Genomic DNA, 134,021 nt, shown 5'->3' with positions numbered 1-134,021 from the left:
TGCAGAACACAAATTCTGTTACCTCAAAGGCAGCGACTCAAACGCAGCAGTCTCGAGTTCCTCTTTCACATCAAAATTCCGTATCCAGTGTCTCTGCGTGTCGCCTCCTGCCAACCGATAACATGAAAACAAATTATTGTCATCCATATAAGTGACCTTAAGACTTTCTAGTGTTAGTAAACCACCTAAACATCCATAAAATAATTACTTATGTAACCATTTACCATACACAAATTATCGACTGCAATAACCTTCTAGTTTTAGTCTTGTAAAAATCGCGACTAGGCGCCAATTGACCCAAAATCAGAGGGCTACCATTTCGGTTTCACCTAATCGGTATCAGTCAGAAGCAGTGAACATCGGTCAAAAATGGTCCAAATGAGTCAAATTTCTGTCAAAATTGGTAAAATTTGGTCCAAATCTTTAAAGTATTTGAAAATTACTACTTATTTTGAAAATTTATATATAAAATTTTCTATATGTATATAATTTTGAAAAATTACATATAAAATTCCAATCCGATTAATCGCTAGTATGTAGGGCTGTAAACGAACCGAGCCGAACAAAGCCTTGTTCATTCATTTAGTATTAAACTTGTTCATAAACAGTACTTGAACACAGTGGAAAATATTGTTTGTGTTTGTTCATTAAGGAATTGAACTTGTTCATGAATGCAAATGAACATGCATGCTCGTTCATTTAACTAAACGAACAAGACTGTCGAGGTGGCACGTGTTCTTTGCCCGCTCCAAATAATAATGCCAACATCACTAGTATAGTGACCGTTTACTTTTTTAACGCGATAATTATTGGCAAGTCTGCAAAAAATTGTCCCGGAAGAGGCTTTTAAACACGAGATGCGTTTCTTAGAGGTATCAAGAACCACCCGCATTTTGGTAGATCTCAGTATATTATAGAGAAAATGACTTAAAACCCCTAGGCCCTATCACACGTAACTTGTGTTTATCTTGATGAACTCTAGCTAGCTAACTCGGTTGCATCTCATGTATTCTTTAGTGTCTAACTATAACTCGATTTATTATACATAATAACCTAACTTGCTAGCCAAGAAAATAATTACCTATTTTTACTTACATTACAATTAGGAAACATATTGTAATTAGGAAACATAACCAACTATGACCTACTTGTCAATATTGGTCTCTCAAATTCACCGAATTATGCCATGAAGTCCGAAACTACCAACATTGAAAAATATAAGTGTAAAGCTAGGTTTTTTTATTTTCATGAATATACACATATATATGTAAGTACGAAACTTTAAAAGATATAAATTATTGTGTTTTTTATATAACTCTTCTTAGGGTTGCATGCATGGATATTGGGTCTTGGTCTTGTCACAATATATAGTTTACCATTGTTCTCTTCTATACAACATAAGTTTGTGTATGCATAGATAAAATAATATAATCTTCTTCTTCTACATTTATTACAAGAGTGTAATATTATTATGTTTCAAATGCAAACAATCTTGTCGGAGTCACCACTTCGTAACGCCAGATCTTATCGGTTTTACAAGCAACTAATGAGGTTTCTGTTTTTGTTTTTGTTTTTGTTTATGTTTTTGGTCAGCAATATTTAACTGTATATATTGTTTCTGGGAATAGGATTTTGAGGTATAAAGATTTGTTATCTTGAAATTTTGTAACTTGTGTTTTGATTATTATTATTATTATTGTTATTATTATCAAACTAATGTTTCTTTGATTTTCCATTCAAAACCAACGATTTGGAAATATATATATATATTTTTTATCATTAATTAGGTTTCTGATGTAGTGCTTAAAATCCAACAACATGGATTATTTATTTATTTATTTATTTTTGTATCATTAATTAGGTTTCTGATGCAGTACCTGGCGTTATTTAGTTGGTCGTTCCAAAAAAAAATTAGGTTTCTAATGCAGTACTTAAATCCAACAACTTGGATTTTTTTTTTTTGGTATCTCACAGGGTTGGGTTTTGGCTAAAACTGGCTATTTCAAGAATAATCAATTTGATGAATTTGGTTCGGGTCATAACGGGTTCAACTTGAAAAATATCAGTATTTTAGTTCAAGAAAAAGTATCAAAATTGTGTTGGTAAATTTTATAATAGTGACCTAATTTGACCCGTTTAGACAAAAATTGACCGTTGTATCAGTTAACTTTAACTCAAGTTGACCCGTTGTATAACTTGAGTTGACCAAAACGGACCCGTTATAAATGCTAGGTGTAGTTATACCTTTTGATTTAACTGTAATAATTTGTAGTTTAATATTTGCAGTGGAGCTATGAGTCCTCGGTCTCACACCATCGGCTTAACGAGCCAGGTCCTTTGGGCTTAAAGCTAAAGAAGACTCCATCAGAATTGGAGATATATCGAGCACATATTTGTGCAGTCCGTACTGCACAAAGTAAGAAAAAACGTAAGCCAAGAGCCCGGGCCTCGGACCCTACAAATAAAAAGGCATCCACTTTCGACATCGACTTTTAAGAATTGGGAAATGGCAGGTATACACAATCTTTTAATGTTAACATATTGTTTTGTGGAGTCGGGTTTGACCTATTTACTTGTTAACGGGTTAATCCAGGTTATGTTGGTCCCAAATTATTTGAAGTGCATAACAATTGTTCTTAAACATATAGATATAAATGTTTCAATTATATTTGACACACCACTATATTATAAGCATGAAAAAACGTGTCGGCGGGGTGGGTCGAGTAGCGGGTGATAATGGGTTCGGGTCAAAACTTGTGACCAAATTTGGAATTATATAAAATATAAATATATATAAAAAAAAGTTGAAACTTTGGTTAGAAAAGTTTGGGTTGTAGCTGGTTCAGGAAAGTAGCGGGTCAGAATGGGTCGGCTCAAAACATGTCATTTTTAAAAAATATAAGTCAAATATGTTTGGGTCGAAACTAGCTGAGATCAAATTTAATATTATGAAATGGATGTTGACAGGGGCATAGCTTAGTTGGCGCCAGGGGTGGCCCCGGCCCCCTCCGTTTTTTCGCTTGATAGTGTAAATTTATTCTTTTACAGTAGAAAATTTGTATACATTTTACATAGTGTAAATTTATCCGTTTTTGACCGAAATTTTGAGCCTGCCCCCTCCGTTTTTCGCTCGGTAGTGTAAATTTATCTTTTTCGGCCGAAAATTTTTATACATTGTGTAAATTTCTTGACAGGAATTGATAAATAGGATCGACTATAAACAACGATTGATCAAACAAATCTGGAAATTGATTAATAATTTGTGGGTTCGTTACATCAGAATGATACAGGCATCATCTGTTTATATACACGATACATACATACAACTTTAATCTAATGACATGTTTGACCCTTTTACTTATTTACAATTAACATAACTAAACTAAAATACAAATAAACATAAATGACTAAAATGCCCTTTCGGTTGTGAGTGATTATTTCCAACAATCACCCCCTTAATCACGATCAACTTGAAGCAGGTCTTTGACGCCGAGTAGTTCCCTCATTGTGATGAACTTGATCCTTGGTAGCGCCTTTGTTAAGATGTCTGCCTTCTGTGATTCTCCAGCAATATGCTCCACGGTTATTTGTTCATTTTCGATGCATTCACGTATGAAGTGATAACGTATATCGATGTGCTTGCTTCTACCATGAAACACGGGATTCTTCATTAAGGCTATTGCTGATCGGTTATCAACCAACAATGTGACCTTTTCTTCTTTCCATCCGGTTAATGAGCAGTCTCTTTAACCATAATGCTTGACATGCTGTTGCGGTTGCTGCCATGAATTCTGACTCGCATAATTATAATGCTACGGTAGGTTGTTTCTGAGTGCACCAACTGATAGGAGAGTTTCCAAAGTAGAATATTATTCCTGTTGTGCCTTTCCCTTCTTCAGTGTTAACTCCATAGCTACTATCACTATAACCAATTAACTTGCATCCTCCATTGCTTTGATAAGTTATACCATAATCTTTTGTTCCTTTGATATAACGAATAACTTGCTTTATTGCTTTGAGATGATGCTCCTTTGGTTCTTGCATGAAACGACTAAGTAATCCTACATAATAACTTAAATATGGTCTCGTGTGAAGAAGATACCTTAGGCATCCTATTAGACTTCTATACTTGGTGGGATCAACTGGTTCTCCACCTTCAACTTTTGTTAGTCTAAGTCCTGGATCCATTGGTGTCTTTGTATCATTGCTCTCAAGCATTTCTGAGTCCTTGAGAATCTTGTTCACATAACCAGTTTGTCTGTTGAGATATCACCCCCTGTTTGGGTAACTTCTATACCTAAGTAGTAGGCTAATAAATCTAAGTCGTTCATTTCGAATTTTCTTTCCATTTGTGATTTGAACTTGTCAATTTCTTTCTTCGGTGATCCGGTGACAATCAAATCATCAACATAAACTCCAACTATCAGATTAGAGTTTGAAATTGCCTTGATATAGACTGCTTGCTCTAACAAACACTTTTGAAATCCAAGTGACTTCAACGTGTAATCTAACTTTACATTCCATGCACGTGGTGCTTGTCGTAGTCCATACAAAGCTTTTGAAAGTTTGTAAACTTTTCCTTTGTCTTGTGGTTTCACAAAGCCTTCAGGTTGAGAAACATACGCTTCTTCCTTCAATTCTCCATGTAAGAATGCTGATTTTACATCCAGATGGTGTACTTCCCATTTGTTATAAGCAGCTAAGGCTAAAATTAAGCGTACAGTTTCTATTCGTGCTACCGGGGCAAAGACTTCTTCAAAATCTATCCCATGTTGTTGTACATAACCTTTTGCTACTAAACGTGCTTTGTGTTTTATTATATTTCCACTTGCGTCTCTCTTGGTCTTGAATACCCATTTCAAACTATTGCTTTATGATCCTTGGGTAAATCGGTCAAGATCCAAGTCTTGTTCCGATTGATTGAATCTAATTCAACTTTCATAGCTTCAATCCATTTTTCATCTACTGCTGCCTCCTTATATGTTCTAGGTTCTTCTTCAACTAGTAACGATTCATTTTCATCTAAGATTATTTCTGGTGCCCGAGCATAAATATCTTCTAAACTTTGAAATCGTAATGGTGTATGATCATAAGGTCTAGAGGAGCTTGCAGATGTTTCAGAGTTTGGTTCATGGGTGTATGATTGTGGAGTGACCGGTGGATTTGGTGGATTAACGGGTGAGAGTGGTTCTTCATCTTCATGAGTTTGATTTTCAGTTTGTTCACACTCAGGTTCGACATTGATGGGTGGAACAGATGTTGAAACTTCGTCAACTGTAAATTCTGTCCATTCGTTTCCTTTCTGATTAAAACTCTCATCTTCATCCTTCCAGTTCCAAAACTTCTTTTCCTTAAAGTATACATCCCTACTAACACAAATTCTATTTGTTCTAGGATCAAATAGTCTATAAGCTTTTGATCCTGGTTCACTACCTAAATATACCATTTCAGTGCTTCTATCATCCAACTTCGTTAAGTGTGGTAGTAACACTTTTGCATATGCCTTACAACAAAAAACTTTAAGATACTTCAAATTTGGCTTATCACCTTTAAGCGCTTCGAAAGGTGTGCTATTAACTAAAGCTCTGGTCGGTGTTCGATTTAGGATGTAGACAACATGTCTTACTGCTTCTGCCCAAAATATTTGAGGCATATTACTTGCCTTAAGCATACTCCTTGTAGCAGATAGTATTGTTCTATTTCTTCGTTCTACCATGCCATTTTGTTGCGGGGAGTATGGTGCAGTAAGTTGTCTTGCTATTCCATTTTCTTTACAGAACTTGGAGAAATCTTTGGACGTGAATTCTCCACCTCTATCAGTTCTAAACATCTTCAATTTGGTTCCTAACTCTATTTCTATCATCAATTTAAATTCCTTAAACGTCTCAAACGCTTGATCTTTTGATTCGAGAAAGTATACCCACATGTACCTTGTACAGTCGTCGACTAATAAGAAAATATACTTCTTTCCTGAATGAGTTGATGGCGAGATAGGACCACAAAGATCTCCTGAAACTAAACCTAATGGTTCAGTTGATCTAGATTCGGCTTGCCTTGGAAACGGAGATCTACTATGTTTTCCAAGCAAACATGCATCGCAGACTTGTGAGGAGTGTGAAATACGCGGGATTCCTCTAACTAAATTCTTCCGTGTCATGTCTTTAATCGTGTTAAAGCTCATATGACAAAGTCGTGCGTGCCATAGCCATGCATTATCTTGCAAACTTGCTAACAATGTAAAGTCTATTCTTCGAACGTTCGACTTTCATGAGAAGTGTTTCCTTGATGTCATACAAACGTAACTGATTGTATTCCATAACGACTTTACATCCAATTTCTGTTAGTTGCCCTACACTCAAAATATTGCTTTTAAGACTGGGAATGTAATAAACATTGGTAACAACTCTTTGCTCCATGTTTTTGCATTCCAACAATATTGAGCCCATGCCTTTTATTTCTACATACGAACCATCACCAAAACGAACATTCCCACTGATCTTCTCATCTAATTCAGTGAAATGCTCTCGCGAACCAGTCATATGGTTGCTAGCACCATTGTCGAGATACCACATGCTTTCATCAGTTAACCTATAGTTACTGGGCTTTATCTCCTTTTCGTTTAAGAAAACTACTTGAGTATAAATACGGTCTTCACGGATTGCCATTAAAAGGGTCGGCTCTTCGTCCTCTTGCACTAGATTGGCCTGATCTTGTGCATGATCCTTTTGAGGGCAATTTGAAGAATAATGTCCAAGTTTGCTACATTTGTAACATCTAACCTTACTTGTGTCACTAGTGAACTTCCTTCTATTTTGGTTAGAATCTTTGGACGGGTCTTGAGTGGAATCTTCCCGGGATGATGATGGTGTAAACCGTCCGCGGCCTCGCCCTCGTGGATTGAACCTCCTACTTCCTCGTCTTGCATTTGATTGTCCACGACCATGATTACCGTCATGCCGTGTGAACATCAACTTATCCTGATTTTCAACTAGACTTCCTTTGTAACATCCCGTTTTTCGGGTTTCAGTTAATAAATGAAAGTATGAGTTATTAGGAGTTGGGCTAGTGTTCGGTCAATGGACTTGGGTTATGAAAGAAAGAGGAAAGAACCATGGGCTTAAGCCCATGATCCATAATTATATAAACCTTAATTACCCATTTATTTCTCATTTCACACATATTCCTTACACCTCTCAAAACACACACTTAAGCTACTTCTCTCTCTAGCCGAAATATAGAAGAAGAAACGGATCCCGACCCAAGGTAATGATAGTTTAATATTGTATGAGCTTAAACCGTTAGATATAGTCAAGAAACGACGAGCCGACACCGTTAAACCATTAAACCGTTTAAACCAAACCTATGATGAGTTTAGGGGTCACCCTAGCTCAGATCTGGATCAAACGAGACGAAAAACGGTGAAAAAACGGTGGAAAACGAGCTAGATCTCGTTTTTCCGGTGAAACAGCGTTCTTCCTGCGGCGGCGCCGGAAAGGCGGCTGGTACGAGGTTAGCGTGTCAGAGAATGTTTCCGACATTCTCTGACCTAACCCTAATTCGCTAAAGGTAACTAGCGAAATAGATGTGATTCGCCAGCCGATTCGCTAAGGAAAGATTAGCGAACTGGCATGTAATTCGTTAAGGAAATAAGGGCGAACTAGGCCATTCGCTAAGGCCATTCGCTAAGTCCATTCGTTAAGGGAGGGACGAATGAACCCCATTCATTATAGGGTTCATTCGTTGACCAGATCAGTTCGTTAAGGTTCAATTCGCTAAAGAGACCAGTTCGTTAAGATGCCTGATTCGTTACAAAGGCAGATTCGCTATAATGGGTAATTCGTTATGAATTCCCATTCGTTAAGGACTGAGTGACGAATCAGAACTTTGAAAGAATGACAGAATGGTCACTGGACTTAGAAAAGAATGATTTAATTACAAAGAAGCCCTTGGATTTTATGTAGCAAATTATTTAATGATTCAAAATCCTAATGGAAAATGTGTTAAGACTGTTAACCCCAGCCAGGGGCTCTGCCCCTTGGACCCCGCTAGGGGCTGCCACTCCTAGAACCCCACTGCAAGGGGCGCTGCCCCCGGACCCCCGTTCGTTGAGGGTAATAATTAAACTAGAAAGACGATATGTGTAGTGATAGTTTACTGAAACGTATAATTATTATACAGTTAGTCGTGCACAGCTCAAGAGGGGAATAACCGTAAACGGTGAACGTAACCGACTTCAGGTGAGTTTCTAGCCCACTTCCTTGTTATGTTTTCGGGGCTGTGTGCATACTCGATGTGATAGCTAATGCACTTACCTTAAGTGGTAAGTGTATGCCTTGTATGATTTATGTATGATGATTGCTTGACGGTGCGTGAACGATCTTCGGATATTGCATGTACCGTCAGGTGGTAGCTAAAGATGTGATTGCCATGTATGATGTAAGATAAGATGCATGTATGAATATATATGATATATGCATAATGTACGTATGATATGTTCATGGTACGTGAACGCTCTTCGGAGATTGCACGTATCGTCAGGAACAGTATTTAAGAACATGTATGGTATGAAGCTATGGAAGAAAGGGTACCAGACCCTAATAATATCCGAGGATGAATGGTACCGGACCCCAATAATATCCGAGGATGAAGGGTACTGGACCCTAATAATATACGAGGATGAAGGATATCGGACCATAAAAAAATATCCGAGGATGAAGGGTGACCGGACCCTAATAATATCCGAGGATGGAGGGTACCGGACCCTAATAATATCCGAGGTAGGTAGGGTGAAAACGCCCTTTATAATGTATGGTTAGATATGAATGTGTATGGACGAACGCTGAACATGATATGTATGTAATGTGTACCTTCGGGCACGTATATGTGTATGAAAAGTAAGTTATGTGATTAACTAGAACTCACTCAGCGTAGCTGACTTTTAGTATGCACGCAGGCAAATAGGTTGAGGCAGCTCGCATGAATGAAGACACATGGCATGGAATCGAAGATACTGGCATCTCAAAGAAATGTTGTGATGTTTTAAAGACTATGTTTTGTTTTAATTGACTACTAATGTTTTATAAGACATGATTTGATGGTTATGTAAAATGTTATGGGTGAAGTTTTATTATTCCGCGAAAGTTTTTATTAACTCTGATATTTAGAACTGCGTTTATGAGTAAATCCAACACTAAAGTAGGGCTATCGGTAACGGGGCCTTACATCCTTTCTTTGACTTGATTCGTTCCTCGAAAGTTTTAAGTCTTCCGATGGTTTCGTCTAAAGTCATTTCATCTAAATCCGAGTACTGTTCTATTGATGCTACTATTTGGATGAACCTTTCGGGTACGGAGTTAAGTAACTTACGTACTAGGGTTGATTCATCAAAAGTTGATCCTAAACCATTTGCTCTAGAAACTATGGCGTTCAACTTAGCGGTGAATGAATCAATAGATTCATCTTATTTCATTTGCAACAATTCGAATTCGGATGTAAGGGTTTGTAATCGTGCCTTTTGCACACGATCTACTCCTACGTGTCTAGTTTTCAACGTGTCCCATATTTCTTTTGCACTTTTGCACTTTGCAACTTGCAACACCAAATCTTCAGGTAATGATTGAAAAAGATAGGCGGTGGCCGTCTTATCTTTCTTCACACCGGGTTCTGTGGTTTCAAGTGGTTCAATCATTTCCCAAAGGCCATTTTCCTCTAATATGGTCTTGATACGTATTGCCCAAACCGTATAATTTGTCGGTTTTAAGATTGGGCATTGAAAACTAGAAAGTGTTGCCACTTCCTTGTAATGTATCACCGGACCAATATTCTGATTTGTGTCTGACATTCTTACAATTTTCTTCAACAATTCAGTTCTAACGGGGAATCCTATAAATCACTATGTTTTCAATCTACGGGTTTCTATAATAATCCAACAACAAAACAAATTCTATTGTCTAATCTATGACAAAGAATTAAAAAAATTGGAATAATAAACCTGATGATGATGTCGGGTTCTGATGTGTGTGATTATCCACTTTGTATCAAAATATTGAACTGTGGAAATTTAGAATCTGGTTGTGATCTAAATTCCAATATATTACTTCCAATATATGGGTTCCAAATAACCATCGATGAAACACCGAACCAAATCTTGACTTTTGATTCCAATTTTGATTTTCTGATATGACCAGCGATGAAACAGTGGGTTACACGAAACTGTTCTCTTTGATTATGGAATCCGATTAACGATTCCTTGTTCCAATTAACGGTTATTGCAGGGTTTGATTCCAACAATAAATTGAAACGAATTCTTGAACCGACTGGGAATTGTTGAATGCTTCTGGGAAATCAGTAACCGTCCGATTGAATCGGTTGGGATTCAACTGATTAATGGTTTCCGGATTAACGTGAATTCCGATTAGGAACAAACGAATTTTGATTGAAAAACGGTTAGGACAGAGACGATTCTTCAATCTGTTGTGCGTGCAATCAGTGTAACGGACGAGGGGTTAATCAATTCGTGATAATCCTATGCTCTGATACCAATTCTTGACAGGAATTGATAAATAGGATCGACTATAAACAACGATTGATCAAACAAATCTGGAAATTGATTAATAATTTGTGGGTTCATTACATCAGAATGATACAGGCATCATCTGTTTATATACACGATACATACATACAACTTTAATCTAATGACATGTTTGACCCTTTTACTTAATTACAATTAACATAACTAAACTAAAATACAAATAAACATAAATGACTAAAATGCCCTTTTGGTTGTGAGTGATTATTTCCAACAATCACCCCCTTAATCACGATCAACTTGAAGCAGGTCTTTGACGCCGAGTAGTTCCCTCATTGTGATGAACTTGATCCTTGGTAGCGCCTTTGTTAAGATGTCTGCCTTCTGTGATTCTCCAGCAATATGCTCCATGGTTATTTGTTCATTTTCGATGCATTCACGTATGAAGTGATAACGTATATCGATGTGCTTGCTTCTACCATGAAACACGGGATTCTTCATTAAGGCTATTGCTGATCGGTTATCAACCAACAATGTGACCTTTTCTTCTTTCCATCCGGTTAATGAGCAGTCTCTTTAACCATAATGCTTGACATGCTGCTGCGGTTGCTGCCATGAATTCTGACTCGCATAATTATAATGCTACGGTAGGTTGTTTCTGAGTGCACCAACTGATAGGAGAGTTTCCAAAGTAGAATATTATTCCTGTTGTGCCTTTCCCTTCTTCAGTGTTAACTCCATAGCTACTATCACTATAACCAATTAACTTGCATCCTCCATTGCTTTGATAAGTTATACCATAATCTTTTGTTCCTTTGATATAACGAATAACTTGCTTTATTGCTTTGAGATGATGCTCCTTTGGTTCTTGCATGAAACGACTAAGTAATTCTACATAATAACTTAAATATGGTCTCGTGTGAAGGAGATACCTTAGGCATCCTATTAGACTTCTATACTTGGTGGGATCAACTGGTTCTCCACCTTCAACTTTTGTTAGTCTAAGTCCTGGATCCATTGGTGTCTTTGTATCATTGCTCTCAAGCATTTTTGAGTCCTTGAGAATCTTGTTCACATAACCAGTTTGTCTGATTGAGATATCACCCCCTGTTTGGGTGACTTATATACCTAAGTAGTAGGCTAATAAATCTAAGTCGCTCATTTCGAATTTTCTTTCCATTTGTGATTTGAACTTGTCAATTTCTTTCTTCGGTGATCCGGTGACAATCAAATCATCAACATAAACTCCAACTATCAGATTAGAGTTTGAACTTGCCTTGGTGTTGAGACTTCGGACAGAAAAGTTTTGGTGGGTCTAGTCGGGTCCAGTAGCGGGTCATTAAATAAATATCAAATTGGTTCGGGTTAAAACCTGTTACCGAATCTGAAAAAAATAACAAAAAAATGTTGTTTGTGGGCTTGTGGCAGTATGAGTCAAATAAAGCAGACGATTTGGTGGCAAAATTTTACTTTGGACAACATAAGATTGTATGGGAAGTTCTTTATGGTGGGCTTAAGAATAAAATAGAATTCAAATGGGAAGATAGCATGGGCCTAAAAGCCCACTGGCCAGATGATGGGCCTGGCACCTTATCTATTGTGGTATTCACCTTCTTCCATTTATATATTTATTATGCTAGTTATAAACATATTATTAGTTCTTAAATGAACTTGTTGTATACCTTATTATTATTATTATAGCTTAATAAAAAACCAAAATTCTTCGGAGAGACCGAGTCGCAACCTTGAAAACACACAGTTTGGGAAGAGATTTATGATTTTACTAATGAAGAAGCAAGTCGACACATGTATATATGCATGTGTTATTTTTAAATTGTATATATAGAGCCCTTATGTAACCTTATTGATGCGCACAGGGAGCATTATCTACTATGTGAACCGGGGGTGCTAAATCAACATTATGAAAAGTTGATGTATAACGATACACGACTTAACTTACTTAGCCAACAGGCATTAAAAGATTCAGTTAAAGATTCAAATGCGTTAAACAATAATGGTTTTGGTTCGGTCCATGGTGATATTTTTGAACAAGACGAGCTTGTAGAAGGTTGGGGTATCGTGCGGTCAAAGGATACCGCGCTGGTCAACGCAACAATATCCGTGTCTAATATTGTGGATTTGGCAGTCATACCCACTCGGGTCAATGAAGTCAACCAAAATGAGTTAGTCGAGGATATTTCTCGGACTGTGTTGACCGACAAAGGGTTGACCGCACCTTCAGGTGAGATGAATCCTGTGTTGGGAGTCAATTCACAATGTGGTATTGTTTTGGATGGAAGTGGGTCAAATGGGTATTCTAACACTGCTTTGGGGAACTTCCACGGGCAAGAATGGGTTAATGGAAATAACGGTTTTACCCCTGGGTGTAACCCGACACAAGGGAATGAGAATGTTGGGATGTTAAAGGCCGACTCGTTTAATGATTTGCTAAATTATCAGCCTCAATCATTCGAGTCCATCGTGGAATGGGTTGGTGGAAATGACGGTTTTACCCCTGGGTGTAACCCGACACCCGAGAATGAGAATGTTGGGATGTCGAAGGCCGACTCGTTTAATGATTTGTTAAATCTGCTTTTAGGCGCCACCTCTCAAGGGGGCGGTATCATGGGGTTCTAACACGACTCGGGTTTTAGAGGTAAAAATGGAACTGGAAATTTGGATATATTTTGTTTATTATGTTTGGAACATTTCCAACCATAGTTGATTATTGAAGAACTGATCATAAGCGTGTTTTATTTTTATTTTGGTATTATGACATTTGTCTAATTTATGATTATTTGAATTCATTTTGGATTTTACTAATGATGTTTAATACATGATAATATTTAGTCAGCACTTTGATGAGTTTTGGCTCTTGAAAATGTAAAATATTGCAACCGGAGGCATGAATTGGGTAGGGAAACGTGAACCAAAATCGTAAGTTAGATGACGTTTTCCTTTAGGCCATTTTGTTCTACCTGTAGATAATCGATAATGGGAGACAATACGTAAAGATTTATCATCTTTATCAGGAAAGCCACAAAGAGGCTTGACCATCATGGACATTGTCGGTGCGTCAAGTCTTCCAGTGACGTTATTGAGATGGTAATAGACTTAGTACGATTTGATGGCGACCTCAAGAGCCTCATGAAAATAATCTTCTTTGGGGTTTGTGACATTGGTTTGATAGTTTAGGTATCCAAAACGACTAAGATAGAGTTTGAGACCGCTTTCAAGGTTTTAAGAAACCGGAAAGGCGATGTATGTGTTGTTATCCAATAACTTGTTTTGTTGAACATGAGAGTATTGAAAACATGATATTACAAGTAGAAGAAAAGAAAGAAAATACATGAAAATGAATAGAGTTTTGATACCATTTCAAAGACTAATCTTCAAATGTTGGAACAAGCTTTAAAGCTTTATGAGGTTTATTTTATAAGTTATAACATTAACACCAAAGGTATTGAGTTCCTGATGTCCATCTAAAATCTTACTAGTGAAAACGTGTAAATCTTTCTATTTAGTTTTTGAATTATTGAATACCGTTCAGTTGTTCGGTTTTTGTGAACTAGAACGTCATACGTGTTCTACAAATTACAAATGATCAGAACTTTAAAAGGTTTTGATGACAATTACGAACCTGTGGTGTTATAGAAGAAATGAATGTTTTTAAAGAATCTTATGATGGCTCGTGAACGTCTTGCTTCCTAGACGCTTTTCTTAATTGAGTAGAAGCTTTTTCTTAAAAGCTTGAAGCTTAAAACTCCTAAAAACACCTAAAAGCTTAATGTCAAACATACCCTATACGTTTCTCTAACTCAACTTCCTTTTTTTGTTCTTATCAATATTTGTCACAACTTCTCTATTTGTCTTTTATATGTTTATTTAAAAACAAAAGCAAATTATATATATTATCTAGCATCTTTTTTCCTTTTGGTTCACACTTAGGCAAATAATCCTTTATTAATTACTACTATTTTATATAAACCTTATGACACTGCTCATATTAAAGTGTGTATCTCACAAATGCATCTTCACGACCTCACATTTGACCCATCACATATGTGAGTTACAATTTGCAACTCATTGCATAAGTTTTTGTGTGAATGTTAATAATTAGTGGTGAAATATCAATGTAAATTAATTAGAAAGAAAAAATTATAAATAAGTGATAAACATACTGTAACGGTATAACTTTAGATCGGTTTATAATTGTTGTGGATATAAGTTAAACCTTATACGGGTGATAATTGTGTACGATTTAAGAGTTCGTGTTTATAAGTTTTATAGCACAAATAAAAAATTTAAAACTATAAGAATCATAACCAAACCTAAAAAAATAATTAAAAAGTTGGATTTTATTAATCCCACCGTTTTTATATATTTGCCGATAGTAATCTCACCTTATAAAATTGTTGTAACCGATCCCATATTTCACAATATTTGTTTTCATTGACCCCACCCCCTTCTTAAAAAAAACTCAACTCAGCTATAATTTTTTTCCAAATTTGAAGCTTATGCTTAGGGCTTTTAATCGGATTAAGGATACAAATTGATTGATACGAAACTTATTTAAAAATAATGCTTCTAACGACTTTATTTTTTCCCAAAGAAAAAATCATATTGAAACTTTCAATTATGAATGGCTACATTATAAAATACATCAGTAAAACGTTGATAATTAAAATTATATCAAATTAACAAATATTTTGGGCCTTGGGGTATATATATATACTTTATAGTGTTGACTTTGATTTAATTTTTTTAATCTATTACTCTATTAGTCCTAGTAGCAACCACTTTGGTTGCAATTGAATACGTTTTTGTGACGAAATAGAGGTATGGTGTTTCTGGAAGAATATAAACGACATGGCAATGCCGTTATGCCGATGGTTTTTTTTTTTTTTTTTTTTTTCAGAAGATTCTTTTAAATAAATTTTAGTTAATTATTATAATATATTATGTAATTTGCTACAACTTACGGTGGAGGAAAATCCATAGCTAACCCGTCACAAGTTATATCCGTCACTAACTTTGCGACCATGTTTTCCATGGCTAGGGTTGGTCATGAGGATTTAAATATTTCGATTAAGCCAAAATAAAAAAGCCCTTAGGTCATAACGGATAACGAAACACCATTGCTAGTTTAGGATTGCTAACAAACAATTAATGGTGTGTGTGTGTATGGTGGGGGGGGATAACAAAATTGGTTGGGAGATTAATGCTTCAAGAAGTTTTTACACTGCAAGTTTGAAAGCAAGAATTATTGAGGTATGTTCGTCTAGTCCAGGATATAGGCTATAGTGGAATAATTAGGTCCCCCGGAAAGTGAAATTCTAGCTTGGCGGGCGGAGTTGGATAGGGTCCTGGTTTTGATGTATATGGCAAAGAGAAATATTATGGTTGATTACGTAGATTGTCTGGTGTGTGGCGAGTTGGAAGAGACGGCCGGGCATATTTTTGTTTCATGTGACTTAGCTCAAGGGGTATCCTTTAATATTCGGGATATCCTTGAGCTTCATAAGTTTGCAAAATTTTCAAGGAAAAAGGCAAAGTATTTCTACGCGGGTTGTCTTGTTTCGTTGTAGTGTTTATAGTATAGAAGGCTCGTAATGACATAAACGGCTCGAGGTGACAGTGGGTGGTGTTGTGAGTGACATTAAAGATCTAAGTAACTAAGTTATCTTAGGGTTAAAAAATAGATTCGGAAGACCTCTTTTTCCATGAGATGATTGGTGTAAATTTAAAGTATAATTAGGTGATTTGTTTTGTTGTTGGGATGTTGTGTAGAGTGTAGACTAGTATCTTGCTAGTTAGAATGGTACTTGTCGTTTTAGTTTAAAAATTTTACTTTTGTTGGCCGTTAAAGAAAACATGTTGTAGGTGCTCACCGTTGAAAACAAATGTGAACGTAAAGTAACATTTTCTTGAAAATTTGATTTGTGAATGCGCCATGCTGATCTTTTCTGTATTGAAAATTATATGTCAAGAATCATTTAAACAAATCCAAGATTCTTAATTAGTTAAGCAGTCTATTTAATTCTTAATTTTTTTTGACAAAAAAATACACAATTTACGTCAACCATCTTTGCTTCTTTGAACATCTTGCTTTAATTAATCATGCCAAAAAAAAGTTGACCAATTATTGTATACACAACTATATATATATATATATTAGTTACATTGGCATAGACCAAGCCACACGCTTCAGAAACACAAACTTGCAACTTCGGGTGACAATGGCAGCGGTGAATCCGTCACATTCCCCTGTGTCAGTGGATATGCCAGCACCTGAATCTGACTACAAGGGTAGTATGGGTACAGGTATAGATGCTGGTATAGGTGTCAAGTACCATATGGTGTTTGATATTGTCTTGAGGGTCGTGTTGTTTGCAACCGCCTTGGTTGCTGTTATTGTTATGGTCACTTCTAAACAAACCAAGCTAATACCCGTTGCCCCGGGCATGACCATATCCATGGTTGCGAATTTCGACCAGTCTCCGGCTTTCATGTGAGTAATATCTAACATAAGTGATGATTAGGTATGAAGGGCCATTCAATTTATAATTGGTTTACTATACATTAGTTTTGTTGTTATAGTTATAATTATGTAAAAATGTTTTAAGTTTTTGAAAGTAATAAAATTTTTCACACGCGTACATTAAGTCGTAGGGAAAACTTCACATAACAGTATTATTATATGTAACTTAAATTATTGTGGTAACAAACGGAGTAAATATAAACCTTTAATTTTTCTAATTAATGATCTATGTATTTTAAGTTCTAGCTAGTTTTTATATACACATACATATAGTTATGTATGTAAATACTATTAAACTAAATTGTTCATATATTTTTAACTTTGTATTAAACTTGTTTGTGTGATTCCCCCCCCCCCCCCCCCCCACCAATTTCAGAAGAATGATCGAAAACATTAAGACATTGTACTATTTTCTTTTATATTCATTTTTCGATATTAAAATCAATGCTTTATTTTGTGTCTATGTACAAAATAATAATACATACGCGTATATGATCATTGTTTCGGTATGATCCAGATACTACGTGGCTGCACTATCGGTTGCTTGCTTATACAGCATCATCAGTGGCGCGCTCGCTCTAGTGAATCTTAAACGAGGGTCCACGAAGCTAATGTTTCACATTGCAATACTTGATACCGTAAGTTATTCAAATCTTGTCGTTAATGTTAATCTGTCGCTACTTAATACTAACTAGTAATATTGGGTATGTATGATACAGTTGTTGTTAGGTATCTTGGCTTCGGCAACAGGTGCGGCTGGAGCAGTTGGTTACATAGGATACAAAGGAAACTCGCATACGAGATGGAACAAGGTTTGCAATGTGTTTGGTAACTTTTGTGGTCATATTGCTGGCTCGGTTAGTTTGTCGATATTACCCCCCATAGCGCTTCTACTGCTTGTTTGGCTCTCATTTTCCGTGTTTCGAAGAAGATCAGGTTGAACTAGTTTGGTTGACACCAAACATAATTTCTATGATTTAGTTGTTTTAAGTTTTATGTCGTCTAGTTTGAAAGTGTATATGTTTCTTAATGTGTCGGTATTTTGTTGTGAAGTTCGTTACTAATAAAGATACACAATAATAACTGTTCATTAGGGATATTTATGTTTTATAGATTTGGTCCTCATTCATAAAGTAGTTAATATATTAAACAAGCTTAAAAATAATAACAAAAACAACTCGTTTTTCCAACCAGTTGCCCAGTTTTTGTTAAGTTTATGTGAAATGACCAAAATACCATTTAATGTTAAGGAATATTTAACATTTATGGGAACGTTCCACATATTGTATTTCTATAAAAAAAAATTAATATTAAAGGGTAATAATGGTAACTTTTAACATATGTAATAAAAAAGTTAACCTCCATCCACTCCAAGGACTAAACATGTTACATTTTATCAAAAAGCGGCTTAAACATGTACTTTCTGGCAGTTAGGGACCAAAACCGCAATATGGGCTATCGTATAATTAATTATTCTTTCTATTTATAGTTTTTAAAATTGGGGGAGGGGGGGGGAGACCACCTTTTAAGTGTATAGAACTGCAGACGGGCCTATGCCCACTTTCTCGAGAGACCCATAACTTAAAAAATATATTTATAAAAAAATTAAAAGAAAAGCCTACAAAAAATGACTCATTTGTTGAATGGAAAGTGTGCTAGACTATATTACTGCCTCACTGGTCATGGGTTCAATTCCCACAAGTCATCGATCTATTTTTTTTATAGAAAAAAACTTTAATTTGTGTTTTATATGAGACATTTAGTAACTTGTGTATTTTTATTTTTTTTGGGTCCATTTTGAGCTTTTGAAAAGCAATCATACAGATAAAATTGTCAAACGGTCTATCACATAATTGATAACACGATTTAAGGGGCCCATTTTTTTACTCATCCCAGGCACAAACATTTTAATCGATTCTTCGAGACGGCCCTGTAGAACTGATCACACAATCACGTCTGGCCCAACCAGACATAATTAATTTTCATTGCATGATCTCTCTTTGATCTTATTGTATATATCCATACATTGTTGTATGTAACAAGTTGTATGATTCGGTCTACCGAATGACTATCTTGAACCATTTTTTATTACACGTCGTAATGCATATGACTCACTTATATGCATTGTAGGTTTTCTATGGATTCAAAACTTCAAATTACAAGTGAAAACAATCACTAATCAGCAGTTAGCCGCTCGTTTATTAGCTAAATAGCCCGTAACGTTAGAAGTAACCGATCATATTTGAAGTGCGTCTGCAATAGATCCTGCAAGACTTAGTACTTCAAAAGGAGCTTTGTTTTTTATGCTTTTCACGGTAGGGGAACACGAGTCTGTGATCCAAAAGTAGGCAAACGTTGCGTTTGTGTTTTCTGCACATATATGAAAGTTGAATCTGCATGAGTCTAACATGACTATTCGAGTATTCGACTATTAATCATAACAAAAATACTAAAACATATTTTAGTATCTGTTTGCAAATATATGGAGAATGTATAAACAAAACTATGAAAAGTGCGAGAAAGAGCGATGCTTACCGCCATTTTTGTGAACAAATTCTCCCAAGAGTTTTTAGGAAACACTGCATGAGTGACATATGCACTGACCTTGGTTGCACCATGAACTGCCAAAACTTTCTGCAACAAAACCATTATTATTATTATTATTATTATTATTATTATTATTATTATTTTTCTTGTGATTGTGAGAACCAGTTACACTGTAAACTCATAAACTCACGGGACCCACCAATACCATGCTAACCGATCAATGTGAATAGTGAGCATACGCCTTGTTGAAACTTACCTGACATTCAATTAAAGTACCTCCAGATTGTGCCAGATCATCAACAATAACTACATGGCAACCACTGGGATTACCTTCTTTAACGCGTACAATTCTTTTATCGCCCTCACGAACTTTCGCACATACCACCTGTTCATCGTCAATATATTTAGTTAATTATGCAACTTTTATTTGCTACTTTTGTGAATATAAATTCATGTTACCATGGGAAAATGATCCAACTGCTTGTGGAATCGCTTCCAAGCTCCATCGTCCGGAAAGGCGATTACAATCTATAATTCCATACAAAAAAATTTACTAACATAATATTCATGAAAGGAGAACTTTTCTACTGAAAAGGAAACATAAGAGGATACATTATCCGCATCTGGAAGCTGACGAAGACGTCGTTTCAAGAGAGGAATCCCGGTTTCAAAACAAGGCAAAACATTGTCCCCAAAGTAAAATCTTTCCTGTGAAGAGATACATGCAACATAGAATATGTTAATAATTTGCTTAACAATACAATTAACATTATGTTTGATTTTTTTATTATTTATTTTAATTGTTTTAATTATAATATGGATTTTATATACCGAACAAAATGGTCCAATTACAATAGAGAGGTGGGTAAGCGGGCAAAAAGCTACGCCGACACCCCTTTTGAATGGCAAAACCAATAATGCAAGGCACTCCAAGCGTTTCGGTGTCAATCCTAGAAACATATTATTATCGACATTTAAATAGTTTAAGTAGATATTTTATTGCTCGTACTATAGCTACACCACCCTAATCTGATTTCACACCTTTAAACGGCAGTCCCACAAAACACTTAAATAACGGTTTCAAAGTAGAAAATCAAACTTGAAAATTATTAATCAAAATGGTCGTTTGGCAAATACCTCAACGACTGTTCAGAAAGTATCTAGGGGGTCAAACTCTGAAATTATTGGTCAAAACTATCTTTTGCAACTACCCCGATGGCCATTCTGATATAGGGGGTCAAACTTTGAAAATTCTTGGTCAAAACAGCCGTTTGAAACAATGTGAGATTAGATGTCAGATGGTGTGTGTAGCATACCCCGTATGTTATTTAGAAACTTGAAGCATAATTATATATAAGAAACTAACCTGCAAAGCATGTATATCATAGATGACTAAGCTTGTGGGACCACCTCTAGATATAGGAATATTTGATAGTATTCTAGCCATGGTGAAAGCAGTAGCTACATCACCTTCTTCTTCCATTCTTTCAAAGGAGCCAGTTGGAAAGAAAGGTAGTACCAAGGTGAAAGAAGCAACAAAGAGCTTTGGAAGTGCAAATATAACAGAGAGCTGCTCAAATATGACTGCTGGTGAACTGAAAGATGCAAGAAAAGAAACATGCTGGCCACTAATATCTTGTGCATTGTTTATGAATAGGTTAGGAAATCCATCATCAAAACTCCTGAAACATAATATAATAACATGTTTAGATAAACTGTTTAATAATACAAGCATTAAGTATATACACATCATAGTTATCAAATGCGTTGGGCGCACTCAGGCGCATAGGCCTAGCCTGGGGCCTAGACACATGTAGCAAAAAAAGCGAGGGTCAGAAAAAAAAAGCGCACTTAAACAAATTTTATTTTTTAAATATATTATGTATATGAAAAATAAAACTATTCTTCAAATAAATTAAACAAAAGCTATTATATAACATTTAATATCATCTAATCACTACCAAAAGTTCTGAAATAGTCAAGATTAAAATGCAATTCTAAAAAACCTGAATAACAAATGTTCAATGTAATTTCTTTGGCCTCTCCTAAGTCCTAGATATAAGTTTAATGCCGAAGCGCTCGCCTAGGAACTAGAAGCACATTTATTGAGCTTCGCTTGAAAATGGACCTAGTCACTAGAAGCGAGGGCTTTTAATAATTATGATACACATAGAACCATAAACCTTAGGTGAACTATATATGGGCCTAACTATATATATATATATATATATATATATATATATAGGATGGATATCATTACAGAACCCTTAAATTATTTAAAACTTGAAAGAACCATTGAAAACTAACGTTTTTTATAATATGTTAATGTTAGTTGAGTGTAGCTTTATCATTTTTTTATATCTAAATTCACGATTACAATTTTGAAAATTAGTTTTTATACATATCTATGTTTTGTTTTACACCTATGTAAATTTTTTAGTACATAAATTTTACACATATGTAAACTTGTTATTTATATATGTAATTAAATTTTTTTATATAAAATATGATAAAACTACTCTTAAATAATGTTAGTATATAATGATAGATATAATTGGCCATATAATATACTTCCAACACATCATTGAAAAGAAAAAAATGTAATCAAGAATATGAGATATGGAACATCAAGTTGTGTCTTAGGTTTGTATTGTAAGTTGAAGAAAATAATAAATAGGTGTTAAAGGGTGGTCATAAATCGCTAAAGCTGACCAAATTCTCTATAAAGGCAAATTGGATGGTTCAACATGCATGCTTGGTGAATTAATGTTCGACTTTGACGGTTTAGTTGTTCAAACGGTGGTTATAGAAAGCGTTTAGGCCTTAAAGCTAAGGACAAGGCAAGAGCGTCACGTACATGAGGTGTTGCTCTATGTAGTATGAGCAACTAAAGGAGTTTTATACTTTTATGTATTGTAAGATTAATATTCATATTAATCAGTTACAGGGCTTTTATAACTATTTATCTAATTATAATTGATCGACTTATATAAATATAAGGTAATTATTTAATGAACGTAATTACCCTTATTATCATAAATAGTTTTCCCTTGAGTATATACATAAAGTCATAAAGAGCTTATTAGAGAGGAATATTATTATTTATTTTTATTATCATTTCTCAAAATTAATCAACATGTGCAACCAAAAGTTGCATCTCTCTCAAGTCTCATCTCTAATTCTCTATAACATGTGAGCCTTTTAATCAAGTAAACCATTTCCATATAATTCTAGATAAAACCATGTACATTAATTAGTCTCCACCTATTAATTAAACATTAAACTACGATAAACTTCAACATCTAGCTTCATCAAGTGTTAAATGGTTAAAGCTAAAAGCACTAAAATTATAAAAAAAGTTGTCAATTTGATATTGTAACAATACTACGTTTCTACCCTAAATCAAAATCCAGATTTTGGGCTCGGATGAATTACTATAAAATGTAAATGAACCGAGCTCAAACTTGACTAGGCTAGTTTGGCTCGATTTTAACTTACAAGAGCCCAAGCTCGTTTCAAGCTTTTCCCTTGAAGCTAGAGTTCCACTTATGTGTCATTTTCTCAAGCTTGTGCTTGACTCTAGATTAGCTCATTTATTATATAATCATATATTTGTATACATTTTAATTATTTTTAACGTATTTCTAATTAAAATTTTTATATATAACATATACATATTATTAATTTACTTTCATAACTTTATATATCAAAAATTAATACTATTATATAAATATATAATTTTTTAATATGATAAACAAAAGTTGTATAAATAATATTCTAGGGACCCAACTCGAGGTCGACAAGTGAAGCTTGGTCTCAAGCTTGTTTATTAAACACACATATTTGGCTCGAGCTTGGGCTAGCTTGTGTGCTTGATTTGACCACTTAACGAACCGATGTCTAGTAGCTCACGAGTCTGCTTGGTTTGTTTACGCCCCTAACAAATCACCACAGTAACAAAAAAGAAAGAACAGTTAATATCAAAGTGGTTAAGAAGACCTCCAGTTGACGGACTGTAGCTGAACATGGTCCGATTGAGCGGCTATTTTGCGAGCAAGTTCTTCGGCTTCAACGCAGTAGTAGAGAAGAACCTGCTTCTTTTTCGTCTTCTTCATGAAGAAATAAATTGTAGGGCGTACACAACTGTTGCATGGATGGAATTTATAGAGTTCATATGCACCAATGCACGAATTTTGAGTTGATGTTTGAAAAGACATATGATTCGAACCAAAAATATGATGCCAAATGGATGTTGAATTGGTAATGAAATCTTGAAATATTAATGTACGATCGTTAAGCATCTTTGTTTTTTGTACATAAAATAAAAGTGTCTTATGATTTTAATTTTTTTTCTTCTTTGTAAAATATTATATTTTTAATTTATGTATAAAAATAAATTTAATCAATCCTAAAATAGATGCATTGTTTATATCTTTAAAACAATGCTATGAACGTCCTTTTTTTACGCACACACTATTTAAATAAAACATTTTGATTTACTTAATTGGGTCCACTTCATATGTAAAAAGCAACAAAAACCAAGGCGTTTAGGCTATGTGTAGTGAATGGACTACAAAATGAGACGATTTGCGTCATGTGACGCCCAGTTAACAAGAGTGAGTTTTTGTTTTAAGGGTGTAATAGTGTTGTAGCTCAATATATATATACATGTATATTACACACATATTATTATAACAATAATAAACCAATAAAAACATCTGGCGACAAATAGTCAACCCCCCCCCCCTATCGTCCCTATTGTTGGCAAGGGGGGGGGGGTTGTTCCCTTGAATCATCGTCCCTCCAATGTCGCCCACTACGAATAGTCTTATAAAAGAGTTTGGTTGTAAAATAATATTCATAACAGAAGCTAAATTGATGTAGGATAATATTCATTAATTTTATCAATTTAAGCTATTTATTTCTTGAAATTACGTGTTATATTCAGGGGCGAAGTATAATGAGGGCCAGGGGTGGCCCCGGCCACCCTTGTTTTTTCGCGCGTTAGAGTAAATTTAGCCGTTTTTCGTCCGAAATATTTTATGCGTAGCATAAATTTGCCTGTTTTCGACAAAAAATTTAAGCCCGGCCCCCCTCGTTTATGAATTTTTTTAATACATTTTGAGTTCGGCCCCCCGGCGTTCACGTCCAAGTTACGCCACTGGTTATATTGGATCATATCTTGACATATAAATAACTTGCTAATTAAAATAGTTATATTAGGGAGTTACTCAAAATCTGGTTGTAAAAATCTTTGTAAAAAGTGGTGTCATATATCTTAATATCAAAGATTATACTTCCATTTTCATTAAATATTGTCGATAAATATTACAAAATAACTACTATAGTTTACACTAAATACGTTTTAACATAAAATTTGCATTATAATGTTAATTAAGGTTAAAATATCAAGACAAGGTATCAAAGCCATATGAAACATCATCATCTTTCTATTTATTATCTATTAAGGAAGAATAAAATTAAACTTGACAAGCAAAAGCAAAATAGACACCGTGAAGAGATGTGTCTCGTAACCACGACCTAACTATTCTAATTTGGGTATTGTATTCCATTATTATCTTCTTACACTCCTTCAATCCTTCTCATCTTTTAGCATTAACTTTTTAACATTAGTAATATTTATCTTTCTCACACTAAAAGAAATAAAATAAAACTTTATTTGATGTTTTTAGGAGCGGGTATAATGAAAATTTATTGCTGTTAATTTAGCCAACCTATTTATTATAGGGAAATCCCTAAAATGTATAGTTTACTGTTTAAAATCAAAAGATTGTCCATTTGATCTTAAAGTTCTCAAAATTTCCATCTTAACACTGTTGATCCGATGTTTAAACACAATTTTATAAACCATTTATTTCTATTGGATCTCATTAAATATCGTCGGATCTCCCTAAAAGCCTATCGAGTTTCACCAAATATTGGCGGATCTCACTAAATGCCTTCGGATGTCGATAATACTATCGAATCTCACAAATGATACAGTTGAATCTCACAAATAATACTGTTGTCACGTAATAACTAGCATCAATCCTCACAAGATAATAATATCATCTCACAAATATAATATCGTCGGATCAACGATTTATGTAACAGATGGTATGATATAACTTGTTAAAAAAATAGTGTCTAACAATACAAACATGTTGAAAGATAAACATTTTGAAAACTTTTTGATCAAACAAGCAATCTCGACCTTATTTGGTAAAATAGAAATTCGGGGGATTTCCCTTTTACTATACCTCGGATTAAATCAAAACAAATTTTAGTTAAATAATATAAACAAGTCACATAAATATTTTGAACTTATTTATTTTTCAATAAATCATTAAATTTCTATATTAAAAACATAGTTGGCCTGAGTGGGGTGGCAGGGCGCGGCATGTTCGCGCAGTAAGATAGCTTAACTGAAGTCACCGTTCGGAAAACAAAACATAATAAAAATCAATAAAAATATTTAATTAAAGTTTCTATTAATCCCCATATGTTATCTAGTGGTAGAAGGTTTGAGTTATTCAATGATAACTCAAGTTCAGTTCTCACTCATGTCACTTTTACTGAATTATGACAAAGAATGATTTCAGCTAAGCCTTGCGAGGTTGTCAGTTCAAATCCCGAACTCACCCTGATTTTTGGTTTCGCGCCCACAGTGTGTTACGCCAAGGAGTTAAGCTCTTGTAGCGGTACAACGACTCGCTCCAACGTGTGTTATATTAAAGTTTCTATTAATCCTTATATGTGATGTAGTGCTAGAAGGGTTAGGTTCTTCAGTGATAACTCAAGTCCGGTTCTCACTCGTGTCACTTTTAATGGATTACGACAAAGAACGATTTCAAGTAAGCCTTACGAGGTTGTCATTTCAAATCCCGAACTCATCCGGGTTTTCGTCCCATCGTGTGCTTTGTCAGAGAATTACGCTCTTGTGGAAACATAATGGCTGTCAAATAACAACCGATGATATGTTTTTCCCTGGCTAGAGTTGAGCAGCATGGCTCACCAAATTTAGGTAGTGTGGTCGACCTAGTAAACAAAAAAGTCATCATTTCAAAAATGATTTTTTTTTGAACGGCAAATTAGGATCACTCACGGACCACTAGAGTATCATCGTGTCACCAGCAGAACCACGCGATCATATCCATCTCCACTAGGCAATAATGCCTAACCACCAATTCATGAGGAAACCCAATAAATCTTAGGAAAACCCCCTTATGAAATTCGAATCCAATACCTAATGAAAATGAAAATAAAAATAAAAATGAAAGTTTATATTAAAAAAAAGAATAAATTTGAATGGTAGTTTTTGAATTGGAGTGGAACATGGCGCGTAGAGGTGCACAAATCGGTTTTTTTAAAAAAACCGGTTCGGTTAATAACCGGACCGGTTTTTCTTGGCCTGGAAAAAAACCCGTTTTTAAATAACCGGACCGGTTTATTAACCGGTTTTTTTGGTGCAAAACTCGGACCGGTCTAACCGGTTAGGACCGGTTTAGAAACCGGTTAGAACCGGTTAATAACCGGTTTTTTTAATTAACCGGTTTTTTTTTTAAAAAATAACCGGTTAATAACCGGTTTTTTTCATAATAACCGGTTTTAAAATTAACCGGTTTTTTCCATAACCGGTTCAGTAACCGGTTTTTTCTCTAGAACTTGTAACTGATATACGAACCGGCGGTTACTAAACCGGTCAAACCGGTTTTTAAATAACCGGTTTTTGTAAAAACCGGTTTTCGGTTTAAACCGTTGAACCGGTTCACCAACCGGTTTTTTTGCCCATCTCTAATGGCGCGGAGTAATAGGTGATGGACGTGCGAGTGAGTCCGTGGTTTGACAATCAAATCAAATCAAATCTTCTTTTCTTCTTTAGCACGCCGGCAACAACCGTATCTCTTGGATTATTATTATAATATCCGAAATCCATCCGAGCAAATAATTTAATACTTATAATCACTCTAATTCTATTGGATTTATGGAATCTTATCTTATGTTATTAATATATATTTTGTTATTATTCTCTTTAACTTTTACGTTGGGATACATATGATACAAATATATAGATCATGATAAAATACACTATATGAAATTAAAGATTTGGTCAAAAATTAGAGGCGTTATTATCTTGTTAAGAGGAGGGAATGTTGACGAAAATTTTAGATAAAGCTAATAAAATATACAGTGGTGTTTTAAATTCAAATTAATTGTTAAACTAATCTAAAGGTTGAAAGTGTTTAATCTCTAATTTAAATATGGGATAATAATATGGCCATCTTCTTTTAAAATTCAAATTACAATCAGCAGACTTTACGTCTTCATCTCCAACGAGGATTCTTGAGTTATCTTAATCCAAAGCTAACTACTACCCGAAACTTATAGGCTTCATCACTCATATAAATATCATACCTCGATTTCCCTTCGTGGAAAACCCAAAATCGTTGTTTTTCTCTGCCGAATTCACCACCATCAACAACCCCCGTTTTCTTCCGAGTTAAACCGCCACCGCAACCACTAACTGGTGTTGCCAAAGAAACCCATCACACTACCACCCTAATCTAGTCTCGCAACGAAGATCGTCCGCCGCGGTGCCACCAAGTGCCGCTGCAAATCACACGACTCCGGCGTCGTAGTCAGTTTTTCGGTTTGCGTTTAGGTAACGTTCAAAATCTTCCTGATCTCTTGATACAAATTAGTTCTTTGTTCTATTGGTTAAAGTCTTATTTCGATGTTAATTGTGTTACGCCATGCTTGTGGCGACGCAGTTCCGGTGTTGATTCAGTTGCTCGCTAAGCCACCCTAACTTCCAGTTGATTCCGTTCAGCTACTAGGTAACAGTATGCTCTCCGTTAATTGTTCGTTCAGTTAAATATGGTTCTTAAATTTCGATTGTTCCGACGACTAAACCGAAATCTGGATATGGGGTTACGAAGAAATATATGTGCATGTACTAATAATATCAAAAGATTAATAAATCGATTTACTTTTTCTTCTGTTTATAAATCTTGTCTCCAAAAATCTACTATATTTGCATGATTTATAATGTGTGTAATTAAATATTTAAAATATAGTATTGTTTCTTGTATGTAGTATGAGTTAATAATAATAATAATGATGAAGTTATGAGAAGGTTTTCTAAAATTCCTTTCAAATTAATTTTAGTTATTCTATGTGAAGGACGTAAAAGGTGTTTTGAGAATTCTAACTAACGAAAAGAGATGTGTAAAAGTATAAAAGTCTTCGTCGTCGGAACCAATAAGTGAATTTAACAATTTAGCACACCTAAGAAAATTGTTTGAAATAAATAAAATGTAGGTGTTAGTACGAATTAAAGCGACTCGACTTTACTCGCTTGCTCAACGACTAGTAAGGTACGGATTCTGTTTTTCTTCACTCATAGTATTGGTTCTAGTCCATTTTATATTCGATGTCCGTCACTTCGTGTAACATCCTAAAATTTATAATGTTGAATAAAGGAAGTTATGTTTAGTGATTTCGCGTAATTAATTAAAGTCGGGTAAGGAGCGGACCATGGACTTGGATTAATTGAGATGGGTTAAATGAGAATGGGATCTAAGGGATATAAATATCCCCTAAACCCAAAATATCTTCATTTCCATCTTATCCTTTCACATTTCCAAAACACACACACACCACACACTACAACCGCCGGCCTGCCGGAAGAGAGAAAGGCGGCAGATCCGAGGGAGAGAGAGAGAGATTAGTTGTGATAACGAGTAAACAAGACCCAAACAAGCTCAAAAAGGTATGATTCTTGATCTTTGAAGTTTAAAGATCCGAGCTTTTAGTGTATAAACGACCGAAAATGGTCGGGAAGCGTAGTGGGTGATGTTGGACCGTAACAAGGGTGTTAAAATCGCTCGAAATGTTGGACAGAAACCGAAACAGCGGCTATCTGGGCAACTTCGCCCTCATCTGGGCAACTTCGCCTTCAAAGCGATGAACTTCGCCTGCAAGCCAAGTTCGCCTGATGAACTTCGCCCGCAAGCTAAGTTCGCCTGATGGCAACTTCGCTGTAAAGCTAAGTTCACCTAACTGGCAACTTCACCTGAAGCTAAGTTCGCCTGATGGCAACTTCGCTGTAAAGCTAAGTTCGCCTAACTGGCAACTTCGCCTGAAGCTAAGTTCGTCTGATGGCAACTTCGCTGTAAAGCTAAGTTCGCCTGATAACTTCGCCTAGAGCTAAGTTCGCCTGAGGTTTAACTTCGCCTAAAGCCAAGTTCGCCTGATAACTTCGCCTAAAGCTAAGTTCGCCTAAGGTTTAACTTCGCTTAAAGTCAAGTTCGATTAGAAAATAAATTAAAAATCTAATGAAAAATGTGTTAAAGACAGTTAATGGAAATAAAATTTTTCCAAGCTGACCTGGCAGCTCGACCCCAGCCAGGGGCTCTGCCCCTTGGACCCTGCCAGGGGCTGCCGCCCCTAGACCCCGCTGCCAGGGGCGCTTCCCCCGGACCCCCGTTCGTTGTGGGTCATATAAAGATAGAAATACATTATGAGAAGTGATAGTTAATTGATACGTATACTTGTTATACAGTCAGCCGTGCACAACTGAAGAAAGGGATTACGATTAACGGTGAACGTAACCGTGTTCAGGTGAGTTTCTAGCCCCATTTATGTGTTACGTTTTCGGGGCTGTGTGCATACTCAATATGTTTGTTAATACACTTATCCTAAGAGATAAGGGTATGCCTTATGTGGATAATGTGAAATGTATGAATGCTTGCTTGATGGTACGTGAACGATCTTCGGATATTGCACGTACTGTCAGGTTGTAACGCTATGTATAAGGTAAGTATGTTATGTATGTTTATGTGTATGAACATGATAGAGATAATAGAAGAAAGAAATGATAATGTATGGTTGTATGGTTACGAAAAGGGTACCGAGCCCTAATAATACTCGAGGTATGATGTATGGTTGTATGGTTACGAAAAGGGTACCGAGCCCTACTAATACTCGAGGTATGATGTATGGTTGTATGGTAACGAAGAGGGAATCGAACCCTACTAATATTCAAGAACTAGGGAACCGAACCCTACTAATATTCGAGGAAAGAGGGTACCGAGCCCTAATAATACTCGAGGAAAGAGGGTACCGAGCCCTAACAATACTCGAGGAAAGAGGGTACCGAGCCCTAACAATACTCGAGGAAAGAGGGTACCGAGCCCTAACAATACTCGAGGAAAGAGGGTACCGAGCCCTAACAATACTCGAGGAAAGAGGGTACCGAGCCCTAACAATACTCGAGGAAAGAGGGTACCGAGCCCTAACAATACTCGAGGAAAGAGGGTACCGAGCCCTAACAATACTCGAGGAATGTAGGGCGTAATGCTCTTTATAACGTAAGATATGAAAGTAAGTTAATACAAAAGAAAGTAAGAAAGTATGAAAGTAAGAAAGTATGAAAGTATAAAAGTATGAATGAAAGGATATAATTTTATGTGTATGGTATGATTATGTGATTAACTAGAACTCACTCAGCGTAGCTGACTTTTAGTATGCACGCAGGTGAGTAGATTGAGGCAGCTTGCTTGAGGAGACACGTGGCACTGAACAAGAGTCTGGCATCTGAAGACTTATGATGTTTTAATTTTAATGTTTTAATGTGAAAGACAAAGGATGTTTTGAGACAAGTTATGAAATATTGTAATGTTTTATGAAAGTTTTATATTCCGCGTAAATGTTTTAATTAACTCTGATATTTAGAACTGTGTTTATGAGTAAATCCAACACGAAAGTAGGGTTACCGGTAACGGGACCTTACACTTCGTAGTGCGGATTTTTGTTATCTAGTTCGGTTTATTCGTATGATATGGTTATATTAATTTTATAACATGCAATAGGTTATATATATTTTGAATTCATTATTGCATGTTCCTGTTTAAATATCTTTTAGTTATACGACTTTAGTTCAGTACTCTGTTACCCGATCATTTCTGACTTGTCGTTGGGGCGTTAACGACATGGCACTTATCGTGACAGTGCGTAATCAAAGTTCACGGCGTCTCTGAAAGTACTCATGTGGTACCTTGGCCATTTAGAGGCGTATAGATCGATCTCAGCTCCGACTCCTGACTCCTGACTCCTGACTTCTGTTTGAGATGGAACAATGTGTGCACGCCACCCACACCGTCTCCTTGGTGCATGGACTAGCTAGCTGTGTACCCCTCTGTTTAGGCTCTGGGTGCTTTCGTATTACACGACCTATTTATTTTAACATCATCGTCGTGTATTTTAGTAATTATATTTTGTTTCGCTATATTTCTGGTCCGTTTTGATATGTGTATATGCATTTGATTAAATTTGAGTACATTCAGATTACGTCCCGATCGTGTATCGGATTATGTTTCGCATTTTATTATAGTTCGGTCTAAAACGTGGTTTTATATCCGCAATAGTTTCAGTTTTATTTCAGTATGTGTTTTGTCTTATGTATGCCTTTACCTGTACTATTGTTCTTTCCGTTACTGGGCAATTTTTGGCTCAGCCGTATTTTCTTGTTTATGTCTGTCTTATTTGCTATCAGGTAATTCGGGAAATCAGGGAGATCAGTGATGAGAGTAAAATGAAGCTCAAGAATAAGGACTTGATTTAATTTTCTTTTATTTAAGCATTTAATAAATTTGACTTAGAATTTCTTTCAGTGTTTTTAACTCTTTTGGTTGCCATAGGATTCTTTTCATTTCATTTAAATGGTTTTTGTTTGGTCTATGATATCTGCAATAGATGGGTTGGGTATATTCTCCTAGGGTTTAAGTTTCTCGTTCATATTTCGGAAACTCCTCCCAAATTTCTTCATTTCCGATCACGATCGTGAAGGGAGGATTTTCGGAGTTGAATGCAGAAATCTGTTTATTGTTAGATATATTCCTTCGGCGGTGAATTCATTCGACATATGTTGTGCTCTGATTCCATATATAGATATAGATATATGCTCGTTGTTGCGTGAATTTGATTACAGGTTGAGTTTGATCGGTCAAATTAGGTTTCAGATCCGCGAATTACATACGATTTCGACGGAGAGAATCATTTTGAAGCTTGATTTCTGTTTTTGTTGGATTCCATTCGCTCGAGATATATGACTTGTTTTGTTAATTTGAATTAGGTTGAATTCGATCGGTGAAATTTGATTTTAGGTTAAATTCGATCGGTGAAACGGAATCTGTAATACTTGAGAGGAGAGAATCATATTCTCATGTATGATTTAGGTGTGATAGAGGAAGGAATAAAGAGAATTGACAGGATAGTTTGGTCCCCTGCTTTAAGTTTGGCAGAAGTATACCAATTAGTGGGACCTTGGGTCAGAGATTATCAAATTCTTTTTGATCTTGACTTTTTGTATTATTATTATTATTATTAGGAGTTAGACTGCTATAGTAATTAGGAGCTTGGATTCAAGGAATTAAGCTCTTGTACAGAATCAATAGGATAAAACATTCAAGTTCATCAAATTGCAGACTGTGGATTATAGGTTTATGGATTCAGCTAAAAACGTGTGAATAGAAAGAGTAGCAAGGGATCCGGTAGCATCCCTGATAATGGTAGAGTAGTTAGTCATGGCAAAAGTGCTCAGGTAGATGATGATGATTCGCCATATAGTAGCCCTAACTCATTGACGGTTGAACGATCTTCTTTAGATAATAAGGATTCACCAGGCTGGGACGATACCTCTGTCTACAATGCCAAGAAGGTAACCTTGATCAAAGTTCTTTTGCAAATTGTCTTTTGCGTGATGAACTAGAGTATATATGCACAACAAGAATCATTTTGATTTATAGTTTCGAGCGGAGCTTATTTATGTTTATAATGTTCTAATATATGCTGCTTTACTGATAATTCAGAAGAATTATGCTTGGTTTCAAGCCCCTGATGGAAACTGGGAGCTGGCGAAGATTATATCTGTAACAGGCACTGAATCACTCATTGCATTTTCAGAAACAAAAGTAAGCTAAATCTTAAAGAACTTCCATAATTGCTTTTATATGGAAGTTTAAGAAATTGATTTGGTGTTTTTCTTCTTAATCTAGGTATTAAAGGTGCAATCTGATTGTCTATTACCTGCAAATCCAGAAATCCTTGATGGTATAGATGATCTCATTCAATTAAGTTATTTAAGCGAACCTTCAGTCTTGTACAATCTTCAGTATAGATATGATCGAGACATGATCTATGTAAGACCATGCAACTGTTTGAAATGAACATTAAATGTGGAAACTTTAAACCTGTATTGCTTTTTTGCTGAAATATTTCTTGGTGTTCTAGTCAAAAGCGGGACCTGTTTTAGTTGCCATTAACCCGTTTAAGACAATTCCATTGTATGGGGATGACTACATTGAAGCCTATAAGAGGAGAAAGATTGATAGCCCTCATGTATATGCAATTGCTGATTCAGCTATCCGGGAAATGATTAGAGGTTGTTTGGATATTTCTTGTGTAGTTTTATTATTCGAATTTAATTTGTAGTTTTTTGTTCATGTGTGTCTTTCTCTTTAATATATCTTTTACCATTTTGCAGATGAAGTAAACCAAGCTATCGTGATAAGGTGAGTGTTTATGCTAGATGCTGTATTAATAAACAGCTTTAGTTATGCATACTGTATTCATGTTTTTGCATCTGAATTGAACCCAGTGGTGAAAGTGGAGCTGGGAAAACTGAAACAGCAAAGATAGCAATGCAATATTTAGCTGCAGTTAGAGGCGGTAGTGGAATAGAATATGAGATATTGAAAACTAATCCAATTTTGGAGGGCTTTGGGAATGCAAAAACATCAAGAAATGACAACTCAAGTCGTTTTGTAAGTAATTGAAATGACAACTCAACTCAAGTCGTTTTATAGGAACATGAAGCTTAAATATTTATAATATTTCTGTAATTTATCATAATAAACATTGGTTTACATGTCAGGGGAAACTAATTGAAATTCACTTCAGTGAAATTGGAAGAATATCGGGTGCCAGTATACAAACATGTAAGATGCCACATTTCCCTTGTGTCATCACAAGAAAATACTAAATCTATTTGCTACTTTTCTAATATTGAAGTACTGATTTCCTTTTTGTGACTTTTAATTTGTTGCAGTTCTTCTTGAAAAGGTAAACTTATGGTTGTTTAGCTGTTGACCCTTCATATTCTTAGAATACGCAAGCCACTTACCTGATCTTTTTTTGATCAGTCAAGAGTTGTTCAGTGCACAGAAGGCGAAAGGTCATATCATTCTTTTTATCAGCTTTGCGCAGGAGCTCCACCTTCTCTTAGAGGTTACAATTTCATAAATTTAGCATTCCTATCTTTAATCCAACTAATTCAAAAAGTCTATTGATAGTTTTACACGACTCCTTAAATTTTTTAAGTATTTTAATTAATGAACACTATAATCTTTTTTTAGATATGTAAAATTAAGAATACATAAACTAGATATGACGATTTTAATCCACTTATATTTTATCTCTAACGGGTCAATTAGGTTGAAAGTAGGCCCAAATGAAATTAACTGAGTACAGGTTCTTAAGTTGTTATATTATTTTAATGGCATAATTATGTATCATATTTGATACATTAATTATTTATACAGTCCAACAAATACACTAAAACCTTGAAATGTGGGACCCAAGCGATTTGGTTTTGAAAAAGTTGCTCGTTTATCCGAACCCATTTTGACCCGTTACTTATTTAACGTGATGCCTCTATTTTGTGGAAACTAATATATGTTAGGTTCGGAGTCACACACAAACACGAATACAATAGTAAAACCGAAAGAATAAACGAAAGAGACACAAGGATTTAAGTGGTTCGGTCACGGTGTATGACCTACGTCCACTGTCGATAACTGGGGTTTTCTTATTATTGAGTGATACCAACTTACAAGTACAGGAGAGAATATATAGACTAGACAATTAGGGTTTAACCCTTTAACTAAACTGGGCCTGATTAGAGCTTTTGGGCTTGGCCAAAACTCAAACAGCTTAATCTCCTAATTCTGTCTATTCGTCTAAACCGGACCCGACCCATGATGGATCGGAGACCACAACATAACAATCTCCCACTTGGGCTTCGAGACATCTTCTCTAAACCACCACTTGGATGCGTCAAACATTTCAACCTGCTCTCATTTGGAGACGTAAAATGTCTTCACCTGCATTGCCTTGTACATGTAAAATAAAACCCATCTGGTTTTGCACCTCCTAGTTACCCTTCGCCTTCTCAACATTATTCCTGAAGGCCTGCTGAAGCTCTGCACAGCTTCAGCTTATCCAGCATCACCGGCTTGGTGAACATATCTGCTGGATTCTTAGCACCTGAGATATTTTTCAAACTGAAAACACCATCACTGATCAAATCTCTGACAAAGTGATATCTCCTCCCGATGTGCTTAGTCTTCGAATGATAGACTGGATTCTTCGCAAGTTTCACTGCACTCTCATTGTCACAATATAAGAACTCTGCCTGTTTCTTTCCTAACTCTTCAAGAAAAGTTCTCAACCATACTAATTCTTTACTTGCTTCGGCTGCTGCCATATATTCTGCCTCTGTGGTTGATAAAGCAACACTTTTCTGAAGTCTGGACATCCAACATACTGCTGTTCCCCCAACTGTGAAAACATAACCAGTAGTGCTTTTAAACGTCTTCTTACATCCACCCAGATCAGCATCTGAATAACCCCTGAGAATTGTATCCTTCCCCTTAAAACATAACCCCAAACTGGAAGTACCCTTTAAGTATCTGAGTAACCATTTCACCGCTTCCCAATGTTCCTTTCCCGGATCCGACATAAAACGACTAACTACCCCGACAGCATGAGCAATGTCTGGCCGTTTACAAACCATGGCGTACATGAGACTGCCAACAGCAGATGCATACGGAACTTTAGCCATCTCTGTTCTTTCTTCCTCTGTTCTGGGAGACTGGTCTTTGGTAAGTTTGAAATGACTTCCCAGAGGTGTGTTTCTCGGTTTAGTCTTCTCATCATTCATCCTGAATCTTTCTAACACTTTCCCTATGTATTTCTCTTGGGATAGTGTTATGGAGCCATCTTTCTTTCTGGATATACTCATCCCCAAAATCTGTTTGGCTGGACCAAGATCTTTCATCTCAAATTCATCATACAACTGTTTCTTCAACTTGCGAATCTCCTTCATATCAGATCCTGCAATTAACATATCATCTACATAAAGAAGTAGAATGATATATGAGCCTTTAAACTTCTTTAAGTAGCAGCAATTGTCGGCCTCGCATTTCTTGTACCCAGTTCTCACCATAAAATCATCAAACTTTAGGTACCATTGCCTAGGTGCCTGCTTCAGACCATACAAGCTTTTCTTCAATTTGCAGACCCATTTTTCTTTCCCGGCAACCTGAAATCCCTCAGGTTGTGCCATATAGATCTTCTCGTCAAGATCACCATGTAAAAATGCTGTCTTAACATCTAATTGCTCTAGATGTAAATTTTCTGCAGCAACAATACTTAAGATCAATCTGATGGTGGTCATCTTCACAACTGGAGAGAATATTTCATTATAATCAATTCCCTTCTTTTGCTGGAAACCCTTGACCACTAAACGAGCTTTGTATCGTTTAGACCCATCATGTTCTTCCTTGACTCTATAGACCCATTTATTCTGTAGAACTCTTTTATCTGGTGGAAACTTGGTTAAAACCCATGTCTGGTTTTTACTCAAAGAGTTCATCTCCTCCTTCATAGCATGCTCCCACTGGAGCGAATCTTTCAACTTAAGTGCTTCATAATAACTCTCTGGCTCACCATTTTCAGTTAAAAGGAGATAATTTACTGAAGGTTTGTAACGTACCGGCTGTTTAGAAACTCTGGTGGACCTCCTAACCCAGTGCTGAGGCGGGTCAGGTTCTTGTGGAGACTGTTCATCCTCAGACTCTGAACTCCCACTGTCAGAGACTCCCTCTGACTCTTCATTTCCACCAATATCATCATCTTCAAATTCAGGAACTGTGGTTTCTTCAGTTTCTGTCTCGGGTTCGGTAGCTGACTCAACTGTCTTTTTCTGAGCATCAATTTCATATTCAACCTGCTCTTTCTGAACCCTTGATTTTGAAGTGTTTCTATCTTTGTATAACTCAGCCTCATCAAAAGTTGCATGCTTGCTTCTGACTACTTTTCTGCTTTCTATATCCCAAAGCCTGTAGCCCATTTCGTTTGACCCATATCCAATGAAAACATATTTTTTAGCTTTAGCATCAAGCTTGTCATTTTTCACTAGATCATAAGCGCTACACCCAAAGACTTTCAAATGCTTATAATCTGCAGCTTTACCTTTCCACTCTTCTTCTGGTGTCTTGAAACCCAACGGTACTGACAATCCCCGGTTAATTAAATAAGTTGCAGTGTTAACTGCATCTGCCCAGAACGTCTTTGGAAGCCCGGCATTAAGTCTCATACTTCTTGCCCTTTCATTTAACGTCCTGTTCATTCGTTCTGCCACTCCATTTTGTTGAGGAGTGCCAGGGACTGTAAAGATCATCCGAATACCGTACTCTTCACAATAATCACGGAATTCTTTGCTAACGTATTCACCACCGTTATCCGACTTCAAGCATTTCACCTTCAAATCAGTTTCCAATTCAACAGCAGTTTTCCATTTCTTAAAAGTATCAAAAACATCAGATTTATTTTTAAGAAAGTAAACCCATACCTTGCGTGTCGAATCATCAATGAAGGTGACATAATAGTGCGATCCTCCCAAAAAAGAGACTGAAGTTGGTCCATAGACATCAGAGTGAATAAGCTCCAATTTCTGAGCTTTCGGTTGTTTTCCGGTCTTCACAAAAGATACTTTCTTCTTTTTACCGAAAACACATGGTTCACAAAATTCAGATTCAACCTTCTTCAGTTCTGGAATTTTTCCTCTAGCAACGAGCATTTTCATCCCTTTTTCACTCATGTGGCCGAGTCGTTGGTGCCACAAACTAGACTGACTCGGTCCACTGGTCACTGCATTTACCCCATCAGCTGGAATTTCAACCATGTATAAAGTGCCCTTCTTTTTACCTCTGGCGATCACAAGATTCCCTTTCACAACTTTCCATTTACCCCCACCAAACATAACATCATATCCTTGGTCATCTAACTGCCCAACATAAATTAGCTTTCTTCTAAGGCTAGGAACGACCCGAACATCCTTTAGAGTCCATGAGGTGCCCAAAGAAGTTTTTAGTTCAATATCCCCCATCCCCGTGATATCAACAGCATGATTATTAGCCAAACGAACTTTACCAAAATTACCTGTTCGGAGATTCTTCATCTTCTTCGTGCTATAAGTGGCATGAAAAGATGCACCAGAATCCATAATCCATGAATCTGTTGATTCTTCAACACAGCAGATAAGAGTCTCTTCTGAACCTTCTGAATCATCTGAACCGGTGGCCAGATTAACTTCCTTCTTAGATTCTTTCTTTTCTTTTGAAATTGAGGGGTTAGGGCATTGGTTTCTGAAATGCCCCATTTCTTTGCAATTCCAACACTCAATGTCTTTTCTGGGCTTTGACTGACTTCTTCTTCTAGACTTTGACCTACCCCTGCCATTACCTTTCTCTCTTCTCCTACCTCTCCCTTCGGTGCTCAATATAGAACTAGATGTCTCACCAGAATTCCTTCTTCTTATGTCCTCCCCTAAAATCAAATCCCGGACTCCTTCAAAAGTAAGCTTAGTATTCCCAGAAGAACTACTAACTGCAGTAACAGTCCCTGACCAACTTTCGGGTAACGAGGATAACAAGAGTAACGCTTGAACTTCATCATCAAACTTGATATCAACAGAAGACAAACGAGAAATAATAGTGTTGAAGTCATTAACATGAGAGGTAACAGATGCCCCTTCCTTCATTCTGGTGTTAACTAGCTGTCTAATCAGAAATACCTTGTTTGATGCAGAAGGCTTTTCATACATATTTGACAAGGCTTTCATAAGACCATACGTGGTAGTTTCATTTACAATATTGAATGCCACATTCTTAGCTAGTGAGAGTCTAATAACAGCTATGGCTTTTCTGTCAAGTACTTTCCACTCATCATCTTTCATACTTTCCGGTTTCCTCTCTTCTAGTGCTTCCATTAGGTCTTTCTGACATAGCAAATCCTCAATTTGCATTTTCCACCATCCAAAATCCTGACCATCAAACTTCTCAATCTTGATCTTTCCGTCCTCAGCCATTATCCAAACTGAGTTTTGATTACAGCAAACAACCAAACTACCCAAGGAATAAAAGGACTGGAAACTGATCAGAAAAAACGAACCAGCAGCTGCGGAACCCTAATCAGCGGCGGGCGGAACCCTAATCGGCGGCGGCGGTACTGTAGCGGCGGCGCGATACTGTAGCGGCGGCGGTACTGTAGCAGCGGCGCAGCGGCGGCGGAACTGTGTGTATAATCGAGAACCAGGCTCTGATGCCAATTGTTAGGTTCGGAGTCACACACAAACACGAATACAATAGTAAAACCGAAAGAATAAACGAAAGAGACACAAGGATTTAAGTGGTTCGGTCACGGTGTATGACCTACGTCCACTGTCGATAACTGGGGTTTTCTTATTATTGAGTGATACCAACTTACAAGTATAGGAGAGAATATATAGACTAGACAATTAGGGTTTAACCCTTTAACTAAACTGGGCCTGATTAGAGCTTTTGGGCTTGGCCAAAACTCAAACAGCTTAATCTCCTAATTCTGTCTATTCGTCTAAACCGGACCCGACCCATGATGGATCGGAGACCACAACATAACAATATATACACAAGCTAAAGAAGTTCAGTTGTCAACGCAATGTTCATAAGGTTTATGGATTATTTATCTAAATTAAGCATTCCCTTTTTTAGTTAGTTTCTTTACATTTCTGTGTACATTGTAACAGAGAAACTAAACTTGAAGAGTGTGCAAGAGTACAAATATTTGCAACAAAGCAATTGCTATACGATTCCCGGTATAAACGATGCAGAAGAATTTTGTATTGTAGTGGTAATGATATTTTGTCTTCATATGACCCTAATAAGGTGATCAGTTGATTTCGTTTTCAACTTTTTATTCTATTTTTTTTCAGGAAGCTCTAGATATTGTTCATGTTAGCAAAGAGGACCAAGAAAATGTTTTTGCAATGCTTCCAGCAGTCTTATGGCTGGGAAATGTAACATTTTCAGCTGATGTGGTACCTGTGATTGATGAAGGTGATTGATTCTATCATACACAAACTTTTGACTTTCTTGGCCAACTATTCACGCCATACAATTTGACTTCTTGAACAAAATTTTGGCTTACAGCTCTTCTAACTGTTGCTAAATTGCTTGGATGTGAGGCTGAGAAACTACAGATCGCTCTATCCACTCGGAAAATGACTGTTAGGAATGAAACTATAGTTAAAAGGCTAAATCTTAGTCAGGTAAGATAACTATCAGATATAATAACAATATAGTATTTTATCACTGAAAAACCTTCATGTTTCAGGCAATGGACTCACGAGACGCATTGGCAAAATCAATATATTCTTGTTTGTTTGATTGGTTGGTGGAACAAATCAACAAATCACTTTCTGCAGGGAAACGTCAGTCTAGAAGATCTATCAGCATTCTTGATATTTATGGATTCGAATCATTTGATGTTTGTCCTTTGATTCTTTATATCACGTTCATTACTTCTTAAGTTCTTATATATGTATATAATAATAAACAATTGATCTTTCTTTTGACATTTGTAGGTAAATAGTTTAGAGCAGTTCTGCATTAATTATGCAAATGAGAGATTGCAGCAACACTTTAATCATCATTTATTCAAGCTACAACAGGAGGTAATTCTGTTTAAAGCACATATTATCAATATTCTTTATATAAGTGCTAATAACCTCTAATGAAATCTGGTGTTGACTTCTTAGGAATATATTCAAGATGGCATTAACTGGGCAAAAGTGGACTTTGAGGACAACCAAGATTGTCTCAGTCTTTTTGAGAAGGTTGACTTTGAGGACATCCAAACTTGTTTGTTGGACATTATCCTATGTTTATGCACTTAGTTGAACACTAGTTTTTGCTCTTTACAGAGACCATTAGGATTACTGTTCCTATTAGATGAAGAAACAACATTTCCAAATGCAACAGATATGTCATTCGCGAACAAGCTAAAGGAACACTTGAGCTCTAATCCTTGTTTTATTGGAGAACGAGGCAAAGCATTTACAGTTCTTCATTATGCTGGCGAAGTATGCAGTCTTTCTGACTTATATTTTAAAGTGTTTATGTGTGTTTTTTGCTATCTACAAGTGTTAAGTTTTAATCTGCACCTCTCAGGTTACATATGACACAACTGGATTTTTGGAGAAAAACCGTGATTTACTGCATATGGTTTCCATCCAACTTCTGTCTTCTTGCACATGCGAACTTCCTCAGATTTTTGCTTCAAATATGCTTTCTGTGACTGAGAAGCCTGCAGTTGGTTCACCAAAAAAAATAGGTGGAGCGGATCCACATAAGATTAGTGTCATGTTAAAGTTTAAGGTACATCCTAAACCTAAATCTCTAACTGGTCAAACAAGTAAAATCAAAATTTGACTTTTTACAAAAGAAAGGTGTCAAAAGGCTTCACTTTTATTAGTGGGTATGTTAACTTGAGGTTTATTGTTTTCATTGTGTTTTAGGGCCAATTATTTCAACTAATACAACGTTTGGGGAACACAAGGTCACATTTCATACGTTGCATTAAGCCCAATGACTCACACTCGCCTGGAATATACAATCAACAACTTGTACTACAGCAGCTAAAATGTTGTGGTGTTTTAGAAGTCGTTCGAATATCAAGATCTGGATATCCAACAAGAATGACCCATCAAAAATTCGCAAGAAGGTAGAATTAAAACATTAGTGTTTTTTTTGGGAAAAAAAACACTTTTACTGCAAGTTTTTTAAAAACTAATGTAATTTTTTTTAATAAGTCCTGATGCCTTCTTTTAATTATTAAAGTTTAATATATATATTTTTAAATTTTCTTGCATTAGGTATGGTTTTCTTCTGGACCATGTTGCATCAAAAGATCCGCTAAGTGCATCCGTTTTCATCCTTCGACAATTCAATATTCTTCCCGAAATGTATCAAGTCGGCTATACAAAGTTGTTCTTTAGAACCGGACAGGTTATTAAATCTTTTAACAAAATAATGTAATTTAAAAACATAATTAGATGAGTTTTTACTTTGGACATATATCAGATTGGTAAGCTTGAGGATACACGAAACCGTACTTTGAATGGCATATTGCGTGTACAAAGCTGCTTTAGAGGTCACAAAGCCCGTAAGATTCTGCGAGAAATGAAACGAAGAATTCACACTCTTCAATCATGTATGCCTTCTAGATTTATTCCAAAAACTGTAATCTGATAATATCATTAATCTACAAATTAACTGCAATTTGGTGGTTACATTTTTTTACAGTTTGTCGAGCGCATAAAGATAGAAAGGAATTTGCAGTCTTGCTACACAGACATAGAGCAGCAGTGCATATACAAAAGCGGATTAAGGGAATTAAAGTCAGGAAAGACTTCAAAAAACTCTATGATGCAGCAGATGCCATACTAGCAGGTAATATCTTTATAGGGCCCAGCTATATAAACACCACCAATGTGCTATCCATACACCAATGACGTGTTATACGGAGTGAGCCGTATGGTAGGGTGAAAAGTGGTCAAACGGGTCGTTTTGATAGACATACGGGTCCATATAATATGGCAAAAAAGGTCATACGGGTCATATTATTTTTTTTACTACAAAGAAATGGTTAACTTGATCACCGACAAAAGTCATACCGTTTGTGTTTAATATTACTATTACTATAAATAATATAAGATTACACACTGTCTGTTTGTCAAATTATAGGCGATCGTGTCGGGTTGAAATGATGAATCCTAACACGACCCATGTGTATTCATGTCAAAGAATCATGTAACCCGAAGTCAACATGTTTAACCCATTATCTAAACAAACCAAGTGGGTTGTAAATGAGTTGAAATCAAGCTATAAACAATTTAAACGTGTGGTCATAAATGGATTGGCGAGTTGTTAACAGATTAACTAGTCATAAATCGAGGCTTATTATGAAGAACTGAATATCAAATCTCTTTCCAGTTATTCGCGGATGGCTAGTCCGAAGAGGTAACGATGACGCTGGACTGCACCAATTTGGTAATTCAAAGGTCCACTTCTTCATCTATCTTTGGCAAATTAAATTTGACACATTTGTTAAAACTTAAAACTAAATTGTTATATATAATAATCATTACTGCAACAATTGAACTGATTAGCAAGGACAGTGTGGTGGTGAACAAATCATATCTAGCGGACCTACAACGACGAGTTCTTAAAGCCGAAATTGGTATACGAGAGAAAGAAGAAGAAAAGGAAATAATCTCCCAACGCATCCAACAATACGAAGATCGTTGGGCTGAGTACGAGCAAAAAATGAAATCCTTGGAAGAATTATGGCAGAAACAGATGAACTCACTTCAATCAAGCCTATCTCTAGCTAAACAAACCCTCACCATCGACGACAGTTTCGAGGTTGACCCAACCATCGAGAGCTTCAACGATCGAAGAAACTCAAGCGGCGCGACATCAAGTAATAACGAAATGACTGCTGGATTAAGTTTGATCAGCCGGTTAGCAGAGGAGTTTGAGCAGAGGAGTCATGTATTCGGAGACGATGCGCAGTTTCTGGTGGAGGTTAAGTCGGGTCAGGCGGAGGCGAGTTTGAACCCAGAAGAAGAACTAGCAAGGTTGAAACAGAGTTTTGAAGGATGGAAGAAGGATTTTGGCGCCAGATTGAGGGAGACAAAGGTAATTTTGAATAAACTGAGTAGTGAAGGGAGTAGTAATGGTGGTGAAAAAGTTAAAAGGAATTGGTGGGGGAGGCTTAATAGCTCAAGGGTTAATTAAATTTATGGTTTTGCACTTTCATGTGGTTTTTAACTTTTTATTAATTGTGCAATAGTTTTGTAAGTTCTTTTGTTTGTTTGTTTATGTTATGTGTAAAAATAAAGGAAAATGTATGTTGCGTTTGTCTTGATTGTATATTTTTAATCAACAAGATGAATGAGAAAACCAATTGAAGTTTGAATTTGAATCTTTTAAATGCCATGATAAGAATTTTGTTATTTATTGGAATCTCGGTCGAATTATTGGATAACAGGTTGAATTCTTCGTAATTTATTTAGAACTAAATTTGAAGATGGTAGTGTTACGACTCGTTTGTTAGAAAGGATAGTTTATAATTGTATGTTCTAGACATCTCTTATAATTATTGTTACATAGAAATAATTATCCCTAAAATACCCAATCCTTTTCTAAGGAGAGAAAATCAAAATAGCCAATTTTTTTCTTATAATTCGGAAATAGCCTTTCAAATCTTGTATGGAACGTCACATCGGGAATCGATCCGAAGAGATTCAAAATGATTTGAATCTCCTCGGCTCCGTCCAAAATTGAAATAATCTCGTCTTTTCCGGTCAAATTCTAAAAATTCTGTCTACTTCGTCCATTTTTTGAGAATTTTTTTTGTTTTTCTTAACACTATATTTCTCTCTCTTCCCTTTTCTCTCTAGCAACTTCATCATCTTCCTTCAAAAACCTCCAGCCATGTAAACCGGTTTGGACTCGGGTGATGTTTGACTGTTTCCAGCGAGCACAAATCAAAGCTTGATAAATCCGTCCATTGGCTTTGATTTATGCTCGTTGAAAATGGTTCAAACGTCACCGGAGCCTAATCCAGTTTACATGGTTGGAGATTTATTTTTAAGAAAGATGGTGAAGATGATTGATGGAGAGAAAATGGGAAGAGAGAGAGAGAGAGATGTTAAGAAAATGACAAAAAAAATTCTCGGAAAATGGACGAAGCAGACGAGATTTTTCTAAAATTTGACCGGGAAAGACATGATTACTTAAAGTTTGAACGGAGTCGACGAGATTCAAATCATTATGAATTTCGTCGGATCGATTCCCAATGTGACGCCCCATACGAGATTTGAAGGGCTATATCTGGATTTTAAGAAAAAATTGGGTTATTTTGATTTTCTCTTTTTTAAAAATGGTTATTTTGGGAATTTTCTCATATTTTAATGGTATCAAAAGTTTAATAGATAATTCATAAAGAATATAAGAACGAATATGCAGTTTTGTTATGAAGACAATGTATTCTAACTAGTTCAAATAAATTCTTTATACAAAGGTGGATCATAACAATGATTATATTGGTTGCAACTCTTCGTGAAAGACCATAATTGTTTGCAGTTTTATTACGGACAGTTACATCAGTTTATATTCACACTTTGATTGTTTGATTCTGTTGAAACGTTGCAACTATTCGTGAACGACCATAACTGTTTGCGGTTTTAATTATGGACAGTTACATCAGTTTATATTTTCACTTTGATTTCATGCAAGTCTCAACTAACTAACATGTCTTAGATGCTACAAAAATCACCAACTGAAAACTATGTGTGTGAATTTAAGCTACGGCATACTAGAGATAACGAACTCCTATCAATGGGGGAAACGGGTAGGGGGTCCATTAATAATGAGAAAGATGGGTGGTTGAGAACATAGATACTTGTCATTTTCTCACAAGAAACAAAAAATTCATACCAAAATACATATAAATTTGTTTCCTCAAATTAACCGGATTGAATTCCTTAAAAACAAAAACCAAATTAGTAATTCAGTATAATGTTAAACACTTTCATTTCAGTTTGATTCTCCGTTTAATCAGTTTGTAATTGAATATCAAAAACTCCGAACTGACAACACAATTCTCCGTTTAATCAGTTTGTAACTGAATATCAAAAACTCCGAACTGACAACACAAGAATTGCGTTCAACGAATTAGATTCTTATTACAAAAGAAACACAGTCTAAAAGATGAATAGATTAAATCCAAACATTATTATCGAACAAATAAAACATTGAACTACATGTCATCATGTTATAATAATAGTACACAACATAACAATGTTAACATCACAAGACCACTTCAAGATTCAACAATAACGTCACTTTAATCAAAAACCATCACGACCCATATCCGATCAACAAATACCCATTTCACCATTTCAATTTCATCACCTAAAAATGGACGAAAACCATGACCCATTAAACCCTAAAAACCCCTAATTGATTCCAATTAACAGAGCAATTGGGGTTAGGGTTTCTAATTTCACACACATATCGAAGCCCTACGACGATTCTAAACCCTAATTGCCTCCACTAATCACACAATCGACGATCACGAGGTTTGCCTGTTACATACGTCATCAATTTTCGAAATTGGGAATGTATATGTGTTGCTTTGGTGAAATTGTGTTGATTTATAAGCTAATTTGTGAACAATTGTTTACATTTTTTGATAAAGTTGTGATCTTGTTGATTAATTTTTGTGGGTTGCAGAGTATTTTAAATTAGGGCTTTTTTTAGGGTTAGGGTTTTGATTTTGTAGGGTTGATATGTAATTTAGTAGGGGTGTGCATGGCTCGGTTCAGTTTGGTTATTAGCCAAGGCTGAAACCGAAACCAGAGGTTCGATTTATTTGGTTAGTTTGTCGGTTTTTGGTTTGGTTAATAACTAGAATACATGAAATGGAGGTATAAAACATGAAATACTCGAAATGGAGGTATAAAAGCTAGAAATACTTAATTTGGTAAAATTGTGTTTATCCTTAAAACAATTGTTTACATTTTTGTAAACAAAACGTGTTCATGTTGGTTAATTTTTGTTTATTGTAGAGTATTGTAAATTAGGGCTTTTTTATGGTTATGATTTAAAATTTTGATTTTTAGGGTTTATATGCATTTAGTAGGTGTGTGCACGGTTTAGTTCAGTTTGGTAATTATTAAAATTATTTTATTAATCAATCAGTTTTCGGTTTATTCGATAGTTTGTCGGTTTGATTCGGTTAATAACCAAAACCAATTTTTTTTTTGCTTAAAATACATGAAATGGAGTTATAAAACATGAAATACTTGAAATGGAGGTATAAAAGCTAGAAGTACTTGATTTCTTGAAATTGTGTTGGTTCTTAATCTAATTCATTTACAATTGTTTACATTTTTTGAAAAAAATGTGTTTTTGTTGCTTAATTTTTGTGAATTGCAGAGTATTCTAAATTAGGGTTTTTTTAGAGTTAGGGTTTTCTGATGCAAAGTTTTGATTTTGTAGGGACTTTAATTAATGGGGTCTAATCAGCCTATAGATATAAGTTCAACAGATAGTGAATCGAGTGATTGGGATATTGAACAGTATAAAGATTATAATGATTCAGCTTCTTCAAAACCTAAATCTAGGGTTCTTCCTGCATTTGCATCTTCGTCTGGGACAAGTTATGCAGGTAAAGAAAATCTTTATTGTTCAGTCTCTACATACTAAAAATTACTAATTTGTTGATATTTGTTAAATTTAAGGTATCAAAATTGTATTTTTAAGGTTTTTATGTATTCAGTAGTGGTGTGCACGGTTTTGTCCAGTTTGGTACTTTGGTTATTAGTGTCAACCGAAACCGAAGTCATTTGGTTAATCTATTTTATTAACCAGTCACTTTTCGTTAATCTGATAGGTTATTTGGTTAGTTTGTCGGTTTTCTGTTCGGTTCGGTTAATAACCAGAACCAATATTTTTGCTTAAAAAAACATGAAATGGATATATAAAACATGAAATACTTGAAATGGAGGTATAAAAGCTAGAAGTATATGAAAATATGAATGGTTCGGTTAATTTCGGATAAACGAGGGTACAAACAAACGGATAACCGATTTTCGGTTAATTCGGTTCCCCCTCACTCTGCTATTTAGCCTACATACCCAAGTTAAGTTTTCTAGGTTTCAGCCACTTTTAAATGATTGAACTTAGAAGGTTTTTGTCCAAATTGTAGGACAAGATGGAAGTCAACGGGTTCATCCTCCTACAAGAAAACTGGCTTTAAACGGGCACTTGTCTCATTCTAATAATTATGTGGATGATGAGGTTCCGATTCTACCCGGGTCTAGTAGTGGTTTTGGAAGTAAGTGCACCAAACTATCTTTAAATAAAGAATTGTAATTTTGGAACCAAATTTGATATATAGTTATTTCTGACAGATCCTAAACGAGTGCTTCCATCATCCCTTCAGCCATTATTATCATCTAATTCTAGGCCTAGTGTCCCGGTAAAAAGTCAAATCCGAGAAAATTATGGTCAACAGTATGCAAACGCGTTGCAAAACCGTGGAAAGGCTCATTTGGAAGACGGTTTTGGTAGAGTTGGTAATGATTTGATGAATAACAACCATCATGGAAATAGGGTTCTACCGCCATCATTGAAACCACACGTGCCTGTTCCTACTTCACAATATGCTGTTCCACCCGATCTTTACCGCGCTGCGCCTACACCTGACCTTTATCGCCCTTCAGGGGCTGTTAATGAACCGGTTGGTGATGAGAGGCTTATTTATCAAGTGGCATTACTGGTATTGGTTTTCTGTGTTATCAAAATATGTTACGAATGAGGAAATAAATTGTTGATATTGACTTTCTGAAATGATACTTTAGGATCTTAATCAACCGTTAACTGAAGCAGAATTGCCTGATGGGCTTTTGTCGGTTTCTCTTTTAAGGCACCAGGTTATATATTTACTTAATCACAAAGTTTTTTTTTTATAGTGAACGTGTATATATCATTTACGTATTTATGGTTCCATGTGCTTTGTGGTTATTTTGTTTTTTTAGAAAATTGCATTGGCGTGGATGGTTCAAAAGGAGAAGAGTGTTGCTTGTTCGGGTGGAATTTTAGCTGATGATCAGGTCAGTAGTTTGTGAAGTGTAAATTAGTGTTGGCAGTTTAGACCCGTTTATGTATAAAAGGGTCAATTTGGGTTATGTTTTACCTTTGACGGGTCAAACAAGGCCCAATGGGTTGAATGGGTTAAAAGTCATCCGGAATGTGTTATTACATAAAACCTACATGATCACTTTATGACAAGGAAGTTAGATTATTGATGTAACAATTTCGACCCATACATAAGTGGGGTGTTTTGGGCTATGTTTGATCCCTAATGTGTCAAGCAGGCCCATTGTGTTGAATTGGCCTAGGGCCATCCAAACCGCTCTTCGCTCGAACTCGCTCGCCGCTTGCTCGGAAAATGCTCGCTCGATTGTAAACGAGCCGCTCTGCTCGGTTCGGTTTGCAAACGAGCCAAGCAACGAGCAAAGGTCTGCATGGTTCGGTTCGGCTCGAATATTTTTAATTTATTTTATATATAATTATATATGAACAAATATATAAATATATAGACAAAACACATAAATATAAGCTTACAATTTTTTTAACCCCTTTAAATTTTTCCTACTTCGTCAATTTTATAGTTTTATTTGTTCCCTTCAAGTTTTTAGAATACTAGAAGTGTTTTTACATGATCATTTTATCTCACTTCAAACTTGCTTTTAATAAAAATTTACAATTTGTTACACTTTTGTCTAAAAACTACTAATTTATTTATAAATAATTGTGGTGTTTGTTTTTTCTGAAAAGATCTTCCTGGCCTCTTCTGTCTGCGCCGCGCAGACCATGCGCAGACATTGCCCTCTGCAGACTGTTTGTTTTTCTGAAGACGTTTCATTAAAAAACGTCTGCGCGCCCTCTTCATTCTTCCTGGTGCAGACATGGTCCAACAACTTCTAGGCTCTTCTCACACATATTTTTCACCAGACACTCATATCCTTAAACCCTAATCTCATCTCTATCACCTCCACTTCCAAGCCACCTCCATCTACCTTCCATATCCGCCACCTCCCGAACCTGCCGCCGCCGCCTCCTCCTCCACCTACCACAGCCGACCCCCTCATCCACTTACTAGCCGCCGCCGTCTCCTCCACCCACCTCCTCCAGCCGACCCCCTCCTCCACATGCCTGCCGCCGTCGCATCTGCCACCTCTCATGGTGGTGGGATTGAGGAAGCGGTGGTGAGCATGGAAATTGAAATGGTGGATTGGGAATGAAAGGTGGGAGGTGGAAGTTGACTTGTTAATTATTATTATTATTATTATTATTATTATTATTATTATTATTATTATTATTATGTGTGTAATGTTTGTAGATTGTTCATGGGTTTTAACTTTAAAGTTGATGATGTCGTACTAAAAAGTGGTGACTTGTGTAAGGATGCACACATGTATTTGGTCATTCTTTGTGTAGTTTTCAAAGCCAAATTTGTAAGGTGTTTTGTTTGTGTATCTTTATTTTATTATTTTTTTTCTTGACGAAATGTATAGTGTGTTTACGGTTTAGGCTGTTAATATGAGAACTAATTCTTCTCATATGCATAGTGATAAGAATCATGAAGGTCCAAAAGAGCTAATTGTCTATTCAAGGAGGGGTAAAGTGTAAAGTGGCTAGTGTGCACATGTTAGTATTAATAGGAAGGGAATAATCATATGAGTTAGTTATGAATTTTGTTAGTAATGAGTGGCTCTTGCATCAGGCAATGAGAGAGAGGGAATATCCCTGGATTGTCAGTGGTCCTATTCTATCTTTTCTTTATATTTCCTTTACATATTAAATCAAATTCCCTTCCTACCCTTCACTGTTCTTATTATTCTCGTTAAATTGCTCATCGTTTTCAATCTAATTACCAGTTAACTGTTTGTGTTTGATTTGAATACTCATCATTGGTCCGACCTGTCGTGACCTGCCGATTACTCATTTTCCGGTGAACCTTCGATTACTCGCTTCCAGTGACCATCATGGAAACTCGTACAAACTCCAGATTAGATGCTCAGGATTCTCAGATGAAACAGTTGCAGTTAGATGTGACTGAAATTCGTGGTTCGTTACAATCAATGGGTAATTCGTTACAGTCGTTGGAACGAGCTGAGTCTGGGGAGTTTAGGAAGGTGGTTTTGACGTGGATGGCAAAGCAAGATAAGAGGGCAGTTTCTGATTCTCCGGTTTCAGGGGTTTCCGGTGGTGGGTCCTCTTATGTCGGTGCCGGATCTGGCGTGGGATCGTTCGACAACACCGATTCTTCTACATCACTTCCATGGGCTGTTAAGAAGGTAAAACTTCCTGAATTTTCTGGTTACGATCCACAAGGTTGGATTCAAAAAGCAGATGTGTATTTCGATCTGAATCATACACCTGATGACGGCCGATTACGATTGGCTCGATTGAGTATGGTTGGGGTTGCACAACACTGGTTCACCATAATTGCTCAGTTGCATTCGAACATTTCGTGGCCGGATTTTCAATCGGAATTGCTTTAGCTGTTCTGTAGATTAGAAATCCAGAACCCGTATGAACAGTTAGCTACGATTAAACAGGGGGACTCAATATATGATTATATTGATGATTTTGAGTACCTTCTCGCTCTTGTTCTGCGACTTCCAGAATCGCAAACAATCGGTTATTTTGTGGCTGGTTTAAAAGATGATGTAAAGAAGTGGGTCCGTCTTCATCGTCCTCGCTCTCGTTTGGACGCGATGTAATTGGCGAAGGACGTCGAACTGATGCTTCGACTAGATTCGGGTCAAGCGGCTTTGGGTCGTTACCGTTATCTGAACCCTAATGGACTTCCATCGTTTGGGCCTAAAGAGGGGCCGTCGAGTATGGGCCGTTCCAGTTTCAGAACTGTTTCTTTTCCCAGGTCCAGTGAGAAAAATATGGTCCCTAGATTGGATTCTTCCCGTTCAATGGGGAACCCTAATTCATTTTTTCCAACTGCTGATAATGGTCAGTCCTCTCCCCGTGATCGGGGTATCCGTTCTCTCTCTAGAACTGAGTGGGAGGACAGGCGTAAGAAGGGACTTTGTTTTCGTTGTGGTCAGCAATATGGACCAACTCATAAGTGCCCTGAGGGTCGGTTACGCGTCTTGCTGTTGGGAGATGATGAGGATGACTTTCCCATTTTAGATCAATGTGTCTTACTACAGGAACCTTCTCCTCCTACACTCGAGACCGATTCGGATTGCACAGTGGGTACTTGTAATGCTTTGGAGTTTGCTGGCACGGTGGCTGCCCAAGCACCGTCTGCTACTATGAAATTGGAAGGCACGTTGATGGGTTTTCCAATCTCTATGTTGGTTGACAGTGGGGCTTCTCATAATTTCATTTCGCGTCGTTTAGTTTCGGCCATGGACTTATCGTCTTCGAAATTCAAAGGTATAAATATTAAACTTGGCGATGGGCATTTCGTTTTTGTTTATGAAAGATGTATTGTTCTTCTGGTTCTTATTGGTCCTTGTTCGTTTTCGGTGGATGCTTTGGTATTTGATACCGGGTCCTTGGATTTTATTTTGGGTCTGGAGTGGTTAAAGTCTTTGGGTGAGGTGGTCCATGACTGGCAACATTCTTGGATGCGTTTTTTACATCAGGGAGTGTCAGTGCAATTACACGGGGTTCAATCAGGTCAATCTTCTTTATCTGCCTTACATCAGTGGTTATCCATGGATGGGATTACGGGTCCCTCGTCGGTGGACACTTCGCTTCCCCCGGTTTCACCACTATTATCCACTCATCAACAAACTACTTTGACTTCTTTATTGCAGCAGTTTAACGAGATTTTTCAACCACTTATGTCCCTTCCACCGAGCCGCTCTCATGATCACAGTATTCGGTTGTCCAGTCCTGCCCCCATTTGTGCCCGCCCTTATCGTTACCCTCATGTTCAAAAGACAGAAATCGAACGTCAAGTTCAGGAGTTGTTAACTATGGGGATGATTAGACCGAGTAAAAGTGCTTTTTCAAGTCCTGTCATATTGGTCCGAAAAAAAGATAACTCGTGGCGTATGTGTGTTGATTACCGTGCATTAAACAATGCCACAATTCCTAATAAGTATCCTATTCCGGTGATCGATGAATTGATTGATGAATTACATGGATCCACTTTCTTTTCTAAACTGGACCTTAAAGCGGGATATAATCAAATTCGTATGTGCCCCGATAGCATTGAGATGACTGCTTTTCGTACTCACGATGGACACTATGAGTACTTGGTCATGCCATTCGGTCTTATGAACGCCCTGGCTACCTTTCAAGCGGTAATGAATGATATTTTCCGGCCTCTTCTACGTCACAAAGTCGTCATTTTTTTTATGACATCCTGATCCACAGCCCTACTTGGGAGACTCATTTGGCAGATTTAAAAGAGGTTTTTGACATTTTATTATCTAATCACTTCAAAGCTAACCCTGACAAGTGTAGCATGGGTCAACGGTCAATTGATTATTTGGGTCATGTAATTTCTGGTCAAGGGGTTACTATGGATCCAGCAAAAGTGGCATCTGTTGTTGATTGGCCGATCCCTACAACATTGAAAGCTCTTCGCGGATTTTTGAGGTTGACCGGATATTATCGTAAATTTGTTAAAGATTATGGAAGTATTGCAAGGCCGTTAACAGATCTTACAAAGAAAGATGCTTTTAAGTGGACCCCGGTGGCTCACGCAGCCTTTGAGAAACTGAAACAAGCTTTGACTTCAGCTCCGGTGTTATCTTTACCCGACTTTTCACTTCCGTTTGTTGTGGAATGTGATGCCTCGGGATGCGGTATTGGTGCTATTCTTATGCAGCACAAGAAACCTATTGCCTATTTTAGTAAAGCGTTAAGTGATTGAAACCTGTCGAAATCGGCATATGAGCGGGAACTAATGGCTTTAGTTTTGGCGGTCCAACATTAGCATCCTTATCTGTTGGGTTCCAAGTTCACGGTGTGCACGGATCAGAAGAGTTTGAAATTTTTATTGCAACAGCGTGTTTCTACTTCCGATCAACAGAATGGGTGGTTAAACTCTTGGGCTATGATTTCGACATTCAATACAAACCCAGTCGGGAAAACCGTGCAGCGGATGCATTATCCCTTCGTGCTGATTCTGGTCAGTTTTTACAAGCGGTTTCTGCCCCTATTTGGCTTCACGGTGCTTTGCTTACTGAGGAGGCCAAACAAGATTCTGATATTCAGACCTTAATGAAAAAAATCGAAATGACACCGGAAAAGTATCTGGGGTATTCAATCAAGAATAATGTTTTGTTTTACCAGAACCGTTTGGTTATTTCTCGCCACTCTAAATTTATTCCTGTCTTGTTACACGAATTTCATGTGACCGCTACGGGAGGACATTCAGGGTTCTACAGAACTTATCGGAGATTGGCAGCTAATGTGTATTGGGCAGGTATGACAACTACTATTAAAAAGTTTATCCGGGAATGCAATATTTGTCAGGGATGTAAGGCGAGTTCGGTGCTGCCTGCTGGTCTTTTACAACCTTTAGCAATTCCCGACGCTATTTGGGAAGACGTGTCTATGGACTTTATTGTGGGGCTGCCTCCTTCGAAGGGGTTCACGGTGGTTCTTGTGGTGGTGGATCGTTTATCGAAATATGCTCATTTTATTTTATTAAAACACCCGTACACCGCTAAAACAGTGGCTGAGATTTTTGTTAAGGAGGTTATTCGTCACCATGGAATTCCTAAATCTATTGTAAGTGATTGTGATCCCTTGTTTTTAAGCAAGTTTTGGCAAGAAATATTCCGTTCCATGGGTACTAAACTGCAAATGAGTTCGGCCTACCACCCGGAATCTGACGGTCAATCGGAGGTAATAAATCGATGTTTGGAATCCTATTTGCGTTGTTTCGCAGTTGATCAGCCCAAGACTTGGTCTGTCTGGTTACCATGGGCAGAGTATTGGTACAACTCCACCTTTCACGCTTCCACGGGTGTTACTCCCTTCGAAACTGTCTATGGACGACGCCCTCCTTCAGTATTTCAATTCATTCCGGGCGAAATTCGGGTGGAGTCTGTCGTGAGGGAACTTCAGGACCGGGATGAGGCCCTTAAGCAACTTAAAGTTCACTTATCTAATGCTCAGGGGGCTATGAAGTTACATGCGGACAAGAAAAGACGGGACGTACAGTTTTCGGTGGGAGAATGGGTCTATGTAAAATTGAAACCCTATCGCCAGCTGTCCGTTGCTAGCCGAATTCACCAAAAATTGGCAGCAAAATTTTTTGGGCCATTTCAGATAGTAGAAAAGCTGGTCCAGTGGCCTACAAACTGCTATTGCCTACCACTTCCAAAATACATCCGGTTTTCCATGTATCTCTTTTGAAGAAAGCAGTTTCGGGTCCTAGTGAGACGGTGTTACCTTCAGAATTGGATATGGCGGATTCTCCTCATCCTGCACCTCAAAACTGTTTTGGCGACTTGTGTCATTCGAGATGGGTCAGATTCGATGGAACAATGGTTAGTACATTGGATTGGTTAACCAATAAATGAGGCCTCATGGGAAGATGTTGATTGGATTAAGCTACAGTTCCCGGACTTCAGTCTTGTCGTCTTGGGGACAAGACTACTCTTGAAGGGGATGGCAATGATAAGAATCATGAAGGTCCAAAAGAGCTAATTGTCTATTCAAGGAGGGGTAAAGTGCAAAGTGGCTAGTGTGCACATGTTAGTATTAATAGGAAGGGAATAATCATGTGAGTTAGTTATGAATTTTGTTAGTAATGAGTGGCTCTTGCATCAGGCAATGAGAGAGGGAATATCCCTGGATTGTTAGTGGTCCTATTCTATCTTTTCTTTATATTTCCTTTACATATTAAATCAAATTCCCTTCCTACCCTTCACTGTTATTATTCTCGTTAAATTGCTCATCGTTTTCAATCTAATTACCAGTTAACTGTTTGTGTTTGATTTGAATACTCATCACATAGTCAGCATACCAGATAAAGTTTCAGTTTATTTAAATTTCAGTATATTTTAGAAGTCTGCAAACGTTAAAAAACAAACAGTATTCTTGTTGCAGACTGCAGAGGTATGGTCCACCTCTTCTGCTACAGAGGTTTGCAGATGTGGTCCGCAGACTGCAGACATTTTACCTCTGAAAAAACAAACAACACCTATATAATTTACAACCTTAAACTTGTTTTTTATTGAAAATTTTAAAGTGAAAAAGAAATAAATAATGTTCGAAATCGCTCGATGTTCGATCGAAAAATGCTCGATTCGATTTTGGCTCGGTTCGAATTTCAGCCGTTCGGTTCGGTTGTAAACGAGCCAAGCAACGAGCAAGCCTTCGCTCGGTTCGGTTCGGCTCGTGAACAGCCCTAAATGGGCCCAATGTATTCAACTACATAGAACCTTCTTAATTTCTTTATGACAAAAAGTTAGATTATTAGTGTCGCAATCAAGTTTTGTAGTCAACTTTTACACATAAGTAGATGATTACTATAAAGGTATTGTTTTCTAATCGTATTTTTCACATTTGTTATATATAAAGTTACTAAAATTATAAAAAAAGGTGTTTATGGGTCGGTCTAAATCAACCCATCTCAACCCGTACTGAGCATTTACCTGTTTTGACTTTTGTTGCATCTCCAATCTTCCATCGACAGGGCCTTGGGAAAACCATATCGACAATTGCACTCATCCAAAATCAAAGATTTTCATCAAAACCTAAAGCCGATCAATCTAACGATTCAAAAACCGAAGCGTTAAACTTAGATGACGACGACGATGATGATATCAAACCCACAGTAGTCGTAAACGAAAACAAAAGTAATGAGTTAAAGTTGATAACTGAACCGGGCAGCTCAACACAAATATTCAGTAACCGAAGACCCTTAGCCGGATCATTGGTTGTTTGTCCCGCAAGCGTTCTAAGACAGTGGGCCCGTGAGCTCGAAGAAAAAGTCGCAGAAGAAGCTAAGCTTGAAGTTCTAATCTATCACGGTGGCAACCGTACCAAAGACCCTGCTGAGCTGGCACGTTACGATGTGGTCCTTACAACATACGCCATCGTGGCAAAAGAAGTCCCGAATAAATGTCTTGACGAGGAAGATGAAGATGATGTTAAAAACGGGGATCGATATGGATTAAGTTCTGAATTCGCTAACAAGAAACGAAAGGCTATTTCTGGAAAGAAAAAGAAGGGCAAAAATGGAATTGACGGTTCTGCCCTTGAGTATAGCGGGACTCTCGCGAAGGTGAATTGGTATAGAGTAATATTGGATGAAGCTCAAACGATTAAAAATAGCAGAACACGAATGTCTAAATCGTGTTGTGGGCTTAGGGCTAAAAAAAGATGGTGCTTATCAGGAACGCCTATACAGAATAGTATTGATGAAATTTTCAGTTATTTTAGGTTTTTGAAATGTGACCCGTATGCGAATTATAAAAATTTTTGTAATCAAATAAAGATCCCGATTTCAAGAAACTCGATTCAGGGTTATAGGAAACTTCAAGCTGTTTTTAAGGCTATAATGCTTCGTAAAACAAAAGGTACTTATTTTTTTATACACTTTTACTGTGTTGCTTATAGTTAAATGCCATATTTGTACCTTACGCATTCTTACATGTACACAAAGTTAATAAATGTTTTTCTTGATCAGGCACTTTGATTGATGGCAAGCCTATTATTAACTTGCCTCCTAAAACAATAGAGTTGAAAACGGTTGACTTTACACCCAAAGAACGAGATTTCTATGTCAAGCTTGAAACTGAATCACGGTCACGTTTTAAGGTACCTTTTTTTCCGTTCATATCAATTATTAGACAAATTATATGACAATTTGATTGTACTATTTGTTATGAATCTTGGTTTATTTGTGATTTATTTTAAATATCAATTTAATAAATACTTTGTGCAGGCGTGGGCAGCTGCAGGTACCGTGAGTCAAAATTACGCAAATATCCTTTTGATGCTTTTGCGGCTTCGACAAGCGTGTGATCACCCGTTGCTTGTTAAGGGATTTAGCTCTGAATCTGTCAGTAGATTTTCTACAAAAATGGCCAAAAATCTTCCACAAGATCTGCGTGTGAATTTGTTAAATCTTTTGGAAGATCTCAGCATATGTTGCTTGTGTAGTGTGAGTTTCATTTCCCTTCAATATTATAATTTAGAATTCTTAGATTGATTTATTGATCCAATCTTATAAATTTGTCTGTCTTATTAAAAGTCACCCATTTTTTTAGGGGTGTGCATGGGTCGGTTTGGGCTCAAACTGAACAAAAAATTGAAAATTCAGTATCAAGTCAATAAAATTGTTCTGCTTCAGCTTTTCGGTTTTAACGATGAATTCAGTTTCACCATTTGGGCCTAAATTTTCTTTTTGTTAATAATTAATCCTTTATTAGATGTTTGAATCTAAAATATTTGATCTACACCTTTTTTTTTGTTTTTTACAAATTACTTAAAATCAGTTTTTTAGTTGGTTTTTTTTTTTTCTGGTATTTAATTGATTGCAAAATCGAAACAGAAACGAAAAATCGGATTTTGAATAAACATAAACCAAACCATTGACCTGTCATTTTTTATTGGGTTCGACCACGTCAGTTATTCTGGTTACGGTTCCGTTATTTCGGTTTCGTGCACACTCCTAGACCGTACGGTTTTTAAGGGACTAAATCCATAAACTGGTTAAGTAGCCATTTTATATATTGTTAAACTACAACAATCGTATCTGGGTAAAGGTCCCACCAATAGCAAGGCCATTAATAAGGTCCAATATATTGTTAAGCTATAAAAAAAGTTTATTACATAATTTATTTTTTTTGTTAGAATTTTTAAAAAGATCATATATTATTCCAACAATTACCTTTTCTTGTAATAAACTATCATTTTTTTATATTTTTTTTGTAGTTGGTATGAAACCGATCATCCGAAACTGTTTATTTCTGAATAATCAAATTCAGTTTATACAAACCTTAAGGGGGTGTTTGGTACAGAGAATGGAATTGTAGAGAAATGGAATAGAGAAATGGAATTGCAGAGAAAGGGAATTGGTCTGGAGAATGAGAATTGACTGTTCTGTTTAGTAGTACAGAGATTTCAGTAGAGAAATATAGCTGAGAATCATTTCTCTTGTTTGGTACATAGGAAATAAACAGAGAATTATATCAACTTTATCATTAGCACAAGTATTTTTTTCATAACAAATATTTATTAAAAAATAAAAAACATATAAAAAGATGCATAAATTCCAACCAAAATATGCATTGATCAAACCAATTCACATACAAAACATAGTTTTTAAGCAAAAAACATCAACCATAGTTAAAACCAATTCACATACAAAACATACTTCAACCAGACACAACTATCGGTATACAACTCGACCATCTCAATTTTCTCTTCTATTGTCAACGCAAGAAAAGAACGTCCTAGATCCACATCTTTACCAATCAAATGAGCTGCTTTGAACCGTTTTTTCGTAGTGATACCTGGTAAAGCTTTCAACTCATCACTAACCTTTTCATAGATTTCACGAGCCTCCATACCTTCTTTGCTAAGTTCACCCACCATTTCCCCAAATCGAAGCAAAACTTCCTTGATATTTTTGCAAGACTCTCGATATATCTCATCTGCATCCGTGCTTCTACCTCTTTTGCGTTTGCTTGTTACACTTCCTGTTTGTCCTTCAGATCTATCAACATTTGGAACGGCTTCATCAACAAAATCAAAGTCTTCAATATCAACAGGTGAGCTTTTTTGCGTCTCTTGAACAACATCTTCTTCTCCAAGGTCAACTGCTTTACTACCAGTAGCTCTATCCTTACCGAATATGGTACACAATTTGTCATAGAAAGGAAATGACTTGTCACGAAAATTCACAGCACCTTTGTGAGACTACAAGACAATTACAAATAAATTAGACTAAAATTTTAAAATCTAAAAAATATATTTTTTAGAATATACCTTCACGTATTCATTCCAAACACTATCATCGGCAATAATACAACATTTTTGTTCATCCCAACCAAACCCACTTGTATGCACCATATCATATACAATGCTAAAGTGTGTCTTCCATGTCTTCATCCTAGACTTTATATGTGGTAACTCATTAAATATAAGAACTGATTATTAACTTCTTGATATTACAGGACCCACCAGAAGATGCAGTGGTTACTCTTTGTGGACACGTATTCTGTTATCAATGTGTATCCGAATACCTAACCGGGGATGACAACACATGCCCATCACCAAACTGCAAAGCCTCAATTGGTGCTGACGTGGTATTTAACAAATCCACATTAACAAACTCAATATCCGATGATAACGGCTCGAGTTCATCAAGAATCGATGAAAAATCCATTGTTCTTCAGCAAGATTACAGTTCTTCCAAGATTAAATCTGCAATCGAGATTATTCTGTCCAATTGTGTAGCAAAGAGTTCATATATAAACGGATCCAATGGCGATGCGTCTTCTAGCTCGTGTGTTGATGGACCGATTAAAGCGATTGTGTTTTCTCAGTGGACACGAATGTTGGATCTTTTTGAAATGTCACTTAATCAGTATTGTATTCAATACCGAAGGCTTGATGGGTCAATGTCGTTAGCTTCAAGGGACCATGCGGTAAAAGAATTCAATACGGACCCTGAGGTTGACTTTCTGTTCTTTGTGGTTATATTAAGTGCTTAGTGCTTCCGCTTTATAATCAAGAAATGAACTATGCTGCAGGTGATTGTTATGATAATGTCCCTAAAAGCCGGGAATCTTGGTCTGAACATGGTGGCTGCATCTCATGTTATTCTTTTGGATCTTTGGTGGAATCCAACTACTGAAGATCAAGCCATTGACCGCGCTCATCGAATTGGTCAAACTCGTCCTGTTACTGTGTCAAGACTCACCATTAAGGACACAGTTGAGGACAGAATTCTTGCTCTCCAGGTTTGTACTTGTAATTTTTACTATTATGCCATGTCAGCAGTTTAGAATTTTCTACCTTGTTACTTGCTTAGTATTATTATTATTATTATTATTATTATTATTATTATTATTATTATTATTATATTACATCTTGTTACCTTACTTTGTTTCTGTTGCTGTTGTTATTATTATTATTATTATTATTCATCTTCTTACCTTGCTTTGTTATTATTATTATTATTATTTTTATTTTTCATCTTGTTACCTTGCTTTGTTGTTGTTGTTGTTATTAATTTTTGGTGAATGCAGGAAGAGAAGAGGAAAATGGTTGCTTCGGCTTTCGGTGAAGATCAAAGTGGAATGTCAACCGCTCGTTTAACCGCTGAAGATCTAAGATATCTGTTCATGGGGGCACATTGAGACTTTAATTAATAATTAGTTAGTTAGGTGGTTAGTTTGGGCTTATTTTTGTTTAGATTATGTGCAAAGCCATGTAAATAGTGGTAGTTACTTTTTTATGTTTGTAGAGAAGGTTAGTTTTGAATGTTTGCTTTAAAGTAAGGATGTTGCGATCAAATAACTTTCCTTGGGCCGTATTTAAGTTAAGGTAGCGATGACAGTGGGTCAGGTTTATGCAACCTGATTTGAGATATCGATAAACAAATTTGGATAAGAAAAAGGTATGTGAAGTTACATTTGGGGTGGTGTTTTCGGATTTCGCCTTTTATTATGGTTGTACACATTTCACTAATATTATAAAATATATTGACTGTTGGTACTTGTACTTGGTTAGTAACTATAAACTGTGTACATCACTACCTGACGAACGATGAATGAGACTATCGATTAGTTTGTGACCTATCTTTCTGCCGTTTCTTTGTTTAAATTCTCTGTCGAAATTCAGCACGTATCATTGACGTATGTCGATAAACGTTATACATGTACCGGTGTGGATTCGCGTGTACATTTACACTATGAATTTTACTAGAATTTTTTTTATATTCATAGGTGGATTTATGACTTGGAGTGACTTTCACATATGAAACATATGAACTAAACCGACTGTACCGAACTGGTTTGGGTTTAAAACCGGTTTCACCCAAACCGGTTCCCAAAACCGACCCAAACCACCAGTTTCAAGACCGGTTCCCCTTAAGATTTACAAAACCGGTTTTAAAACCGAACCGGTTTGAGAAAAACAGGTTTATAAACCGGACCGAACCGACGTGACCAAACCGGCCTATCTTGCTTCTAAACCGGTTTAAGTCAAACCAGTTTTGACCGGCCGTTGACCAAACCGGTTCGGTTTGGGTTTAAAACCGGTTTTGTACACCCCTAACTATAAATCTATATGTAAATTCACAGACTTTGTTTAGCACAATCTTAGATAATGTCCAAATCATGTATAAATATAAAAGTAAAAAAAAAAATGTAGTATATATTGAAATTGCATACTTGGATAAGTATATAAGTATATTCAAAGTCCCTCTTGAGATGTATTTTCATATTTATAAATAATCACAACACCACAAATCAACTTATACCAACTCAAAAAAAAAAACAATAAAAAAGAAAAAAAAACATTGATTTATTCAACTCAATGGAGCCATAGGCTACCAAAAGAACATATATTCTAAAATCAATATAAAACAAGCTAACACTTGGGTAGATCACTTGGAGGTGGTATTACAGATTCAAGTGGTCCTTTCCCATTGTCAACAACAAATGCCATTTTTAGTCCCCATGTCGTATGCACTTCGAGATGACAATGCATGAACCAGACGCCTGAAAAAAACAATAAAGAGTCTTACATGAATAATAACATGTATAAATGTATAAGAATATGTTTTGTAATATTTTATACCTGGATTATCTGCCCTGAATCTTATAGCAGTCCAACCACCCGTTGAAACACCAACAGTATTTCTTTCAACCGGGTCCACAAGATTAAACCTTTTCGGATCTTTATTCGGATTAAAGTTTCCTATACCCCTTCCCACAACAAAAAAGTTGAAACCATGCAAATGAACCGGATGGCTTTCAAGGGCGATCATCCCAGTGTCTTGCAAAACTAGTTGCACCGTAGAGTTATAAGGAAGCCGATACAGCTTCGTACCTTTGTTTGTTGCAAAGTTCTTAGGTTGTGTGCCCGTATAGTTATATGGCATCAACGGTTTACTAGGAAAATCGTCAGTAAACACACCGCTTATATTAAAATAATGTGCTTGTAAAAGCGCGGTTGTTGGCATGACAAATGTTATATTATTAATATCCGCCACCACTCTACTACCATTAACACAAGTCTTGCAAGGATTAATCGTGAAAAACAACGAATGGTCAACGGTTAACGGGACTTTAGCCGGATAAGTTACCGAATTCAAACTTTTTAGCGCGTTTATAAAACTATTTGCTACCAAAGTTGCGTTTTGAGGCGGTGGGGCGACGAGTTTGGTGGCCGTGGATGTGAGGACACCAGAGTAGCGAATGGAAGCGGTTGCAGTCAAGTTGTCAACGACGATTGGTGCGTCCATGAACGGGGAGACTGCGACTAGGTACTTACCGGGTTTTTGAGTGGTGGTTAAAATGGCATTTGTGGTTTGGCCTGGTGCTATAAGAATGGTGTCAGTTGTGAATGGTTTGACATAAACAGCATCAACTTCAACAACAGGGAGTTTGTGGTTTGCAATCTTGAAAAAAAGCTCTTCATTGAGTGCAGCATTGACTATTCTTAACATGTATGTTTTCCCTTGATCCACTTGTAACTTGTAATGTATATTCAAATTTATGAGATATAAATTAGTAAACAATCACATTATGATACGGGAAAATGATCAAAATGTCCATTTGACCGGTTAAAGTAAACAAAATGTTCATTTGATTAGTTTTTTTTCCATCATGTCCACATTCAATCTTGTTGAGCGGCACACTTTTTAATCATTAGCCAACAAGATTTTGTAACGCGTCATAAACTGGCGGGTCAATAGTTTTTTTTAAAAAGGCATATGAGCCGACGGGATTTTTTAGGCGCCTGACGAGCTTTTTTTTGTCTTACGACGAGATTTTTTTGGCTTCCAACGAGATTTTTTTGGATTCCCACGAAATCTTTTTTGGCTTTTGACCAATGGCGAAGTTTGGACTAAGACACCGGAGGGGACGGACTCAAAATGTATACAAAAAATCATAAACAAAGGGGGCCGGGCTCAACTGTTCAGCTGAAAACGGCTAAATTTACACTACGCATAAAAAAATCTCGGTCGAAAATGGGTAAATTTTACACTACGTATAGAAAATTTCAGCCAAAAACGGCTAAATTTTACACTACGTATAAAAGATTTAGGCCGAAAACGGCTAAAATTACACCTCGTATAAAAATTTTTGGACGAAAACGGGTACATTTGCACTACTTCGTAAAAAAGGGGGGGGGGGGGGGCTGGGCCCTAAGCAACCTTCGCCATTGCTTTCGACATTATTTTTTTGGCTTCCGGCTTCTTCTTTTTTTTTTATCCGGACAAGATTTTTTTGAACAAGTGGCGGAATCTGCTTGGTTAAAAATTTCATCGAATAATGATTAAAACTTCAATGAGATTTGGAGTGGAATTTTGGGAATGAGATAGTCAAATGGACATTTTCTTGGCTTTGACAGTTCAAAACTTCAAATAGACATTTTTGTCATTTTCCGACATAATAAACTAATGAATAGTTTCAATGATATGAAATAAACTAAAAAAATTGGAAGTAAAATATTAACCATTTGCTAAGCAATTCCCAACAGGCCCTGGATTCCCATTGATGGTGTGAGCATCTGAAACATTAGGAGCTTGTCCTAATTTTTGTGCTTGGTTAATTACAGCTTCGGTATCTGACTTCCACCACTCACCTGTATTTTTCATAGTTAAATGGTCACACATCATTTATAATGTTTTATATTATCCAAAAGAATTGTGTGCATGGTTCGCTTCAGGTTGGTTTTGAGTTAAAACCGAAACTTTGGCGATTTTTGAAACCATTTGATTTTGGTGTTTACGTTATCGTTTTGGTTTCAGTCCGGTTTCGGTTTTTTCAGTTTTGCCATATAAGCTAGAAAATTTTTTGACGGAAAAAAAATTGGCCCATAATAATGAATTTAAGCCTAAATCATTTTTGCTACTTGATAACTAACTTATCAGCAAACATTTGGGTTAACGTATTTGTGTTACATATTTATTAAATTTACAAATTACTTAATATAAAATAAATAAATAAATGAAAATCTAGAAATTCTGTTCGGTTTTTACAAAAACATAACACCAAACTGTTAGTGTTTTTTTTGGGTTATGTTTTTTCGGTTCCATGTACACCGCTAAAAAGCTATAAACATTACCTAGGACAACCACAACTTCTTTGTTGGGTTTGGGAAACGGGTATGGGACTCCAAGCTTTGGCAAGATGACGATGGTGCCATGAACCGTGGCTCTTAACCACAAGACGTGTGCATGCCTCCAAAGCGTACCCCTTTGTCCCGTTAAAGTGAACTTGTACACGTAGGTTCCTCCTGGCTGAATCGGGCATTGTGTTATGTATGCAGGACCATCAGCCCATCCGGTTCGCAGTTGTCGCACACCGTGCCTATAATTTAAATCACACATCAAGTAAATGTTATCAAACTTTAAAGCCTTAACAAATTTTGTTAATAATTTGGTCTCCACCTCAAAAATAAAATAGGTGACAAGTTTTATTACTAACCAGTGAATGCTAACGTTATATCTAACATGGTTGACCACTTTGACCGTCACGGTGTCGTCCTCTCTAGCAACTATTGTGGGGCCCGGGAAACGACCGTCGTTACTATTGGCTTACTTTTACATAGTTTCGTAGAATTGGTCATTACCACCTGCATGCATTATTAAACAAGACATTATCAGGGGAGGCTCGGAGGGTGTGCGAGCCGCACCATCGGCCCGGGCACATAAGTTCGGGGGCACAAACATTTTTATACATATCAAATATATGTGTTTTTAGGTGTTAGAAATAAGGTTATTTGCAATTATTTATGAGATAATTACATGCTTAAAATGGTTTATGCTTATAATAAATCGGTCGATAAAAGTTTTAACCATGTACATTAACGAATAAAATTTTTTCGTACATTAGCGAATATAAAAATTTTCGTTAAGGTATATGGGCATTTTATTTTGGTTCGGCCGAGGTATTTAAATTCTTGGAGACGGCCTTGGACATTATTAACACTATTAAATAATCATACCGGGTGTCCTTGGTTTAAGACTTTTAAGTCCCGGAAAGTAGGAAATTTGCCGTTCAAAAATAATAAAATAATATGGATATATAACTATTATTATTATTATTATTATTATTATTATTATTATTATTTGAACAAACTAAACAAATCATTTAAAAAATACATACATTAAATTTGTAATTGCGAATGCGACACTCGACTAGTGTCGGGCAAGTCCAAGCCACCAAGACCGCTATAAACGCCACCACTTGCAACCATGTAGATGCCATTTCGCTCTCTTAGATAATTGCAAGTGCTATGTGTTGTTTTGTTGTGGCAAATGTAACACAAACCTTAAAAAGGAGTGACATGGGTGTTTGCTCTAATGTCATTTTTAACATGGTTGGTGGATATATACTCTGGAAAGATGGTAGACCAATAATACAAATGGTATTTATTTTACTTATTAATGTAAATTAAAAAAAATATAACATGCTTTAGTTTCAGTTGATTTCTTCCTTAGGATCTGCTAAGTTTGTTATGCATCAACTTTCAACTTTTTTTTTTTTTACTTTATCGTTTACTTTTATATAAAACACAAACCGAGTTACATCTAGATAATGGGTAAGCGAGCAACAAGTTGCGCCGCTATCCCATTTTGAATCGCAAAGCCTATTCTACTAAATATAAATCCTTGGTTCCTCGGGCTCTGCAAGTCACTGTGGACCACCTTCTGCACCCGCTACAAGAAGCGAACCGCCTCGGGAGCTAGGGATCCAAAAGTGTCGAAGGCAAATGCAATGAACTTTCAACTTAAAATTTTCTAGTTCCATAATTTTCACGTTGTTTATTTTATAAGTTTTATCGTGTACGTTTAAATGTTATGTCATTATGTTAGTTTCTAACTTTCTATTATAAATGAAAACTTAATTGTAGACTTTTCTTACCATTATTAAAAAAGTTAAATATTAACAAGAATTTGTGCATGGAGTTATTATGGGGAAGGTTCATGTACATTTTAATATTAATATGAGGATGTATGAACCAATACCAATTTTAAAAAAATGAGAACGTAATTAAGAAACATTACCAACTACAATAGCAATCTACATATACAATTATTTATAATAACAAATAAAAACACCTAAAAATTACAACAAAAGAATCAAAATCAAGAACAAAGTAATAACAGCACAAGAAAAAAATCTAATAATAACAACAAATATAAATCAGCAAATACTTTTAATATCTCATAATAGAAAATTAGCAAATTAATACAAACAAAAAATAACATCAAACACCTGTCAAAATAAACCTAATAATAACAGCAAATTGGTTCTCACTATTTTCATGTTAAGAATAAAATGTATTTAATCATGTTTCGAGTTATTATATATATATATATAAGGTTTATCATCATCATAAAAATAATTTTTAATAATAACATTGATGCGTAACTTTTGTTACATTGACAATCATCATGTCCTCCTTCTAAAGAACATATAGAATTATGTAGCAGTGTCTCTTACACAATTTAATTGATCAAAAACAATCTTTGTAATTTAAGAATCATTTTATTTACTGATAAATACATAGGCTGGTTAGCGACTACACTATATTTCTATTCATCGGAGAATAGAGGTTCTAAACAGATCAGTGACAGATGATTTCTAGATACTTGGTGGTTCTCAAAATCAACTTATAGCACATATGAGTAGTCACGACTCGCTAGAACCATATAATTAAGCTCTTGTATGTTGTACGTATATGTTGGATATAGTAGAAGAATGAAAGAGAGACAATTATGCAAATATATAAGCGTGTTATGTGTTGTTAAAAGACATTTATGCAGTCTGGTAACACCATAAAATTGGCTTTGTACTGAAGGGACACAAAAACACACATTTATTTTATATGATTTGATTGAATAGAAACATAAATTAAAAAACTAGATATATATCAGTATTTTTTAAACATGAATGAGAAAATAAGTGTAATTTTACTAAAGTATAATATAAATGGGATTAAGAATAAATGTTAATGAAATTATGTGGTAAGAATTGCTCGGATTGGTACAACGAAGCCCTGGTTTGATTAAAGCAAAAGTCAAAGGTACCCTTGACCAAACCACAACCATATCCTCGATAATTAGAAGGTATTCACCAAACTAAACCTTACTTTTTAAAACTTATTTCTCTATAACAAACAGCATATACAACGTTTATCATATTTATGACAAAGTTTGTATTACTAAATAAACAAGCAAAAATAAAATAAAAATATATGATGCAACGTAACAACATATACAATATTATTTGTTTATTTTTAACTTTTTTATATTGTGACTACAATTTAAGAAGCCTCAATTCCCTTTCGATCTCTTAGAGCATACTTCATGTCGGTTTTTGGTAGACTTACAACCCCACCAAAGTTTTGTGTTGTTAGTGTGGCATCAACTACTTTAATCATTTATCAATGTTTGTTAGGGACGTAAATGAGCCAAGCTTGAGCACCAGATCGTGTAAGCTCAAGCTTGTCTCGTAAGTAGGTTTTCAAGTCTGAGCCCGGCTTTGCTCAACTCATTTGTATTATTTATTAATTATTTACTATTTTATACCTTTTTTTACATATTTTATTATAATTTTTATATATAGCTTAATACATATTATTTACTTCAAATTTTTTCATTTTTTGATACATAATAATTATAATTATAAAATATATATTTAATATATTATAGGCTTGCAAACCGGCTCGAGCTCGATAAGTGAAGCTTGGACTAGGAATCGTTGTTTAAACAAACTCTAATTTAGGCTCGAGCTTTTAAGCTAGACTCAATTCTAGTTTTTAATGTGCCGATCTCGAGTAGCTCAAGAACAACTTGGCTCGTTTACACCACTAATGTTTCTCTATTGTCGTTAATACTAATCTTCTTTGGTTTTCGGATATCTCTATCACCTTTCATGTCTTTATATAGCAATGATATCAGACGTACGTAGCTTAGCTAGCTTACGATTTTCTTGTCTAATTTCATGTGTAGGCTAGTGTGTTCTCAGTTGGTTTTTATGTCTTAGTTTTTTGTATTCGAAGTCATCTACATTAAATTGTCAGCTGGTTTTGTGAAGTCAATGTTAAGTTGGTTGTATGACTTGTATGTATCTCTTAGGTTTGGTTTATGGGCTCAATGGGCCTACTGTTTCTCAAATTGGGACATTGGGTAGCAATGTAGCATTGTTATTTAGTTAAATAGTTGCATAACCATTTAGTCATTTACTGCATTTACATAATTACATGTATTGTAAAATTGTAATACAATAAAACCAATTAAAAATCAATAGTACACCATTGTTATAATTCTTTTCTTAAAATTGTCTGGTTTAAAATCACTTTAATAGAAGTTGAAAGAAACTTTGTTGTTTTTTGAGAACCATGTTAACAAAGTTACATGCTACTTTTGTTAACTTGAAGACAAATTATAACATAGTAAAAAAAATTTAGTATCCATAAACGGCTTAAGTTATGTCATAATGACTAGACTTGACATATAACAACACAATGTAATTTTTATAACACCACTCTATTTTCGTATTAAAAATTCATTCACTATGTGCATTGGTTTAACACCACCGTTATTTAGATAATTTGTCACACTTGGCAAAAACAATATTGTATACACGACTCATTTAAGTTTTTAAAAATGGATGAAACTAATTAAAAAAAAGAGTTTAGAATTGTACTTTATCTAACTTAAAGGATGAGATCTAATAAGAAATAAAATTGAGTTAACGGACCGTCTAACTCAAAGTCAGACTAAAGGTACCTACATGTAATTACCACATCAGCTGCTAATAGACTATCTTCAATGCTACGTGCGTCTTTAGGTGTCATTAGATGTCATGTTATAAGTCACATAATACTCTTATAAATCCTTAAATACACCAATATCATCTCTAATATCTTTACCCTCCTTAAATTTCACCCACCTCATCACCTCACCATCCTTAAATTCATCGCACATACTGAGGAAAACCCGTACCCTTGTACAAGGGTGTCTGACATTGTGGTTTTTTCAAACGAATAAGTTTTAATAGTAAAGACCTCCCAAGGATAATCTTCAAGAACCCATCATAAATATTCTTATCCAATGCTATAAAACCTGTTTATACCATACCAGCTAGTAACACAAGTTAAACCAGACGCCAGAAAAATGACAGCTACGTTTTAGCCTGATAAATTGGGTGAATGGTTGATAATCTGAACCGTTAGTATTACCGGTAACACTGGTTTATACCGTCATACTGGTTTACACATTGTAAAATTCAAAAAACCGGTTTTCAAACACACTGCCTTATTTAAGGATGAACGTTTCTGTACCGGTACTGAATCAATACCAAGTTTAAGTTTTCAGTTATCGATATCACCCGATTTTTACCAGAAATATCAGTACCAAATATTTTCCATTTTCATGATCAAGATTTTCAAATAAATACCGATACCATCTCGAGCTCATCCCAAACTGTGTCTATGTGTCTATGTAACTAGCAATTTCAAATATAATATTATATTTTTTATTTTTTTTTATTTTTTTTCTTTAGGTTTAGTAATTAGATTAATAGTCTCCACCGCCTTAACCCCTTAAACCCTGCATTCCGACCACACCACCACCGCCTTCAACCTTCACCGTCACCGCCGCCGTTGAAACCCAATTCCAATAATATTAAACCCAAACCATCCGACCAATCAAACCCAAAAGCCAAACAAGTTGCTTAATTGATTGATTGTTATCATATTCTTACCCAATTCATCATCACACCACCAATTCAAACTCATCAATTTCATGTTCCAATCGTCAATTCAACCCAAACCCACATGTGTTCTTCATTAATCAGACTAACCCATTTCCGTAATCGAATTCTACACTCAATTAACCTCCCAATTAGGTCAATTTCATCTTTCCCCCAATTCACATTATCCGATCACACCGCCACCAAATACGACAAATTTACGGTCACCGAAACATTACATAAGTTAACCAAAGAACCCAGAAGTGCACTCTCGTTTATCGCCCGGTTAAACCAATCCGGCTTCAAACACGACGTCGTTACCTACATTGCGGTTATTAGGTTGTTGTGTGAGTATGGTAAAGAGATGAAGTTGTATTATATGTTTATGGATGTTATTGATGATGCTAATGGTGGGTCTTTTAGCTTTTCGATATCCGACTTGTTTGAAGCCTTGGTTGACGAGATTCGGGTTCAAACCGTACACGGTCCGAAGACGAGTAATTTGGTCAAAGCTGTGGATGTGTTGGTTAAGGTTTATGCGACCGTTGGAAGATTCAATGACGCTATAGATACACTATACAAAATGAAACGGGGTGGATTGGTGTTATCGACACGAGGGTGTAATTATTTGTTGAACCAGTTGATTAGTTGGGAGAAGTTGGATATGTTTGAGTCGGTTTATAAGCAGTTGAAGCGGAAAGGATTGGTTCCGGATGTGTACACGTATGGGATACGGATTAAGGGGCTTTGTCGAAAGGGTTGTTTGGAGGAAGCGTTTGATGTGTTTCGAGAAATGAGAGAGGTTGGAATGGAGTGTGATTTGTTTACTTACGGGACGTATATTGACGGGCTTTGTTCGAACGGAAAAGCGGATTACGCGTACGAGATTGTGAAAAGTTTGCGTGAGGCGGACATGGAGGTTAGTGTTTACGCTTATGCTTCGATTATTAGACGTTTTGTTAAAGAGTCGAAGGTAGAAGAAGCTGAAAATGTGTTAGTTCATATGAAAAGTTCCGATATTGCCCCTGATGTGTTTTGTTATTGTGCGTTAATTCAAGGGCATTGCAATAACGGAGACATACGAAAGGCGTTAGCTCTTCATGAGGAAATGGAAGCAAGTGGGATTCAAACCGATTGTGTGGTCGTGAGTGCGATATTGCAATGTTTGTGTGATTTAGGTATGCATGATGAAGTTGTATACTATTTTATGGAGTATATGAAATCGGGAATCTTTCTTGATGAAGTCGTGTTTAATATCGCGATTGACGCGTTATGTAAACTTGGGAAAATGGACGAGGCTATGTTCTTGCTACAAGAAATGAAAGGTAAGAAAATGATTCCGGATGTTATGCATTATACCACTTTGATCAACGGATATTGTCTTAAACAAGATCCGTTAAGTGCTTTTGATCTTTTTAAGGAGATGACGAGTAATGGATTGAAACCGGATTTAATCACTTTCAATGTGCTTGCTGGCGGGCTGTCAAGATGCGGGCTTTATGAAGACACGGTCGGGATTTTAGATCACATGCAAGCCCGTGGTTTAGAACCCACGTCTCTTACACATAGTTTGGTTATTGAGGGATTATGTAAAGGTGGTAAGGTGGAAGAAGCCGAACTCTATTTTGATAGTTTAGAATCGAAAAGTTTGGATCTTTATGCTGCAATGATGAATGGGTACTGTGAAACAAATAATATTAATAAAGCTTGGGATCTTTTCGTTAAAGAACGCACACTTGTTAATAAACGGGCTTCGTGCATGAAACTTTTAACTCGTCTTTGTGCAGACGATGATACTAAAAAGGCCTTTGCATTATATAAAGAACTTGATGCATCAGATGACGGTTCTTATAAGATAATGTACAGTGAACTCGTATCATTGTGTTCACGTGTTGGAGACATGAGAATGGGCAGACGGGTTTTTGATAAAATGATTCAGAAAGGACTTACGCCGGATGCGGTTACGTACACGATGATGTTAAACGGTTATTGCAGGGTGAATTGTTTAAAGGAAGCTTACGATCTATTCAATGACATGAAAGATAGAGGTGTTCAACTTGATATTGTTACCTATACGGTTTTGCTTCATGGAACGAGGAGACACGATGACGTGTTGAAACTTTCAAGTGAAATTGAAGAAGCGGGATTAGCTCGTGATGTTTATTGTTACACGGTTTTGATTGACAAACATTGTAAATTGGAAAACCTAAAGGATGCGGTTACTTTGTTTGATGAAATGGTTGAAAAAGGTCTTCAACCAAATACTGTGACGTATACTGCTCTTGTATGCGGTTATTGCTCTATGGGACATAAGCAGGAGGCTGAAACACTTGTTGATGAGATGATATCAAAGGGGATCGAGCCGGAGGCACGAACAATGGTAGCATTAGCAACCATAAAGGCCAAGAGGATGAAATTTAAACGTTAAGGTAGCTTTTTATCGGTTTGAATGAAGGTGAAATATGAATTTTCAATCAGCAGTTCACTTTGCTAATTAAGCTTTCATACACAATCATGGTATAATCTTGACTTCTTATGTACATAATTTGTGTTTTATGTGATATTTTTTATACTAGTTCACCGTTGACTCAACTCAAGAATGATACTTTGGTTCAGGACAAAGAGCAGTCAACATGAAACATGTTTTTGTACGGTGATAAAGTGACGGGAGATTTCGAAGGTAAAAGGCTCTTCTATTTGTTTTTCTGATGATTAGTTTCAAAGTTTGTTCCTTTATCATGTTAATACCATGGACTTATATGCCTTATGCTTTGTCTAGTAAATCATATGCTTTGCCCCCGTGGGAAAAAAAAAACGGGGCATGAAAGATAATAATTACTTCATTTAGCTAAACGGACGTTTCGTGCTTGTGCCAACATGGCGGATTCACGAGTTGATTCGTTTAACTCGTTTGTTTTAGTTTCTAGTTTCTTAAATGTGTTTTTATATATAACAACTTTAACCTATTTGGGCACTTTTTATGTCAAAACTTACAATATTAAAAATAAACCGGCATTGTTTAAACATAACTGTTTTTAAAAAATAAATAGCAATATGTAAATTTAGAATTTCAAAGTATTGGCATGTAAAAAAGGCGAAATTAATTTTTTTGGGTCAAATGGGTCGTGTCTGTGCCAGCCCGCGAACATGCAAACACGACTCGTTTATTGGACTCTACTTTCAAGTAGGTGCTCATAGAGCGGGTTCAGGGATGCAGACACTCTCCGGGCTGCCATATTTTCTTTTCGTAGGTCATCTGACATCAGCAATTTCTTGTAGTTTTAAGCTCTTGACTCCTAGTTTTGGTGCTGGTAGAATAGTTGATGCGAAAATATACTTATTTGACGCGCTAACTCGCAGGCAAAGAAGATTCCTGAAGCAGACTGTGAATCTGTTTCGAAATTCTTGGAGCAATACATGGAAGAAAAAGAATGGAGATATGAGAAGTAATTACTTTGAATGCCTACAAACATTTACAATTTTTGTAATTAGTATATAAAATATATTGGTTGACGGATCAATTGTAATTATTGTTTGGTTTGTATATATGTTTTCTTTGTAATTATCCTAATGAGCTTTCGGGTTCAAGCACTCTCTTTGTCTATCTCTTCATGTATCTCTCTGCGACTCGGTCGTCCCCTAACATGACATTATTTTTCATTTCTTCACTTTCTCATGCTACCATGGGGACACATTGCACATACATATAGATTATAGGCTGTGTTTATTTTTTTCTTTTGTCGTTGCTGTCTGTTTACCATGGTTGCGGCTTTTTGCTTTCGAAGTTGGCTGTGAGAGTCCTAGCTCGTGTCTCTATTTTTGTTTCCATTTATTTCTAAACTTATTGCTTAGTAATTTAGCATCGATAAGTGAAATAACCTTAAACAGGGTAATGTTAACACGCCTTATTAAAACTCGGACGTGCTTAAGCTAAGGTGTAGGCTATGTGCTATATGTTATTTATTAATCAATTGTAGATGATATTTACCAATTTGTTAATCTTTCAATATTGGGAAAGATCAATCAAAAGAATTACACACAATTTATATATATATATATATATATATATATATAGGGGAGGGTTATCCTAAAAATAAGTAGTTTCCTAGGAAGACTGGGAATAAATCATAGCCATTGGATCATGTTAATCAATGGTTAAGATTTAAAATTATCAAAAACCGTCATAGTTTCTTAGAATTACTCTTTTACCATTATAACCGACATCGTTTCCTATATTTGTTCTTTCATCATATGTTGTAATGTCACATGTTAAAAATCTATTGGTTCTTACCATTCCTAGGAAACTCTTTCTTTTTATTTGAACTCATATATATATATATATATATATATATATATATATATTCCTCTTTTATGAATAACCAAGCATGCTCAATGTACATATTGAACTCAATAATCAAAGGAGCATCATCATCATCATCATCATCGTACTCAGTATATCCCACCAATAGCAATGCTATGGTAGGGTCTGAGGAGGGTAAGATGTAGACAGCCTTACCTCTATCCCATAGGGATAGAGAGGCTGCTTCCGGTGAGACCCCCGGCTCGATAGTAGTTTTGCATCAAGCCTTGGACATAAGACACATAGCACTCAATCATCGGGACACCGGCTGATCGGTGCATGTGCCCTTGTCTTTCGGCTATCAACGCCACCACATGATGCCTGATTAACCTTCTGTCATTTTTAACGTTATTTTCACGAGATTAGTAAAATAACGTCAAAATTAGTGCAATTTTACTTTTGCCCAAGAAACAAAAAATGTGAAAAACAAAGGAGCCCAAGAAACAAAAAATGTGAAAAACAAACAAGAGGAAAAAGTAAAGAACATATTGAATAAAGAAAAGAAATTTTTGAAAAATAAAGTGTCATGTTGTTAGGCCTTTAATAACATATATTTGTTGTTTAAGAGGCTAATAATGCTAATCAAGAAAAGACTTGGAACACTAATGTGAGGTGGTTGCTTGTCATCAAGAACAAAGGTTGCTGATCAAGGTAATGAGATTGTTTTAAACTGAAAAATGATAGAAGCCAGAAAATCAAAGTAAATAGATGATGGAATTGACGGATTGTAATCCAATTCGAGAAGGATTAGATGCCCAATTACAAAGTTAAGAACCGTAATTTGATAAATTAAAACATCTGACATCTTAAACAAATATCAATACTAATACAGACAGTTATTACAACTGATAAACTGATTTCGTTACTCCGCTCTATTAGAATTGTCTTCAGTTAGGGTTTAAGCGGAAATTGAATACCGATTAAAACCGACTACTTGTCAACCGGGATTGTATTACAGCGTCTATATGTAATTATGTACTAATCTCTATGCTATCAAACAATTAACAAACTATGTTTACAATTAGCAACTATGGTCCCTCGTCGTTTAGCCAACTTACAATTAGCACCACAAACTCTTAACTAACTTGCAATTTGATTATTTTGACTTTAGCAATGAACCATAATTGACTTTGACTTTATTTCAACTTTGAGATTGTTTGTGTTATTCAAACCAGCTAGACAAACAACTTACCCGTTGGAAATCCGAAAATGGAAATTACAAATTTATAAACAATTAACAGAATAAACATTACAAACATCAAAATCCAAAAAGTTTACAAGGAGATAAGCAAAACATGCTACCTCTGATCTTTACTAAATGCTACACAAACCAAACATACAATTCTTTACCTTACCTACCACTAGCAATTGGTAATACAGTATGCTTACTCATGCTATCAAAAGTATTTGAGCTTGTGTTTGCCCCATCTGTATATCCGTAGTCATCCATTGGTTTTCTAAGCAAACACTCGGTTTCCTCTTCGTTTGAAGTACTTTTGACCCACGGATGCTTGTGTGTCATTGATGACATTATTCCTTCAAGCTCTATTGCCACTTCCTTCATGGTAGGCCTTTCGTCTCCGTTAAGGCGTAGGCATCTTTCAGCAAGTCTCGAAACTTGGATGATTTCATTAGGAACTTCGTTTAAATGCAAACGCTCGTCAAGAACTTGTAATAGTCCCCCTTCTTTTAGCGAAGATATAAAATGCATGGCTAAATTCCTTTCTTTCTCTGGCCTATCAAAGTTAAGAACCTTCTTTCCGGTTAATAGTTCGACCAGCACTACTCCAAAACTATAAACGTCACTCTTATCAGTTAGCTGACTTGTGCGCAAGTATTCAGGATCCAAAAACCTAGCGTTCCTTGCACTATCGTGGCCAACTCAATCTGATCCATCGGGATTAGCCTAGATGCTCCAAAATCCGCTACTTTCGCTACGTAACTATCATCCAATAGTATATTCATTGGCTTGACGTCTCGATGAATAATTGGGACCGATGCTTCAGAGTGTAAATATGAAAGTGCGCCAGCGGTCTCCGTTGCTATTCTTATTCGGATGTCCCAAGTAACAGCCAACGACTTGCTTTCGTCATGGATGTGATCAGACAGTGTACCATTTGGAATGAACTCATAAACCAATAACGGCACTTCGGTTTCCAAACAACACCCAATCAACTTCACCACATTTCTATGATTAATTTGCGAAAGAATAATAACTTCATTGATAAATTGCTCTATCTGTGTGTCGGTTTGATCTGGTAATTTCGACTTCTTTATGGCAACTACTCTATCATTAGATAGAACTCCTTTATAAACAGTGCCATAGCCACCCTTGCCTATAATCCTGCTGTCATCATAGTTGTTGGTTGCCCTCTTAAGCTCTTCTGCGGTGACGACTTTTGCCTGGTCATGAGAACCCCTATCCCGATTATTTCGTTGTTGCAGCATTATTCCACCATTTTGCCTAAAGAATTTTTCTCTAAGTTTCATACTTTTGTGCTTCTTGAACCCCAAATACACCCAAGTAACCAGCATAAACAGAAATATTATAGCGGCTAATGTACCTGTATACAATTAGAAGTATAAATTAGTGTATATCTAGGACAATGTTAGTTTGTAATAGAATACTAGTCGGTGGCATGGGCTTCGTGGTGGGGTTTGTAAGAGTTAAATCTAACCCGACTTGCTTTAAACACAGGTTATAAATAGGTATTATTATTTAGATAATAATAATATGATTAGTATGGTTACATTAAAAATGTAGTGAATTAAATATGCATTATTAAATAAAGTATACTAATTTTTAATGGTTTCAAAAGACAATTTTACCCTTTAAAAATATTATTACTTAAAGTGAATGCATCAAGTGTTATAGATCGATATGAATAAAAACTTGTAAAACTCTTATAATATAGTGTATAGAAGTGTAATCTAGCTACTTACATATGGTAATTGTTGTAACGAGTGATTGATCTAAAGTGCAACCTGATCCATCTTTCTTGCCATCCCCGGAGTAACCTTTTCGACAGTCACACTTGTATCCTCCTTCATTATTGTTACATATATGTAGACAGTCATGTTCTGGATGATCACACTCATTAATATCTGTATCATAGCAAAGTTTCAATCACTTCATTAGGGGAAAAACTTGTGCAATATGGATTTACAAAACATATGGAGCAAACACTTACCCTTGCAGCCATCAACAATATAAGGATTGCCATCATAACCGTCAAGGCAACTACAACGATAACCAGTATCGATATAATTCTGATCAACACATTTACTTTTTCCCCTGCATTGGAAACTTTCAGTGTCATTGCTTGCTACGCCACAACTCGAGTTTCCAACCGCCCAATCAAGTAACATAGGCATCTCGTCCACTTTTTTAAAATCAAGCAGATTGCTTGAGGAGAAGCTGTACTTCTCTTTGTTAACAACGAAAGCGTAGCTACAAGGATTGAAGTCTAATATTTCGCTATGGTTATCGTAGCTATCTAAGCTCAAACTAAAAGAACTCATTCCTTTCGGGATTGCTACTTCGCAACACCCTACTCCAGAGCAAGATCCGTTTGTGACTCCGCGGTTGCTATCACATATAGAAATGCATCCCGTTCCATCAGACTCATTCCCCCTTGATCCGCTAATATAGGCATACGTGTCACACCCTATTGCAACAAATCTGTTCTTGGTCGAGATTCGGAAAGACCTTAAAGTTAAAGATGCAGGGTTGCCTGTATCTTTTCCGGAGCTATTGTAGCAATCATGTGCTACAAACATCATAATTTCTATCTCACCCGTGCTCAGTGATATATCTTTAATAGCAATATTATCGCCATAGAAAGGCTTAGGCGGATCAAGTGATAGGTCACATGTTACATTGAACTGTGGGCTGTAGTAGCACTCTTCCCCTAAACCAAACGGGTAAGGAATCTCTATCTTGCCACATGAACGTGCACATTGCGACACATTTTGAGCACTTGCTAGCACCAAATTTGAAATTACAATTAGTGCTAGTATTGTTTGTAAAATATACATGGTCACTCTCTCTCTCTCTTTTTTCTTGATGATTTTGGGTGATTGAATGTTGGAATAGTAGAGATCTTATAAGGCCATGTTATATGACTTGTCCCCTTATTATTGTTCGGAGAAACTACCTAGCAATTGCCCGGAAACTGCAACTTGGATTATAGACCGTTGACGAGGTCTTTCATTTTTGGCTTTTTTCTGTTAAGGAATCTGAGGATATACAGTGGTGAAGCTTGGACAAGAACGCCGCGCAGGGGGGGGGACTCAAAATGAATTTAAAAAAATTCATAAAAGAGGGGGGCAGGCTCAAGTTTTTGGTCGAAAACGGGTAGATTTACACTACGTATAAAAATTTAAAAACGGCTAAATTTACACTATTGCACCAAAGGGGGGGGGGGGGGGCTAGCCCTCACTATGCTTCGTCCCTGAGGACATAGACATCTTCAACATGGACCCGTCCGTTGAAAGGGCTAGGTTGGAGGTGTTTGCTCATGGAGCTGATGCGTGCTTGGAAGGGGTGAATGGGCGATAGACTGAGGTCTTGTAACATCCGACCTCTCCTACTGCGAATATTGTCCGCTTTGCCCACGAAGGGCTTGCAAATTTGTTTTTAGTTGCCCAAGTGAAGACTTCCCAAGAGGTCACGCATTCTGATACTTCTCCTATCCGAGCACGCTTAGTTGTGGAGATCTCATCTCGTCCACTAGCGTTAAGCCCAAAACGCATTGTTACTTTAAGGGGCGGGACATTTTTTATGAACCAAGAATTGCTCATGTCCACATCTAATGTTGGATTTGACCTAGGATGTTATAGCACGGGGTTGGAAGTTTCGTTACGATATTTATGGGACGATAACTCGAATAACTTGCTCATATATAGACCAGCGAGAATGCAAAGAAACTTGAAGAAAATTTAGTAATTTTATTTTATTTTAGATTGTTGGGTTTATAATTATATTCTAATTAAGTTGGAGTGTTGCATATTCTGATCAAAACTGATATATTGTCACAGGGTGTTTTTTTAATCTACGTTTCGATTTTCAAAAACTGAACACCACGTACGGGTTATGTTTCGTTATTTATCAAACAAAACACGCTAAAAAATCTTATGGTCGAAACTCGAAAGTGACCAAGAATATTCGTGAGCCAACGATAGGGATATTGACTCGCAAACTGAAAGAGATGCAAAAGTTAATGGTGGGAAAGTTAACACGTTCTCTGTGACTAGAGAAAATGATAACTAGTATATGTGTTTTAAGTATAATGAGTCTTGAATATCGAAGGCAAGATATCTGACCTTAGAAGTTGCTTTCTCTCCCATGCATATTTATCTATCTTTATTTGTAAATCTCAAAGAAATATCTTTGATCATTTTTTTATTTTAAAAACCATTACCAAATTATATCACGTTTACTTGACTTTTCATGCCCCGCCAATTAGACTCTACATTTTAACATGAACACATATTTCTACATGTGCGTTGAAGCGGAGCACGTTAAAAAGCTACCACACCTTGCAATGGGGGCATGGCGTGAACTTGGCCGGTACCGGTTCGGTGCATTATGGTAACCATTTGATGGCAAAAGTTTAAACTCTAAAAGTTTCTAAAGTTTTGTGGCTAAAGTGGAAAGTCAAGAAGTTATATCGTAAAAGTGTAAAATCTTATATGAGTGGTTAAAAGTTTTGTAACAAAAGCTTATGTTACCAAATTTTAGGGGCCAACTGGTAAATGCGTGAAATTTTGGTGTAAAAAGTATAAAGTCAAAGTTTATTTACAAATGTTTAAATAAAACAAAAGTACAATTACTAAATTGAGGGGCCAACATAGAAATGACAAGTTTGTAGGCTGAAGTTTATTTACCAAGTTGAGGAGTCAACTTATAAAGTGGTGACCACTTCCCACCCGACTTACATGTGTTAAGTATGCTACCAACGTTCATCCTTTGCCAGGATCGAACTCTCCATGAGATTCGTAGTTGCATTACTCATGGCTTCTTTATTTATAGACGACAAAGTGGATTCAGAATTGTCTTTCATTCCAATACCTAATTTGTATCCATGCGCTTCATATTCGCATGAAGTTTGCTCCCAGAAATATAGTCATCCCTGCCCCCTCATGCCAATCCCACGGGCCTCTTATCCATTCTCATTCAATCACGGCATGGTAGAAAATCAAAATAAAAACTCACATTGGGTTTAGGGATAATCAAGCTCGAACTGATGACTTCCACCACGTCAATGTGACACTCTACCGCTGAGTTATATCCCTTTCCTCCCCCCCTCCCCCAATCGAGAAATAGAACTAACTAATCCTAAGACAAAGGGTTGATAAACTCAATGACACTATTCTTGAACAACTTGGGGCGGGACCTTCTTTTCGCACTATTACATATATGAATAGAATGGGAAAAATCAGATTCAGTTGTCTATCGAAAATAAGATTGACTACGGATTCGAGCCATAACACATGGTTTCATAAAACCACACACTTTCCCTGATCTAAATCAAGCAGGTTTTACATGGAGAAGATTTGGCTCAACGTGTTCTATTCGCCTTCTATAGATTTCATTAATATCCGAGGTCACTAGTTTATCCTCATTTATATTATAGAATGGACTCAACTTAGGAGGAATAACTAGTAATGGACACAAAACCATCCATTTTGGTTCTATATTTATTCGAATAATATGCTTAGCCAATTATGTATCGACAATAAGTTTGAAAAAGTATATAAAAGTAACAACTTTAATGGTATTTCTAAGAGGACAACTTCACAAGTTGCCCTTTTCATTTGTTATCCATTAACTTTGTAGTATGCCGTGATATGAAAATTGTATCAATCGATTTTTGACGTCGATTGTTATGTAGCAGTTATAACTTTGAAAATAGTTTAGAGCCTTTCAAAAAACTATATAATTGGTTGTACCAATTGATTTTGGGGTTCGCAATTCAAAAAGAGTTTATAATGTAACTTGTTACCCGTTTGTCTTCTGTATCGATGTAAATGCTATATTTTGTTTCATAATAAAAAATTTAGGGATTGCTGGATCAATTTCAAGCTCAGGCAACTGGATCATTTCAAGCCCAATAGGTTTAATCCAAGTAGAGCCCAAGGTTTAATCCAAGTTTAATTAAAAAAATGCCAAGCCCATTGCATAACTCCCAACTTCCTAAGTCCCAATCCCATATCTTTAACTAAATTGCAGACCTAGAAATTCTTTTTAGGGGGGGGGGGCCGAAATTTTTTAGAAGCTGATTGTTATGCTTAATGGTGAGAAAATATCAGGTCGGGGCGGGTTAGGCAAAAAAAAAAATTTAAAAACACTAAGTTAAATATCAAGTACATGGTAATATTATATCATCCGTCATTAGTTATCAAATAAAGAAATACAATATCAGTATAATACTCTAATATTTTAAAAGCTATTAATTGCATTATAGAAAAAACACCATTTTATAAATTTATCTATCATTTTTCAAAAATTTTCCATATTCTATACCCTATTCATATCCATAAATTATTTCTTTGTTATTTTTTTTCTCTTTTGTCTTGTTATATAGTAAATGATGATTGGGAGATATGTGACATATTATATGGTATGGATAAAAAATGAGTCCCTATATTTAGGGATTTACTTTAGTTGCCATATAGCTCATCCATATAATAGGGAATGAATTTGGAGAAGTGATTTTGTTAATTTTCTTAAAATTTACCCTAAATTATATGGGTTTAACAACTTTAGAAAATGAGTTGAGAATGCTCTTAGTTAACAAATACACATCAAACCATATGGGTTAAATATTTATTTGTTTAAATAGTTAAATGATTATTGAGCTTAGTTTATAAAATGATTGAAGTGTTTATAATAAACAATTAAAATGGTTAGCTGAACCATTAATAATCGATTTTAGGCTTTTTAAATGATATTTTTTCATATGAAATAATGGAAATGTATTAACAAATTTATATAAATTGTAAAATTTATTTAAAGAAACAAAGAATAAATTTAGTAAGGTATAACTAAAACCAAAATTAAATTATCGTTATTGAATTATAAATAAATAAAAATAAAATTAAAAGAGAATAATAAGTTTCAAACTTTATAATATGTATAGTGTAAATTTCATAAATTATTATTTTTATTTAATTTGAAAGGCCCACATAAAATAGAGGAGTGTGTTTTTTGTTTACTCTATACTTTTGTACAGGAAATAAGCATTATTAAATGAAAAAAAGTAAAAAGTCTAAAAGTAAAAGTCAAAGTAATAAGCATTAACTCCATCTTTCTCTCTCTTCAATTTTCAATCTCATTCTTCTTCTTCTTCGTTTTGTTTTACTGTTATACCTCATTCCTCAAGCCATTGCCATACCTTTGAACACTAAAATTTATAAGTTTTTTTTTCTTTTTTCACTCAGATCCTTTTAGTAGTTCCGCTAATGGGGGCGGTGTCAAAATTTCATGGGGGCGGTTGAAATAAATCACATATATACTTAATAAAGATAAAATTTTAAGGTGGACGGCCGCCCCCCTTATCCACACAGTAGGTCCGCCTCTGAACTCAACTAATTAAAAAAATGGCCCAATACGGCCCAACCGACAAAACAAGAAATTATATTATTAAACGAGTCAGCACCCTCGCATCTCCTAACTTGTTAATAACTAATAATATTTATTAGATCATCAAAGTTAATCCAATAACACCAAAAGTAACAGCATAATAAACTTTAAAAGTAAAGCCTAGCGAGAGATAACTCTAACTAGCTTTCCATTAATTTATGAATTCAATAAGTGAGAACTCATCGATTAAACACTTTTATCATTTACTTGATCAAACAATCATTGATATCGATAGTTGGTAGAGCTTAGTTGCTAGCGAAGATCTTGATGGTTAAAAAAGAATGTATTGAGCAGTGTAACCTAATAATCCAATTTATCTTTTGTTAGAATCAACATAGGTTTATGTCCCTTTTAGGTTTGGTTATGCTAAGGAGAATTTTATTATATGCGAAAATATGTTGTTTCACATATTTTTAACCTTTGTCTTTGTCTGCTTGAGTTCCCAGTTTCCTTTACTTTATTAACTTTTAGTTACCGCAACGAAAACAAATTGTCATATGATATCGACAACAACTAAATATTGAAACATTGCATTGTTTCTTGTTGACAATCCCATTATTATGATTTCAATATACATCTAGTATATTGGTATTTTGTCATAGTAGTTAACTACGCTAAGTTAAAACCTGAACACTCGAAAAGATGCATATTGTTATGAAATTAAACGTAATTGAATCAAAATTAAGGACGGGTATCACAAGAACTTCAGTCGTAATAACAATAATTGATAATCGAAACAATTATAGTAAGAAATTGAAAAAGAATTCTATAAACTTAAACCCTAGTTTGAGTGCTTCCTCAATTTATACAAACCAACGGTAACTAACAAACCAAGTTTCTGACTTGACACAAACTAGTCCCTTAACCTTCAACCAGTTAACATAACTTGTCCAAACATTATTTAAACTACCGCATGTTGTGGCGGAGACTAATTGGTCAAATGTCATTTTGTTAGGACCTTAAGAGTAGGGGTGGCTCAACCATCTTAGAAGCCTGAAGCGCTTAAAAAAATAGTCAAAGGGCACTTTATACAAATTTCATTTTTATAATCCTTAATCCTCACCTTTATCCGGGTTTGAAACTGTGTTACATTAAAACTTTTGACCCGTTTTTGGTTTGTTAACCAGTTTGTAACCGGTAATGTTCATTTCTTTTTAGAAATGTTGCAAGAATTTTTTTTTAAATGATTGTGAAAAGAAAATATCTTCCTAACTTTTAAGTCGAAAACAAGACAAAAGAATTTATTACCTTTCTTTTCTTTCTTTTTCGTCCATTATTTTCTATTGTCGGCTTTTTTGCTTCCATCCAAATTGGATGTGACATTGTGACATATGAATATATGATAATTTGAGCATCTTAATTTGGAAATCTATAGTGTTAGTATACTTATGGGAAATTTCTTATAAATCATTAATTACATTTCTTTTAATTATGAAATTTTTTAGAAATAATTTCATTTCGTCCATTATTTTCTACACATATAAACCATCTATACTACACCTTGAAGTATTTGAACCCCCCACATCTAAGATATAGAAAAGAGACAGCTTACTACCATACCATATCGTTTCAAGATTACAGATTATCTGGATGGAATTTTTATTTTTTATCTTTCTATCACATCTTGGTCCTTAATTTTCACCATTATAATACATCTAACACATCTCCACACTTGGTACTTACCTCTTGGAAAACATAACTCCATTATAGATTATCTGTTTCTTTCTTTTTAATGACAAACTAACAATAAATGTATTATGTATACCATCTATATGTACACTTTCAAGGATTTAAACCCAACTCACCTCTAAGATAGAGAGGAGACAACTTATTACCACACCATGTTGTTTTGGGATTATCGATTATCTAGACGGAGCTAATATTTTCTTGCACTTTTTACATTAGATATAATTTCAAATATCAAGATAGCAAAGCAAGGGGTGGGGTTATTTTGTTGATATGGTGAACCCATCATATTTCAAAATACAAAGTACAAAGTTCAAATATAAAATAAATAACTTCTTCCTAAAGAGTAAAAAATACATGCATGCAGAAAGTGATAACTGATAATTTGGCTTGGGTTAAATGGTTAATAAATCATTGAGGAGGGGGTGGGTTAGGTGGGATTTCCTTTCAATAAATAATTGGGGAGGTCATGCCGGCCCTTTCCTACCTTTTCAAGATTTCAATATGGAATAATATGGGAACAAAATAATAGGTTTTTGGTTTATTGAAAGGAGCATGCCTCATGTAATAGTCCCACATGCTTTGCCTTCCGAGTTTAATAAACGAAAGAAAAAAAATGAAAAAATAATTAAGAAAAGAGAAAAAAAAAGAGTGGAATGGAAAATTTTAATTAACTGTGTCTCTGAGTTTAAAAGAAAATGAAAGATTTTATGTGTTAATCATTTCCTTCCAAATCTCTTCAATTTGTAAAGATTTGTAATGATTTATAGGGATGTTCTTGCTAAATGTTTTTTAAATGACGAAATTTTTGTACGATGTGGGTTTTGAACCCCTGACCTCCTATTTAACACCCTAATAACCTTACCACCCATTAAAGTGAGAATTGCTCTTGCTAAATGTTTTACAAAGGAATTTTTAGTTCACCAAATGAAGTATCAGCTTGATAGTTTCTTATGGTTAAGTGAACACTTTTCTTGAATCTTTTTTTTAACAAGTCATAGGTGATCTCAACCAGAGTAAGTAGATGTGATGTCACTGTGTGGGTGAGTGGGCAACTTTTTTGTGAGTGTGACAACTAGTATGGAATTATCAACCAATAATATATTTATTTGATATAATAATATTTCATTTAAAAAACCATTCACACTCACTCACACTCATCCAAGTACGCCCATTTCCACGAGTATGATAAAGAGATACATTTGTGCACATTTGACGCCTTTGTACCAGACACTATTTATAGTCACACTCTTAGGTACACATCAAAGCCTTAAAATAGACATGGCAGTATGGCACACCTTTGTTTTTAGTTTTTTGCTTTTTTTAACAACGTACACTTGGAACTACCCTAATACCCGAGTGAGTTATTCTGAGACGGGATGCCAATCGTCAATACTGATTTTAACGCTCTAGACTTGACTCACCCAGAAACATCATCAAGAAGGAAACTTACTACTATGAAAATTCCCATTAAATCATGGTCCAAATCCTAACGATGTGTTTCCGAGTTCATTTATGAAGAGAGAGGAAAAAAAGAAAAATATTTATTTTCCTCTTTATTCCGTTTCTTCTCCGTTTTTTTTCTTCTCCTCTCAATTCTTTTCAATTTGAAAAGAAAGTTTTTCTGACTTTCTTCTCTCTTATTCTTTCTTTTAATAAAACTCGAAAACACAACAGATATTTACTTTTTTTTCAATTCCTTTCCTTTAACAAGACTCGAAAACACAATTAAAACCAATGTTTTCAGACCTGGCCCGGGCGTCGACCCGGACGTCTTACCGGGTCAAAGGTCGGACCGACCCGGGAGGGCGGACTGGTGTTTGACCCGGATGATGTCATAAATAATTTAAATATATATATTTATATATATATAATTCATATACATATAAAAATTAATAATAACAAAAAATAATAATAATAACAAACTTTAATGTTTATTTATATTTAATACATTGTTTTTTGAATATATATGATATATATTTTATCAATAAAGACAACAATAAAGCTTGGTTGGTTGGCTCATGGTTAATTATTAAAGCTTCTACCTTGGAAATGACCCAAGTTTGAATCCCACCATGCACATTTCATTTTAGATTAATAAAAAATGGGTTTTACTGAGCCGACCGCCACCCGCCCAACCCGGCCGGGTTTTTCAAAAACGGGTCAAATACCTCACCCGGCCCGGTTTTAAGACTGGGTCCCGGTCCGACCGGCCAGGCTTCAAAACAGTGATTAAAACTATAAACAACTCAATAAACAACTCAAGCTTGTTTTAGCTTGTTTTTTATTTATAAAAAAGAATACCTTTTTATTTATGGTAGTTGGTAGAATGGTGACAATAATGTATCACTTTTTGCTAAATCCCATGATACACAAGTCCTACATTTTTACAAAAAGCTCAACACAAACAAAAATAATAATAAAATAAATAAAAATCATATAATAAATACACAAACTGAAAATCAACAAGGCGCCAAAAACAACCAACCAATCACAGCTTCTCATTTATCAAGTGGATTCATTTCAACTCACCACTCAATTAATAATATTATTATTATTCTTACTCTGTCATTCTAGGGTTTCAAATCCAAATTAGGCGATTTCAGTTCCACCCACAATTCACTCATTCAATCGGCTAATTCTTCAATTAAGCTGATTCTGGTACCAATGATACCAGCGGATTGTTCAATTGTTCATCTACTCGATTCAATGTCAGATTCTAGGGTTTTGAAATGTGCGTAATTTTGCAATTGGGCTTGTAATTATTAATTATACTTGTGGGCATATAATGGATGGTTCTGGTATGAACCAACGAGCTGTATCGTTTCAGTTTGGTCAAACAGAGGGTCAATCTGAGGTAAATATGATGGAGGATTTGCAGAGGTTGAACAGAACTAAAAGCTTGAATTTTTCGGGGAGTTCGGGTAGTTCGTCGGTTGAGTCGGTACCTGAGACGAAGCACCGACCGGGTTTGGATGGCGAGTGGTCGGTTGAAGAACAGTATAAGCTAGAACAAGCACTTGTCAAGTATGCATTTTTATATAATTGTATCCTTTGAAGTTATATACAATATTATTTAGGGGTGTGCAGGGATCGGTTGGTTTGGGTTGGTGTTGGGTTAAAACCGAACCAAAAACCGGAATATCGGTTTTTTAAATTATGAAAACCGTTCGGTTTGGTTTGGTTTTTCCAGTTTTGCCATTTGAGTTTGAAACTTTTGGGCCCAAAAAAAGTGTGACCCAAAATAATGAATTTAAGCGTAAATCACTTTGTTAATTAATATCTAGTTGATAATTATATAAATGGGCCAACTATATGACTTACATTACATATTTATTAAATTCTTATATTTTACTTAAAATAAAAAAAGGCAAATTGGATTTTATTAATCCCAACTAAATGCTATTGGCCGATAATAATCCCAACTTAGTTTATCCCACCGGTGGTCCCAAATTTTAAAAAGTTGGCTCTCAATGGTTCGTCGTGAAAAAAACCTAACGGCGTTAATGTTTTTTCCGAATCTCAAACTGATTTTTAGGGGCTTTTGATCGGAAGGAGGATACGAGTCGATTGATGTAAAACTTAGCTCGAAACAACGGCTTGATTAGTGGTTCAAATCGGGCATTTTAACTTCAAATTAACAAAAATTAAGCTGTTTGAAGTATCGTTTCGAGTTAAGTTTTACATTAATCGACTCGTATCCTCCTTCTGATCAAAAGCCCTAAAAAATCAGTTTGAAATTTGGAAAAAACTTAACGTCGTTAGATTTTTTTAACGGGGCATCATTGAGAGCCAACTTTTTTAAATTTGGGACCACTAGTAGGAATAAACTAAGTTGGGATTATTAAAATCCAATTTGCCAATAAAAAATGAAAATCTAAATTCGGTTCTTTTTTTTTGGTTCTTATTGAATGCAAAACCAAAACTGAACCGTAAGTTCGGTTTTTACAGAAACATAAAACCAACACGCAAGTTTTTGTTTCGGTTCGGTTTTTCTCGGTTTGGTGTTTTTGGTTTCGGATAAGTTTTTTCGGTTTCATGTGCACCCCTAATATTATTTTTAGCTTATATGTCATTGATCTTGTACAATACATGTAGATACGCGGATGAATCTGGTATGATAAAGTATGTCAAGATTGCTTCCACATTACGTAATAAAACCGTTCGTGATGTTGCAATCAGGTGTAGGTGGATGGCGGTGAGAATATTATATCTTCAGTTTTAAACATTATAATTACTCGTTTGAATGTTTGCTGATATGAGATATTTTGCAGACTAAACGAAGGAAACACGAGGAACGGAGTTTGTGGAAAAAGTCAAAAGATAATAAGGTAGACTATTAAAGTATGTTTGTAATATCTGAGGTTGATGTTTTTTTTTATATTATTTGAATTAATTTAAGTAGTAAGTAGTAACTAGTTATTAGTAATTGCATTAAATGTGAATATATGGAAACTCTTGTTGTATCCTGCTTGAATTAGAATAATGTTGTAATCTAGGACACGTATAAATGGTTGTTAAACATTAGCATTTTATAGGTACTCGGCCACAATTACATGAGATGATTTTTTTCAAGATTTCAAGATAATAATTAAGAATTTGCTTGTAAGAACTGATGTCTAATACTCTGTGTACATTGCAATTAAATACTCTCTTTCGTTCTACATTTGCAGCGTATTATTAATGCAACACTCATCATCGAACATCTCATATTAATTCAGGATAAATTGATGGAATCATCCTCAAACCCGAGTGTGCCATCAATTCCGAGTATCAATGTGGCCCCACTTTCAGTTTTGATGAATCGAGTTAGAGGTGATGGTATTCATGTTGAAGGTTAGTTTTAGTTTAGAGCTGTTCAAAAATCTCGTGACTCCTTTGCAGTTGGCTCGAAATAAACTTGCTCAAAATTAACTCGCTTGTTGGGTTGTTTGTTACCTCATTTAAATTAAGCCCAAAATTATATATATAACTTGAAACAGAATGAAATTTTTAATAAAAATAACTTATATAAAAAATTCTCGAAATATTGAAATTCTCGATTGGCTCGTATAGCCCAAATTTTAGTATATAGAAATTATGAATTATGTAGTTCACAAAATTTTGTGTTACGTGTATGTTATAAATATTATTTTGAGTTTTTTTATGTATTGTAAAATAGTAAAAAAATAATTTTATGACAAGCCATGAGCTAGCCCTAGCTTTTGATGAGCCGATCTCAAGCTCAACTGTTCAACTCGTGAAGATCGGCTCACGAGTTCATATGAGTCGCGCCTGAGCCCACTCTGGCTTGGCTCGTTAACAGTCTTATCTTAGTTCATATGACGCGAAATAGTTGCATTTATGAAATTAGTCTTGCTAATACACATTTTTTTATGTTTATGATGATTTTATACTTTTATTAACATAATGATATTTTATTCGTTGAAGCAGCATTACGGGGCTCAGTAAGGCATCTGGTAGAGCAGAACAGACAACTTCTTGATCAGATCTCACTTAATATCTCTGCGCTAAAGGTCTATAATTTTTCCAATTCTAGCAATAATAATAATGACAACACAGATTAAATTTTGTATGGTTGACTAGTCTTGCTGATGCTTTTCAACATCAATCCACAGCTGCTGGACAACGTTGATCTTATTAGACAGATGAAGAACAATGTTAACGCCATCTTAAACGAGTATGTTAGATTAAATTATATTGATTTTTATTTCTACTAATTGATATGAATTCCATTTCAATTCTTGCAGCATGAGATTCATTCCCGGGCCACCACTGCCCATATCAGTAAACGAGGATCTTGCTAATACGATTCTCTCGATTAAAGCTCAGGTGATTATTAACCTTTAAATTATTCTTGGTTTTTCAGGATCTTGCTAATATTATTTTGTGTTTAATAATTGGTAGCCAATGATGTTCGCCTCATCAGGCGGGATGAATATGAAACAAGAACCGAGGTTTTGGTGAGGGTTGGGTTCCTTCGGTTATAGTTTTCTCTAAGTACAGAAGTAAATCGGCTGTAACGTCATTGGTCAACAAATGGTCACCCTTTGACTTTACTCATCAAGGAAAATTGTTTATAGGGGTTATTGGGTTTTTTGTATAACTGTATTGATTGCCTATTTGAATCCAAACCCGCAATAAGAAAGCTTGTAGAACTTCATTTTTGAAAAACTAGAATATTTAGCTATGAAACTGTATTGATTGTGTATTATAAGATGTTTTTATCAAATAGAACTATCTGTATTCAACTGTTCATTGAATAATAATATGCTTAGATGAATGAGGTCTAGATTCTGGATATCGCTACATCCTCGGGTATTTTCAGGCAAGAAGTCATGTGAAGAGGTTTGCCACCAGATAATCTGTTGCATCATATTTAACATTTGATTCCGAACATGACAGTAAGATATAGAATTTGGTATATACATGTATTTTTTTTATTATTTTTTATTTTTTTATATATATATTTTTGCAAAATTACATATCAATTCCAATCCAATTAATCCCTAGTCCATACCCCACTGCCCGACTAGTGCCTAACGATCAAATTGCCGATAGTAACGTACGATTTTATCCGTCGGTGAAATCTTTACCGACACCCGGTTTTTCCACATAATTTCACCAACGGTTCTTTATCTTCATTGACGGATAGTGTAAGGATTCCATTTCATTCTTCCATTCCCACCCCCTCAAGATGTGTAGGGAAGATCCATGTCTGCACTTTTAAGAAATAGTTTCCTTCACTTTGTTGCTCTTCCTGAATTTCGACTGCAGATCTTTGTGCGTAAAGGCTGCACCCCTTTACCTCAATCACCTCCAACGTTGAAACCTTCCCGAGAGCCTTTGGGATGCTATCGAGTTCTAAACAACCATGAACCACCAAACGTTGTAGTCTCGGGAAATTATCACTCGAACAAACCCATTGCTTTATGTCCAGATCATGCAACTTCAAGACCTTGAGTTTCCGAAACTCAGCATCACCGGTCTCCCATCTTTCTCCGGCGCATGCGTGAAGTTTCAGTTTTAGAACCTCGAGGTTAGGCAACCGTGCAAAGGTCAACATCTCTTTCCAATCAATCCCAGTATTTGACAAAGTCAATTTCTTAAACTTTTCAGGAAACATAATAGGATTGCATGATCTCGTTGATTCAGCGTATGGAAATGTATTAAGTAACTTCAACTTTTGAAGGCGTGCCAAAGCGCCTAAATTTGGAAATTCGAGATCCCCTAGCGATGAAATTAAGGGACCACCAAACCCGAGCTTCCTAAGATTGGGAGTCCTTGAAAATATATCGTGGCAAGATCGGGGACTTACCTGGGATAAGGTTTGAAGACTAGCCAATGCACCGGGACTAGGACAACCATCCTCCATAAGGTTTTCCCCAGATTTGATATATAGGTGCCTTAGATTAACCATATTCCATATGGTTTTTGGTACAACAATATTCTTCCTTGAGGATATTATGAGCATTTGTAGGTTGATAAGGTTAGATATTGATGCATGTGGACTTCCATCATGTGCTTGAATGGCCAGGTATCTAAGATTAACCATTGGTAATACGTCGAAGGGGAATAAGGAGATAAAGATAGACTCTAGATCCAAAATCTTAAGGAATTTGTACGTGTCGATATGAATTAACCCGCCTTCCTTTAGAGATTTTGCTAGCTCCAATGGAAAGCATAGCATCGATGACAGTGTTCCGTACCTATGATTGTTTGACAGAAACTTTTCCTCCTCCGCTTTTCTCAAACAAAAATCATGCAACAAGTCGTGGATACGACATGTTTTAACTTGGCCATCAGATTTTATTCTTTGAGTCATCAGCAGACTTCTCTTGATTAAATTCATCAAGAAATCCTCGGCAACATCCTCCAACATTCTGCTTCTGCTTTCATGTATGAATCCTTCAGCAATCCATAGCCAAGTCAGCTTTGCCACGGGGACTTCATAGTCTTCAGGAAATGCGCCAAAAAAGAGAAAACATGGTCTCAAGTGAGGAGGCAAATGATTGTAGCTTAACGCCAGCGAGTCTATGTATTGTCTTGGATCATTAACCATAAACGAGCGTAGACTTGCAGCAATTTGCTTCCACCAGTTGACTGAAAGGTTGTTTTTCACCAGACCAGCAGCTATAACAATTGCAAGAGGCAATCCTTCACATTTTCCAATAATCACCTGTCCGGATTCCTCCAATCCACGAGGGCATATTCCCATTCGAAACGCTTCATTCAGAAATATGCCCCAACTTTCAACTTCAGTACAAGGACGTAAAACATGAGCAAGTCTTTCTGACTGTACATGTAAACTCACGTCAATGTCACGGCTAGTAAATATAACTCGGCTTCCGTTTTTGTCATCTGGAAAATACATTTTGAGATCGTCCCAAACCCTACGATCCCAAATATCATCGAAGACCACCAAAAATTTACGACGCTTTAAATTTCTGTATAACTTTTCCCCCAACTGGTGCTCGCTCATTTCGTATAATTCATCTGTAAGAATATCGCTAAAAGAGCTTAATATTCCGACTAACAGATTTTTCTTCTTATACACTTGAGAAACAGTAGTCCACAAACGAAAGTCAAACTTATACTTAATTAATTCATGGTTGTATAGTGTTCTAGCCAAAGTCGTCTTTCCAAGCCCAGCCATTCCTGTAATTGTGATAATCTGAAGCTTCTTTGTACATGTTGCAGTAAGTTGATCAAGTAGTGTTTCTATTTCTTTATCAAATCCCACCACAGCCTTTTCTTCCTCTACATTGTTAAATCTGATATTACAGAGTTGTTCACAAATAAGTATCATATTATCAAACCTTCTTTTTCTCCGTATATCCGGATCATAAGCCCTCATTTCTGTCTTGAAACTTTGTCCATCATTGTTGAGCATATTAGAATAATTTAACAAATCACCACCTTCTATCACATGACTCGCCAATGTATCCATCGCGTCTTCCATTTGTTTGAGTAAAGCCAGCACTTGCTCATTTTCATACCCTACCATCATGTCTCTGAGGTAACTCATGAGACCATCAAAGGGTTCGGTCTTCGTTCTCTTGGCATCTGGTGCTTTTTCTTCTTCTGAGATGTCAAATGTCGCATAGGATTTGATTAATTTCTTTATGCGAAGACCAAGAGCGTCAGCCATGCTTCTCTCCTGATATAATAACTATATCAGGTTAACAAATTTGCCAATGTAATATGATTAGCTCATCCATTGTATAAATTCTTCAAAGTAATAATTAACTCTCAATCTATAATAACTAGAAAAATATAACTCTAAAACTGATTACATGTACAAACTCATTACCATAATCACAAATTCACAACTTTGATTAATGATTCGGTCCAACTAGATCGACCTAATTAAATAATGAATAAACCTACATGAACGAACCGAACGTTCAATGAACTGTTCGGCGGGAAGTTGGTATATTTAATAAACATGTGTACATGAACAAAATATTTGCATGTGTTCATTTAATTAAACGGACGAACATGAATACATGTTTCGTTCGTTTATTTATGTCCGTTTACATATTAATAGAAAATTACGAAATATAATTTGTATCTTACAAATTATATCACACTAGTACCTAATAGCTAATTAAATATTATTTGTTTGTTTTTGTTCATTTAAGCTTCACTTATGTTTGTTTGTGCCCGTATACGTATGTTCAAATACGTTAGTGTAAATTTTAAACACATGAACATAAACGAGCACGAACGTGTTCATTTTTTAAATAAACGAGCATGAACACAAATATTGCCCTATTAATTAATTGTTCGTGTTCACTTAAAGTCAGATGTACCAACATGAACACGCCTTTAAAGTTACATTCTGCTGCAATAGGAAAGATACAGTATACTTATTCGAATTCATAATTAGAGCATTAGGCAATTGCATTTCATACATTTTACAAAATCTACAGTTAAATATTAAAACATTCATGATCATAAAATATACAGGATATATATTTGACATAATTCATAAGAACTCACTCACCTCCGGTGATGATGATGAACGGAAGTAGAAGAAGAAACTACGCATGCACAAGGAATGAAGTCAGTCAATGAAGACCAAAGTCTTTTTGCCTAATAATATAGTTTTCCAAATGTGAAAATCACATAAATGAACGTTTGACCAAGCACGTACATTCACAAAAATGAACACAGAATTCTCTCTCTCTCTCTCTCTCTCTCTCTCTTTCTCTTTTAATATTCTATGTTTTATAATTTCTATGGACCCAAAAATCTTGCCAATCTAGCTATATAATTTGATTCATATTTACTTATTCTAAATAATAAAGTGGTCCAAGAAAAGAAAAACCATGTAGCGAGAAACTGGAGGCATTCCTCGCTGACTCATCTTGACATGGTAATTTAATTTCACCTTAAAAGATTTCAACACCACAAATTTATAACTTCGTGAAAATAACGTTAAAAGCTAGGGTGGGCTAAAGTGAATTTCACTAATTTTGACGTCATTTTACTAGTCTCGTGAAAATAACGTTAAAAGTGGCGGAAGGTTAATCAGGCATCATGTGGGGTGGTGTTGATAGCAGATGGTTGAGTGTTATATGCCTTATGTCCAAGGCTTGATGCAAAACTACTATCGAGCCGGGGGTCTCACCGGAAGTAGCCTCTCTATTCATACGAGGTAGAGGTAAAACTGTCTACATCTTATCATCCTCAGACCCTACCATAACTTTGCTATTGGTGGATTTACTGAGTACGATGATGATGATGATGAAATTTATAATGTCTCTATATGAATTTAATTTCTATTCTTGCAGCATCCACTTGGTTTTCAGGAATAATATTTGAAATGATATTGTTTTGTGTTTAATAATTGGCAGACAATGTTGTATATATGCGTCATCGACTCATCAGGCGGGATGAATATGAAACAAGAACCCGGGTGTTGGTTGATAGTTTTCTGACTTTCTCTAAGTACAGAATTAAACCGGCTGTAAAGTCAACGGTCAACGAGTGGTCACCCTTTGACTTTACTCAACAAGGTAATTGTTTATGGGTTATTCGTTTATTTCCTTTCTTTTTTCATTTTTCTATGGAACTGTATGATTGCCTATGGAACATGTAGAACTTCATTTTTTGAAAAGCTAGAATCAGTGGCGGACACATGAATTATTATTTTATTTTTTTGTTGGGGGGGGTCAACATCGGGACTTAACACTTATATCAAGGGGGCAATCGAGATTTTCACATACAAATAACACTAAAAAAAATTAAGGTGGATGGCCGCCCCAACCTAATACATAGGTCCGCCCCTGGCTAGAATGTTTAGCTATGAAATTGTACTTATTGTGCATTATAAGATGCTTTTCATCAAATAAAACTTTCTATAATAAAGTAATAATCATATGCTCAAATGTGTGAGGTCCAGATTTTGGTGGATATCACCAGATCCTCAGGAATTATGAGTTAAGAAGTCCAATGAAGAGGTTTGCCACACATGATGTTTTCTCTCTTGTTATATAAACTATATAGGCTCTCATGAATATATCAAACGTATTTTAGAACTCATCTTTCTCCAAAGTGGGATTTATGCAAATTTCAAACTGGACAGATACATAAACTTCCAATTTGTATGCTATAATCGAAGGTCTTTGTTTTATCATACTTATAGATCGAGGCTTAAATTCGCTCACTTTAGGTGGACTTTGCATGTGATTGTCTTTCTCTATATGTGGTTTTATGATCTTATATATGTTTCTATTATACTATGTTACACTCCCACCATTTCTTTTGTTATTTGGTAGCTTTCTATTTATATATTTTTTAGATATGGTTGTTTGTCTATGTTTGTTTTGGGGTGTCGGGGTCTCAGTCTCACTGAAAGCAACCTCTTTATCCCTAAGGTTTGCTTATATCACACCATCCCAGATATTCCTACCGGTCACAAAAATTTGCATTTTGTTTGATGTGTGTTGTTTGGAATGTCTTTTTTAGATCAAGGTTTTATGGTTATAAAAATGAAAATTACGTTTGGCTAAACATCTACGACATGCAAAGAATCCGTCGGGATGATATGACGATAAATAATTAGTTTAATGATGTGAAAAACAAAGGGAAAATATCATAAAAAACCAACATACTTTCTCTTTTTGCTTATAAAAGTCCCTTAACAAATTTTTGCATGTTAAAGTCCCTCCACATGCTGATTTTGAACATAAATGTGATATAACTTATAATAACATGTTTTTTTTTGCTTATGTGACATACACATAAAATTAAATAACTGCTTATGTGTCAAAAATTGACATGTGAGCAAATTATATTGATAATTTTTTTTATATTGTTCCTTTTGAGTCTTTTGTAATGTGGTTATTGTTATTTTTATATTTTAATATTTATACTTTTATAAATATAATTATATGTTTATTATATGTTTATATTAGAAGATAGTTGTTTATTATTATTATTGTTGAATGATCAAATAAGAAGATGTATGAGCTAGGGTAGAATAGTTATTGTGACATTCGTCAATTTCGGGTCACTTTTGTTATGTAAACCCGACTCGTTTGTAACCCGAACATTTCAAATAAATAAAATATTGGATCTTGTCATTTAAAATATATAAAATATTTTTTTTTTATATTATGCATTGTTTGACCATTTAAACATACCCATTTTTATGCAAACCATAAAGAATCTTTATACCCAACCCTTCACTCATTCCCTATATATACACACCCATCTTCTTCATTTTACTCTTGCTACATCTCCAAAAAACTCTCTCAAAACTCCATAGATTCAAGGTTGTTATTTCTTATGTATTCTTGAAGTTTTGACTTCTCAAGTCAAACTAACTATAGTCTTTCATTCTAACTTGTTCATCTAACATTACTAACTCTTGAATATGATGGTACAACATATATATAATACACACCCCTTGTTTCCTTTATTTGTTACTTCACCGACTCTGGTTGGTTAAGTTTCGAATGTCATAAGACAAGGTTTCATGGAGGACTTCGTGTTCTTGATATATATTACACACACATAATTTATTATACATATCACTTATGACTAACTTCTAACCCTTTAGTTTGTTCATCTTATTTACAAGTTCCATGGTGTGGGTTTGTATAAGACTAACCTCGGTTTAACCGAAACTAGTCCAAACCAGAAACCGAACTTTTGTTTACTAGTTTTGTTAAAATAGTTGTTTAAACATGTTTATTGCTAGATTTGAGTTTCAAAAATCATTTTTACAAGTTCTTTGATATTAAGCATATGGAATCCATCTATGAACTCGTTGGGAGATTGATGTGTAGTGGAACACACTTACTTTCCGTATCATTTTTATCATGTTTTAATTACTTTTTAGTTTAATTATTAAGTTTTATGGTTTGTTTATGCTTGATATTACAAAGATGATTGTTTTCTTGTAGGTGATGAAGTTTGGTGGAAAAAAGAGTTAAATTGAAGAGTTTAGGGGCTTAATTGTGCAACTTTCAAACTTACAAGTCAAGGCCCGACCCAAGCCCACATCTTAAAGGCCTTATATAATATTATATTAAGTTGATTAAAGAGTTTCCAGCCATAATTAATCCAAGAATCCCGAAATACAACAAACCCTAAACCCTAACTAAGGGTTGCGATCGGAACTGCAAGTCAGCCGGAAAAGAAAGAAAGAAAAAAAAAGAAAAAGCAAGGCGGCTGAGGGCTGTTGGCGGCTGGAAAGGGAAGAGGAACCTTTGGGCAGCAGCTAGGGGCTTCAAACAAGCAAAGATCTCAGCCATAATACTTAGTAAAACATTCATAAACTTTAATTATTGTTCAAGAACCCTAACTTTATTAATTTGATCTTTTGTTTTGAATTGTTTTGCAATTGATTGATTGTTTGACTTGTTATTGATATTGTTTGGATCTTGAATGAGTTTTATAATGTTTATGATGATGTTTATGGTGTTTTTCTTAAGTATGCATGGCTGTCCAAAATTAATGAGTAGCTAAACTTGTTTGTTCTACCTAGGATAGATGATTGTTGAGTAGTTTTAACTTGTTTAATGGATTGTTAATGTTCAAGACTTAAATTATTGATGTAAAGTTTAACTAAACCATAAATTAGATTGTGTGTGATGGCTGTGTTTTACTTGTTATTACTTATAATCCTCTTGCATTAGTTAATTGAATTGGTTTTGATTAATTGATTGCTTGTTAAACTCTTTACTTGGTGTTTTGGGTTTATTTGCGGGAAGTACAACCGTAGGGATATGTGGGTAATATAATCATCTAAAATCAGTTAAAATACACCTTCTTTGATACCGAGAGGTGATAAGAAGTAACATTGTCTCATTGCTTTTACTTGTTAGAATTAAGACCGCGCGAGAGCGGGTTTTTGTCTTGTCAAGTTTGAGTGTTTATGTGCAATTAGTTGGTTTAATTTGGGTTAAGTTAAATTGTTCCTCTATCCTTGGTTGCGTAGTATTCGTTTCCATTAGGATAGTGTGTCGGTGAGACCGAGAGGTGAGTCGGTATTTGAACACGTTAATAATTGTTTGTCCGGTTTATTCTTTAAAATCAACTAAAATAAGTTAGAGTTTGTTAGAGAGACTGAGAGGTAATTTGACTTTCTTAAACAAGTTTTAGTTGTGTCATCTTTTATAACCGGTGTCTTGAATATTTTCAATCCGTTGTCTTGTTATTTCTGTCAACATGATTCATTCCTAGGTAGACGTTTTTATCACTGCAGTCAAAGTTTTCAAAGAGTTTTGTTAAAAGTTTTCGTTTAATTAAGTTAAGTAGTTTAATCAATTTTAAATATTAAAAAATCATTTAAATAATATTTTGGTGAGTCTTAGTTAGAGTTTAGTAATTAAAAACGTTTTCACGTGTCTTCGAGTTCGATATCCGGACTTTCCTTATCTGTGCTATACGCGATCGGTACACTTGCCGTTTGTGTGAACTAGGATAGATTGTTTGGTTTTTAAAGCTTAGTTGCGACTTGTGTTTTATATATATATTTTTTCGCACATCAAGTTTTTGGCGCCGTTGCCGGGGACACGGTTAGAGGCGTATTAAGAACGACTCGAGTTAAGACTTGCCTTGTTTACTACTTGTCTTTCTTATTTGTTTTGTTTGTTAGTTTAAAATAGTTTAGCTAATTATAATTTCTTTTATTTACTACTCGTCGTACAAAACCGTCTTCCAGTTCATCTACATCCGTCGGTAATACGTTCTCTTCTCCTACTTTCTCTGAACCCGTCATTAGGGATAGGATTATGGGCGACGCGAATCCACTACCGAGGAGGACAGTTGCAGACCGGGCCCGTCCGGTCGATGCTGGCGCGAGATCCAGCATTGCTCCACCAGCTATAGGAGTTCAAACGACTTGGCAGATTCCATCTAACGTTCTGAACACGATTGCTCATTCTGCTCTGTTTCACGGGTTGCTCCACGAGAACCCGCATTCTCATCTCACTCGTATTGCACGTATCTTCGACACGTTTCATCTTGCCGGCGTATCCGAAGACGCCATAAAACTCCGAATCTTTCCGTTCTCACTCGTTGATAATGCGAGTCTGTGGCTTGAGTCCCTCCCACAGGGATCCATTGCTACTTGGGCTGCCATGCAGACCCAATTTCTTGAAAAATACGATCCTCCGGCTAAGGCCGCTCGTTTGCGTAACCAGATTCATTCTTTCCAGATGGAGGACACCGAGAGCTTCTACGAGGCGTGGGAAAGGTTCAAAAATCTACTTGCTTTATGTCCAAACCAAGGCCTACAAGACTGGGCGATTGTCGAGAAGTTCTACAACGGAGTGACGTACGCAACTCAGAGTATGCTCGACACAGCTGCAGGAGGTAACCTACTAACGACGAAAGATACGGATGAGTGTATTGCCTTGTTTAACAGTTTAGCCATGAGTGGATACCAGCGACCACCAGTTAAGAGCACCAAAACCGTTGATTCCCTATCACGCGGCATGCATTCGGTCGACACGAGCACCGCACTTGCGGCACAAGTTGAAGCGTTAGCAAAGATCGTGAAGGACTTGCAGGTGAAAAGTAAGTTATGCGAGATCTGTAGAGGGGGACACGATACCGTTCAATGCCCTGTAGGTTTCCAGGAGGAGGCAGTCGACTTCGTCAATAATCCAAACCGAAATCAACATTCTTTCAATTCTTATAATTCGGGGTGGAGAGGTAACCAAAATTCCAACTGGAGGAACGGAAATCAGTCCGGCTTCCAGCAACGTCAGAGCCTATTCCAGGATTCCGGTGAGGGAACGAGTAGTGGGGAGAAGAAGCCCACCTTAGAGGACATGATGGCACAGCAGACACAGATGTTGTCGCAGTATATGACTCGGGGGGACTCCCGTCACAAAGAAACTCGAGAGAAATTCCGGGAGCACGAGTCATTCATGAGAAATCAAGGAGCGTCAATTCAAAATCTTGAGCGTCAGATGGGAGAGATAGCAAGTCGTCTAAATGAAAGGTCGCCAGGTACACTTCCAAGTAACACTGAACAAAATCCGAAGGCGTTCGCGAAGGCTGTGACGACAAGGAGCGGTGCGGGGGCACGCAGCGAGCCCGTGATTCAGGAAGCGACGAGAGGAGTCGTTAACGAGCCTGCGGTAGATGTAGAGGAGCAGGTAGACGAGGAGATTCAGTTGGAGTCTCCACCGGCCAGGGTGCATCAGAGGCCACAGCCAGGAAGTACAGCACAGGCCGAGAACCAGCCACTACCCAGCACACCACCGAGAGTCTACAAACCTAGACTCCCGTATCCCGGGAGAGTCCGTAGGGATATAGACGAGGAGCAGAACTCCAAATTTCTTGATCTTCTGAAGCAACTTCATCTAAATGTCCCATTCCTTGAGGCACTCACGCAAATGCCCAAATATGCAAAGTTCCTTAAGGATATTCTTTCGAACAAAGAGAAGTTAGCCGAAGTCTCTTCCATTCCTCTGAGTGCTGGTTGCTATGCAGTCTTGCAGAGAAAGTTACCAGAAAAGATGTCCGACCCTGGGAGTTTCACAATTCCCTGCATCTTGAGTGATAATACGGTCGTCCATGCGCTGGCAGATCTCGGTGCCAGTATTAATCTCATGCCGTATTCCGTGTATCGCAAGTTGGGTCTAGGCGAACCGAGGCCTACCCGTATGAGTATCCAGCTTGCTGATCGTTCTGTGAAATACCCCCGAGGGGTGGTCGAGAACATGCTTGTTCGTGTCGACAAGTTCATCTTCCCGGTGGACTTTGTCATCCTGGACATGAACGATGACGATGGTGTCCCACTCATCTTAGGCCGACCATTCCTTGCCACTGCACAGGCATTGATCGATGTCTGCGAGGGTAAATTAATCTTAAGAGTTGGGGATGAGAACGTCACCTTTGACGTTCGACAGTCACTGAAACACCCCAAGGCTGCTGATGACGTCTTATACTTCATTGATACCATCATGGAGCATGTTGGGGAGTTTCTCAGCGAAATCTGTGGAGGATCTGCCTCCGACACCCAGATTCTCGATAGGGAGATTCCAGAGATTGAGATGGTTGCCGTAACTAATCAGTACTTTGATGCCGACACCGAGTTGCATACCCCTGAATCTGGCGTGTCTGCTAAGATCGTACGAGACGATCCGATGGACCGACCTTCGGTCGAGATTCCTCCTTCTTCCTTAGAGATTAAGGATTCGCCTGCCCACCTTGAGTATGCGTTTTTAGATGAAGAGAGGAAGTTGCCGGATATCATTGCATCTACTTTGACGGAGGTCAAGAAGGCGAATGTGGTTATCTTGGATATCGAGGGTTGTCATGAAGAGCTTGTGGAGGATACCTCTATGGAAGTAGATGATACGCAATTTGACCCGGGAGGTGACATTGAAGAAATAGGAAGATTAATTTTCAGGGAGACATCACAGAAGAGAGAACATGTATACTTGGATCAAACGAACTTGAAAGTGAGGATACAACATACGAAACAAAATAAAAAGTTGACACACAGCAAAGATGACATCCTCCTTCATTACACGACACGTATAAAATTTGGTCCGGGCAAGTATAAGTCTTGGTGGTCCGACCCACTTCAGTTTTTCAAAATCTCTTTAAATTTTTCTGGTAAGTTTTTCCTGACTACTAGTAGACAAATAAAACGAAACGGGTCGAGTGGAAAACGGATAAAGGAGAAGCCACCTGATTGAAATTGAGATTTGGGGTCAGGCTGAGGACCCGTTAAACTAAGCGCTCTCTGGAGACAGCCCGAGTTGTAGAGTTTGTATTATGATTCTCTTATTATTTGTTTTTATTTGTTTTATTTTTATTTATATTTATAAATAGAAAAAAAATTTAAAAAAAATAAATATTTAATAAAAATCAAAAAAATTAAAAAATTCAAAAACACAAAAATATGTTTATTTCTTATGTTTTTGTTTTCTGTTTTGTACGCCGCTACATGCGAGCGAGTTTGAGTTGTTACAGGTATTATTATGCGCATGGTAGCTCTGATGGCGTTTTGGAAATGGTTCACCCGAGGTTGCGGCCGCGAATGAAATGCTATACGGTCGTTCGTTTGAGTCATACACAGCTGATGAAGAATTTGCATCTAAACCAGGGGAGTAACCCATTCTCCATTTTAATTTCTGTTCCTTTAAAGTTTTTATTTTATGCTTTACGTTTTGTTTTTATTTTATTTCTTTTCCTTGTTCTCATCGAGGACGATTTCGTTCTAAGTGTGGGGATGGGAATTTATTTTACTTAGTTGTAGAAAAAATTAATTAAAAAAATTTTAAAAAAAATAATAATAAATAGTTTCACTTGTTTTTCGTTTTCGTACGTTGTTAAAAAAAAAAGAAGAAAAAAATAATAATAATAAAATGTCCCTTGTTTTTAGTTTCTTTTGCATTAAAGTCGGAGATGATGATTTTATTCGGAAATCGGTTTTTCAAACTACTAATAATATGAGATAAATAAAAGAAAACGCACTTAACTTGGGATGTGTAGGTAGGCTCAGCCTTGAAAATGAAAGGGAAAATTTGATAAAACGGTTAAACGGAAATCTTTTGTGGGTAAGCGTTTTGTCCGTGGAAAATAAGCAATGAAAGGTCGGGCCATACTCAAGCCTCAAATTTTGGTATGAAAAAAGTGGAAATATCATGAGTTTTTAAAAAAATCTGAATACGTTATCATATGATGCTTGGGTAGGTTTAACGTTAGAGTATGCCGTGTAGCCTGTGATATAAATCTTAAAATGCTAGCTTAGTGTTTTACACCTCATCGGCGTATGGTTTTATAACCTTAAATCCTGTATTGATGGGATGCTTCGGGTCCGGAGACCATGGGTCTGTATGCAATCTATTTAGCTGGGTATGCACAATTCCTAAGTGGGGTTGTGTATATTTAAAATAAAGCCAAAGAGCAAACCCTTATAAGTCTATAAACATGATCACAAACAGTACGAAAGTACAAATACACTACAGACTTGATCATCCACGCTGTTAGTCATGTGGGGTCCCCTTGCTCGCGTCTCATTACCATTAAGAAACGGACCACAAGGGACACGCTACATGTAAGCCCTACAGATAAAATTTTGCATACTCACCTATGGTTATGGATTTGGGGTATTGCTTGATAACGGGGGTATGTCATGTTGTGGGGAGCACTGGCTATAAATAATTGAACCTTAATCATATCTAATGGCTGCTCGGTAGACTTTAATGCTTAAGCTTAGGTGGATAAACAATACCCTTGATCGTCTTAACTATTCATAAATATGGAGCAATAAAGTTTTAATTCTGCTAATTTTGAGGTTTAAGTCAAGTTGGGGTGGTCTGGTCCGGTAAAAGCAGAAAATCAGCGGGTCTTAATTGTGTAAACCACTAAGTAATATTATTGTCGGATCTTATTTGTCCCGGTAAAGATTAAGGCATGGGTTTAGGTGGACAACAATATCGATGATCGCGGTTTTTGCATTTTTCTGAGCTTTAAAATATAACCTATATGTTTGATTTAACTTTGATTTTCCGATTCTGATCCAACTGCATTAGACTTTTTCAGGGACGAAAAAGGTTTAAGTGTGGGGATGTTTGATGTGTAGTGGAACACACTTACTTTCCGTATCATTTTTATCATGTTTTAATTACTTTTTAGTTTAATTATTAAGTTTTATGGTTTGTTTATGCTTGATATTACAAAGATGATTGTTTTCTTGTAGGTGATGAAGTTTGGTGGAAAAAAGAGTTAAATTGAAGAGTTTAGGGGCTTAATTGTGCAACTTTCCAACTTACAAGTCAAGGCCCGACCCAAGCCCACATCTTAAAGGCCTTATATAATATTATATTAAGTTGATTAACGAGTTTCCAGCCATAATTAATCCAAGAATCCCGAAATACAACAAACCCTAAACCCTAACTAAGGGTTGCGATCGGAACTGCAAGTCAGCCGGAAAAGAAAGAAAGAAAAAAAAAGAAAAAGCAAGGCGGCTGAGGGCTGTTGGCGGCTGGAAAGGGAAGAGGAACCTTTGGGCAGCAGCTAGGGGCTTCAAACAAGCAAAGATCTCAGCCATAATACTTAGTAAAACATTCATAAACTTTAATTATTGTTCAAGAACCCTAACTTTATTAATTTGATCTTTTGTTTTGAATTGTTTTGCAATTGATTGATTGTTTGACTTGTTATTGATATTGTTTGGATCTTGAATGAGTTTTATAATGTTTATGATGATGTTTATGGTGTTTTTCTTAAGTATGCATGGCTGTCCAAAATTAATGAGTAGCTAAACTTGTTTGTTCTACCTAGGATAGATGATTGTTGAGTAGTTTTAACTTGTTTAATGGATTGTTAATGTTCAAGACTTAAATTATTGATGTAAAGTTTAACTAAACCATAAATTAGATTGTGTGTGATGGCTGTGTTTTACTTGTTATTACTTATAATCCTCTTGCATTAGTTAATTGAATTGGTTTTGATTAATTGATTGCTTGTTAAACTCTTTACTTGGTGTTTTGGGTTTATTTGCGGAAAGTACAACCGTAGGGATAAGTGGGTAATATAATCATCTAAAATCAGTTAAAATACACCTTCTTTGAGACCGAGAGGTGATAAGAAGTAACATTGTCTCATTGCTTTTACTTGTTAGAATTAAGACCGCGCGAGAGCGGGTTTTTGTCTTGTCAAGTTTGAGTGTTTATGTGCAATTAGTTGGTTTAATTTGGGTTAAGTTAAATTGTTCCTCTATCCTTGGTTGCGTAGTATTCGTTTCCATTTGGTTAGTGTGTCGATGAGACCGAGAGGTGAGTCGGTATTTGAACACGTTAATAATTGTTTGTCCGGTTTATTCTTTAAAATCAACTAAATAAGTTAGAGTTTGTTAGAGAGACTGAGAGGTAATTTGACTTTCTTAAACAAGTTTTAGTCGTGTCATCTTTTATAACCGGTGTCTTGAATATTTTCAATCCGTTGTCTTGTTATTTCTGTCAACATGATTCATTCCTAGGTAGACGTTTTTATCACTGCAGTCAAAGTTTTCAAAGAGTTTTGTTAAAAGTTTTCGTTTAATTAAGTTAAGTAGTTTAATAAATTTTAAATATTAAAAAATCATTTAAATAATATTTTGGTGAGTCTTAGTTAGAGTTTAGTAATTAAAAACGTTTTCACGTGTCTTCGAGTTCGATATCCGGACTTTCCTTATCTGTGCTATACGCGATCGGTTCACTTGCCGTTTGTGTGAACTAGGATAGATTGTTTGGTTTTTAAAGCTTAGTTGCGACTTGTGTTTTATATATATATTTTTTCGCACATCAGAGATGGAAACCGAACTAAACCGAAACTTTTGCTTAAAAGACTTGTAGTTAACTTTTTTGTTGTAAAATTTAAGTTTTCTTCATTTATAAACCAATATACAAGTTCTATGATATTTAGGCATGTAGAAACCATCTATGAACTATTTGTGAGATGAAGACCGAACCAAACCGAACTATACCGACTTTTACTCGCTTAAGACACACAAGTGTGTTTTTAGCTATCAAGACTTGTATATTTCTTTAAAAAATAGTTTACAAACTGATTTTAATTATTTTCTTAAGTACTTGGAATAGTTGGATCCAACTTGATCTCATAACATAGTTTGGACCGACAAAACCGAACACTCGCTTAACGTGCGTTGTTAGTTCTAAACAATAGATCTACATACTTGGTTAAGTGTTAGTATGTTTTAATGAGTTATCTCATAACAATTAATATTTTGGAAAGTTGACTTTGGGTTTGACCATTTGTCAAGACCCGAACCGACAACCCGAACACTCATTAAAAACCCGTTTTAGTATCTTTAGCCTAATGGAACTTGCATTTTAGCACCCCACCTTATTACTTAACATTGGTTAAGTAAATATTAAGGTTAGATACTTTAACCCGGTTTTGAGCAAACTTACATTTTTTAAAAGGGTTATTATTATAAATTCTTAAATAGTTACATTTTAAACCTTGAACTTTAATTGATTAGTTTTTGCAACAATTATTTTATTTAAAGATCTTCAAGACAACCTTTCTAAATCCAAGACTTTCTTTTATTTAGGCTTCATACGTTAAACTCGTCGTTCCGGCAAATCTCCAAATAATCAATCTTTCAAGTTTATTACTTGAACGTGAGTAACTTCATACCCCGTTTTCTATCTTTTATTTTGGGGGTGACATTTCAACTTATCTAAACTAAATGTTTATACTTGGGTCTTAAACCACAAACGTTGTTGTATACCTTACTTGAATAATTGCTCGATTTGGTGTTCTATGCTTATTTGACTACGTGTTTATCGCTTTTGGATGGTGGAACTATAAATCCTAGACCATTTGGCAACCCCTCATGGCAAGGTGTCTTTAACGTAATGCAATTAACGATAACTATAAAATCCTAAACTATTTGGCAACCCCTTATAGTTGGGTGTCGCTAACTTGTTAGCGATAACTAATTATCCAAGTTTATAGCTATTATTTATGGTTTTGTATACTAGTTTTGTGGCTTTTCATACTATATATCTATTGTTCAAACTTATGAATTGCTCACTAATCTTTGTGTTGATAAACTTTATTTTATGAAATGTTACAGGTTTGCATCTAGGTTGATTATGAAGTTCGGTGAAGAAAACGTCACAAATACCGTTAGGATATTAGCAAAAATGAACAATATTTGATTTGCTATATTTTGTTATATTTTGTTGTATTTGAGTTATGAACATTTGATTATGTGACATTTTCGATGTTGTGAAATGAAATGAGTTTGTTAAATATTGTCGCTTTAAATAGTGTCATGTGCTTATGAGCAATCGTTGCACCCCGGCATGTTCCGCCGCCTTTGGTCGGGGTGTGACAAATTGGTATCAGAGCCATGACAATTAAGATAGGTGGTTAGACGTAACGACCTAGAATTGTTATGCTTAGGATCCTATACGTGTGTTCATACGTGTTTACTCTATCTAATTGTTCATATCGCATGTTTATTTATTAACTTGTTTAAAATTCACCAATATCCTAAATGATCACATACACACACTTTCATAGTATTTCCAAGGTATCCTTACCTTAAAACGCAAAAAGTAGATTTTCATTGTGTTTTATGGATTACAAGATTAACTTGGATCCCGTTGTTTCAAATCCCTTAAAGGTTGCGTTTATTTCGGGTTTGTAGCCAACTTAGGAAACGAGAAATTATAAAATGACCATTTGACAAAAAGATTCCAAGAATCGAAGGTGATTTACTTACCTGGGATGGTTGAGTTATAATGCTCGTTTTCTAGGCCACAAATCGTGTTATAAATGTCAATACTTTAAGTAGTCGAATGCGAGCGTTCCGGTCGCCATCCTAATTTTCGGTGTTAAAACAATAGAACTACGGTGATTTCGTGGACTAGTGTTTTGACATGACGTTGTATCTCGATTTATTGTGTTATTATCGTTATTTGAGTCGAAAACATGAAAAAGTTTCGGTGGTTCGTACACATGTTTAGACTCCAATATGTTGTTTTATAAAACTTTTTAGTGTTGGAATATCAAGTCATGGTGGTTCATGCACGATTTTTCCAACTCTATAAATCTCAAAATCTCAAAATCTCAAATTTTTAAGCTTTAAATTCTCAAAAAAAAAACCATTTACTATTGTTTTCGGTTTTGTTATTTATAAACAAAGTTTTGTATTTTATCTAACACTAACATCTTCTCCATACTAACTCTAGGATTCACAAATCAAAAATCGAAATCTTATTTTATACACCTTTATATTCATTTCCTTTTTACCCAAAAACTTATCCCATTTTCTTTATAATTTTTAGCATGCCTCCGCTAAGACGCCAACCGCGCAAGAACTCCACTCGACATATGGCCGCCATCATCGCCAAGCAAATGGCCGATGTGATTCCCGAACTAATAACCCAAATACAAGCAAACCAACCCGCACCTGTTGTTGCACCTATTGAGCCCAAACCCGCATCCTACCTGCATAAACAATTTACTAGTGCCAACCCATCCGAATTCTATGGAACCAACTGTGCGACTACGTTGTTGCAGTGGTTCGAATCTGTGGAGAATGTGTTTTTACACAGCGAATGCCCCGAAGCGAAAAAGACAAACTTCGCTTCAAGCATGTTTAGGGGAACCGCCCTAACATGGTGGGGTAGTGTCATGCACCTCCAAGGTACGGATGTGGCCATGGCTCTTCCATGGGCCGAGCTCAAGGCGTTGATGAAGAAAAAATTCTGTCCTAAACACGAGCTCCAAATGCTTGAGGTAGAATTTTGGGACCTAAAACAAGAAGGTGGTGATAACGCCGCTTACTCGCTTCGTTTCCACGAGCTAAGCGTTCTTGTACCTCACTTGGTCACCCCAACCGGACGTGAAATTGACAAATATATTGAGGGTTTACCGATGAAAATCTGGGACTCAGTCATGAGTAGCAAACCCGCGAACCTTGAGGAAGCCATCACGTTAGCCGGTTGGCTATCGGAAAATCACGTGAAGGAGGGTACCCTAAACCTCAAGAAAACAATAGAGAAAGCCAAAACCGAGCCCTCTCCCCAAGCCAAGATTGAACCCGCACCACAAGCTATAAATTACTCCAACTCCTCCCGACACAACAACAACAAGAAGAAACCCAAGACTAATTACCGAAACTTTGCCGTCACCCAACCTCATCCACCACAACAAGCCCAAACTCTTCCCCAAAACCGAAAACCTTATATTGGTAACTCCCCACTATGTAACACTTGCCAACTTCACCACCCAACGAACTCGCCGTGTCGCCATTGTACAATTTGTAACCGATTAGGTCACTTCCCCAACACATGCCGATCCACCCAACGAAACCAACCCAACCAACCTAACCCACCAACCCAACCGAGAAACTTTCCCCAAAATGCCCAAAACCGCTATGCACCATACCCATCAAACCAACCCCAACAACCCCGAGCTTGCTTTAATTGTGGTGATCCCAACCATTTCCGCCAAAATTGCCCACGTTTAACTTTTGCCAACCAAGCTCAAACCGTAACCATAGCATACTACCAAACACAAGCTTACCAAGTTCAAACTTACCAACCCCAAATTCCCCAACTCAATGCACCACTCATCCAACCCATCCAAACATTCCAAGCACCACCTCCACCTCCACAACAAGCACATCAAGTCAACCATGGTAATCAAGGGGGGGGGGGGCGTTTATGATGAATGCAAATCAAGCTCGAGTGGCAAACGATGTTGTGAACGGTATGTTTTTGGTGAACTATCATTTGGCTTCTATTTTATTTGATACCGGTGCCGATAGAAGTTTTATTTCTTTGAAATTTGAGTCGAAACTTGCGATGCCTCGAACTAAGCTTTCCCGACCGTTCTCTGTTGAAGTCGCCAATGGCAATTCTATTACCATCAATTCCGTTGTCCGCGATTGCTCTCTTATTCTTTCTAAGCATAAATTCTCCATTGATCTCATCTAGATGCAAATGGGTAGCTTTGATGTCATAGTAGGCATGGATTGGTTGTCTTTGCACCGTGCCGAAGTCGTTTGTTTTGATAAATTCATTCGCATTCCGCTTGTCAACGGCAAGGTTCTTAAGGTCTTTGGAAACACAACGTCTCGAAGGCTAAATCTCATGTCGTGTGCTCAATCACAAAAGTACTTACGCAAAAAGTACGTTCCGTTTTTAGCTCTCTCGGTGACAAAAGACAAAAAGGAAATGAAGATCCAAGATATTCCTATTGTTCGTGATTTCCTTGATGTCTTTCCCGATGATGTTACCGGTCTTCCTCCCGTTCGTCCGATTGAATTCCAAATCGATCTTGTGCCCGGCGCGATGCCCGTGGCCAAAGCTCCTTATCGTCTAGCCCCGTCGGAAATGCAAGAACTATCAAACCAACTCGAAGAACTTTCCGATAAAGGCTTCATTCGTCCAAGCTCTTCTCCTTGGGGCGCTCCTGTTCTCTTCGTGAAAAAGAAGGATGGTTCGTTTCGTATGAGCATCGATTATCGAGAACTCAACAAACTTACTATTAAAAATCGTTATCCATTGCCACGTATCGACGACTTATTCGACCAACTTCAAGGCGCAACTTGTTTCTCCAAAATTGATCTTCGATCGGGTTATCATCAATTGCGTGTTCACGAAGAAGACATTCCAAAAACCGCTTTCCGTACTCGATATGGATATTTCGAATTTTTGGTTATGCCCTTCGGGTTAACAAATGCACCCGCGGTGTTTATGGACCTCATGAACCGCGTTTGTAAACCATTCCTTGATAAATTCGTTATTGTCTTTATTGATGATATCCTTATCTTCTCTAAATCCAAAGCCGAACATGAACATCATTTGCGTTCCATTCTCGAGCTCCTTAGAAACGAACAACTCTATGCCAAATGTGAATTTTGGCTCGAGGAAGTTCAATTTTTGGGACATATCGTAAACGACAAAGGTATTCATGTTGATCCCGCTAAAATTGAGGCTGTTAAGGATTGGAAAACTCCAACGACTCCCACGGAAATTCAATCCTTCCTCGGTTTGGCCAGATATTATCGGCGTTTCATTCGGAATTTTTCCAAGATCTCTTTGCCTCTTACCTCTCTCACCCATAAGGGACAACCCTTCGATTTGGGTTCGAAGCAAGAGGAAGCCTTTTGTACTCTCAAGGACATGCTTTGCAATGCTCCTATTCTAACTCTTCCCGATGGAAACGATGATTTTGTTGTATTTTGTGATGCATCCCATCAAGGACTTGGTTGTGTTCTCATGCAACGAGGTCAAGTCATCGCATACGCATCAAGGCAACTTAAGGTCAACGAGAAGAACTATACGACTCACGATCTCGAACTTGGTGCCGTCGTTTTCGCTCTCAAAATATGGAGACATTACCTTTATGGAACAAAATGTGTGGTTTTTACCGATCATAAAAGCCTTCAACACATTTTTGACCAAAAAGATCTCAACATGAGACAACGACGATGGGCCGAATTAATTAGTGATTACAACTGCGAGATTCGCTACCACCCCGGTAAAGCGAATGTTGTCGCCGACGCCCTAAGTCGAAAGGTTAATGTTAAATCCGTTCTGCTTCTAAGAGTCATTGTTCAAACCGATCTTTAAATTCGTATCTTTCAAGCTCAACGCACCTCCGTTGAAGAAGGTAACATGTATGACGAAATGTCATGTGGAGCCGAACTTCAACTCAAAACCAAACCCGATGGTCTTTTGTATTTTCTCAATCGTTTGTGGGTTCCCGATCGCGATTACCTTCGTACTTGTATTCTCGACGAAGCTCATAATTCGCACTATTCCGTTCATCCTGGTGCGGATAAGATGTACTTCGATCTTCGTGCTACCTTTTGGTGGCCGGGTATGAAAAAGGACGTAGCGTTGTTTGTATCTAAATGTCTTACTTGCTCGAAAGTCAAAGCCGAACATCAAAGACCTTTTGGTCTACTCGAGCAACCACCGATTCCCGTTTGGAAATGGGAAGACATTGCTATGGACTTTATCACCAAATTACCCAAAACCCAAAAAGGCAACGATAGCATTTGGGTGATCATCGATCGATTAACCAAATCTGCTCATTTCATTCCGATCCGCGAGAAGTATTCTGTCGAGCAGCTTGCTCAAATCTATGTTCGGGAAATCGTGTGCCGCCACGGTTTGCCATTGTCTATCATCTCCGACCGCGATGCCCGTTTTACCTCTCAATTTTTGGCGTTCACTTCAAGAAGCTTTGGGAACACGTCTCGATCTTAGCACCACTTATCATCCTCAAACGGACTGTCAATCCGAACGTACAATCCAAACACTCGAGGATATGCTACGAGCATGTGTTCTTGATTTCGGTGGGAATTGGGATTCTCATCTTCCGTTCATCGAGTTCTCCTACAACAATAGCTACCACTCTAGCATTGATGTGGCTCCTTTTCAAGCTCTTTACGGTCGTAAATGTCGTTCCCCGATTTGTTGGAACGAAATCGGTGAAGCTCAAATCACGGGACCCGAAATGGTCCAAGAAGCCACCGACGTCATTGATCAAATCCGTAAAAATCTCCTAACCGCTAGAAATCGTCAAAAGAGTTACGCCGACAAACCGCGAAAACCGATCGAATTTAATGTTAACGATCTTGTCCTTCTAAAAGTATCTCCTTGGAAGGGGGTAGTCCGTTTTGGAAAGAAGGGTAAACTAGCTCCTCGTTTCGTTGGTCCTTTTAAAATTCTTGAGCGTGTTGGGAAAGTAGCGTATCGACTTGAACTACCGCAAGAACTTGCCGGTGTTCATCCGACATTTCATGTTTCGAATCTCAAAAAGTGCCTAGCCGAGGGTAATCTTCATATACCCCTCGATGAAGTTCATGTTGATGAGTCTTTGATTATGGTTGAACGACCCGTTGAGATTATGGATCGCAACGAGAAGAAAACCAAGCGTAGTCGTATTCGGTTAGTAAAAGTTCGTTGGGAATCACGGCGTGGCGCGGAGTTTACTTGGGAGCGAGAAGACGCAATGAAAGAGAAGTATCCACATTTGTTTGCATCGTTGTCTTCATCTTAATTCCGGAACGAAATTTCCTAAAGTAGGGAATACTGTGACATTCGTCAATTTCGGGTCACTTTTGTTATGTAAACCCGACCCGTTTGTAACCCGAACATTTCAAATATATAAAATATTGGATCTTGTCATTTAAAATATATAAAATATATAAAATATTGTTTTTTTTTATATTATGCATTGTTTGACCATTTAAACATACCCATTTTTATGCAAACCATAAAAGAATATTTATACCCAATCCTTCACTCTTTCCCTATATATACACACCCATCTTCTTCATTTTACTCTTGCTACATCTCCAAAAAACTCTCTCAAAACTCCATAGATTCAAGGTTGTTATTTCTTATGTATTCTTGAAGTTTTGACTTCTCAAGTCAAACTAACTATAGTCTTTCATTCTAACTTGTTCATCTAACATTACTAACTCTTGAATATGGTGGTACAACATATATATAATACACACCCTTTGTTTCCTTTATTTGTTACTTCACCGACTCTGGTTGGTTAAGTTTCGAATGTCATAAGATAAGGCTTCATGGAGGACTTCGTGTTCTTGATATATATTACACACACATAACTTATTATACATATCACTTATGACTAACTTCTAACCCTTTAGTTTGTTCATCTTATTTACAAGTTCCATGGTGTGGGTTTGTATAAGACTAACCTCGGTTTAACCGAAACTAGTCCAAACTGGAAACCGAACTTTTGTTTACTAGTTTTGTTAAAATAGTTGTTTAAACATGTTTATTGCTAGATTTGAGTTTCAAAAATCATTTTTACAAGTTCTTTGATATTAAGCATATGGAATCCATCTATGAACTCGTTGGGAGATGGAAACCGAACTAAACCGAAACTTTTGATTAAAAGACTTGTAGTTAACTTTTTTTGTTGTAAAATTTAAGTTTTCTTCATTTATAAACCAATATACAAGTTCTATGATATTTGGGCATGTAGAAACCATCTATGAACTATTTGTGAGATGGAGACCGAACCAAACCGAACTATACCGACTTTTACTCGCTTAAGACACACAAGTGTGTTTTTAGCTATCAAGACTTGTATATTTCTTTAAAAAATAGTTTACAAACTGATTTTAATTATTTTCTTAAGTACTTGGAATAGTTGGATCCAACTTGATCTCATAACATAGTTTGGACCGACAAATCCGAACACTCGCTTAACGTGCGTTGTTAGTTCTGAACAATAGATCTACATACTTGGTTAAGTGTTAGTATGTTTTAATGAGTTATCTCATAACAATTAATATTTTGGAAAGTTGACTTTGGGTTTGACCATTTGTCAAGACCCGAACCGACAACCCGAACACTCATTAAAAACCCGTTTTAGTATCTTTAGCCTAATGAAACTTGCATTTTAGCATTTTCCCCACCTTATTACTTAACATTGGTTAAGTAAATATTAAGGTTAGATACTTTAACCCGGTTTTGAGCAAACTTACATTTTTTAAAAGGGTTATTATTATAAATTCTTAAATAGTTACATTTTAAACCTTGAACTTTAATTGATTAGTTTTTGCAACAATTATTTTATTTAAAGATCTTCAAGACAACCTTTCTAAATCAAAGACTTTCTTTTATTTAGGCTTCATACGTTAAACTCGTCGTTCGGCAAATCTCCAAATAATCAATCTTTCAAGTTTATTACTTGAACGTGAGTAACTTCATACCCCGTTTTCTATCTTTTATTTTGGGGGTGACATTTCAACTTATCTAAACTAAATGTTTTAAACTTGGGTCTTAAACCACAAACGTTGTTGTATACCTTACTTGAATAATTGCTCGATTTGGTGTTCTGTGCTTATTTGACTATGTGTTTATCGCTTTTGGATGGTGGAACTATAAATCCTAGACCATTTGGCAACCCCTCATGGCAAGGTGTCGTTAACGTAATGCAATTAACGATAACTATAAAATCCTAAACTATTTGGCAACCCCTTATAGTTGGGTGTCGCTAACTTGTTAGCGATAACTATTTATCCAAGTTTATAGCTATTGTTTATGGTTTTGTATACTAGTTTTGTGGCTTTTCATACTATATATCTATTGTTCAAACTTATGAATTGCTCACCAACCTTTGTGTTGATAAACTTTATTTTATGAAATGTTACAGGTTTGCATCTAGGTTGATTATGGAGTTCGGTGAAGAAAACGTCACAAATACCGTTAGGATATTAGCAAAAATGAACAATATTTGATTTGCTATATTTTGTTATATTTTGTTGTATTTGAGTTATGAATATTTGGTAATGTGACATTTTCGATGTTGTGAAATGAAATGAGTTTGTTAAATATTGTCGCTTTAAATAGTGTCATGCGCTTATAAGCAATCGTTGCACCCCGGCATGTTCCGCCGCCTTTGGTCGGGGTGTGACAGTTATACCGGTGATTATGGTGATGGCCGTGGAATAGAACAAGCTGTGCACACAGTATTGACAAGAGCATTAGAACGAGTTGTGCACACATTATCATCCAACAATAATAATTCGAGTTGTGCACACATTATCATCCAACAATAATAATAACCAACTATCTTATAATATAAACATACAATTATATTTATAAAAGAATAAAAATTAAAATATAAAAATAACAATAACCACATTACAAAAAAACTAAAAGAGAACGGTATAAAAAAATTATCAACATAATTTGCTTACATGTCAATTTTTGACACATAGGCAGTTCATGTTAACGTATTTAATTTTATGTGTATGTCACATAAGCAAAAAAAACATAAGTTATATCACATTTATGGTCAAAATTAGCATGTGGAGGGACTTTAACATGCAAAAATTTGTTAGGGACTTTTATGAGCAAAAAGAGAAAGTAAGTTGGTTTTTTATGACATTTTCCAAAAAACAAATTATGTTCTGAAGGTTATTGTGGATATGTTCATTTTCTAGGTAAAAGGTCCTCCACCAACCTTACGGGAATCATATTGATTAAACCACCGAAAGATTGGGTATGAACATCAATTTACTCTTTTCTTTGATGGTAAACTTGCTAAGGGCGCATGACAAATAACAAGCCGCCAATGATATGACACTGGTTGTCACCACTTACGAGGTCGCTTAACCCTTGTTTGAAATACTTAAGTTATAAAACGGTGATGGATCTTTATTAAATGTACGACATCATAATTAATAAATTAATATTAGGAAATATATGTTGACACTACAAATAAAAAGCTATTTAATGGCACGTAAAAAGTGTAACGAGAAGTCAAAGAAGAGCCACTAAAGAACCCTATCGGAATGAGTGACACACAAAAAAATGTCACTAGAAGCGCCGCCACTGAAGCCTTTTTAGTGGCACTTTTTCGTCTGTCACTATAAACTTTTGGGCTGTTAGTGGGACTTTTTCCGTCTGCCGAAGGATTTGAGACTAGTGACACTTTTCTCATCTGTCACTAGAAACTTTAGACTTCTAGTGACACTTTTTTGTGTTGTCGCTACAAACTTTTGAACCTTTAGTGACACCTTTTTCTACCACTAAACCTTGAAGTTTTAGTGACTACAATTCTTTGGTCTTTAATGACACTCTTTTTGCACTTACGAACTTTTGAGCTTTGGCGCAATTGTTTTTACTACCACCACAAATTTTTGGAATCTTAGCGGCATCTTGTAGCAGATACCAATCACAATCCAAACACATACCAAATCACATACCAAATGTCTAATAAGTCTCAAATCAGTTAACATATCAAACATATAAAAAGGAAAGTAACAATAATTTGAATTAAAAATGAAATTCACCACGCACGTTAACATCTTTCACTATCTTCAATCTTTATGCAAGATACCTAATGAGAAAAATAAAGATTATTTAATATGTAAACAGTATGGACACTAACTTGTGTAACCAGGTTAACTATTAACCTAAAACTGATAATAACTTAACAAAATCAACCATAACAACATTGGCCTTGTTTAGGGATACAAATGAGCCTCGCCTCGCAAGCTTTTAAAATCGGCTCATGAAAAAGCTCGATCGGGCCGAGCCTAAACGAGCCCGAGCCTAAAAATAAGATTGTTTAATAAACGAGTCTGAGCTTCATTTGTTAAGCTCGAGCCGGCTCACGAAACTAAACAAGCCTAGCCTTTTTATAATATGTGTGTGTATTCAATTATATATATATATAATTATTTAATTATTATTTATAATAATAATAATAATAATAATAATAATAATAAATGTTCGGTAACCGGTTAGGATTTGTACCTCGAGTTACATACCAATCGGCAATCGCATAAAACAAATTACCATTATTATTTCATGAAGATGATACTTGGTTAACCGAAGAAATAGTACCCGGTACCAAAAACATATAAAGTAATGTGAACAAATGTTAAGACACAGATTTGTAACTATTAAAGAAAAAACAATAGTTTATGAACTAGGGAGATAAATCAAATGTACCATTATTTGCTAAAACCAGGGCTTTAGGTAACTGAATTTTGGAAGTGATAAAGGTTACAAATCTACAACTCTGACGGACAAAGAAGTTACGTACCGATGATCCTATCCAATTTTGTTTGTCGGTTTAATCTTTAGATAGACACTCGGTTTTTCCAGAGAATTTCACTGACGGTTCTTTATCTTCGTTGACGGGTAATGTCAAAGGAATCCATTCCATTCCTTTATTCCATTCCGAGTCTTTTAAAAACAGTTTCAGCCTCACGCCCCTAAGATAAGGGAAGCCCCATGCGTGGACTTTCAAGAAATAGTTTCCTTCACTATGTTGCTCTTCCTGAATTTCCATTGCAGATCTTTGTGCATTAAGGCTACTCCTATTTACTTCAATCACCTCCAATGTTGAAACCTTCCCGAGATCCTTTGGGATACTGTCGAGTTCTAAACAACGATGAACCACCAAACGTTGTAATCTTGGGAAATTGTCCCTTGAGCAAACCCATTGCTTTATGTTCAGATCATGCAATTTCAAGACCTTGAGTTTCTGAAACTCAGCATCACCGGTCTCCCATATTTCTCCAACGCATGCATGAAATTTCAATTTTAGAACTTCCAGGTTAGGCAGCCATGCAAAGGTCCACATCTCTTTCCAATCAATCCCAGTATTTGACAAAGTCAATTTCTTAAGCTTTTCAGGAAACATAATAGGATTGCATGATCTCGTTGCTTTAGGGTACGAAAATGTATTAAGTAACTTCAGTTTTTGAAGGCGCGCCAAAGGGTCTAAATTTGGAAATTCTAGATTGCCTAGCAATGATATTAAGGGTCCACAAAACCCAAGCTTCCTAAGATTGGGAGTCCTTGAAAATATATTGTGGCAAGATCTAGGACTTACTTGGGATAAGGTTTGAAGGCTAGCCAATGCACTGGGACTAGGACAACCATCCTTCTGTATCACTTGCTCCATACTCTTCTTTGAGGATATTACGAGCATTTGCAGGTTGATAAGGTTAGATATTGATACACATGGATTTCATCATGCGCTTGAATGGCTAGGTATCTCAGATTAATCATATGTACTGCATCTAAGGGGAATACTGAGATAAGAATAGACTCTAGATCCAAGATCTTAAGAAATCGGTATGTGTCGATATGAATTGATCCACCCTCTTGAAGAGATTTTCCTAGCTCCAATGGAAAGCAAAGCATTGATGATAGCATGCCACACCTGCACATACTTTGGTTAGTAATTAATTTTTAGAGTATTTAGTAAGTTCATGTAGAAACACGTGTTAGTACCTATAATTGTTTGATAGAAAAGTTTCTTCCTCCGCTTTTCTCAAACAAAAATCATGCAACAAGTCATGGATGCGACATGTTTTAACTTGGCCATCAGATTTTATTCTTTGAGTCATCAGCAGGCTTCTCTTGATTAAATCCATCAAGAAAACATCTGCAACATCCTCCAACATTCCGCTTCCGGTTTCATGTATGAATCCTTGAGCAATCCATAGCCAAGTTAGCTTTGTCACGGGTATTTCATAGTCCTCAGGAAATGCTCCAAAAAAGAGAAAACACGGTCTTAAGTGGGAAGGCATATGGTTGTAGCTTAAAGCCAGCGAGTCTATGTATTGTCTTGGATCACTAACCATAAATGAGCGGAGACTTGCAGCAATTTGTTCCCACCAGGTGGCTGAAAGATTGTTCTTCACCAGACCAGCAGCTATAACAATTGCAAGTGGCAAGCCTTCACATTTTCTGTTTATCACCAGTCCAAATTCCTCTAATCCACGAGGGCATATTCCCATTCTAAACACCGTCTTCTTAAATATGTCCCAGCTTTCAAGTCCAGTACGAAGACGTAAAACATGAGCAGGTTTTGCAGACGGTACATGTAAACTCACTTCAATGTCACGGCAAGTAAATATTACCCGGCTTCCGGTTTTGTCATCTGGGAAATACATTTTGAGATCGTCCCAAACCCAACCATCCCAGATATCATCAAAGACCACCAAATATTTACGACCTTTCAATTTTCTGTATAACTTTTCCCCCAATTGGTGCTCGTTCATTTCATGTAATTCGTCTGTAATAACATTGTTAAAAGAGCTTAATGTGCCAAGTAACAAATCTTCAAACGTATACTTAATTAATTCATGGTTGTATAGTGTTCTAGCCAAAGTCGTCTTTTCAAGCCCAGCCATTCCTGTAATTGAGATAACCTGAAATTTCTTTGCAGAAGTTTCAGTAAGTTGATGAAGTAGTGTTTCTATTTCATTATCAAAACCCACCACAGATTTTTCTTCCTCTACATTTGAGTTAAATCTGATATTACAGAGTTGTTCACAAATAACTATCATCTTATCAAATCGTCCTTTTCCCAGCATATATGGATCAAGAACCGTCATATCTGCCATGAAATGTCGTACATTACCGCTGAGCGTATCAAAATAATATACTCCGTAACATGTTATCTTGTATCACATGACTCGTCAATGTCTCGCCATGCCTATACAAAACTTTGCTTGCCACCGCGTCTTCCATTTCTTTCAGTAAAGCTAGCACTTCCTCATTTTCATACCCTACCATCATGTCTTTGAGGTAATTCATCAGATCATCAACTGGTTCGGTCTTCGTTCTCTTGGCATCTGGTGCTTCTTCCTCTTCTAAGATGTCAAATGCCGCATAGCGTAGGATTAATTTCGTTCTGAGAAGACGGAAAACATCCGCCATAGTTCTCTCTCCAGGTCGATAAGATAACTATGTCAGGTTATGGTAGTGATATTGTTGTCATGGAACAAAGATCAAGCATTCAAGTTAACTGACTTGACTGATTGTCAATGGATTGTGATTAAGAATAATACTTTATTTGCTTTCTAATCAGAGTTTCTTTCTACTGCAACAGAAAAGATGGAAAATTACTGAAACTTCAACTAATCAACTTTCATGAATGCTATTTTAAGCAATAACATATGCAGGTGTCAAACACCGACTGTATTCCGATCTTAACACACATTTAGAGCAATCCAATGTTTTGATCAATCAATTATACACACAGTATGCACAGTATGTTACTCACAAATTAGTGATTTAGGTAATTGGATTTCATACAGTTTACAAATCTACAATGAAATATTAAAACAAGGATAGTAAAATACAGTATATTTGCAACAGAATATTTGAGCGGATTCATAAGAACTCACCTCCGATGATGATGATTAACGGAACCTGATCATTGCTGTTGAAGAAACTACGCACCACCCCTGAAGTCAACGAAGGCAGAAGCTTCGATGATTGTCTGTCTTTTTTCTTTGAACGGCCAACTAAGTAACGCCGGGTACCCCGTACGCGGCCCCCATTGGCTAAAGGTAGCCCGAGCCGGCCACTAGTCCGGACGGACGTAGCCCCTAGCGGTCCACCTGTTGAGGGATTCACCGAATAAAACCCGACCCCCACGCCCGCCAAACGGCACGACAGCGAGGAGCCGGTAAAACCGGGTGAGATCAGGACTCGAACCTTGGCAAGCCAGGGTCATCCCTCATATCTCTCATATAAGTTGGTGGTAGTAAGGTTTGATCCCCCTACCTCTCACTTATAAAGTGAGTGCTCTACCATTAAGCCACAACCAACTTATGATAATTGTCTGTCTACATGTTAGTTTATTATTATATAATTAGCTAGTAGTTACACTTTTGATTATTTAATTATTATAATATACTTATCAATTAACTTTAGGTGAGTTGAAAGATTATAATATACTTTACACGTGTCAACCAAAGTTGAAAGATTTTTTTTTATTTATTTTTTCTTTTTTTCTCTTTGGCCCCTCATGGATGTTCATCCTTAAATTAGATACTTATCTATTGACGAAATGTAAAACTTCCTAGCTGATTTAAGCCAGGCTTTTCTTCTTTATTATATATACAAATTTAAGAAGACTCATTTGAAAGTGTTCCCGAGTCAAGTTCAAGTAAAATAAAATAAAAGAAACGGGTTGGAAAGTTTTTCTTCTTTCTTTTATATAATTTTCTCGTTCTCTTTTTCTTTTCTTTCTTCTCACTTTTCTTTTAATTTGGAAAGAAAAACTTTTTCTTTTATTTCTTTTTTCCTTTACATATTTTTTTTATATTTCTTCTCTTAAATAAATATCTAGAACACAACAAATTATGATTTTCATTTCCTTCCTTTCCAACAAAAACTCAGGAAAACAACTCCTTTTTTATTTTCTTCACTTTCTTTTTCTTTTTTCTCTTAAATGAGACTCAGGAACACAAAGAAAATCATTATCGGAAACCCAAATCATGAAAATCTTAAAGTTTCACTCTTAACTGATTTTTTTTCACCAATTCATTATAATTATATTTAAAGTTTAAAAGATATTGGTGTTGGTATTATCATATAGTCAGATACGGTTTCAGTATTCGCTTTTGGATCTCTATCGATGTAAAATTCCACCGCAACACGTGGGTACGTTGCTATATATTAAATATTATATACAACTATTTTGTAAAAAACAAAATGATATATTAAGTAAAAAAAAGCATTAAAAAGATAAATACATAAATAAACATCACATCATGTTTGTGAAAATAGAGATAATATTATATGTGGCCAGACAGAAGTCCTCCGTATATGGTAGTAAGCAATTATTTCGTCTTGACTTTCATCCACATCCACAGCAACGATCAGATTCCATCTTCATTGGAGGTGAGTACTTCAATCACAGATGCTGTTGCAAATCTAAGGTTTTAAGCACCATTATTTATGCATGTTAGATTTTACAATTCCAATTTCAAGGTTTGTCATATTTTCTTGAACTAGGAACACGAAAAATTATGCAAAACAAGCGCTATGATTTTAATAATATATATGCTTTTATAAGTGAGATATATAAAGTATGATTTAGTAAGATATGCTTGTATAAAACTTTTATAATAATTAAATCAATAAAAACATCAATCTTAATCTTCCTATATATACCTTTGACTATATATGGTATTAAGAAAACAAAAAAAAATGTATATGAGTAGCTTGAACAAGTCCAAGATCTAATCACAACAGCTAGACAAAATAATTAACTTTTGCATATTCCTCAGATCAGGAAATAAGAACCATGGCTGATGCTCTTGGTCTATACATAAAGCAAGCAATTCAACACTATGTGACATTTAATCTCTCATGTGGCCAAAAAGCACTAGATTCCAAGAGAATGATGACTGAAGCTTTTGATGGCCTCATGAATCACCTTAGAGACATGATGGCAGGGTATGAAACTGAGGAAGTGCTAGCTTTAATGAAAAAAGTGGAACGCCTGGTGGCTAGCGAAGCTTGGTATGCGCATATCGGAGACAGGCAGGCTTTACTTATAAAGCAGGTTAATAAAGAATGGAGTAGTCGTTTAAAAAGAAGATCGGAAAAGATGCTTGTTATTTGCGAACAACTATGTAACATCAGATATAATTCAGATGTAGAGAAAGAAGAAGCCGTGGTGGGATTTGATGAAGAAGTAGATATACTACTTGATCAACTTCTGGAAGTACTTCTACTAAGCAGCTTCAGATTATCTCAATTACAGGAGTGGCTGGGCTCGGAAAGACGACTTTGGCTAGAACACTATACAGCCATGAATTGATTAAGTATAGGTTTGACTTTCGGTTGTGGACTACTGTTTCTCAAGTACATCAGATGAAAGATTTGTTACTTGGCTTGTTAAGCTCTTTTAGCAATGTTCTTACAAATGAATTATACGAATTGAGAGAGCACCAGTTGGGGGAAAAGTTATACCAAAAATTAAAAGGTCGTAAATATTTGGTGGTCTTCGATGATATCTGGGATTGTAGGGTCTGGAGCGATCTTAAAATGTATTTTCCAGATGACAAAACCGGAAGCCGGGTAATATTTACAAGCCGTGACATAGATGTGAGTTTACATGTACAGTCGGCAAGACCTGTTCATGTTTTACGTCTTCGTACTGAAACTGAAAGTTGGGGCATATTTCAGAAAAAGGTGTTTAGAATGGGAATATGCCCTCATGGATTGGAGAAATTTGGACAGATAATAAATAGAAAATGTGAAGGTTTGCCTCTTGCAATTGTTATAGCTGCTGGTCTGGTGAAAAACAACCTTTCAGTCACCCGGTGGGAGCAAATTGCTGCTAGTCTAAATTCATTCATGTTTAGTGATCCAAGACAATACATGGGCTCTCTAGCTTTAAGCTACAACCATTTTCCTCCTCACTTAAGACATTGTTTTCTATATTTAGGAGCGTTTCCCGAGGACTATGAAGTCCCTGTCAGAAAGCTGATTTGGCTGTGGATTGCTCAAGGATTAATACATGAAACCAGAAGCAGAACGTTGGAGGATGTTGCAGAAGAGATCTTGATGGATTTAATCAGGAGAAGTCTTCTGATGACTCACACAATAAAGGCTGATCGTCAAGTTAACATGCCACATCCATGACTTGTTGCGTGATTTTTGTATGAGAAAAGCAGAGGAGGAAAATTTCATGTCAAACAACTATAGGTATGAATAAGTTTCTGCATGAACATGCTAAATTAAAACTTACTAACATTAACTTGCAGGTATGGCATGCTGTCATCAACACCCTGCTATCCATTGGAGCTAGGAAAATCTCTCCAAGAGGGTGGATCAATTAACATCAACATATACAAATTCCTTAAGGTTTTGGATCTAGAGTCTATCCTTATCTCCTTATTCCCCTTCGACGTTATACATATGGTTAATCTGAGATACTTGGCCATTCAAGCGCACGATGGAAGTCCCCATACATCAATATCAAACCTTGTCTATCTGCGAATGCTCATTATATCCTCCAGGAAGAATATTGTTGTTCCAAAAACCATATGGAGTATGGTTAATCTAAGGCATCTGCATATCAAATCTGGGATAAACCTTATGGAGGATCCTTTTTCTCTACAAGTGGCAGGGAATGATGGTTGTCCTTGTCCAGGTGCATTGGCTAACTTTCAAACCTTATCCCAAGTAAGTCCTCAATCTTGCCACAATATCATATCAAGGACTCCCAATCTTAGGAAACTTGGGATTTGTGGATCCTTAATATCAAGCCTAGGCAATCTGGAAGTTCCAAATTTACGCTCTTTGGCACACCTGCAGAAACTGAAGTTACTTAATACATACGCGTTCCCTAAAGTGACGGGATCATGCATTCCTAATAATTTTCCTGAAAATCTTAAGAATTTGACTTTGTCGAATACTTGCATGGATTGGGCAGAGATCTGGACCTTTGCCTGGCTGCCTAACCTGGAGGTTCTGAAATTAAAATTTCAAGCATGCATTGGAGAAAGATGGGCGACAGGGGATGCAGAGTTTCAGCGACTCAAGGTCTTCAAGTTGCATGATCTTGACATAAAGCAATGGGTTTGTTCGAGGGATAACTTCCCAAGGCTACAACGTTTGGTGATTCATCGTTGTATTAAACTTGACAGTGTCCCAATGGCTCTTGGGAAGAGTTTTACATTGGAGGTGATTGAGGTAAATGGATGCAGCCTTTCTGCATATAGTTCTGCGGTGGAACTTCAGAAAGAGCAAGAAAGTGTAGGAAACTATATCTTGAAAGTCCATGGAAAAGAAAATTCGTAGGCGCTTGTGTTAAAGTTATGTTATTGAAATCTAAAGGTTTTTGTTGTTGTAAGTTTTCAGATCATAGAAATGTGTTTTGTATCTTTCAAAATACTCTCTAGTAAACAAAGCAGTTTGTAAACTCCATATAAATACGCAACATTACCTTTGAATTCATTTGATCAATAAGGAGATTAACAGTAACAATGTCTATATCATGATAACCAATAAATAGTCAACATTCACTTTGTGGAGCATTGATTTTTGACACTAGTAAATATCCATTTCTAGGTTCTTTCTTTTTATTTTTAATCTTTTATTATTAAAAAGTTTCTTAACCTTTCTTTCTTTTTATTTTTTGAATTGATTTATTAATAATAAGCTAGAATTTACTATTAAAGTTTATGTAATTCATCTATAGGTATGTTTTATTTTATGTAATCATGTTATGTTTTTGGTGTTAAGCGCTAACTCTTTTTGCAAGTATTAATTTTAATTTTTATGTATTCTTTTATATTATTTATATATTTAAAATATAAAATTATATCTGATTTTTAAATCCAGTCTAATTGATCCACATATAAATCGCTACCTTTTGCGCCCGGCTCGAGGCACTATCGTCTTGGTAAGCCTCAAAATTGTCTAATCCTCTCTCCAAATGTTCTTCCGGTATCCTCTAATCCCTATTCTAGCTATCTAAATCCAAGTGATACATATCATATATATACATAGGTCAATTAGATTATGTGTCTCAACTCTATATATCCAATATTATAAAAAAGAACAAGTATTTTTATCCACGTGTTATGGCGGATTGGGTTTAATGAATTACATTTTCGAAAGCTACACCGTGTGTTGCCGCTGTACGCAAAGATGTCAGTATCGGTTTGATTCATTATGATAAAAGTTTTGCAACAATATCTTCATTACCAAAGTTGAGGGGTTAAAAAAGTAAAAATGTACGTTGAAGGACAAAGATTTCTATTACCAAAGTTGATGAGCTAAAAGATAAATAAATATGTGAAACTTTTGTGTTTTAATCAACCAAAGCTGAGGGCAAAAAATATAAATATATTTGAAACTTGTATGACAAAAGAAAAAAATGAAAAACTAAGATAAACTAATATGTGTGGACTAGCTAGCAGATAGAAGACTTTCGTCTTTGTTGACTTTGTGCTTGTGCGTAGTTTCTTCTGCAGCAACAATCAGTTCAGATAATCTTCATCGATAATCATCATTATCAGAGGTGAGTTCTTATGTACGTATGTCGTCCACTTTAGTTCTCCGATAGTAATAGTGCAACTCTACTACTATACTTTCTATGATTTTACCAACAGTATGTTAAAATGATTAGTTTGCACAAGTGAAGTAATGAAAAATTTTCTTGTAGATTGTAAGTTGTTTTATTTATGAAATAAAATTGCCTAAGTCCGTTATTGAGTCCTACGGTACGTATGTGATTGATCGCCTTGAGGAATGAGTTTAAATGTTTGTAAAATTGGATTGCTTTAAATGTTTCTGCATGATCTACTGTCAGTATTTCTTTATATGGCACCTGCAAATGTTATTGCTTAATTAATTTAACATTTATGAGAGTAGAAGGTTAAGTACAAAAAACTTTTACGATATAGAAATTGTAGCATTAATTAATCTTAATCTTTGTAGACATTGTAGAATAACAAATGTAATTTTGATGTATATGTGAAGAACTGTACATCGAATTAGCTAATCACATTTCGTTGACATTTGGTCGAATCATTTGACTGTGAATGCTTGGTCCGTGTTCCGTGACAGTTGGAGAAAGAGAGGTTTCACTACCTATTGGACATATCTGGAGGGAACCATGTCTGACGCTCTTGGTCTTCGCATAAAGCATTTATTCGAACTCTATTGGACATTTGACCTCTCCGAAGAGGGGGGAGCACCAGATTTCAGTGGAACGAGGATGGAACATTTTGACGGTTTCATGAATTACGTCAGAGACAGTATGGCTGGGTATGAAAACGAGGAAGTGCTGGCATTACTGAAAGAATTGGATGACTTGGTGGCTAACGAAGCTTGGGACGTGCAGCATCTTAAAACTTCGGTTAATTACTTTTGGGATAGAGATAAAAAATGGAAATTGAATAAGGATAAGATAATAGTTGTTTGTGAACAACTCTGTAACATCAGATATAACTCAAATGCAGAGGAAGTAAATGCTGTGGTGGGTTTTGATGAAGAAATAGAAACACTACTTGATCAACTAACTGCAACTTCCGCAAAGCAGTTTCAGATCATCTCAATTACAGGAATGGCTGGGCTTGGAAAGACGACTCTGGCTAGAACACTACACAACCATGAATTAGTTAAGTATATGTTTGACTTTCGATCGTGGATTACTGTTTCTCAAGTTTATCTGAAAAGAGATTTGTTACACGGCATATTAAGCTCTTTTAGCAATGTACTTACTAACGAATTTTATGAAATGAGTGAGCACCAGTTGGGGGAAAAGTTGTACAGAAAATTGAAGGGACGTAAATATTTGGTTGTCTTCGATGATATCTGGGATCGTAGGGTTTGGGACGATCTCAAAATGTATTTTCCAGATGACAAAACCGGAAGCCGAGTTCTATTTACAAGCCGTGACATAGACATAAGTTTACATATACAGGCAGCAAAACCTGCTTACATTTTACGTCTTCGTACTCAAATTGAAAGTTGGAACATATTAAAGAAGAAAGTGTTTAGAATGGGAATATTCCCTGATGGATTGGTGCATTCAGGACGGGTGATAAAAGAGAAAATGTGAAGGTTTGCCTCTTGCAATTGTTATAGCTTCTGGTTTACTGAAAAATAATTTTTCAACCACCTGGTGGGAGCAAATTGCTGCAAGTCTACGGTCATTTATGGTTAGTGATCCAAGACAGTACATAGACTCGCTGGCTTTAAGCTACAACCATTTGCCTCTTCACTTAAGACGGTGCTTTCTCTTTTTTGGAGCATTTCCTGAGGACTATGAAGTCCCGGTGACAAAGCTGATTTGGCAATGGATTGCTCAAGGATTAATACATGAAAGTGGAAGCAGAAATTTGGAGGATGTTGCACAAAATTTCTTGATGGATTTAATTAAGAGAAGCCTGCTGATGATTTCTAGAATAAAGTCTGACATGCAAGTTAAAGCATGCCGCATCCATGACTTATTGCGTGATTTTTGTTTGAGAAAAGCGGAGGACGAAAATTTTCTTTCAAACAATTATAGGTATGGACACATGCTTCTGCTTGGACTTACCACATGCAATTAAGAATTACTAATCAAAATTTGCAGGTATGGCATGCTCTCATCAACGCCCTGCTATCCATTGGAGCTAGGAAAATCTATACAAGAGGGTGGATCAGTTCACATCGACACATACAAACTTCTAAAGATTTTAGATCTAGAATATATTCGTATATCCTCTTTCCCCTTAGATGCAGTACAAATGGTTAATCTGAGATACCTGGCCATTCAAGCACACGATGGAACTCCCCCTGCGTCAATATCAAACCTTGTGAACCTACAAATGCTCATAATATCTTCAAGGAAGAACATTCTTGTGCCAAAAACCATATGGAATATGCTAAATCTAAGGCACCTATACATCAAATCTGGGGAAAACCTTTTGGAGGAGCCTAGTTTTCTACAAGTTCCAGAGAAGGATGGGCCCAGTGCGTTGGCTAGCTTTCAAACATTATCACAAGTAAGTCCTCGACCTTGCCACAATATATTTTCAAGGACTCCCAATCTTAGGAAGCTCGGGTTTTGTGGACCTTTAATATCAAGCCTAGGTGATCTGGAATTTCCAAATTTAGGCTCTTTGCAGCACCATCAAAAATTGAAGTTACTCAATACATTTCCACACCATGAAGCAGCGAGATCGTGCAATCCTATTATGTTTCCCGATAATCTCAAGAATTTGACATTATCAAATACTGGCATGGATTGGGAAGAGATGTGGACCTTCTCCTTGCTACCTAACCTTGAAATTCTAAAATTAAAACTTCAAGCATGCATTGGGGAATTATGGGAGACAGGGGATGCAGAGTTTCGGCGACTCAAGGTCTTGAAGTTGCATGATCTGGACATAAAGCATTGGGTTTGTTCAAGGGATAATTTCCCAAGACTACAACGTTTGGTGGTTCGTCGTTGTTTAAAACTCGACAGTGTCCCAATGGACCTCGGCGGAATTATAACACTGGAGGTGATTGAGGTAAATGGATGTGGCTTGTCTGCATATAGTTCTGCAGTGAATATTCAGAAAGAGCAAGAGAGTGAAGGGAGCTACTTCTTGAAAGTCCATGGAAAAGAAAATCCTTAAAGGGTTTGTCATTAGATTATGTGATTGAAATCTTCTCATGTGAGTTTTTTGGGATCTAAGTTTTATGGTTAAAAGTGTGTATTTTTTTACGTTTTATTGCTTTAATTATGTTGAATTTAAAATTTTGTATCAATATAAAACATAACCTTTGAACAACATCTGATTTATTCTGAATGATATGTATCTATTTTCGGCTATTGAGTATGGATACGGGATCAAGTTAATTGGATGCGAGTGAAGATCTGAGTATCATATATTATGGGTATACGGCAGGAAAATGAGGACGAGGAGGAATTTAAAAAATTGTGACGAGTGTCATAGAGACAAAGATATAGATCAACTGATCTCGTGAATAAATTAAACATTTTTTGAACGAAATCACAATAGAAGATAGAACATATATGACCAATCCGCATCTACATGCTGTTTAAATATTCAAAACATTACACTAAAACCATCAACATTATGAAACAAAAGTTCAAGTTCAACTATTAATATAGTTTTGTTAGAAAAATACAAAATGAAAGTACTCCAAACTTTAAAATTAAGTTTTGGTAGCCTAAAAGGTTAATTAATTACCACATTATATAAATAAACTAATAATTGAAAATCATCGGCTATAAAAAAAATGACCATAAGAGTTTTTAAACATTTAGTGGTGGCCTGTACTTATGCTGGTCTGGTCTGGTCTATCCAGACAACTTTCAACTCATTCCAACACACCCTTCACATGAGTCATGACAACCATTCAACCTCTTATTATTTTGATCAATTTTCACTTACCACCTCTCATTTTATATTTCTATATACTATCTGACTTTATTTATTTGCCTTCAACAAATTAGAATTTTGGCCCACAATGGATGTTAACCATAAAAAACCTATGAATCCAATTAAATTATACTAATTAACCTAGAAAATAAAATGATACGTATCATTTATGTATTTATTGATTTTCAGTCACATATTTATGTCCCTAAGTTAATATGCTTCAACATTTATATATATATATATATATATATATATATATATATATATATATATTATTGGATATTAACGGGGGGAGGTTCATGTGGGTCAAGGGTATTCGTCATATTTCTTAGGGGGTGTTTGGGATTCCTTATTTTACCTTCTTGTAAATTTTCCCATAAGTTAATACTAAGTTACAACTTTGTAAGTAATTATAAACTTATCCTCTCACAATAAATCATAATACCAAACACCTTTTAACTTTTTCAAAAATTAATAAGTCATAAATTGTTATTATAAGAAAAACATGTATTAAACCTCCTTGTTGTACTTAGTATATAAGAGAAATTTATTGTGACCCTCGAGGCCTCGACCAATAAGTTATGGTTTTGACACTTATGGTTCCGACACTGTTAAAACATGTTCAACATGTTAAAAATTCATTCAATGTTGTATATGTGTGGTTCCAAACATCCTTTTACAAAAAAAAAAAAAAAAAGAAAATAAGAAGTGTCACAAATAATTCTTTTTCATTTCAATTAATTACATAAACTCAAACTTACAAATATCCTAAATTCACTCTATAAAATCAAATGCTTAAAGCACGGTGACTTTATTTCATCAATTCAATTGTGTAACGACTATGATAATACAAGTCAGTGTAAAGTGTAAATACGAACATGGATATAAAAACGGGGTATTTAACTAAAATGGAATATGTGGGCAATTTATCTAAACATGACGAAAGTACCCTCGCATGTTAAGCATGTGAGGGGCTTACCAGTTAAGTCGTAGCGCTCGTTAATGTTAATACCTAATAAAACATAGTACAAAACCCTGTTACTTGGAAATCTTAATACCTAAACATATTACTTTTTAACGTCAGGCATATGAGTGGCTTCTCAGTTTTTGGTTAAGTTTTAACGTTCGTTAATCGCTAGTATTAGTATCTAAGTGCGTTACATAAAATAAACCATAGTATCCAAACCTGTTACGAAACTGTATAACTTGATGCCCTTTTTTACAAAGAAAATAAGTTAGAGGACTAAATCATATCAAACCTAAAGTAATAAAGAATTAAAGATTAAATTAAATAATAATAATAATAAAAATAATAAAAAATTGGTTGTAAAAGATTCACCTTTGAATCAAAAATCAAATATCTTTCTTCTCCCTCCGCTTAATCTCACGTTTGCCGGCTATCCAAAATCCAAACCCCACAACAAATTCAAAGCCAAATTCAAACACAAACCCATTATTATTATTATTTCAAATCTTGCAATACCCCCAAAAAAATCACCTCAATTTATCCCGTTTTCGAATTCTTGAAAGATCTCGCCGGGCGCCGGTTTATTCGCCGGAAACCGGTGTTTCCGGTGATGGGTAGAGCTTTAATCGACATGTATAACGATGAATTGTTGATGGTGTCTTTACAAAACGTGTATGATTGGTGGGATGAGTTTATTAATTCGTCAATTTCGCAAGATTGGACCTTTATTGTTCTTGCTGGCCTGTACGGCGTCGTTTCGGTTGTGGCTTTGGTAAGTTTTGAATTAACTTGATTTGTGATGATTGATAATTGGGTTTTGTTATGTTTAATTGTTTGTGAATTGTGTAAAATATTGGGTTTAGGATAAATGTGATGTTACAACCAA

At 36.0% G+C, this 134,021-nt stretch overlaps 8 protein-coding genes and 3 pseudogenes across 12 annotated transcripts in view; 6 read left to right on the top strand and 5 right to left on the bottom strand.

Annotated features, from left to right (window-relative positions):
• The first annotated feature begins 16,636 nt into the window (after positions 1 to 16,636).
• On the top strand, positions 16,637 to 18,096 carry LOC143541076 (CASP-like protein 1). The gene is made up of 3 exons (XM_077033985.1): positions 16,637 to 17,039; positions 17,587 to 17,707; positions 17,789 to 18,096. Exons 1-3 carry the CDS (start codon positions 16,768 to 16,770, stop codon positions 18,008 to 18,010), a joined length of 615 nt encoding a protein of 204 aa, XP_076890100.1. The 5' UTR covers positions 16,637 to 16,767; the 3' UTR covers positions 18,011 to 18,096.
• A 1,061-nt stretch (positions 18,097 to 19,157) lies between these two features.
• Positions 19,158 to 23,899, bottom strand: LOC143541075 (ribose-phosphate pyrophosphokinase 4-like; annotated as a pseudogene). The gene is made up of 7 exons (XR_013136693.1): positions 23,616 to 23,899; positions 20,983 to 21,298; positions 20,229 to 20,324; positions 20,076 to 20,144; positions 19,873 to 20,001; positions 19,605 to 19,703; positions 19,158 to 19,439 (listed from the first exon to the last, which is right to left on the bottom strand). The product of XR_013136693.1 is annotated as a ribose-phosphate pyrophosphokinase 4-like (transcript).
• Positions 23,900 to 33,135: 9,236 nt separating this feature from the next.
• Positions 33,136 to 44,669, top strand: LOC143541063 (myosin-1-like; the record flags this gene model as incomplete). The annotated part of the gene is made up of 23 exons (XM_077033978.1): positions 33,136 to 33,336; positions 33,488 to 33,589; positions 33,674 to 33,817; positions 33,909 to 34,059; positions 34,162 to 34,189; positions 34,276 to 34,441; positions 34,552 to 34,615; positions 34,726 to 34,739; positions 34,820 to 34,904; positions 40,525 to 40,628; positions 40,711 to 40,834; positions 40,928 to 41,046; positions 41,112 to 41,264; positions 41,362 to 41,451; positions 41,536 to 41,613; positions 41,701 to 41,859; positions 41,948 to 42,154; positions 42,295 to 42,500; positions 42,652 to 42,784; positions 42,860 to 42,989; positions 43,082 to 43,228; positions 43,772 to 43,839; positions 43,952 to 44,669. Coding segments are annotated over 23 exons (3,300 nt in total), but the record flags the coding sequence as incomplete, so codon positions are not given.
• A 1,982-nt stretch (positions 44,670 to 46,651) lies between these two features.
• On the top strand, positions 46,652 to 61,887 carry LOC143541088 (helicase-like transcription factor CHR28). Its single transcript, XM_077033995.1, has 12 exons — positions 46,652 to 46,926; positions 47,849 to 48,017; positions 48,558 to 48,686; positions 48,763 to 49,130; positions 49,213 to 49,284; positions 49,390 to 49,464; positions 57,048 to 57,933; positions 58,044 to 58,174; positions 58,302 to 58,520; positions 60,538 to 61,038; positions 61,117 to 61,326; positions 61,615 to 61,887. Exons 2-12 carry the CDS (start codon positions 47,861 to 47,863, stop codon positions 61,723 to 61,725), a joined length of 2,859 nt encoding a protein of 952 aa, XP_076890110.1. The 5' UTR covers positions 46,652 to 46,926; positions 47,849 to 47,860; the 3' UTR covers positions 61,726 to 61,887.
• A 1,007-nt stretch (positions 61,888 to 62,894) lies between these two features.
• Positions 62,895 to 66,810, bottom strand: LOC143541074 (laccase-4-like; annotated as a pseudogene). Its single transcript, XR_013136692.1, has 7 exons — positions 66,709 to 66,810; positions 66,028 to 66,175; positions 65,666 to 65,910; positions 65,054 to 65,182; positions 64,547 to 64,554; positions 63,170 to 64,070; positions 62,895 to 63,090 (listed from the first exon to the last, which is right to left on the bottom strand). The product of XR_013136692.1 is annotated as a laccase-4-like (transcript).
• Positions 66,811 to 71,389: 4,579 nt separating this feature from the next.
• LOC143541087 (uncharacterized) lies at positions 71,390 to 74,738 on the top strand. The gene is made up of 3 exons (XM_077033994.1): positions 71,390 to 73,821; positions 73,921 to 73,984; positions 74,665 to 74,738. The coding sequence occupies exon 1, from the start codon at positions 71,390 to 71,392 to the stop codon at positions 73,730 to 73,732; it is 2,343 nt and encodes a 780-aa protein (XP_076890109.1). The 3' UTR covers positions 73,733 to 73,821; positions 73,921 to 73,984; positions 74,665 to 74,738.
• A 1,404-nt stretch (positions 74,739 to 76,142) lies between these two features.
• Positions 76,143 to 79,911, bottom strand: LOC143541086 (putative wall-associated receptor kinase-like 16; annotated as a pseudogene). The gene is made up of 3 exons (XR_013136696.1): positions 78,856 to 79,911; positions 78,608 to 78,769; positions 76,143 to 78,228 (listed from the first exon to the last, which is right to left on the bottom strand). The product of XR_013136696.1 is annotated as a putative wall-associated receptor kinase-like 16 (transcript).
• An 8,645-nt stretch (positions 79,912 to 88,556) lies between these two features.
• On the top strand, positions 88,557 to 92,320 carry LOC143541072 (uncharacterized). 2 transcript variants are annotated; one of them, XM_077033984.1, is made up of 8 exons: positions 88,557 to 89,024; positions 90,096 to 90,195; positions 90,272 to 90,328; positions 90,719 to 90,833; positions 91,431 to 91,513; positions 91,616 to 91,677; positions 91,748 to 91,829; positions 91,905 to 92,320. In XM_077033984.1, exons 1-8 carry the CDS (start codon positions 88,786 to 88,788, stop codon positions 91,962 to 91,964), a joined length of 798 nt encoding a protein of 265 aa, XP_076890099.1. In that variant the 5' UTR covers positions 88,557 to 88,785; the 3' UTR covers positions 91,965 to 92,320. The 2 variants fall into 2 exon arrangements, with proteins under 2 accessions (XP_076890099.1, XP_076890098.1); XM_077033983.1 differs by having other exon boundaries at positions 90,671 to 90,833.
• Positions 92,321 to 92,667: 347 nt separating this feature from the next.
• Positions 92,668 to 95,148, bottom strand: LOC143541062 (putative late blight resistance protein homolog R1A-10). Its single transcript, XM_077033977.1, has one exon. It carries the CDS (start codon positions 95,146 to 95,148, stop codon positions 92,668 to 92,670), a length of 2,481 nt encoding a protein of 826 aa, XP_076890092.1.
• Positions 95,149 to 120,432: 25,284 nt separating this feature from the next.
• Positions 120,433 to 121,589, bottom strand: LOC143541071 (putative late blight resistance protein homolog R1A-10). The gene is made up of 2 exons (XM_077033982.1): positions 120,761 to 121,589; positions 120,433 to 120,689 (listed from the first exon to the last, which is right to left on the bottom strand). Exons 1-2 carry the CDS (start codon positions 121,531 to 121,533, stop codon positions 120,446 to 120,448), a joined length of 1,017 nt encoding a protein of 338 aa, XP_076890097.1. The 5' UTR covers positions 121,534 to 121,589; the 3' UTR covers positions 120,433 to 120,445.
• Positions 121,590 to 133,558: 11,969 nt separating this feature from the next.
• Positions 133,559 to 134,021, top strand: part of LOC143541070 (tobamovirus multiplication protein 3-like) — a 3,349-nt gene continuing 2,886 nt past the window's right edge. Inside the window, exon 1 of the mRNA XM_077033981.1 lies at positions 133,559 to 133,907. Within this exon, the coding sequence (XP_076890096.1) occupies positions 133,746 to 133,907 (162 nt within the window). The 5' untranslated portion in view covers positions 133,559 to 133,745. The remainder of the gene's footprint in view (positions 133,908 to 134,021) is intronic.

The sequence above is a fragment of the Bidens hawaiensis genome, unplaced genomic scaffold (assembly GCF_021521415.1).
Source record: "Bidens hawaiensis isolate Kalapana, Puna unplaced genomic scaffold, B.hawaiensis_p1.1 tig00012467_1, whole genome shotgun sequence".
In the NCBI taxonomy this organism is placed as follows: Eukaryota; Viridiplantae; Streptophyta; class Magnoliopsida; order Asterales; family Asteraceae; genus Bidens; species Bidens hawaiensis.
The sequence above is the reverse complement of the archived record's forward strand: the minus strand, read 5'-3'. Positions and strand labels throughout refer to the sequence as shown.

Coding starts and splice junctions, on each gene's coding strand:
- LOC143541076 (XM_077033985.1), top strand. CDS start 16,768: ATGGCAGCGGTGAATCCGTCACATTCCCCTGTGTCAGTGGATATGCCA. Junction 17,040..17,586: donor GACCAGTCTCCGGCTTTCAT/GTGAGTAATATC, acceptor GGTATGATCCAG/ATACTACGTGGCTGCACTAT. Junction 17,708..17,788: donor ACATTGCAATACTTGATACC/GTAAGTTATTCA, acceptor TGTATGATACAG/TTGTTGTTAGGTATCTTGGC.
- LOC143541088 (XM_077033995.1), top strand. CDS start 47,861: ATGGGGTCTAATCAGCCTATAGATATAAGTTCAACAGATAGTGAATCG. Junction 58,175..58,301: donor AATCACGGTCACGTTTTAAG/GTACCTTTTTTT, acceptor TACTTTGTGCAG/GCGTGGGCAGCTGCAGGTAC. Junction 58,521..60,537: donor GCATATGTTGCTTGTGTAGT/GTGAGTTTCATT, acceptor TTGATATTACAG/GACCCACCAGAAGATGCAGT.
- LOC143541087 (XM_077033994.1), top strand. CDS start 71,390: ATGTGTTCTTCATTAATCAGACTAACCCATTTCCGTAATCGAATTCTA.
- LOC143541072 (XM_077033983.1), top strand. CDS start 88,786: ATGGATGGTTCTGGTATGAACCAACGAGCTGTATCGTTTCAGTTTGGT. Junction 90,329..90,670: donor AAAAGTCAAAAGATAATAAG/GTAGACTATTAA, acceptor CTACATTTGCAG/CGTATTATTAATGCAACACT. Junction 91,830..91,904: donor TTCTCTCGATTAAAGCTCAG/GTGATTATTAAC, acceptor AATAATTGGTAG/CCAATGATGTTCGCCTCATC.
- LOC143541062 (XM_077033977.1), bottom strand. CDS start 95,148: ATGGCTGACGCTCTTGGTCTTCGCATAAAGAAATTAATCAAATCCTAT.
- LOC143541071 (XM_077033982.1), bottom strand. CDS start 121,533: ATGAACGAGCACCAATTGGGGGAAAAGTTATACAGAAAATTGAAAGGT. Junction 120,690..120,760: donor TTTCTATCAAACAATTATAG/GTACTAACACGT, acceptor AAGTATGTGCAG/GTGTGGCATGCTATCATCAA.